The sequence below is a fragment of the Protopterus annectens genome, chromosome 14.part0, assembly GCF_019279795.1.
Source record: "Protopterus annectens isolate FY-2018-M chromosome 14.part0, PAN1.0, whole genome shotgun sequence".
In the NCBI taxonomy this organism is placed as follows: Eukaryota; Metazoa; Chordata; order Ceratodontiformes; family Protopteridae; genus Protopterus; species Protopterus annectens.
In genome coordinates this window covers 246,547,712-246,691,890 of record NC_056748.1, presented here as the reverse complement: position 1 = coordinate 246,691,890, position 144,179 = coordinate 246,547,712, and the positions used below count along the sequence as shown (strand labels likewise).

Here is a 144,179-nt window from a genome sequence, read left to right as displayed (position 1 = left end):
ACTGAACCCCACAACTGTTTGTTTTATCCTGACTGGATGAGCAACATGGTGTCAGAACCAGGACTGAGAGTGCAACTTCTTCAAGCTATGAGGTGCAGAGTTGATGGTGAAGGTATATTGAGCAGGTTAAGTGATACAGTGTTCAAACGATTGACAAAGGCCAAAAACAAACTTCAGGTAACCAAAACTTGCACAAATTATTTATTTTTCCAAGAAAACGATACAGAGCATTTGTAAAGCACAAAACGCATTATTAATCAAACGAGTAGCACAAAACGTATTATTAATCAAATGAAAGGCACAAAACACATTGTTAATTAAATGAAGTGTTCAAAACCATGATATTTGCTAAAATTATCAGGATATCAAATGGGCATAAGGAGTACAATAAAAGGGTAAAATGAAGCTTAGAGAAGCAAGGCAACTGCAGTAAACGACCATATTTTGGTATGAGCTACTATTTCGCATTGACTGAAGCCATTCAAAGCTTAACTAGAGTTGTTCAAAGTATCTAAGAGCATGCAGTGTTTGCAGTGTGTGCTTTATTACAGTGCAATTATTTCAAAGAGTTTACTGTGTGCAAAGTACAGTATTTTGCAAAGTGCAGTCAAAGTACAGCCATTTTAAAAAGTTTCTTGTGCTGTGTACATTTGTTTGCAGAGTTCTACCATTTCAAAGTGTTTCTAACACTGTACAGAGTTATTTTGTAAAGTACAGCCATTTTGAAAAGTTTCTTTTGCTGTATACTGTTCATTTGCAAACTGCATTCCTTACAAAGTGTTTCTTACTCTGAGTTTCTTGTGTTGTGTACAGTTCATTCGCAGAGTACACTCATTTCAAAGTGTTTCTTACACTGATAAAGGGTGGTTTTGCAAAGTACAGAGATTTTACAGTATTCTTGTGCTACAGAGACTTATTTAGAAAAGTGCAGTTGTTTCAAAGAGTCTGTTGTGCAATTGGGCATAGTTACATGTTCTGGCATAAATATGTGTGTATGTGTATATGTGCGTACATAATTTCAAGCACCTTCACTACTGTGTGCTGCTATGGCAGAGGCATTTTGCAGACCCAGTCCATTTGTGTTTGATCATAATATTGCAGAGAATTGGAGAGTATTTGAGCAGGAATATAATATTTTCATACAAGCAGCTTTTTCTGACAAATGCATGTACAAGGGCATTTGTTTTGCTTAACTTAGTGGGGTCAGATGCCATTGAAAGAGAGCGTTCATTTGTGTATGCACCAGCAGTATATGCAGAAGAAGGGGAAAACCACCATATTGTTGTACCACTGAATCAAGAGAGGACCTTGAGCACTTGAAATGTAAATTTAGAGAAATGTGTAACCCCCATACAAATGTTACATTAGAGAGGCACCTGTTTTATACAAGAGACCAAAAGCCAGGATAAACTTTTGCAGCTTATATCACCAACGTGACAAATAAAGCTAAAACATGCAGACTTGATTTGAAAGATAAGTTGATAAAGGACAGGCTTGTATGTGGTGTTAATAATGCTGCAGTGAGAAAGATTTTGCTTCGTGACAGTGATTTAACATTGAGCAAAGCTATAGAGATTTGTCAAATCCATGGACTCACAGAAAGGCACACGAGTATGCTTGCAGATGATAAGAGCATGATTTCAGCAGCCTCTAGCGCAAGTGTAGATAGCATGCAGCAAGTGGTTAGCAGAAACAGGCCTAAGCACATGGCAGCTGTAGCCCCTGCAGGTTTTCCAGGGAGGACCTATAACTTTCCAGCAAGTTCTAAGACTAGTTCAGCAAAACGGACATGCTCAGTGCAGTATAAGGGTGAGTCAGAAAAACCCAAGTCAGTTCTTATTGTTAACTGTTGTAATTGTGGTGCCAGTCATGAGTCTAAAAGAGAGAAGTGGTTAGTATTTGGTCAGCAATGCCACAAGTGTAAAAAATTGAACCACTTTCAAAAGTTTTGTAAATCAAGCAAACCTTATTCAGTTATTAAGAAAGGTCAATCAAAAAAGCAAGTTGATCATGTAGAAAGCTGTGACCCTACTTTCTATGTAGATGGTGTATCAGTGGTTGGTGAAAAGGTTAATGCAGTAGATTTGTTGGCAAAGAACAAAGTGTTTTGTACTGTCCTGATCAATGGTAAACACATGGAGCTCAAAGTAGACACTGGTTCAAAGTGTAATGTTATGTCAGCAGAAACATTTGCTGAAGTAAGAGTTGGAGAACAACTTAATTTGGATAATTGTATGACGCTTGTTTCTTATAGAGGTGAAAAGATTCAAACCGAAGGCTTGGTAGTGCTTTCATGCTATTTGGCTGGGAACGGTTACAGCTTGCAATTCTACGTAGTCAGAAAACCTGTGCAGTCATTATTAGGTCTCAGAGACAGTGTAAGAATGAAACTACTTTCTTTCATCAAAGAAGTCCATCATGTAAGCACATGTCCTAGTTCCAGCTTTACTGACGCTATTTTCTCAGAGTATGTTTATGTTTTCGATGACAAGCTAGGCAAACATCCAGTTGTGTACTCAATAAAATTGACCCAGAGGTCAGTCCAGTGGTCAGACCAATGAGGAGAGTTCCAATAGCTATGCAGGACAAAGTCAAGGTCCAGTTAGATAAGATGGTGCAGCAAAGTGTGATTTGTCCAATCACAGAACCAACTGAGTGGGTGTCTTCCATGGTAGTTGCTCATAAGAAATGCTCAGATGAAATCAGAATATGCATTGACCCAAGAGACCTGAACAAAGCATTAAAGAGACCTCATCATCCTGTACGTACAGTCGAGGAGATTGCCACCATCATGCCAAGTGCACTGTTTTTTCTGTCTTGGATGCAAAGAGTTCATTTTGACAAGTAATGATTGATTGCAAATCTTCACTACTGACTACATTCAGTGCTCCAGTTGGTAGATACAGATTTCTCAGAATGCCTTTTTGGATGATTTCTGCCAGTGAAGTCTTTCAGTGTGCAATGGAGCAAATTTTTTCAGGTTATCCATGTGGTACAATAGTGGATGGTTTACCAGTTCGAGGTAATGAGAAGCAGAGCATGGCATAAACCTCAGGAAAGTTCTGGACAGAGAGCGTGAAGTGAAATTGAAGCTCAATCATCTGAAATGTAAATTCAAGCTACCAAAAATTACTTACGTAGGTAAGTTATTTACCAGTACAGACTTATAATCAGAGTCTTCGAAACAAGCAGCTATTCTTGAGATGCCAGCTCCAGACAATGTCCAAGCTCTACAGTATTTCCTTGGTATGGTTAACTATTTAGGTAAGTTTATACCTGCTTTCAGTGAATCATCAGCGCCTTTAAGAGAGATGACACACAAAAATGTTGCCTGGTCATGGTTGGAACAGCACCAGAGAGCATTTGATAACCTCAAACAGCAAATTGCCAATCCACCTACACTGAGATACTGTGATGTCCACAAACCAATAATTCTTTCCTGTGATGCTTTAAAGTTTGGTCTTGGTGCAGTTATTCTTCAAGAGGGCAGACCAGTTGCTTATGCCTCTAGAACTCTTACCCAAATTGAAATGCAGTATGCTCAAATTGAGAAGGAACGTTTGGCAATTGTGTTCGCATGTTCGAAGTTCCATGATTATATTTATGGCTGAACTATCCAGATCGAGACTAATCATCAACCTCTAGTCACTATTTTAAAGAAGCCTATGCATACAGCTCCAGCAAGACTACAAAGAATGATGCTCAGATTACAAAAATACAACTTCAAAATGGTCTATACAAAAGGCAAACTTCTTTCTCTGACTCGTACCTTATCCAGATTGCCCATAAATACCACAGAACAGGTTGATGCAGAGAATTTTGACTGATGTCATGCAAGTGCATAATTTTTCTACCATGAGACTTGATGAGCTGAGACATCATACAAAGACTGACCCAATTTTGCAGAAGCTCAACTACATCAATGATGGATGGCTGTCAGAGCAATCTTGTGTACTGCCAGAAGTGCAACCTTGTTTTCCTTATAGAGATTAGATGTTGATGGAAGATAGCAACATTTTCAAAGGTCCTAGAGTTATTGTTCCTACTTCCTTACAACATGAATACATTTAGATTTTGCATCACGACCACCCAGGTTCTGAAGCTACCAAAAGAAGGGTGAGATGACTAGTATTTAGGCCTTCTCTGTCAAAAGACATTGATAAAGTGCTTTCATCTTGTTCAGTATGCAATAGTACTAAACTGCATTTGCAAAAAGAGCTGCTTCAGCTAAACCAGATTCCTGAACTACCTTGGTCAACAGTAGTCACTGACATATTTGAGTGGAACAGTTTGTATAACTTAACGTTAGTAGACTCTTATTCGAACTGGTTTGATATTGATTTGCCACTTAACCTAACATCCAGTACTGTTATTACTAAGTTGAAACATTATTTCTCTGTCCATGGTACTCCACACAGTTATTTCTGATAACACTATCCATTTTACCAGTCAATTATTTCAGATATTTGCAAAAGAGAGGGACTTTATCCATATTGCTAGCAATCCGAAATACCCACAGTCAGACAGCCTAGCTGAACATGCAGTACAGCGTACAATGCAATTTACTAGAAAGTTCAAAGCATGACAATACCAATATCGTTTTAAATTTACTTAATCTCAGAAATATACCATCTGACAACTTACTTGGGTCGCCTTCTCAAAGACTTCTCTCTAAGCAAACCAGAACAACGTTGGATATCAGTTCTAGTTTGTTGGTGCCTAATGCTAAAAACAACAGAGCAATCAAAGCCCAACTGTTAAAGAAGCATTCCTTTCAGAAGTCTAGCTATGATAAAACAAGCAGATTTCTTTGTCCATTGAAAGAAGGAGAGACAGTGAGGATGCAAACAGTGAAAGGCTTTGATCAAATTGGTCAAGTGAGAGGTATATATGCTGAGCCGAGATCCTACTTAGTGGAAACTTAGGGTATAGAATACAGGAGACACCGCAGGCATCTTCTTCTGGTGTTTGTATAAATATCGTGGCATTGAACCTGTGATACAGACTCTAGATCTCAGAGCAATCCAGACAATGTTCATACTGAAGAACGTGTCTCAATACATATTCCCATTCCTGATGATGTCCCAGATGTCCCAACAGTTGAACATTCCTTAAAGACAGTCCCTGTTGCTTGATCCAATTCTGATTTTTATGTTACACAATCAGGTTGTATTTCTAGAGCTAGTGTAAAATATGCAGCAACCTGGACATGATTGCTTTATGCGAGTTTAGTTTTCTATGATTGCATGTCAAAGAATTAATTCTGTATAATTGCATGTCAAAGGATAATTTCTGTATAACTGCATGTCAATGCTTGCTGAGTTTATTTAAGTCGCTAAGCCTTAATCCTGATGTATTTGTGTATAACAACGCTGCTTGAACCGAACACACAACTGTTCGTCTGTTTTATCCTGACAGGATAAGCGACAATACCTAACAGTGTATCAGTGGCATGCACACGATATACTATCCTTAACTGACACAATCATGGGTGTTTGAATGGCCAGTGTAAAAATAAGCCAAGTCAAGCTGACAAGGTCATTGTGCATTAATGGCAGGGTGGTGATGGTAATGAGAGAAGACAGAGCACAGATGCAAGCAGCAGTAGCCTACCAGATTTATGGATGTAAGTCTATGTCAGGTAGACAATGTCTATTGGTAAATGTCTTGTATGGAGGGGATGTATTGGAATGCATAAACTTTGCAACAGTGGTTTAGGTATGGTACATAGTGGAAATGGTGGGATTGGGGAGGCATTCTTGACATATATAGGGAATGGACAAATATGAAGTATACACATTGGCTGCCCTTTGTTGGTTACAGTTCAGTGTAAGGTGATGACAAGGTGCAGGTGACAGCACAATTTGTCACCATGCTGCCCTTCCACAACTAATGGGATATGCCCTGTGATACTGGTGAATTGTAGACATGGCACTTTTATACAGCAGCTACTGTCACATGGGTGCAGGATCAGTACAGATGATGCTGCATATATTTTTACCCACTCACTGATCATAGATGTAGGTCTGTAAATACTTTGCCCAAAATGACCAGAAGTGGGTTTACTATCAAAAGTTAGATCGGCACTTATGCAAATTTAGGAAGGTCAAAAGGCTGTTTATATGTTTTTGTAATGCCGATCTAGAAAATGTTCGACTCCACATTAGCAAATGGTAGTGTGCATCAACATTCTGATAACAGATTGTACTACAGTAGGGGTTGGGAAATGTACACTTTTCTCACTGTAGTGTGATCTCATAGTTGGCATACATAATATGCAGGGGGTGTGGGGGTGCAAGGGGGCTTGCCCCCTTCAAAACCATAACCAATAACACAGACTTTTGACATTGGAACCTCTGGTGTTCAAATGTTGATTCTGTGTTACCATTTTCTAAATGTTGGTAATTCGATATTACCAATTTTGGCAAACCAGTTTGATCAAAAGGTGGGAAATTATTTTGATTTTCCACATTTTGATAGTAAATCCCAGAAGTACTTCAAGTCTCTCAGGAAGAGACACTAAGGTGTTACTGCAGGCTCTCTGTGAACAGAAATGTCAAATTCTGTGCACAGACAAGACTAAAAGAGCACATTGTTTGATCTAGTTGAGCATTTTAATGCAGTAAATGGCCACAACAGAAGAGTCCATCATGTCCACCACAGAGTCACAGATATGAAGATAAGAAGTTGCATGTCTTTGTGAAGTTCCATGCCATTGCACAAGACAGGATAATAAGAGACTTTCTACCATTGCTGACTGCTCTTCCAACATGGATGAATTACTGCTCACAGTCTTTCAGGTGAGTGGAAGGACCCCTGATATTTGCTGAAGTCCTTGATTCTACTAGGGATGCACCAGCTTTGTATTTCTTTATGCTAGTAACATGCTGTGGCATACCTGTGCCATGAGTTCACAGATGTTCAACACCACCATATGTCCCATGCAAGCCCTTATTGGATATTGACATGAGGCATACAACACAGAGTATGTTTGCTTATGTTTATTTATACTGTTGTTGCAATACTGGAAAATAGGTTGTTGCATATTAGTGGTGATACACGTAGGTGTTTATCTGTCTTCTTTCAGAGGTGCTACAGTCATGGAGTCCTCCACTCTGGAACATGTCATGCCTGAAGTAAGTGCTGCATAAGAAACTAATTCTTATGGTGTTCTAACACTTGCACAGTATCAGGGCACTGTGTCACTGCTGTCAGCAGTATATGTAAAGGGCACTTTATCACCAGTGTCCAGTGCCATAGCTCCCTTACTTGTGGAACCTGCCTATTTGGGAGAAGTGGCCAAGGTATTAATTTTTAGTTTTTCTAAAGCTAAACTAGTTTTATGTGTTAGAATTTATTGTTTAATACTTCTACTTTCTTTTTTATCTCCAAATGATTTTGATTTTTTTTTCAGCTTTTACTGACAAAAGTTTGGATTGTAGATCTAATAATTCAGAATCCCATTCTTTGATTTTTTTAATACCAAGTTAGAGTTTTACCATATATGTAAGCTTTTAATGAGTCCCATATCATTATTTTATTTATATATATGGTGTAAGAAGAACTGTAATTCAAATAATAACCAGGGTTTGAACTCTTTAATTTTAGTTATATATGCTGGAATTCTGGAGTTAAAGATTAATGGTTTGTACCCGTTTTGAAGTTTTTAGTATTAATGAATTGTGGTTTGAAAAGGGGCAGGGAGTGATTGAGAAGTTAATGATTTTAGAGTGTAAGTCATGGACAGCAGATATTTTATCTATTCTAGTTTGGGTAACAAATCTGTGATTTTGATGGGAAAACAACAAATATTTATCTTCTATAAATTTGAAAGTATCTACAAGATGAAATGATTCTACCCACTTGTTTAAAGCTTTTGATACAGCAGATGTATGCAACAGTATTTTATTTGTAGTTTCAGAAATATCTAATATACAGTTAAAATCTACTCCTAATATTAAGTTGCCTTTATAATTATTAGAAATGAAATCCAAGTGTTTTTTAACCGTTTCTGTTTCAATGCCTGGAAACCAGTATAAATTGACTAGGGTCCATATTCTCTTATTATATTTAACTGTTACTAATAGGTTCATAGGTTTATAGGTTCATACTAGGCTATCTGCCCTAGGGCATTTATAAGCCTAGCCAGAATGTGTTTGGCTTTCGCCACCCATTTTAAATTTATTTTGCTATGCCCTTTTTCGAGGTTAGTATACTGTGCCTCTGTCTAACAGTGACACAGAAGTGATACCCGGGGTAAACCTATGATCTCCCATCCACTCATCAAGATTCCTCTTGAAGAGAGTCAATGAGGGACTCTGCCTAACCTGGACTGGGATTTTATTCCAGAGTGAAGGGAGCCTCTGGGTTATGAATCTGTCCCTCCAGCATGTCCTATTTATTTCAGTGCTGAGGTTCAAGTCTCTCGAGCGTAGCTTGATGGGATTTGGATTTTCTGAGGTGCAGCATGTCCATTAATTCGGGTTAGACATGGCTTTATACGTCAGGCACAGATCGCCTCTGAACAGGCGGTATGCCACTGAGTAGAGCTGGAGTTTCTTTAACCGGGCAGCATATGGCATCTGTTTGAGCCCTTTGATCCTCTTGGTAAGGTACTTTTGGGGTCTTTCCAGTTGCTGCAGGTGTCTGGTAAGGTACATCCCAAAAGGGGCATTGTACTCAATTATGGGCCTGATGAGGAATGAGTAAAGAGGCACGATGACCTCCCCTGATCTAGATGTGAATCCCTTCATGATTAGGTGGGCTGTATAAAATGTTTTTTTAACCACTTTGGCCACGTGGTTGTCACATGAGAGATTGCTATCAACTTGGGTCCCCAGGTCCCTAATTACTTCTTCTGTACTTAATGGATTACCACCTATGTGGTAATTTGTGGGCACTTTGTTTTTGCCAAAGGGGATGACTATACACTTTTTGGCATTTAGCTTGAGGCCATGGTTCTGGCACCAGTTGTCTGTTTCTATGAGGCCCTTTTGGAGGATGCTTGTGTCAGCTGGAGAGTCGATTATGGCACCCAGTTTGCAGTCATCTGCGAACTTGGTCAGCTAAAGTCCTTCCGTGTTGGCCTGTACCTCCGAGAAATATATACCGAACAAGAGAGGTCCCAGGACTGAGCCTTGTGGGGCACCACTTGTAACTGGTTTGGAGTCTGACATGGCTCCAGCAATTCTAACCATGTGGGTTCTGTCCTTGAGCCAGTTTGCAATCCATCTAGTGACATAGGGGTTTATATTTAAGCTGGTGAGCTTATCTATAATGCCCGAGTGCGGTATTGTATCGAAGGCTTTTGTGAGGTCCAGGTAGGCTGTGTGGACCACCTTCCCCTCGTCAATGGCCTTGGTGACTGTTTCAAAGAAATCAACCAAGTTTAAGAGGCAGGATCTGCCCTTAACAAAGCCAAACTGGGTAGGATCCAGTGTCTGTAGGTCCCCAATATCTTTATTTATGAGGTCTATGATGATCCTTTCCATAGCTTTGCAGACCAAACTAGTCAGGCTTATGGGGCGATAGTTTCCAGGATCCGTTGAGGCACAACCTTTATGGAGAGGGACCACTGTTGCTGTACGCCACTCTTTGGGCACATATCCTGTAGTAAGGCTGAGATTGAACAGTAGTTTTATGTTTGGGTTTAGCTCTTCTTGGAGTTCATGTAGGATGCAGCCCAGGACACCGTCTGGTCCTATTGATGCTGTGTTTTTTGCTTTGGAGAGGGCGGCTCTTACCCGAACATCTGAGATGTCAGGGGGGCAGCACTCTGCTGGGATAGATATTTGCCCTTTTGGTGGGGAGGGGGGGGGAAGCTTGCGCTGAACCTGTCAGCTACGATGTTGGCAATGTCTGTGGGTTCAGTGTATTTTTTGTCATTTTGGACTAATTCTGAGCATATCTGGGAATTACCACCCAGGTTCCTAACATAACTAAAGAAAGCCTTGTGATTATCCTTAGTGTCCTGCGCAATTTTTCTCTCGAAGCTGGCCTTAGACAATTTTATGAGTGCCTGTAGTTTTTTGCTAACACTGATCAGTGATGCCTTCCCTTTTTGGGATTTTGCTCTATCATTTAGTAGCTTCCTCCTTCTTTTGTATAGTTTGTTTATGGCTGGGGTCCACCAGACAGGATGTCTGCCTTTGGAGGATTGGGTCTTGGTTTTATTTGGGATCGCATGATCCATGCATTCCTGAAGGTGTTCATAGAATGCGTTTATAAAGGATTCTGCGGTCTGGGCTGTATTTTCCACAGGCCCGGGGGCTTTGAAGGATTCCACCTCGGTTTTGAGGAGTGTGAAATTTGCTTTAGAGAAGTTTTTCACTGTGGTTTTCTGGGCAGGGGGTGGGGTTGGGATGTGAATATCCAGTGAGATTAGTTTATGGTCTGATCTTACCAGTGAGGGATATACTTCTGGTCTGGAGCATAGAGTCCCCATGTTGGTGATGATCAGGTCCAGTATGTTTTCCCCTCTTGTCGGAGTGGTAACGCGTTGTTCCATAGCATTTGAGTTTATAAATTCTAGGAACCTTTGGGCTAGGGTGTTGGAGCTAGAGTAATGCTCCCAGTCTATGTTTGGGTAGTTGAAGTTGCCCAATATAATGGTGTTTGGAGAGACCTTCATATTTTCCAGTGTTCTCAGGAAGGCCGAGTGGGGTTCCTGGGTTTGGGAGGGTGGTCTGTAGCAGGCTATAAACTGGAAGGCAGTTTTACCCACTGTTAGTTGCACATGGATAGTCTCTGATGCTTCGTGCTTTGACACCACCCTGGAGATGTGGGTATCTTTGATGAATATCAATACTCCCCCTCCTTTTGTGGTTCGGTCCAAGTTTTGAGGCCGAAAAGCATGGTATGAGGTATAACCTGGTAGTGCTGGGGTGCTCTCGGGAGCCCTGAACCAGGTTTCTGTTACTGCACAGATATCAATGTTCTCCATGCTAAGGAGAGTTTCGAGTGTGTGCATCTTGAGGTTTAGACTTCTGGCGTTGAGTAGCATTACTCTTAGTTTCTTATCCTTTGTGATACCTATGGAGGTGGGTTTGTCTTTTGAGCCTTGCCTAAAAAAGGCACTATGGGGGTAGCAAGAGCCTTTGCCAATATCCGAAAGCCCAGGGGTGACAGGTGCAAGCCGTCCCTAGTGAAGCATCGTGGCTTGTCAAGCATATCATCCCAAGCTGACAGGCATTGGATCCCCTTTGAATGACACCAGTACTTAAGCCAATTGTTGAAATTGATCATCTTGTCTTCATATTGTGGCATCATTCTTGGTGAGAGTAAGATGCTACTCAAGGTCAGGGTCATACCGGCCTGGGCTACATCCTCAGAGAGCTCCTTTATGTCTCTTTTCATGTAGTCCAGGGAGGTACGTCTCAGGTCATTCACACCAGCATGGACAATGACTGAGTCATATTTGTACTTGCCTCAGAGTGACCTGAGTGCTTGTGTTATGTGGAGGATCCTAGCGCCCGACAGGCTGCTCACCGTGACCCTCTCCTTGTTGAGCCTGGTGAGCGGGACTTCAGTGTGCCTGACGATAGAGTCACCTATTACAAGTGTATCAGGTGTGTTGTTTAGTCTTAAGGGCTGTGACTGTTCGGCACACTGGCTTTGTGAGATATGTGTTGCACGTGTTTTGTTTTGGCGTAGCGGTTGCTTGGGTGTCTGCTTTGGAGGTCTCTGCTGCTTAGGCATATCTTTATTTAGAGCCTCCGAGTATGTTTTTGTGTGATTATGTGTTTGGTTTGCTGTCGTGGTAGGTCTATGTGAGACTGGAATTGTAGTGAGTGTGGTTTCCTTCTCCTCCTGACTGGTTATGCCAGTACTGAGTTGAGAGAGCTTAGCCTCCAGTTTGGCTATATGGTTGCATCTCTCACATGTGTTGGAATTTGTTGGGAGGAGGAGAGGGTCGTCTGTGTACATGAGGCAGTTGTAACATTGCCTCAAGATTCCCAGATTCACCAGCTGGACCGGAGAGGAGATTGACAACTGACCTGTGGACATGCTAGAATAATATTGGGAATTCCTTAATAATTGAAAACAAGGGCCAGTGGGGAGTGAGGGTGTAGTGCTTTTAATTTTTAGTGCTGACTTATATAATTGCTTTAGTGAGCAAGTGCCAGGTAACTTAAGTGCAATGTGTTACAGGTAACTTAAATGCAAAAACGACAGACAGTAACTTTATTTCAAGTGAAACAAGGAAATAAGTACAATAAGCAATGCAGATATCACTAGTGATCCACAGAAGCGCTGAGAAGCCGCGTATTAGGTGGAATTAGCGTTCCAGGGAAATAACAAGCAAACAAACAAGCATATAAACAAAGCTAGATTCAGCAGGCCTGGATCTAGTCTATGCTACAGCAAACAAGGTGTACCAATTTCAGTAAGATACAGTTCAAATATTCAGGCACTATAAACCTTTAACCAGAAATTCCCAGCTCAGAAGGGCAGAGTCCAGCCTCTTCTCCCACAAGAGTGCAGTCCACGAACCTTCTTAATGTAAAATAACTGGCCTGAAGCCCAAGTGCTTAAACCAGAACTAATACACTTTAAGAATAACAGACACTGGGCTCCCAATCAGCAGTTCCCAACTTAGAAGGATGAAAGCTACCTGTCCTGCCACCACAGTGCATGCCACAAACCTTCCTAATGTAAAACAACTGGTCTTAAGCCCAAGTGCTTAATCCAAAAGACTTAGAATGATAGCTACACTTTAATCAAGTTACTACCAAGCAGTAATAAATACAATTGAATACTTTAGAGAATGCCTGGATTAGTGCTCAAGTTACACAAACAAAGCTAGATCCAGCAGGCCCAAATCCAGTCTATGCCACAGCAAACAAGGCGCACCAACTTCAGTAAGAAGCAGTTCAGATATGCATGCACTATAAGCCTTTAACCAGAAATTCCCAGCTCAGAAGGGCAGAGTCCAGCCTCTCCTCCCACAAGAGTGCAGACCACAAACCCTCTTAATGTAAAATAACTGGCCTGAAAGCCCAAGTGCTTAAACCAGAATCAATACACTTTTAGAATAACAGACACTGAGCCCTCAATCATCAGTTCCCAACCTAGAAGGATGTAAGCTACCTGTTCTGCCACTACAGTGCAGACCACAAACCCTCTCAGTGCAAAACAACTGGTCCGAAGCCTGTTTAAACCAAAAGGTTTAGAATGAGTTACACCAAGCAGTAATAAATACAATTGAGTACTTTTAAGATGATGCAAAAGTAAAATAAAGTAGGTAGAAACATAAGTACAGTAAAAGCAGATTAATTTTTTTTTCTGAACAAGTGCTGAGATCAAAGAAACAGATTTGAGTGCTGAAACTAGAAAACTGGCTAGTTATGGGAAAAAAACTAAGCTAGAAGGCTTCCCTCCAACACAGAAGGGCTTGGGGGCTCAGAAGCCTACAAATAGTCTAAACCACTTAACAGGAAAGGCAGGAAACAAGCTTAAATTTTTTTTTCCTGTTTCCCATATGCTCTCTTTGTATACAGTAGGAGTGCCTGAAATCAGAATATGATCTCACTGCACTCAGTTGAGTGTGCAAATGAGATGGGCCCAGAAGGAGTATCCAAACACAAATTTACAAGAGGGGCGGGCAGTTTCAAGGCCACTAAGATTAACACCAAAACAAAATCAGGGAGGGTGGGTGGGACTAACTGAAGAGCAGAGTCAAAACTTCCAGTTCAGTTAATATTCCTGCAACACAGTTAAAATCAATTTAAATACTGTATTTTTTGAAAAATAAAGTGCAGATAAAGGTACTTAAATTCTCTTATACGTCCAGTTGAATACAGCAAGTTCTTAGCCGGCCAAAGCTGAGGTTTTTAAGCAGAAAATATTTCACACTGTACCACTTAAATAGGCAAGGACAGGAAATCAAAGAATGTGGCTACCCCCACACCTGTAATTACTAGCAAATAACAAAATTCAGCAAACACTGACTAACTTCCAGTTCAGTTAATATTCCTGCAACACAGTTAAAATCAATTTAAATACTGTATTTTTTGAAAAAAGTGCAGATAAAGGTACTTAAATTCTCTTATACGCCCAGTTGAATACAGCAAGTTCTTAGCCGGCCAAAGCTGAGGTTTTAAGCAGAAAATATTTCACACTGTACCACTTAAATAGGCAAGGACAGGAAATCAAAGAATGTGGCTACCCCCACACCTGTAATAACTAGCAAATAACAAAATTCAGCAAACACTGACTAACTTCCAGTTCAGTTAATATTCCTGCAACACAGTTAAAATCAATTTAAATACTGTATTTTTTGAAAAAAAAAGTGCAGATAAAGGTACTTAAATTCTCTTATACGTCCAGTTGAATACAGCTAGTTCTTAGCCGGCCAAAGCTGAGGTTTTCAAGCAGAAAATATTTCACACTGTACCACTTAAATAGGCAAGGACAGGAAATCAAAGAATGTGGCTACCCCCACACCTGTAATTACTAGCAAATAACAAAATTCAACAAACACTGACTAACTTCCAGTTCAGTTAATATTCCTGCAACACAGTTAAAATCAATTTAAATACTGTATTTTTTGAAAAAAAGTGCAGATAAAGGTACTTAAATTCTCTTATACATCCAGTTGAATACAGCAAGTTTTTAGCCCGCCAAAGCTGAGGTTTTTAAGCAGAAAATATCTCACACTGTACCACTTAAATAGGCAAGGACAGGAAATCAAGGAATGTGGCTACCCCCACACCTGTAATAACTAACAAATAACAAAATTCAGCAAACACTGACTAACTTCCAGTTCAGTTAATATTCCTGCAACACAGTTAAAATCAATTTAAATACTGTATTTTTTGAAAAAAAGTGCAGATAAAGGTACTTAAATTCTCTTATACGTCCAGTTGAATAGTTGAATACAGCAAGTTCTTAGCCGGCCAAAGCTGAGGTTTTTAAGCAGAAAATATTTCACACTGTACCACTTAAATAGGCAAGGACAGGAAATCAAAGAATGTGGCTACCCCCACACCTGTAATTACTAGCAAATAACAAAATTCAGCAAACACTGACCAACTTCCAGTTCAGTTAATATTTCTGCAACACAGTTAAAATCAATTTAAATACTGTATTTTTTGAAAAAAAAGTGCAGATAAAGGTACTTAAATTCTCTTATACGTCCAGTTGAATACAGCAAGTTCTTAGCCGGCCAAAGCTGAGGTTTTTAAGCAGAAAATATTTCACACTGTACCACTTAAATAGGCAAGGACAGGAAATCAAAGAATGTGGTTACCCCCACACCTGTAATTACTAGCAAATAACAAAATTCAGCAAACACTGACTAACTTACAGTTCAGTTAATATTCCTGCAACACAGTTAAAATCAATTTAAATACTGTATTTTTTGAAAAATAAAGTGCAGATAAAGGTACTTAAATTCTCTTATACGTCCAGTTGAATACAGCAAGTTCTTAGCCGGCCAAAGCTGAGGTTTTTAAGCCAAAAGTCCTTCTTTATCTTCATCCTTATAAAATATTTCTGGGTTAATCTCATTTGTTTTCCATAAAATTGTTATCCCTTTTGTCTTTGGCAAGGATTCACGAAGCCTCCGTGTAAGAGTTATAACTCTTACACGGAGGCTGCAGTTAAATGGAGTGATGTCAGCATGCTTTGCATATTCATGAGAGCATGCTGAATCACACCTAAGTCTAACACGGTCCGTGCAAAACAGTAGGGGGCGTCTCCATAGGCCGAGCCCTGCAAGCGGACACTCCCCCAGAAGTGTAAAAGTGCCCAAAGTAAACACCCACAACAGAGTCCACAGAAATGTGAATAAACACAACACAACACATGCCCCCACAGACTATGAACATAAAATATATAAATGAACATGTTATATATTTTTTTTAAATTGTAAAGATGTTTAACCGTGAGTGCGCTCCTTTGCGCGGGCGTGCCCATAGCGCAGCTACAGTTAGCAGTCAGTGGAAAGCATATAAGAACTAAATATGCAAAATAAGCCAGGAAGCAATAGCGTAGCGGTAGAGATGTTGGCTGAAGAGCAGCCATTCATGGTTCGAGCCCCCACAGCACCAATTTTTTTTTTTCAAAATAAGCAGGAAACAAGTCCCTGACAAATATGTACACATAAAACCAAAATTTATGTAAAATGTAATGAAATAGCCCATTTATACTGAAGTCATGTGAGGTAACAAAAGAATAAAAAATGCCAGATGTGCTCATAGCTGAGCTACAGTTTAACAGAGTGAGTGCATCTGCCCATAGATGAGCAGTGGTTTAACTGGTGCAAAATGAGTGCCCGTAGCTGAGCAGTGGTCTAACATGCTAAATCTATGTGCCCCTAACTGAGCTGAGCATAATATGCGTGCCGATAGCCAAATGAGGCTTAAACCAGCTTATCCCGTTTGCGCGGAGCTGCGCACCGTGCAAACAAGCTAACCGATGGGCAACGTTGAGCAAGCCATTTCAAAACTATCTTTACACAGACACACCCCTCAGCATGTCTAGACAGTCGTGAAAAATAAAAAGCAGTGGCCAGGTTTGAACCCAGGATACTATACACCATAGTCAAGGTACCAAACCACTAAGCCATGACAACAGTACCTAGAAATGCAATAATAGCTAATATATAGGAATGAATACAAACTGGAGCATGACAATGCAGGTTTACTGAAGTTGATACAATTCCAAAATGGCCAATCACAGATATCTGTGGGAAAAACGGACTATATAAGCCCCATAGGCGGGAATACACAGTATAAACGATTGTAGAACTGACCTGCAGGCAGAATGACAGGAGTAGGAGAGGGTAGTTGCTTTCGAGCACAGAGGTGGGGTGTTGAGGAGTCCAGGTACATGGTCTGGCTCCTAGTCCATAATCATGAGGCCCAACTCATGCAGGGCCAGGTCCTCTGGGGAGCATACAGGGCCGAGGCGTGGGACTGGTTGGCTCATGATCTCACCAGTGCCACAGGGATTCCAAGGACTGGTGAGCAGGTCCGTCACCACCATGCGGACCTGAAGAGACGCAAGCAGGACCAACTGAACCTTTGGATCCAGGAGGCCCGGCAAACACCCAACGCCCCACTACTGAGTAAGTAACATTTAATTATGTATGTAAGAAATTAAACTAGCTGATATTATGGAGATGTGTATTCCAATATTACTTCATTTATATTACAGCTGCAGGTGTCCGTTCTGTGAACCGCAGAGCCTATGGCAATAGGCTGGTGCGTTTGCGCCACCAGGCAGGTCAGTAATCCACTACCAGTAACTGTAAAGAAATATAAAAGTATGACAGTCAGCAAAAGAGTGCAGTTTAGTCAGTAAGGAATAAAATCTGCAAGTAACAGTGTGAAAGTGTATGCAAGTATTGCTTGATTACAAAAGTGCGTTTCAGCCTGTAAGTTAAACCGAAAAATTAAACTGTCTGACATATATTCTGAAATAAAAATGCCCTACCTGTAAGAAAATAGTACACAACCTGCAGCAGGCTGAAAAGTATAGCTGCAGAAGATGATGAAAATCACATGTGTGAAATATATCCTTGTGGAAATACTGAAAAATGACAGAAGTGAGACTGCTGGAAAGGATTGTAATAACTACAGGTAAAACATGTCAATAAAGCCTAGAAGTAAGTACCATCCTGAATAGTAAAATGAAAGCAAGTGAGAGAGTGTGAGAAAGTGTCATGAATCCAGCAATACAGTAGTAATAACTCCTGAATAAAGTATACTGCAGTCAAGACAGAATGAAATGCATGTGAGATTCAAAACCAAACAGCGAAATCTGTTCAAAGTGTTGCTGCATCTGGAATGTGTATCCCAAAATCTGGATATGTTGCTCTCAGTCTGCAATATGCAGATAGGATGATTGTCTGATATACCAAACATCCACACTTGTCTACAGCTATATAAAGCAAATGTAGCAGGATGATGTAGCTGAACAAAGCTAGATATGAATGTGTATGAAGAACCATAAAATTTATATTGATGTTGCAGTAACAGTCCTATCACCAAGTTGAAATAGTTATCATATAGGAAACTGTAGTTAGAACAGTAGTGTGTATATAACTGTAGCTATTAGAAATGTACAGCATATGTATTGTTATTCGAAGGTGTTAATATTACTTTCTTTACCCCACCCTATAACCACATATAACCCATTCCACGTGAAAATGGTATGTGCAATCACAATTAACACCCCTGGACGTTTGTCCTGTTGGGTCATATATATTTGCATGTCCGATGATGCATCTGTCCTGTTCATACATCCACACCTGATGGCCTGTTGCCATCAATTAACCCTGCATGTTGTTGGACTGTGTATTTCTGTTCAAATTATGCATGTGTTATGCACGCTGTTCAATGGTGTGAATATCTGGGTGTTTGGTTAATGGGAATACTAATGCATGCTGTTACAACTAATTGTGAATGGTATTATATGTCACTAACCCAAACTGTCATGACATAATGCAAAACATAGGACGACAGGGAAGGCGGGTTCCAGCAGACCCACCTCTCCCACCTCAGCTGGCGAGTGCAGCTGGCACTAGTGCCGAGTCTGGACCCTCCTCCGGTGGCCCTGTGCCACCTGCGGGTGGAAGCGCTGCAGGGGATGGGGCTCGCCCCCCCTCTGCAAGTGTGGCCGGAGGAGAACCACCACTCACCCTCCATAGCGTCCGGACTGTGGTGCGTAGGGAGATTCGGGACTCTGTTCTCGAGCCCCTACGCCAGCTCGAGGCACGGGTGGCGCAACTAACGGGCTTGCCTGTTGCCCCGCCTACACAGCCCCCAGCACAGCCCCGTCCTGGGCAGTGAAGGAACAGTGGCAACTGCCTATGGGTGGGGATATCAGTTCCACTGTTGCCATCTGTGGGCTCATGGGCTCTGGATATCCAAGCCTCCATCCCCGTCAATTGTGTAACCCCCCCACACGTGTCATACACCGCCCCTGTATGCGTCTTGTTTGTCTTGTCTGTTTACCTACCCAACCTACCTCCCCAGCTGTACCGACTTCCTTCACCTGACATACCACTCTCACCTGAAAAAAAAAAGGCACACTGTACCCACGAAAAAATTACGCCCCATACATAGCTGCTCATTCCGTACGCATGTCTGCTGGACATGGAACCTATCAATTACAATTGGCTGTACAACAAGTATTATTGTTGTCCTGACACCTCTCTCAGGGGTGGAAGGTTTCAAATGTCACACCAAATTACATACATATGCACAGCTGTTGCTGATGAAGAAATGGGCAGCTATGGGCCTTACCTACATCCCTCCTGCACATCCCAAGCTTGTTTCCCTACTGTCTTACCCTCTTTGTGACCCCTTTTTCACCACTTTCCTGTCTCCCCATTTTCTTTTCTTTCAAAGAAAATAACGCGGGTGTGCGCAAGAGTAAACACATTTAAGCGGTTGTAAGCGGGTGTGCGTGGAGCTAAACGCCAGTGCGCATGCGTGAGCTCCGCGCAAACCAGCGCTAACACGGTTACAACTGCTTAAAAGTGTCTTAATCACTTTGATTGACAGGTCTTGTAGTCAGTTCAGAAGCAAAATAAAACCCCACTGGCAGTCCCGAACCCAGGACCTTGGAAACAGTAGTCTGCATGACTTACCACTAAGCCATAACTCTTACACAAGAACATTGTGCTAAAATAAATATATCATGTAATAGTAGGAATGAATGTAAAGGGAATATAGATGTGTAGTACACAAAGCATGCCATTTAGAATTACTATCAAAACTAGTGGATTTCCATAATAGTAGTGTGTGAACAGAAACAGCCATGCTAGTTGGTAGCTAATAGGTAATAATGTCACTATAGCACCTTGCAAGCCACACACATACTCACAGCAGGATAATCACTGCCCATACCCCACAACCTCTTACAGGAACACATCTGGACCAAGTAATAAAATATGTGGAGCAAAGGCCCAAAACCAGGGACACATTGCAAATAATGTTACAACAAACGCAGACAGTTCAGAAAGTAACAGGGTCTGCATTTTGTGGGATGTTTGGAAGGGTATGAAGTCTGAAACTTGAATGTTTGTCACCATATTCTGACTTGAGCCCAGAGTAATTTGCCAGAAAAAGGTGTGCATGAGATATTGACCAAAATATGAGGCAGAAATGTGGACAACCTGCAAATATCTGTACACATGACGGGTCTGACACCACCATATTTGAATAGTTAAGAGTCTAGACATAGCAACAGTGAATGACCTACAGGGATGCCCCACAGACTCCATGTGAAATATACAAACAGTAGGCAGAAAGGTGTAACACATGCAATGGTAACTATGGAGTCCTGAAAGTATTCACCACTTGCATGGCAGAAAAAGTGTAGTAATGCATATGCTCATGCTAACCCACAGTCACAACTGCAGCATACCAGACATTTTAATGGGTGTACCCCACTGATATGTACCATTCCATGAGGCAGATAACAGATGAACCTGAAAGTCTCTGGGGCCTGCTCAGCAGCATACTCAAATACCCTAATAGATGTCAAGGTCCACACCATGGCCAGACCACACTGCATGCTGTAACACCCTAGCATATATAGCAAGCATTCCAAGGTGTGAATGTACATGGAAAATAAGAAAGCTACAGCAGCACACTACAGTCAGGACACCTAGCAGGCATACAAGTAGTGACTGTAAAGGGCAAATATTGAAGCCTTAGCAACAAAGTGCAAGCAAAAGTGAATGTAAAGCACACACACACACATTAACAGTAGTAGTAGTTGTAGGTGTCAGTGTACATACACAGTTAGTACAGGAAACTGGAGAAATGAATGGAGGAATGTTAATCTACAACACACCTGGAAATATGAGAGAGATACCAACCTTTACACTCACAGAACATTGTCCACAGCATAACAGCATGGTCCCTGCCTTTAAAATCTGAAAGGGCTATGCCTATCTCACATACCTTTTTATAGCACTGTTCTGAAATCACAGTGAGAACTGCAATAAGTACACAACTGGCTGCATGCAATTAGAAAATGCTGGCTAAAAATTGGTGCAGAGGCCATCACATGGGCATATGCAGATACCTACAAAAGTATGCTGTACTCCCAGTCCACACAAGCAATACTTTCATTGCACCCTGAGAAGGACGTGAGACAGACAGACAGACAGAGAGAGAGAGACAGACAGAGACAGAGAAAATTGCAGTTAAGCAGACACAAACAAATTGTTCAGCAACAGCCACCTGAAAGCTGACATCTGGGAAGTGGAGCAGCAGGACAGAGAACAAGATGGCAACACAAGCAGCTGTGACAAACATAGGTAATGTAAAGTAATACTATAAAGGTCTACATACTGTGAACCCTCCATATGTGTCATTGGTCTATATCCATATGTATATGAAGATGTGTAAAGGGCAGGGGACATACAGCAACTATCAGTGAAGGCTGTACATACATTTGTATGTGAGAGCATCTATGTGCACATATCAATGTTGGTTGATTGTAGGTTGTAGTGGCATGTACAAAGTAGGTTTCACAGTTATGTATGTTTAGCAGTATGTTAGTGTGCGTATACAGTATGGTAGACAAACATGTTGATATACCTGTCTATCATATAGATACGTATGTATGTCAACATATGTATGTGTATGTATATATATATATATATATATATATATATATATATATATATATACATGATATGCATTATATGGATATATACATAGAGAGAGAGATGTAGGAATACATAGATATAGACAGAATATTGTACAAACATATATATGTAATGCACACATACAGATATAGATATATGTAGATACATATACATAGACAGACTGATCTGACTATCTACAGGTATGACTGTATATGACGACCTTCAACACACCCTGTCCCATCCCCTCTGTCACTCTCACCCCCTCTGTGTCCCCCCTCTTCACATCTATAGCAATATATGTACATCAATATATATATGTGTATATGTATACAGACATATATATATATATATATATATAGATATATATATATATATATATATATATATATATATATATATATACATATATATATAAACATATATATATATATATATATATATATATATATATATATATATATATATATATATATATATATATATGTATGGGTATGTCAGTACATCGACAAGTTAGATGGACATCCACTTCACCGACACATGAAATAATCGACACTGCAAATCACGGACATTTAACAGGTAAGAAGTTTAAATTTCGCTAATCATGCCTACCATGTTTTAGTAAGTGTGGCAGTGTTATGCATGTGTGGTAGGCATGATTAGCGAAATTTAAACTTCTTACCTGTTAAACGCCCGTGATTTGCGGTGTCAATTATTTCATGTGTCGGTGAAGTGGATGTCGATCTTCTAACTTGTCGATGTACTGACATGTACCCATATATATATCTATATATATATATATATATATATAGAGAGAGAGAGAGAGAGAGAGAGAGATGTATATAAATTCTGAGTGAGACACATGTGTACAGAGGTATAGCAACAGGTGCCTGGTGACAAAGGCATGGAGTGAACACCAGTGTCAAAACCGGAGTACCATACCATATTTCAAATCACCTACACCAGTAACCACCAGATATGTGATTGGCTGCCCACCACTGCATGTGTCAGGGGTGAACAGGGTCATAAATGTGTACAATAGTGGCCCGAATGATATTCACAGTGGCACACTATCCCTGGAATACCTGCACATGGTATGTGTCAGCGAACATGGTGTGTCAGCTATGGACATGTAGGTCTGTGTACCCCTCCACACCACATAATGGATGCCATGGTATGGACCTCACATGACAGCTACAGATATGGAGAAGGACACAGTGACATGTACAACACTGTGGCAATGCACTCAAACACATTACCAATGCACAGTGACTGACAACACCACAGAGTACACATATACTACCCACATAGAGGTTACCACTCCCAGATTTACATATGTAAGTCACACCCATGACAGATGTCCAACAACCATAGTAACACCTCACACCATCCACAACCTAAATGACTGCTGTGTGTCGTCCGTGCCACTGCAATAGAGTGCACATGTGGAGGTAAAAGTTCCTACCCACAGATAAGACATACCCTGCAATAAACCACACAGTGTTAAGAAGCAAGACTCCCCATGAGTACATGTCACACATACCCCTGCTGAATGTTAGTCAGATAGGTAATATGCCATATGAGTCACCCTGTGTAACTGTGTGACAGCAGCAGATACCATCACACCACATGTGTCACAATGGTCAGGGTAGCAGAACAGTATGCTGCTGTAGTCCCAGGGGCAATAGCATATTGTATAGTATTGTAATGTAATGTACTGTGTTATATTGCATTGGTATGTTGAGGTGCCTCCTTCGTGGAGTGGAACCACTGCTGCTGTGCGCCAGTGTACAGGTACATATCCTGTAGTCAGGCTAGTGTTACATAGCACTTCTATATGTGTGTTTAGCTCCTGTCAGAGTTTATGTAGCATGCAACTGGGGATACCATCAGGTCCCATTCATGTTGTGTATTCTGCTGTCCTGAGGGTGGCTCTCACCTGGACATCTTTGATGACAGGGAGGTTACAGTCAGCTGGGATAACTATGTCTTATTTTGGGGGAGAGGGCGGGATGACACCTGCACTGAACCTGTCTGCCAGAATGTTGTCAATATCTGTGGTGTCAGTGAAATATTTGTTGTTGTGTACTAACTATGGGCATAGAGGATGGATCCTGACCAGGTTGCTAACATAACTGAAGAAGGCCTTCTGGTTATCTGTAGTGTCCCTCTTGATTTCCCTCTCAAAGTTGCCCATGGATGTTTGCATGATGGAAAATAGATCTTTACTAGTGCTGCTCAGACATGCCCTCCCTTTATGGAATTATGCTCTGTCTTGCAGTAGCTTCCATCTTCTGTAATACAATCTGTCTATGGCTGGGGTCCACCAGACAGGATGCTATCCTTTTGTGGAGAGTGTCTTGGTCATATATGGGATTGCATGATCCATGCATTCTCGGAGATGTCTGTAGAAAGCAATTGTGTAGGGGTCAGCATTGTGGGTTGTATCTGCCACTGGCCCAGTGGGCTGAAAGGATACCATGTCACTGTTACAAAGTGTAAAGTTTGCATCTGTAATGTTATTCACTATAGTCATTTGTGCTGGTGGTGGAGGTGGGATATGTATATCCAGGGAAATCAGTGTGTGGTCAGCTCACAGTAGTTGATGATGTAGGCCATACAGTACCTAGATACAAACCCCCAGAGTGAGGAGGTGCTCTTGACCCGAATCAGTGTTCTGACTGCTGGGGTCTGGTAGTATGTCGCATGGAGTGTGTCAGGTACTGTTTCACAGTTGCTGGCTGAGCACTGATACCTGGCCATTTACATGTGTATCCACCAATAGACAGACAGATGCTATATATGTGAGATATGTTGTATCATAACAGTCGAGTAGCATGTGTAGTATGCGTGCCAAATTCTGCTGACATATATTGCTGATATCAGGTTATTTTCTTTCTCAGGTACATGGCCCACCCGCGGAATCCCACTTACTCCACAGCTGAGGATGAGGAGATACACGAGAGCCTGGTGCGGGATTATGCAATACTCTTTTCCCGCACCAGCCAGAATCAGCAGGAGAGGGCTGCACTGTGGCAAGACCTTGTCCGTCTGGTAAATGACATAGGCATGCATAATAGGACATATGAGCAGGTACGACATCACTGCAGTGATTTAATCAGACATGTCCGTCAGCGTGCATCGGATATCCACAGGCAACAGGTCGCCACAGGTGGTGGGGTGGCTACACATCCCCCACTCACCAGACTGGAGGGACTACTCATGAGTGCAGTGGCTCCAGTCCGCCAGCAACAACAACAGCAGCAGACATGCATTATGATGGAGGCTGGAGCCACGCAGCAGCAAGACAGTGAACGTGCAGGTAATATGCCATATGTATAGTTGACTGTTGTGTACACTGGTAATTAATTCATGTGTCAGGTGTGTCCTTGGTTTGTAGCTGTCACCATAGTATTTAATGTGCAAGTGTGATATCCTCAATATTAGCAGCTGACCTGTGAAAGGCAACTGTTGTGCTACTGAATACCAGTAAAACAAGGCGATATCCTGGACAACCAGAAAAGTTTATTGCTCACACAGTTAACCACAAAAAAGTAAAAATAAAAAGCAAATTCAAATCCACAAATTAAACCAAAATAAAACGAAAATACTGAGCGCTTTCACCCGCTCGACTACCTGCGGGTTTCTTCAGAGTACATTAAACAATTCTCTGCACCAGCCTTATATACTAACTTAGTGACTTGTTAGTAAGTTGTTAGTAAATTAATTGAATTAATTAAACAGTCATTTAAAACAAATTATCACATAGAATTAAAAATGTTCTTTCCTTTACAAAATGACCTAAGGTCCACAGTACTGAATGGTGTGTTGAACACTTTGTTGTTGTTATACCGTATTGTGTGGTTTGAAAGTCTAAGTAAATGAAAATACACATATTAAAAATATTAAAAGTGTTAATAGGAAGTACATACATAATTGTGCTTTAAAAATTCTTTTAATATTTTTAACACTTTTAATATTTTTAATATGTGTATTTTCATTTACTTAGACTTTCAAACCACACAATACGGTATAACAACAACAAAGTGTTCAACACACCATTCAGTACTGTGGACCTTAGGTCATTTTGTAAAGGAAAGAACATTTTTAATTCTTTAATGTGATAATTTGTTTTAAATGACTGTTTAATTAATTCAATTAATTTACTAACAACTTACTAACAAGTCACTAAGTTAGTATATAAGGCTGGTGCAGAGAATTGTTTAATGTACTCTGAAGAAACCCGCAGGTAGTCGAGCGGGTGAAAGCGCTCAGTATTTTCGTTTAATTTGTGGATTTGAATTTGCTTTTTATTTTTACTTTTTTGTGGTTAACAATGTTGTACTACTGACCTGTATCATACTCAGTAACAATGGCACAGTTGTGCCCACTGACATTAGTTTCTTCACGTCTGCAGGTCCCTCTGGTATAACAGCAATGCAGCCTATCCATGCTGGTGAGTGTGTATTAACAATTCCTGTAATAGTCTTGATAGTAATAGTACTATTTGGCTCACTTAGTAGTGCTCTTTGTATGCATGTAGGTGTGTCTGTGTCTGTGTGTTGATATCACGCATACTGAGTGCTGTACAATTGTGTGAAACTGTGTGCATGTGTGCATGTGTGCACCTGTGCATGTGTGCATGTGTGCATGTGTACATGTGTGCATGTGTGCACCGGTGCATGTGTGCATGTGTACACGTGTGCACCTGTGCATGTGTACATGTGTGCACCTGTGCATGTGTCCATGTGTGCACCTGTGCATGTGTGCATGTGTACATGTGTGCACCTGTGCATGTGTGCACCTGTGCACGTGTGCATGTGTGCATCACTGGTAATGTGTAGACATTGTAAACTGTGTTTCCTGTTTCCCTCCCACAGGTTCTGGTGCTGCTCTGGTGTCATGTAGCAGGGAACCTGAATCAGGTGCTGTGGGTACTGATAATGATGACATCTGTGTAATGGCACAGGAAGGTATGCCAGGGTCCATCATTGGTCAGCCGATTGACAGTACACAGCTGTCAACCCCATCAATGCGCACAGTTATCCTGCCAATACACCCTTTGTCACCAATGTCCCTAGGTGATGGACAGCATACAGTGGGCATTGACCAGGGTAATGTGGTATCTATGGCACATGCCTCCCCACACAGCAGCCATGGGCATGGCCCAGAGATGGTACCACACAGACAGATGTCCAGGGGTTCTCGTGGGAGCATCCATGAGAGTACTGCCCCTGTCAGACGTGCCCAGAGAGGTCTTACAACCTCAGCTATGTTTCGGGCTGTCATGCAGGCACAGTCACGTATGGAACGGTACACTAGATGAGGTCTGAGGGAGCTGACAGCATGTCGCACAGCCATGACTGACAGTATGCATGACATTGCGGCTGCCATCCGTGATTTCACCGATGTCATAGACAGATGTTGTGGGGATATATTAGACCGGTTCCACAACTACATGTCCATGAGCCAGGGCGATGGTGGGTGGTTGAGGCGTCGACGTGGCCATATGCCAGCAACAGCAGCAGCTGGCAGTCGTCGCGGATGACAACAGGGCTGCGGCCGCCCCTGTAGTGCCAGCAGCAGCCCCAGCAATGCTGGGTCTGTACTGTCATCAGACCGCCCCAGGAGCCCACATGCACATGGCTCTGGCCAGGTCCGACAGGGATCTGTGTCCAGTCAATGAACACCTGCTTCTGATGACAGTACCCAGTCTAGGTTGGTACCGGATATGGTCCGTAGCACCCCTGCAAGGCACAGGTACCGTGTCCATGGCCAGAGACACTAATCTGTATGACCTGGCAGGTACAGTCTGTGGCTGTCCACAGACACCAGTATATGACAGCCATGAGGTGGAACTGTGTGCATCCATACACACATGCAAATTGACCACACCTAGGGCTACCGCATACACACACACACTGCATCAACATTGCCCCACCTTCTACTGCTGTCCCTCACCAACACACATACACATACATGTTAATCGGTGGTATCGGTGGCTGACTCAGGCATACCAAGTTCACACCCTGTGCATATGATGAAACTGTGCCACCTCCTGCAATCTGTAACAACTGTGCAGGTACAGGTTAACATGTTGCTGATGCACAGGGTGACCACATAGATGTGTAGTAATAGTATCATGTTGTTAACAGTACTGTGTGCTGAATTAATTGTGGGTATATCACAGCATGCCTGATGCAGTAAGTGTGTGATTGTCATGTACTGTTGTCTACACCCATGGTAAGTACCATAGTGTATCATCTGCACATGTTGGCATACTGGTGGTAATGATGTCAACAGCAGGCTACATACATAGGTAGCACAGGGGATAAGGTAATGAATGTAGTAATACGCAATGATGGACATGTAAATTGCAAGTGGCATGTTGCCCACACTGGACTCTGCAATGCAGATGTTTGAGGATGTTGATATGTGTGCAGTACTACACGACTGGTACAGGACACACAGGAGCACCCTAGCACTGCATGCTCACATCTCATACCATGCTAGACAGCCCCAACACACAAAACTAACTGTCACAGGAGGGAGAGTCCCCATATATGTCAGGGATACTGTAGTGGCAGGCCAGGTAGCATACATCCTACTAAGTATGGAACCACTGAGTGAAGGCTCAGTGTCTGTTATTTGACATGTGTATTACTGCAGGTATGAGCACATGGGTTTCCATCCAGTTATTGTACATCCTGACAGTACATGGTCTGTACACTTGTGTGCGCTGAGACTGGACCCTAGCCATCTGACCCGTGTATTTCCATGTACATGTGCATAGTGCCTACATATTTGCAGTGTTACCTACTGGAAGTGGTACAGCTTGTTTGTTGTACAATGGACTACATGCAGCCCTGTTTACTGTAGCTTTGTTTGCATGCATGTTTGCTTGCAATTACCCTGGAATACTGATCACACCTGCAATGCATAGTTATAGAGCTTCTGTGGACTCCTAGTGCCATCTGCATAGCTTACTATATGTATGTCCATGTTCCACTTGACAGGATGTCACTGTTTGTCCTGTTCACATGTACATTGCCTGTGACACAGTGCATATGACTTACCTGGCATGTGTCCACGTGAGCAGTCATATATGCTACTGCTAACTAATCACAGGCACTACACCTTCACATATTCATCTTCTGTTGAACTACCTGCTTCACTAGGGACGGCCTGCACCTGTCACCCCTGGGCTTTCAGATATTGGCAAAGGCTCTTGCTACCCCATAGTGCCTATGTTAGGCAAGGCTCAAATGACAAACCCACCTTCATAGGTATCACAAGGGATAAGAAACTAAGAGTAATGCTACCCAACGCCAGAAGTCTAAACCTCCAGATGCATGCACCTGAAACTCTCCTTGGCATGGAGAACATCGATATCTGTGCAGTAACAGATGCCTGGTTCAGGGCTACTGAGAGCACACCAGCACTACCAGGTTTAACCTGGTTGATTTCTTTGAAACAGTCACCAAGGCCATTGACGAGGGGAAGGTGGTTCACATAGCCTACCTGGACCTCGCAAAAGCCTTCACAACAATACCCCACTTGGGCATTCTAGAGAAGCTCACCAGCTTAAATATAAGCCCCTGTGTCACTAGATGGATTGCACAGTGGCTCAAGGACAGAACCCACATGGTTAGAATTGCTGGAGCCATGCCAAACTCCAAACCAGTTACGAGTTGTGTCCCACAAGGCTCAGTCCTGGGACCTCTCTTGTTTGGTATATATTTATTGGAGGTACAGGCCAACACGGATGGACTGTGGCTGACCAAATATACAGATGACTGCGAACTGGCCACCATAATCGACTCTCCAGCCGACACAAGCATCTTCCAAAGGGGCATCATAGAAACAGACAACTTCAGCTGAACAGTGTTTAGAAAGGGAAATGTGCATCCTGTAGTCTGTTCACCTAGTTTTCAAAAGGGACATTTCCCTCACACACACTAACCCCCCTCAGCCAAAAACACACACTTGCAGGATTCAAACCCCTGTCTGACTATGTTATGACAGTCGAGACGGACGCATTAGCAGAGTGTGCTATTTGCATTAGTGGGAGGTTTCCCTTCTCTTGCTGTACTTATAGGGCGCTGACATCATCAGTGTTTAGAAAGGGAAATGTGCATCCTGTAGTCTGTTCTCCTAGTTGCCAAAAGGGACATTTTCCTCACACACACACTAACCCCCCTCAGCCAAAAACACACACTTGCCATTTGCAGGATTCAAACCCCTATCTGACTATGTTATGACACTTGAGATGGACGCATTAGCAGAGTGTGCTATTCACATTACTGGGAGGTTTCCCTTCTCTTGCTGTACTTATAGGTTGCTGACATCATCAGTGTTTAGAAAGGGAAATGTGCATCCTGTAGTCTGTTCTCCTAGTTGCCAAAAGGGACATTTCCCTCACACACAATTGCACACTCACTAATCTCCCCCTCAGCCAAACACACACACTTGCCATTTGCAGGATTCAAACCCCTACCTAACTATGTTATGACATTTGAGATGGACGCATTAGCAGAGCGCGCTATTCACATTACTGGGAGGTTTTCCTTCTCCTGCTTTACTTATAGAGTGCTGACATCATCGGTGTTTAGAAAGGGGAATGTGCATCCTGTAGTCTGTTCTCCTAGTTGCCAAAAGGGACATTTTCCTAACACAATTGCACACACATGAATCCCCCTCAGGCAAGCACACACACTTGCCATTTGCAGGATTCAAACCCCTACCTAACTATGTTATGACACTTGAGACGGACGCATTAGCGGAGCGTGCTATTCGCATTACTGGGAGATTTCCCTTCTCCTGCTATACTTATAGAGTGCTGACATCATCGGTGTTTAGAAAGGGGAATGTGCATCATGTAGTGTGTTTTCCCAGTTGCCAAAAGGGACATTTCTCTCCCACAGACTTACACACACACCAACCTCACTCACACACACACACACACACACTGAGCATTTGCAGGATTCAAACCCCTACCTAACTATGTTATGACACTTGTGACGGACGCATTAGCGGAGCACGCTATTCGCATTACTGGGAGGTTTCTTTTCTCCTGCTGTACTTATAGGGTGCTGACATCATCGGTGTTTAGAAAGGGGAATGTGCATCCTGTGGGGAGGAAGACGCCAAGCACACTCTGGCTAAGCTGTCATTCCCTAGGGCAAACAGCCTAGTGTTGACCTCTACACCCATATGTTTAATTGTCAAATGCACATTATTTGTTGCTGATAGACTGTTTGCACATCTTTATTGCCATAGCATTCCCTGTTTGTATGAACAACTTGTGCATCTGTGGAAGATGTTTGCATATGGGAGGGATCCACTATATCACGTATGTCTCTGTAGTCATTTAACTGTGTGCACTGGGCAGACTGCTGTAATGTGGTTGGTTCCTGGAATAACACGTTAAAATACCAGATATGTGTGTCCAACTGCTAAACTGAGATTTGGCCTAAGTGTGTGAGCATGCCCAGTTCAGCCTTCCCATGGCATGTTGTCTGATATATGTCTCATTTATCAAAGTGTGTGAGCATGCCCAGTGTGAGCATTCCATATGTTGAACTCTGCAGCCCACCACATTTGTGGATGAGTGTGAACTTCAACAAATATCACCCGTTTATGGTTGTGTCTTGTGTGTCATGTTGTGTAGTTACTGTACAACTGCTTTGTGTGTGAACACAACAGGATTATACTGTGCCTGCAGTGTTTGCATGGGATACTTTGCATACAGTTGTCAACATCCTTTCACACTGACCTAACACTGTAGTACTGTATAGTGTACTGGTAGTACTTTGACTGTGGTGGACAGTATCCTGGGCTTTAGTGCTATCAGTGCTTTACATTTCGATAGTGAGCACAACAGCCTGGTTAGGGGCCAGTTGTGTACATCTGACCATGTTGCATTCTGTTCAGATATGAACTACTTAAACCAGGCTTGTCCAACATTGGTAGTGTATTCCACAACATAGGTGTACATTTGCAAACACTAGCGATGTGCCCTAGTCCATGTCTAATGCTAGTTGGAGAGTGTGTTTGTCCTTCAACACACATTGTAAGTGGAGTTTGCCATGACATATGTCATAGGTTCATAGGTTCATACTAGGCTATCTGCCCTAGGGCATTTATAAGCCTAGCCAGAGTGTGTTTGGCTTTCGCCACCCATTTTAAATTAATTTTGCTATGCCTTTTTTTGAGGTTAGTATACTGTGCCTCTGTCTAACAGTGACACAGAAGTGATACCCGGGGTAAACCTACAATCTCCCATCCACTCATCAAGATTCTTCTTGAAGAGAGTCAATGTAGGACTCTGCCTAACCTGGACTGGAATTTTATTCCAGAGTGAAGGGAGCCTCTGGGTTATGAATCTGTCCCTCCAGCATGTCCTATTTATTTCAGTGCTGAGGTTCAAGTCTCTCGAGCGCGTAGCTCGATGGGATTTGGATTTTCTGAGGTGCAGCATGTCCATTAATTCCGGGTTGGACATGGCTTTATACGTCAGGCACAGATCACCTCTGAGCAGGCGTAATGCCACTGAGTAGAGCTGGAGTTTCTTTAACCGGGCAGCATATGGCATCTGTTTGAGCCCTTTGATCCTCTTGGTGAGGTACTTTTGGGGTCTTTCCAGTTGCTGCAGGTGTCTGGTAAGGTACATCCCAAAAGGGGCATTGTACTCAATTATGGGCCTGATGAGGGATGAGTAAAGAGGCACGATGACCTCCCCTGATCTAGATGTGAATCCCTTCATGACTAGGTGGGCTATATAAAATGTTTTTCTAACCACTTTGGCCACGTGGTTGTCAAATGAGAGATTGCTATCAACTTGGGTCCCCAGGTCCCTAATGACTTCTTCTGCACTTAATAGATTACCACCTATGTGGTAATTTGTGGGCACTTTGTTTTTGCCAAAGGGGATGACTATACACTTTTTGGCGTTTAGCTTGAGGCCATGGCTCTGGCACCAGTTGTCTGTTTCTATGAGGCCCTTTTGGAGGATGCTTGTGTCAGCTGGAGAGTTGATTATGGTGCCCAGTTTGCAGTCATCTGCGAACTTGGTCAGCCACAGTCCTTCCATGTTGGCCTGTACCACGAAATATATACCGAACAAGAGAGGTCCCAGGGCTGAGCCTTGTGGGACACCACTTGTAACTGGTTTGGAGTCTGATATGGCTCCAGCAATTCTAACCATGTGGGTTCTGTCCTTGAGCCAGTTTGCAACCCATCTAGTGACATAGGGGTTTATATTTAATCTGGTGAGCTTATCTATAATGCCCGAGTTGGGTATTGTATCGAAGGCTTTTGCGAGGTCCGGGTAGGCTGTGTGGACCACCTTCCCCTCGTCAATGGCCTTGGTGACTGTTTCAAAGAAATCAACCAGGTTTAAGAGGCAGGATCTGCCCTTAACAAAGCCAAACTGGGTAGGATCCAGTGTCTGTAGGTCCCCAATATCTTTATTTATGAGGTCCATGATGATCCTTTCCATAGCTTTGCAGACCAAGCTAGTCAGACTTATGGGGTGATAGTTTCCAGGATCCGTTGAGGCACCACCTTTGTGGAGAGGGACCACTGTTGCTGTACGCCACTTTTTGGGTACATATCCTGTAGTAAGGCTAAGATTGAACAGTAGTTTTATGTTTGGGTTTAGCTCTTCTTGGAGTTCATGTAGGACGCAGCCCGGGACACCATCTGGTCCCATTGATGCTGTGTTTTTTGCTTTGGAGAGGGCAGCTCTTACCTGAGCATCTGAGATGTCAGGGGGGCAGCACTCTGTTGGGATAGATATTTGCCCTTTTGGTGGGGAGGGGGGGGGGAGTTTGCACTGAACCTGTCAGCTAGGATGTTGGCAATGTCTGTGGGCTCGGTGTATTTTTTGTCATTTTGGACTAATTCTGAGCATATCTGGGAATTCCCACCCAGGTTCCTAACATAACTAAAGAAAGCCTTGTGATTATCCTTAGTGTCCTGTGCAATTTTCTCTCGAAGCTGGCCTTAGACGATTTTATGAGTGCCCGTAGTTTTTTTGCTAATACTGATCAGAGATGCCTTCCCTTTTTGGTATTTTGCTCTATCATGTAGTAGCTTACTCCTTCTATTGTATAGTTTGTTTATGGCTGGGGTCCACCAGACAGGATGTCTGCCTTTGGAGGATTGGGTCTTGGTTTTATTTGGGATTGCATGATCCATGCATTCCTGAAGGTGTTCATAGAATGCGTTTATAAAGGATTCTGCGGTCTGGGCCATATTTTCCACAGGCCCGGGGGCTTTGAAGGATTTCGCCTCGGTTTTGAGGCATGTGAAATTTGCTTTAGAGAAGTTTTTCACTGTGGTTTTCTGGGCAGGGGTGGGGTCGGGATGTGAATATCCAGTGAGATTAGTTTATGGTCTGATCTTACCAGTGAGGGATACACTTCTGGTCTGGAGCATAGTGTCCCCATGTTGGTGATGATCAGGTCCGGTATGTTTTCCCCTCTTGTGGGAGTGGTAACAAGTTGTTCCATAGCATTTGAGTTTATAAATTCTAGGAACCTTTGGGCTATGGTGTTGGAGCTAGAGTAATGCTCCCAGTCTATGTTTGGGTAGTTGAAGTCGCCCAATATAATGGTGTTTGGAGAGACCTTCATATTTTCCAGTATTCTCAGGAAGGCCGAGTGGGGTCCCTGTGTTTGGGAGGGTGGTCTGTAGCAGGCTATAAACTGGAAGGCAGTTTTACCCACAGTTAGTTGCACATGGATAGTCTCTGATGCTTCGTGCTGTGCCACCAACCTGGAGGTGTGGGTATCTTTGACGAATATTGATTCTCCCCCTCCTTTTGTGGTTCGGTCCAAGTTTTGGGGCCGAAAAGCATGGTATGAGGTATAACCTGGTAGTGTTGGGGTGCTCTTGGGAGCCTTGAACTAGGTTTCTGTTACTGCACAGATATCGCTGTTCTCCATGCTAAGGAGAGTTTCGAGTGCGTGCATCTTGAGGTTTAGACTTCTGGCGTTGAGTAGCATTACTCTTAGTTTCTTATCCCTTGTGATACCTATGGAGGTGGGTTTGTCTTTTGAGCCTTGCCTAAAAAAGGCACTATGGGGGTAGCAAGAGCCTTTGCCAATATCCGAAAGCCCAGGGGTGACAGGTACAAGCCGTCCCTAGCGAAGCATCGTGGCTTGTCGAGCATGTCATCCCAGGCTGACAGGCATTGGATCCCCTTTGAATGACACCAACACTTAAGCCAATTGTTGAAATTGATCATCTTGTCTTCATATTGTGGCATCATTCTTGGTGAGGGTAAGATGCTACTCAAGGTCAGGGTCATACCGGCCTGGGCTACATGCTCAGAGAGCTCCTCTATGTCTCTTTTCATGTAGTCCAGGGAGGTACGTCTCAGGTCATTCACACCAGCATGGACAATGACTGAGTCATATTTGTACTTGCCTTGGAGTGACCTCAGTAATGCTGTGCCTCTGTCTACCTGTGACATGACAGTGATACCCAGGATAAAGCTACCATCTCCCATCCACTCATCAAGATTCCTATTGAGGAAAATTGATAAGTGACTCTATGGGTAGCCTGTACTGGGAGTGGCTTCTGTGTTATGGATCATGCAGTACAGCTTGTCCTATGTAAGTCAGTGCTGGGGTTCAGGTCTCTCATTTGCATAGCTCACTGCCATTCAGATTGTACAAGGTGCAGCATGTTTATTGATACCAGCAACACAGGCAACACATGGCATCTGTGCAAGCTCTTTGATACTCCTGGTGAGGTACTGTTGGGGACTTTACGGTTGATGGAGGTGTCTGCTGAGGTACATTCCACAGGGGCTATTGTAGTCAATTGTACCGCTGATGAAGGATGACTGCAGAGCCACAATGACCTCCCCTTATCTAGATCTGACAACCTTTATGATTAGGTGGGTATATGGTATGTTTCTGTAAACACTACAGCACATGTTTGTCCAATGCAGGATATCTATCACCTTGTGTCCCCAGGTCTCTCATTACATGTTAACTACATAATGGGTTAACACCTATGTGGTAATTGGTGGGCACTTACTGTATATCCACGGGGGCTGACTATACACTTTTCTGCAATTAGCATGCTGACATGGCTATGGCACCAGTTGTCTGTTTCTATGTGGCCCTTTTGTGGGATGCTTGTGTCAGCTGGTGGATAATATATGGTGAGCAGTTTGTAGTCCTCTGCAAACATGTTCAGACACAGTCCTTTCATGTTTGCCTGTACCTATGGGACATATATACCAGACGAGGGAGATCCCAGGACCAAGCCTTGTGGGATGCCAGTTATATCTGGTTTGTAGTCTGACATGGATGCAGCATGTCTGACCATGTCTGTTCTGTCCTTGGTCTGGTTTGCAACCCCTCTACTGACATAGGGGTTTATATTTAAGCTGGTGAGCTTATCTATAATGAACACGTAGGGTATTGTATAGAAGTCTTTGCAAGGTCCAGCTATGCTGTGTGGACCACATTGCCCTCATCAATGACCTTAATGACTGTTTCAATTTAGTCAAACATGTTTAGGGGCAGGATCTGCACTTAAGAAATCCACACCGGGTAGGGTCCGGTGTCAGTAGGTCCCCAATATCTTTATGTCTGTGGTACATGCTGATCCTTTCCATAGCTGTGCAGACTGAGCTTCTCAGGATTCTGGGGTAGTAGTTTTCAGTATCCATTCAGGCAACACCTTTGTTGAGAAGGACCACTGTTGTTGTACACTGCTCTTTGGGTACATATTCTGTGGTAAGGCTGACATTGAGCAGTAGTGTGATTTGGCATTCCATTCATCTTGGAGTCCATGTTGCACTCAGCCCAGGACACCATCTCATACCATTGCTGCTGTGTGTTTTGCTTTGTAGATGCTGGCTGTTACCTCAGCATCTGCAATGTCATGGGGCCAGCAGTCTGCTGGGATAGATATTCTGCATTCTGGGGGGGGGGGGGAGTTGCACTGCACCTGTCAGGATGTATGTTGGCAATATGTGTGTGTTTTTGTGATATTTGTGTGATTCAGAGCATATCTGTGAATTCCCAACATGGTTCCTACCATCAGTTGTGAAAGCCTTGGGATTATCCTTAGTGTCCTGTACAATTTGTATCTTCATAGGTTCATAGGTTCATACTAGGCTATCCACCCTAGGGCATTTGTTAGCCTAGCCAGAGTGTGTGTGGCTTTTGCCACCCCTTGCTATGTGAATATTATGGCCATTTATGATTTGCTTTGCTGTGCCTCTGTCTGGACATGACACAGTGAAGACCCCCAGTGTAACTCTACAATCATCCATCCACTTGGCAAGATTCCTGTTGAAGAGTGTCAGTGAGGGGCTCTGCCTAACATGGAGTGGGATTCTGGTCCAGGGTGTGGGGAGCCTCTGGATTATGTATCTGTCCCACCAGCGCATCCTATTTCATTATTTGTTAAGGTTGACATCTCTCACTCTTACAGCTCCGATGGCTTTGAGTTTTCTGGGGTGGAGCATGTCCATTACTCCTGTGTTGGGCATGGCCTTCTACAACAGGCATGCAATGCCTCTGTGTAGGCAGTATGTGACTGCATTCAGCTGGGGTGTCTACAGCCAGGCAGCATATGACATATATTTGAGACCCTTTATCCTCTTGGTGAGGTACCTTTGAGGTCTTTCTAACTGCTGCAGGTGTCAGGTAAGGTACATCCCATATGAGGCATTGTACTAGATTATGGGTGTGATAAGAGAACAGTATAGGGGCACAATGACCTCTGTTGACGTAGATGTGAATCCTTTCCTGATACGGTGTCAAATGTAGACAGTCTTCCTAGCCACATTGGCAATGTGAGTGTCACATAACAGGTTACTGTCCACTTGTGTCCCTAGGTCCCTGATTACTCCTTCCATACATAATGGTTTACGACCTATGTGGTAATTTGTGGTACCTTGGTTGGTATTTGGTGGTACATTCATACTGTCCAGTGTCTTCAGGACGGCTGGGTGGGGTTCCTGTGTGTGAGAGTGTGGTCTGTAGCATGCTACAGACTGTACAGCAGTCTTGCCTACAGTTAGCTGCACATGGGTGGACTCCAATGCCTTGTGCATTGTCAGTTACCTGGACATATGGGTGTCTGTGCTGAATATGGATACTCACCCTCCTTTTATGTTTTGTTCCAGGTTTTGGGGCCATGACACATGATATGTGGTATAACCTGGTAGTACTGGTGTGCTGTCAGCAGGCTTGCAGCAGGTTTCTGTCACTGCACAGACATCGATGTTCTCCATACTGGGGATGGCCTTGGGAGCATGCATATTGGGGTTTACACATCTGGCATTGGTCAGCATTACCCTGATGTTTCTTTCCACTTTTTTTTCTGTTTTCTAGGGTGGTGGGTTAGTCTTTTCAGCATTGCCTACAAAAGGCTCTATGGAGGTGGCAAAGGCCTTATCCAATATCCAGACGCCCAGGGGTAACAGGTGCAAGCCATCCGAAGAACAGTTGCATGGCTTGTCAAGCATGACATCCCAAGCAGACAGACATTGGATCCCCTTGGAATGACACAAGTAAGTGTGCCACTTGCTATGACTGATCATTCCGTGTTTGTACTGTGGCATTATTCTTGGTAAGGGTAGGATGCTGCAAACGGTGAGTGTCATACCGGCCTGGACTACATAATCAGAGAGCTCATCTATGTCTCTTTTCATGTAGTCTAGGGAGGTACATCTCAGGTCATTCACACCAGCATGGACTATGACTGCATCATATTTCTACTTGCTTTGGAGTGACCTGCATACTTCTGTTATGTGGCGTATTGTGGCAGCCTACAGGCAGCTTACTGTACCCTTTCCCTTGTTCAGTCTGGTGTGCGGGACAGCAATGTGTCTGACTATGGAGTCACCTATTACAACTGTATCAGGCATGTTGTTTCTCCTTCTGGCCTGTGACTGTTTGGCACACCAGCTTTGTGTACTATGTGTTGCATGTGCTATGTTTGGAGGTTGTTTGATTGGATGTCTGCTTTAGAGGCCTCTGTTGGTGTGCTGTGTTTGTAATTTGTGCCTCCGGGAATGTTTTTCTGTGTTTATGTGTTTGGTTTGCAGTTGTGATAGGTCTATGTGGGACTGTGTTTGTGGTGTGTGTGGTTACCTTCTCCTCCTGACTAGTTTTGGGAGTACTGAGTTGAGGGAGCTCAGCCTCCAGTTTGGATAGATGGTTGCATCTCTCACATATATTTGTATTTCTTGGGTGGAGTTGGGGGTTGTCTGTGTACTTGGGGCAGGTGTAACATTGCCTCAGGATTCACAGATTCAACTTGCTGTGGCTGGCCTTAGTGGATTGTATGTGTGGACATATTTTATTGCCATACTACTGATCAGTGATTACTTCATTGTTTATGTTTGCTCTATCATGTAGTAGCTTCCTCATTCTCTTGCATGGTTTGGTTATGGTTGGTGTCCACCATGCCAGATGCCTGCGTGTATGGCATTGTGTCTTGTTTTAATTTAGGATTGCATAATCCAAGCATTCCTGGCAGTGTTCATGGAATGGCTGCATTACAGGTTCTGAGGTGTGGCCCATATTTTGCACCTGCACAGGACCTTTAATGGATTCCACATCAGTTTGGAGGAGTGCAAATATTGCTTTACACATGTTTTCCACTGTGGTTTTCTGGCCAGGGACTGTGGTCAGGATTTGTATATCCAGTGTGATTACTCTATGGTCTGGTTTTACCAGTGGGCAATACACTTCTCGTCTTGCCATCCAGTACCCATGTTGCTGATTATCACATCCAGTATGCTTACCCCTCTTGTGGGAGTGGTACGTTGTTCCTGGGCCTTTTGGTTTATAGATTCTGTGAACTTTTGTCCTACACTGTTGGAGCTAGTATAATGCTCCCAGTCTATGTCTGGGTATTTTCAGTCACCCAATATAATGTGGTTTGGAGGACTTGATATATTCATGTATCCCAGCATAGGCCAGGTGCAGTTCCTGGTGTTGGGACAGTAGTCTGTAGCAGGCTATAAACTTGGGGGCAGTTTTAGCCACTGTTACTTGACCATGGCTAGTCCATGCTGCTTCTTGTTGTGGTACCAACATGGGTGTGTGGTTATCCTTGACAATTCTTGCTAGTCACCCTCACAGTATGAGGTGTAACCTGGTAGTGTTAGGGTGCTGTTGTGAGCCTTGACTCAGTTTTCTGGTACAGCACAGATATCAACATTCTTCATACTGGGTGAGTTTAGACTGCATGCATCTTGCTGTTTCGACTTATCCCTTATCTTATTCTTATCCCTTCTGATAACTATGGAGATAGGTTTGTGTTTTGAGCCTTACCTATTCAGGGCACACTGTGGGTAACAACAGCCTTTGCCAGTATCCATACGGCCTGCACTGATAGGTGCACGCCAGTCCTAGCAGGTGGAGCATCATGTCATGCTCAGCATGTCATCCCAGACTGGCACACATTGGATACCCTTTGACTAACTGCGATACTTCAGTCAATTATTGCACTTGATCATCTCATTGTCATATTGTGGCATGATGCTTGGTGAGGGTAGGATGTTAGTCAGGGTCCTCAGGTGTGCATATAGTACATGGTGTTACATTACTTAACACATGGCATTCATGCCTCAGGTGGTGCTGCAGGGCTGCCTCTGTTGGATGCGCATATTACACTTCCCTGTACATGTTTGTGAGCAGGTCATGTCATTGTAGGCATCCATGTTATTATTTGAGTGAGTCAGAGGGGGTATCATTCCCAGGGTTCCTACTGAGCCAGTGTATGTGCTATGCGTTGCCTCTTTGCCAAGGCCAGGGCATACTGGGCACGCCTCCTTCTGCCTACTGGGGCAGGCTCAGGTTGTTCCTCCTCCGAGTCACGCTCTGCCTGTGATGGCCTTGGCAATGGTGGGGGGCTGTTTGGCCCAGCCCTATGCTGGTCCTGCTGCAGCTGTTTTTACAAGATCATATTATGTAGCATAGCACATACCATGACAATTTGGGTACATATAGTTGGTGTGTACTGCAAGGCTCCACCAGATGTGTCCAGACACCGGAACCATGACTTGAGCAGCCCAAACACACGCTCTATTACATTACGTGTTTGTGCGTGTGCCTCATTATGGCGTTCCTGTTCAGGTGTGTGTGCGTTTCTGATGGGTGTCATCAGCCACGGCTCCAGTGCATAACCTGCATCCCCCACTAGGTGTCCGTGCGGGATGTCCCCATTGGCAAATGTCTGGTACAGCTGCATCAAATGCCAGATGTGGGAATCGTGGTAGCTCCCAGGACAGCCAGCACACACATTCATTATTATGCCCTGGGCATCACACAGGACCTGGCAGTTGATGGAGGGGAAGCCCTTGCGGTTGATGTATGCCCTACCCCGCTCACCAGCTGGTGCTTTGATGCATATGTGCGTGCAGTCTATTGCACCCACTACCTCAGGGTATTCTGCTATTTGCTGGAAGAGACGCATATTGCTGGCCAATACCTCACGGGCATTGGGGAAATATACATGATCACCGACATGTGCTGACATGGCATCCAGGAACTGGTGCAGTACCCTGGAGGCTGATGCCTGTGATATCCCCATCATATCACCAGTTGGTCTCTGGAAGGTACCTGTTGCTAGTATTCTTAGGCCAACACATACCTTGGTTTCCACTGGGATGGGTTCCCCTCTGTTGGTTCTGTGTGTGAGGCGTGGCCTGCACAGCTCCACTATTTGTTGCAGGAGGTCCCTGTCCACTCTATAGCGCTCTACTATCCCCAGCTCATGTAACCCATGGTAGGTGACCCTGGGCCTGTACACTCTTCTCCGTCTCCTCACTGTGGGTTGTCTGGCACCATCTGCATTGTCACCACCCCCAGCAAGTCGCCTATGTCTCATTATGACAGCTATGGCAGCCCCTAATATTTCTGCTCTGAGTTCAGCTTTTTCAGTTTTCACTTCTAATAACTTACTCCTGTCTTGCAGTGTCTCTTGAGAGAAACATCATGCACTGCTGTTTGCGGAGTTTTAAGTGCTGGGCTGGGCTACTATTCTGCCTGTGTAATTGCCTGCTTCTAATTGTTTTCACCTGCTAGCTCCAGCAGTATTCCCTGCTAGCTTCCTACTAGATCTGTTGCTTCCTTTTTCCTCTCTGTTTCCTCAGGGAGGAGCCGTGTGCAAACCAGCAGAAACATGCTCACAGTGGCTTACACACACACACACATGCTTACATGGTTCAAAATCTGCTTATTCGGATTAAAACGTATGCACACCCACGCAAACAGTGTTAAACATCTCCCAACACGCTCCCACATGCTCATTCTGCCTTACACGCGCGCACACTGCCTTACTCGCGCTTCATGGCGTGCACACTTCCACATGCACGCCCAGCAAGAAACTTTGGTGTAGGCAACAGTGTACACCTTCCATTTCTTGACTTTCTCATGCTTATCTAGTGGCACACCTCTTTCCATGATATCTGTCTGACATCTGTCATGTAACTCTGACCTCCAATGAACTGCATTTCTTTCTACCATTCCCCCCTGTGATGTCACCTATCTCCTACTCTGTTCCTCCCCCTTCTGTAACTCTTACACTACTCAGACTGTGCTCATTTGCTATGTGACAGTGGAATTCAGTATCCTAACACTTATTTGCATCAGATTGCCTACTAATGCTTAGTTACATCTCTTAGACTCAGCTTCCCCCCTTAGCAACCACTACACGGTGGCCATGTTGGTTTTGGGCTGCTGGTCCCTGCATTGACATTCCATGTATTGCATAAAACCCACATATGTGGGTTTACAACCTTCGTTTTTATGTTTTATACAGTGCAGCCCGTTTGCACGGGTCTGCGCTGGGTTTAAACATCGGCGATCGCCGAAAAAAAAAAATATTTTTTTACTTTTGCATCAGGTTACCTTGCCAATGGCCACATATTTGGCCATTGGCATGCTGCCTGACACATATGCACCCTTTATTTGGAGCTGACATGGCTTCATTGCGATTTTTGCAGAAACGTACTCAGTTGTCAACTGAGTACATTTCTGCAGCTAAAACGGCTCTTACATGGGCTGTTCTGGGCTTCCTGGATCGCTAATCATCCTCATTTGCATGCTATTCAGCTGCAAGTGAGGTGATTAGCTTATCCACGCCCACTCCGTGTAAGAGACGTTTTAGCTTGTCTCTTACACGGACTTTGGGCTGTTCCTGGATCGCGAAGGCTGCATGGAGTCTTACACTACTCTTAGACTCCGTGCAAGCCTTCGTGAATCCTGCCCTATGCATTTTTTTGTTTTATTGTGACTATTAAACATTTTCCTCTTATAACTATAAAGTGTATGTTTGAGCTTTTAAAGGAAATTATCAGTTTTATACTTTGAGTATTTGCCAATAAAGTAATGTTTTGGTCAGGCATACGAAAAATGTTTTTTGTGAAATAAATTAAAATTAGTAAATGTTAACAAAACTAAGATACGCACTAGTCATGGAATGAAAATCATTCCCAATCTGATGGATAAAACTAAGTCCATCAGATTATCACTCATACTTTGACAATCCAGAATATCTGAGCTTCATAAATTGACTTATCATATGGTGAATATTTGTAATAGGAATAAGCAGTATTTATATTATTTTGAACAGATATAGTACTATTGTAGATTAGACAGAATTCTAATACAATGTAAATGTCTACTTATTGTATAAGCAATTAATGTTTACATGAAAGATAGACGACAAGCAATTCAATCATAGTAAAGTAGGATGTATCATATAGAAAACCTCAGTAAAAGATTATAGCACACAGTTATTTAACATATTCACCTTTACTGATGAAGTCTTTCAAAACTTATTGCTTAATATAAATAGATGATAATAATATTTATATCTAATGTTTATAATACAATGTATTTTACAGGATATATCGGAAGTTATAGTTCATTGTTTGCCAGCTTTTAAGTAATCACTTTGCTGCTAACTTACTTAAATCATCAAGTTTGTTTTATGTGAAGATTGATGAAAGTTAGTGCATTTTAATTATCAGTGCATCCTTCCCCACATTTCCTACACATAAGGATTTTCATATCTGTCATTTCTTATTATAAAATGCATCCCTCTTCCCCCCCATTTCCTACACATAAGGATTTTCATATCCTCCATTACTTATTATAAAATGAGTGAAATTATAGGTTAAAAAAAAAAAATCACTTATTGTGATTAATGACTACAAATTCCCTTTCCATATTTATAAATTGCCATTTTATGGCATATACTGAAAGTTTTTAGATTTATATAGCAACATTCTATTTTTTATAATCAGCAAAGGTTAAACTGAGTGATTATTGTCTATTTAATACTATTTGTTCAGAATGTGATTGTTACATTCTTTGACATTCCTACTTCAGGCTTCTATTGTTTCACTTGAACAACTTTGTCAGTTTCATGTCATGTATAAAACATTAGTTAGCTTGGTAACAGCTTAAGTATTATGTGTGGTCAAGATGGGTTATAAAACCACAATTCAAGTTAAAGCAATTATATGACTTGTTATGCACACTTGCTTAGGTTCATAGGTTGATACTAGGCTATCAGCCCTAGGGCCCATACAAGCCTAGCCATAACAATACCCTGGCTATTTCTTCCCACACTATTTACTTCCCTGGACCCCTGTCTAGCAGGGCAACTGACGTGATCCCTGGGGTGAATTTCCTTTCTCCCATCCAGTCATCAAGGTTCCTTTTGAAGAGGGCCAAAGAGGTGCTCTGCTTGACATGTATGGGCAGTGTATTGCAGAGTCTGGGGAGTCTCTGGGTCAGGAACCTGCCCCTCCAGAATGTTTTGTTTATTGTGATGACAAGGTTTAGATCCCTGGAGCATGTGGCTCTGAGAGATTGGGATTTTTTTAAGTGTAGCATGTTCAACAGCTCTGGGTTTGACATGGCCTTGTATGTTAAGCAGAGATTGCCTCGGAGTAGACAATATGTGACAGAGTATAGCTGGGTTTTTTTAAGGTGGTCAGCCTAGGGCATCTGCTTTAGGCCTGTGATTCTTTTAGTGAGGTATTTCTGCGGCCTTTCCAGTTGTTGCAGATGTCTTGAGAGGTACATACCAAATGGGGCGTTTTATTCTATAATGGGTCTAATGAGGGATGAGTTCAGTGGGACATTGACCTCCTTTTTTCTGGATGAAAAGCCCTTAGTGATTAGGTGTGCCATATAGAAGGATTTCCTGACTGTTGTGACGATGTCCCTAAGTCTCTTATCACACTTTTGGTGTTTAGTGTACTGCCACCTATGTGGTAATTCATGGGTACATGGTTTTTCCCAAAGGGGATAACTATACATTTCTTGGAAATGAGCTTGAGGCCATGGCTCTGGCACCAAGCATCTGTTTCTGTAAGGCCCTTTTGTAGAGTATCGACATCATTTGAGGATTCAATAATGGGTCCCAGTTTGCAGTCATCTGCGAACTTTGTTAGCCAGAGTCCCTTAGTGTTGGCCTGTACTTCAGAGAAGTAGATGCCAAACAAGAGAGGTCCCAGGACTGAACCCTGAGGTACTCCACTTGTCACTTGTCTGGAGCTGGATTTGGAGTCATCTACTTTTACAGTGTGGGTTCTGTCAGTAAGCCAGTTGGCAACCCATTGAGTGTTGTAGGGATTAATGTCCAGCTTAGTAAATGTATCTATGATTCCAGTGGGGGATGGTGTCAAAGGCCTTGGCGAGGTCCAGATAGGCTGTGTGGACTACCTTACCCTAGTCCATGGCTCTGGAGACTGATTTGAAGAAGTAAGTCAGGTTTAGGAGACAATATCAGCCCTTCACAAACCCAAACTGGGTGGGGTCCAGTGTTTTAAGGTTGCCAATGTCTTTGTTTATAAGTTCCATGATAATACGTTCCATGGCCTTTTAGATCAGGCTCATCAGACTGATGGGGCAGTAGTTCCTGGGATCCAAGGTGGATCCCACCTTATGGAGTCAGATAACTGTAGCTGTGCACCACTCAGTGGGCATGAAGCCTGAGGTGAGACTATGATTAAACATGACACTTTGGTGAGGTGCCAGTTCATTTTGTAGTTCAAGTTCATGTAGTACACAGCCCGAGATGTCATCTGGTCCCATGGATGCTGTATTTTTAGCTTTGGAGAGGGCGTTTTTTACCTGTGTGGCTGTTATTACCAGAATTTGGCAATCTTCTGGTATTGAGATTTAGGGGGTAAGAGGAGGTTGAAGTTGGCACTGAATCGATCTGCCAGGATATTGGCAATATCCTTGGAACCAGTATATTTAATGTCATTCTGTTGTAGCTCAGAGCAGATCTGAGCATTGCCATTTAGATTCTTGACATAGTTATAGAATGCCTTGTGATTGTCTTTGGCATCTTTGGCAATTTTATTTTTGTAACTAGCTTTGGAGGATTTTATGAGGGATCTCAGCTTCTTACTGAGGCTGGTAAGGGAGTTTTTTGCATCCTGGGATTTTCCTCTTTTCTGCAACAGTTTCTTCCTTTTGTTGTAAAGTTTGTTTATGGTAGGGGACCACCAGATTGGCTTCCTTTTTTTGGAGGAGAGCATCTTGGTTCTATTTGGGATGGCCCGATTCATGCTTGAGTGAATGTGCTCGTACAGTGCCTTAGTATATGACTCGGCAGTCGAACTTTCAGTTCCCGTCTGCATGGGTGTGATGAAGTTTGTAACTTCTGACTTAAGTAGCATGAAGTTGGCTTTGGAGAAGTTTTTTTATGGAGGTTTCCTTACTGGGGGGGGGATGGGGGTGAGATGTGGATGTTAAGTATGATTAGCTTATGGTCTGACCTGACCAATGAGTGGGTGCCCATAGGTGTGGAGCATCAATTTCCCATGTTCATAATGACCAGGTCTAGGATATTGGAGTCCCTGGTGGGATAATGGATTAGTTGATCCAGGGCATTTGAACTTATGAATTCCAAGAACCGTTGGGCAAAGGTGTTGGTACAGGAGTAGTTTTCCCAGTTAATGGCAGGGTAGTTGAAATCACCCAGTATTAGGGTGTTTGGTTGTATATTAATCTTTTCCAGTATGTCTTAGAAAGGTGTAGTGAGAATCTTGGGGCATGGTGGGGGATCTGTAGCAAGCTACAATTTGGATTGCAGTCTTACCTAGTGTTAGTTGCACTTGGAGAACTTCAGACGCATTGTGTTGGGCAACTAACGTGGTGGTGTGAATATCCTTGGTGAATATGGACACTCCTCCACCTTTAGTGTTTCGATCCTGGTTTGGTGGCTGAAAAGTGTGGTAAGAGTTGTAGCCTGGTATTGCAGGGGTGCTCTCTGGAACCTTGAACCAGGTCTCAGTTACTGCACAGATATTGATGTTCTCCATTTTTAGGAGTGCCTCGAGAGTGTGCATTTTGAGGTTTAGATTTCTGGCATTGAGTAGCATTACCTTCAGATTTTGCATGCTTGTACCTGTTATGGTGGTGGTTTTGTCCTTTGAACTTTGCCTAAAAAAGGCACTATAGGGGTGGCAAGAGCCTTTGCCAGTAAACTGAATTATATGAGAAAATCATCATGCTTCCCCTTGATGTTCAATATAGTGTATTTCATTTATGACAAGTTAAAACAGTAGTGTTATTATACACAAGTCCATGTTATTAAACTGAGTGTCTATTGTCAATTTAATACTATTTGTTCAGAATATGATTGTTACATTCTGTGGCATTTCAAGTTCAGGCTTCTATTATTTCTGTTGAAGAACTTTGTCAGTTTGATGTCATGTATAAAACATTAGTTACCTTGGTAACCACTTAAGTATTATATATGGTCAAGATGGGTTACAAAAACTACAATTCAAGTTAAAGCAATTACACGACTTGTTATGCATATTTACTTTTATAAGAAAATCATCATGCTTCCCCTTGTTGTTCAATGTAGTGTATGTCATTTTGACAAGTTAAGACAGCAGTATTATTATAAAGAAGCCCATGTTATTAAATCTTGACTTTAATACCTGAATTCAGCAGACTGCGTCATCTTATATGATGATTATATATTTTATGTCTAGATTTACTAAAATCATACATTACATAACTATTGTGTGTGTGTGTGTGTGTGTGTTTTTTTTGGCTGTTGCTTAGTTATTTGGGAGACCACAAGCTGTAATGCTTATTCTTATTATTAGCTCCTTCCAATCATATTTATACAGTCCTTAGACTTTAAATTATGAGACCCTTCTAGTTTCTTATTTGTTATAAGTATATTACATACACACATATCAGTACTTCAAGCATGGGCAGCAGTGACCCATCTAGTTTTGCCAGAATACCATTCAGTAGTTCATGTGGTGTGTTTCCAGGCTGTTCTTAAAATATCCAAACCAATATTTGTCCTGTTCCATTTTATCAGCCTGTTCCATGCAGTGGCCACTCTGCCAATGAACTACTCAACACACCTTCCGTTCCCACAGATATTTCCACGAAGGAAATCTGATGACTCTCTAGCACTTCCTGGCAACACCAAACACCCCTAGAATCAGCTATCTCCATATGCCCAACACGTCCAAACAAGCTCACCTCCCAGATCACTGCAAAGGGTGCTGCACAAGACCAAGTGCCCTTAGTCTTTCACAATAATTCAGACTTCCACTCTTATATAAGTCCTTAATGTGTTTGGACCAAAATACATTTTAAATATAAAATTATGCTTATTATTATTATTATTTTTTTTTTATCAAGATCAACTTAATGAGCTAAACAAAGTGTTGGAAGACCATCACTATGTCTACATGTGGTTTAAAACAGCCCTTTTATTATGTTTTTTTAAACCAAAAACTTCATTGCCGAGAATAATTTCGGAGGCTCCTTAGAGCCTTTAAGTGTTATCGCCACTCTGTCTCCATTACCATAGCAACCTGGGAGCATCTGTTTCTGTTAGTGTGTCTGTGTACTGCATACCAGAGGCTTGCAATGCACCTTAAGCAAAGCTTCACTTCACTGCAACATCAAGCCTAAATTCCCTCCCTTTCAGCAAGGCAGCAGCCAGGAAAAGAATGGAGTGCAAACAGATCAAAAAAAAAAAAAACTCCCAACAAGCCACCACAACAAGAGATAACACATTCTTCCAGCCTTCCTACCTCTCACTCAGCAGATGTATAAACAAACTATTCTCTTCCAAAATATCCCAAATCACAGTTTTATCCACCCCCTTCCCCTGCATTCAGGCTAAAACACCAAATGTCTCTTCCTAATACACAAGCATCAGTAAACCTCGATCACAAGCCACAACCCACAGCTTCCCAGAGATAGAAATGGCAACATACAACAGCTGCCAGACACAGCTGCATCCACACACACCATGTCAGGCTTAATCAAACAGCACTTGAAGCTGTGATACCTGCCATAATTGATATTTTTAGACAGAATAATAATGACATTTGTACTAGGTGCTAGACATGGATGCATCCACGCACACCATATCAGGATTAATCAAACAACACTCGAGGCTATGATACCTGCCATAATTGATATTAACTGTGTTTAGACAGAATAAAAATGACATTTGTACTACCTGCCAAACACAGCTGCATCCGCACACACCATATCAGGATTGATCAAATAGCACTCGTAGCTGTGATACCTGCCATAATTGATATTAACTATATTTAGACCAAATAATGATGACATTTGTACGAAGAGCTTGCTACTATTATTTAACCAGGATATACATGACATTTCTAAATCATACTGTAACTGAAGAAGGAATTAGTCTCCATGACAGCATTTATTTTTCAAAACACTCTACTGTTACTGCTATTATATATGATGTTAATTTGTTACATTTGAGTCTGAACTCTGATGAATGGTACTTTGTTGAATTGGTTATTTAATTACTTAAATTATTATAAGTAAAATCAATGAAAAATTAACAAGATAAGTATTCATTGAGTTCAAGTAGGGGAATAGAAACTTCTTTGTTTGTATTATATTTTGCACTGTTTGGCTTATATATAATGTAAATAGTAACCCATCTTCACCTACCTTTGTTTGAGAAGAATTACTGGACTCTGAACATTCTGAATAAATCATTACTGTTTCGCAGTTGTTTAAAATAAAAACAGATGACAAGTGATGTACCATATCAGTTGATACTTTGAGAGATGTAGTTGTAAGAGTTATTTTTTACACAAAGATCCTGTTAACCCTCCCATGAGACTCATTGTCTCAGGGAGGGGATGGATTACAGAAAACATTTCGATATGGTTGGAGTGCCTTTTGAAACCTTGTGTAATGGGTTGTACAGAGGTGTTGAGAGACTCTGGGCATTTTCTAACTTCTTTGAAAGAAACAGTAGAGGTGAAAGGTATTTTGCAGTACATCATGGTAACCCTTGATGTGCAGAGTCTTTTTACAGTGATTAGTAATCACTATGGCATAGAAGCAGTTACACATTTATTAATGGAAATGAATGTGCTGGGGGAGGACAAATTGAAATTGATGAGAGAATTGTTGAGTATGGTTTTGGAATATAATGTCTTTATATGTGGAGGCAAACACTACAGACAGACACAGGGGGTAGCTATGGGCACCCCTTGTGCAAACACTTATGCTAATCTGGTCTTAGTTTATTGGGAGAGGCAATTTGTGTTAGGACAGTCCAGTCCAACAAGTGGAGGGATAGGATACATCTATACAGGTGCTTTGTGGATGACATTTTTCTGTTATGGGAGGGAGTTGAGGCAGAACTTTTTAGTTTTGTCAGTTATTTAGGATCTTCCACCACCTTCCATAAATTCTCTTTGAATTTCTCCAGAACAGAGATAGACTTCCTGGATATAAGATTATTGCAGGATACAGGGGGTTTTAGGACCACGCTTTATAGAAAAGGATGTTGTAAAAATAGCCTGCTGGCACGGGACAGCATGCATCCCCAGTATACCTTTAACAACATAGTCAAAGGGCAGTTGGGTAGGGTTTCTAGACTATGTACTGAGGATGATGATTTTGAAATAAAAATGGAACAACTAAAGTATAACTTTATAGAAAGGGGCTATGGAGAGGAGAAGGTGAGTCAGACTTTTGCTAGGCAGAAGAAATTTAGACAGGGTAGATGGAGCCCATGGTTTAAATCAAGGGAAACAGATGAACTCACAAATCTAAATAGGAAGTCACAGAACAAAGGTCCAAGGCTTATGTTGACTTATAGTAACAATGTACATGGGGTTTGTGATATAATCAGAAATAATTGGAAGATACTAGCCTTTGATGAGAAAATGAGTGCAATTGCTGGTACCATGCCATCTTTTGGCTTTAGGAGAAACAAAAATCTAAAAGACTTGTTAAGCATTGAAGGTAGAGATGTCCATAGACATATAGTGACAAGGAAGGGGACCAGACCATGTGATTCCTGTAAGGCTTGTTGCTATATTAATACAGATACTGAGTTTATCCACTCCAGCACTGGAAAAAAAACTATAATTTTGCTGTGAGTGCCAACTGTAGATCTATGAATGTCATATATGTAGCCACATGTTAATCCTGCAACTGTTGTTATATAGGAAAGACCAATTGCATGTTAAAAACTAGAATCTTGAATCACCTATCAGCCATTAGGCTGAAAAATGAGCACAAGGCTCCTTTTAGGCATGCATCAGCATTTGTAGATCACAGTTTTAAATTTATGGTTTTCAGGCTGATATCCAAAGGGAACAGAGGGGGCAATATTGTGAATATGACTGAGTGTGAAGAAACCAGGTGGATTATAGAATTAACAGCACGCAGATTTCCTGGCCTCAATGACGTCATTCCCATTAAGCCCACCCTGAAGAAAAGGCGGACTCAGTATTAAACATTGATTGGTTGAGAAGGGTTTTAAATGATTTCTTGTATCTGTAATCTATTGTCTGAAGAAAGGTACCAACCTGAAAGCGCTTACTGTTCTTGGATTTTATTTACTGCTTTTATTTTTGTACTTGCTGTTTTGTACCAGTGACAAATAAATACTTCTTCATACTGGTGGCAACTGCTTTTTATGGACTTGTGTTGCTGTTTGCTGTGAGCCTTTGCCTTTGGTGAGGTTTTCCTGTATGGACTTTATCTTTTCTAAAGACTGTTAGGTTTGTCTAGTTTGAAAGTGTTTTCACTTGATTATCTATAGCAGATATGCCACGGTGGTCACTTATAAGACAAAATGCTTATTGAATGTATTTTACATTGATGTAAATATAATACTTCTGTGAAGACCATATACAGTCAGTAAATCATTCCTTCCTGATTACTTGTCAGTTTATTTTATGTCAGATATTAATTACTTTAAGCCATGCAATTCTATTACACCATGACAGAAAACTTAACTGAAGTTAGACCAGTCTACATTAAAAGACTCCTTGAAGAACAGTGTCTACACTCTTAGTTTAATTCATCCAAGCAAGGGTGTAGTCAAACAAATTGCTATGTTACTTTCAAGCATTGTAAGTGTACATGGATTTTGTCATGCAAAATACAGTTAAGATTACGTTTTGTTATTATGGCTACCTATCTCATACGCTTTTTGGGTCCTATCCTGTTTGAAATTTGTGTAACCACATTGGTGTTGTTCTTGATATGGGATTTAAGCTAGCATTACATAATAGGTATATTGGGCTCAATTCATACAGATCTGTGAAGATCAGCAATGCTTTCCCACATTGTACATCCATCACTAATTTAAGTGGAATATTACAAGACCATTTACATTTGCCCATAGTATGGCCGTAGGAAAGGATAGCATTTTTTTATGTCAAATCATCATGATCTGAGAGCAGTGGGAGAGATAATATTAGACTGAGTCCTAATATAAAAGATCTTTATGAAGGAAATTGAGAATAATGACTAACTTCTGCAATGTGGAGGTTTATAATTCCAACTGATGTCACCAGGTAATGTATGCTGAATGTGGACTATGAATTTTTACTTTATCAACAGGTAGGGTATACATTAAAAGTGTACTTCCTGCTACATCCAAATAAACTTCACACTACATTGCTACAGATCCTTGTTATAATCACTGGCTCCCCAGGATTCTTTCCACCATAGACTGAATCCAGTGCACTCCAGTGTAATCTTAGAAGCAATAATTGAAACTTTGTCAAAATTATGTTTCACATAAGGCAGCATGCGCGCGCGCGCATACACACACACACACACACACACACACAAAATGTCCCAGAATAGGAAGAAGTAAATGTCAACTCTCCAGCACCATTGCTGCCTTTCCCAAGTGTATGGCATGCTGTCACTAGTTATTCAAAACTAGCAAAACAAGTGCATATCTTACTGTTTACACTTAAAATAAGCAGAACTTTAATTATTCAAATGGTAGTGATATCTTTTAGTAGTCACCCTTCTGAGGACAGACCCCATGCAATTTGTTTTGCAGTAAAATGGTAAAGCTCTTAAGTTATTAAATGAAATCAGCCACAAGCATTCACTGTTGAACAATAAAATGAATTGCTTGTAATTAATAAATGTAAGCATTTTCTTTTCAAATATACTTGACTTTCCAAGGGTATAATCCAGCATGCAAAACAATAACTTTTGTGGTTTCTGTACTTGTGTCACCTATTATAATTAACAATCAGTCTTATTTATAAGTCCCCAAACAAGATTTGCTGTAACTTTTTAATTAAAAACAACATTGTTATATCAAACAGTAAATACTTCTCGAGGGTGAGTGTGTGGGGGGGGGTGGAGGTGGAGGTGGTGAGACTCTTAACAATGTACTGTCCAAATAAGACGCAATGATATGACTTACCAGTACCTTCAAATAGCAGATTCTGTAATCATCAAACAGTCAGTGAGTAAGCCTTGATTTTATCTCCAAACTTCTTCACATTTTCACAGTGGCAAATTCAGTTATGTATAATTTAACAATTTTCTTTTGCATATTACACTTTTGCTCAAAAGGCAGGTGCAATGCAATTTCTTTTACTATTATCTTTAAAGCAGGCACGTTCACACTTTTTTTCTATTTGATGCAGATCTAATATAACTAGTTCATTGTTCATGTGTCTTTTGAAAGAATACTAATATTATCCCATATTATTACAGTTTTGAAACAGTATCTCCTTTCTAGACTCAAGCAAATTTTTGTAGAGATCCTCAAAAAGCAAAGTCTGAGGGAAAAATATTTATTTCCTTATTTTTGGGTACATCACAACTGACCATCACCTGCTGTCAGCACCTTTCACAGAGTGCAGTGTCTTGCCAACCCTACCAACATCACTCAGATATCCTCTGAGGTGATCTAGGCATTCTGTGGTACAGTCACACTTTCAAACACCCATGCAAGCCAATTATTAAGCAAACTCTTAGGTTGTTTTCAAGAACTATAAGTTCCTAAATCTTTAGGAACATATAACTACCCTTGTTGATCTTAACTATCATATCCCAGAATATATGGGCACTGTTTGACATACAAAATTACAGTTCAGGTTATATTTTATTATAATAGCTACCCTTCTCACACCCTTAAGGGCCTATCCTGTTTGAGCATTTGTAGCCAGAATAGTTATGCTCTTGACATGTGATTTAAATCAGGATTCAGTGATAAGTGATGAGGGTGTGCTCCCTCATGTTTTCCTTCTTTGCACACACCTACTAACATCCTGAGGGTGAGGTATGCAATGGGCATCTTCCCTGAACTGCCTCTTCCTCTTCTGCAGGGTCTGACATAAGCAGGATTCCTCACCCACCCTCAAGTAATACTTCATGGCTGTGCCTGTGTCCTTTTCCAGGGGAAATAGAATCATGAGTGTATATGCCCCCCCCCCCCCAGCACATGTGCACCCATCCTCCATGCCTGTTCCATCAAGAACTCCAGCTGCTATTCAGACTCTGTTTGCCTGGCCTGTATTCCTATATAGCACTGGTACTGTCTTGATTTGCATTTTTTTTTTTGCCTAGAAAGGCATCTGCATTTCTATTATTGACACCAATTCTGTGCGCGATGGTCTTATTATAGAACTGCAATAACAAACGTCATATATAAAACCTGCTATTTTACCCTCAAGCTCTGTGTAATCACTTTCAGGGATTATGGCCCATTTTTACTGTGAATTTTCTACCACGTATGTAGAGTTGGAGCTTTTGTAGACCCTGCACTATTACCAAACACTTATTTTCTTTGATTTCATACAGTTCTTTTGTCTTAAGTCTGCTATTTAGATGTACTACTCCGTTTGAAGGAACCTGGATAAATACTGCCTCCATACTGTGATTTGAAAGCTCTCTTTGTACAACTGACTAGTATAGGGATACATTCAATGCCTTCTTAAGCTTTTTGAATGTTTGCTCACAAGTTTTTGTACAGACAACCTTTTGTGATTTACTTTTATGAGAAACATGTTAATGGACTGACTATGGTACTATAGTGGGAGATAAACTTCCTGTAGTACCCTGCTGTTCCAAAGAATGTCCTTAGGTCATTTTGGGTTACTAGGGTAGAATTTAATTAGACAGCTTCCACTCTGCTGGGCTCTGGTAAAATTTTGTCACTCCTCATGACCAGGATAGACTACTTTTGCTCTTCCTACTTGGCATTTGTTTTCCTTGTAAGTTAAGTCAGTTCTTTTTAATCTGTCCAGCACTTCTCTGACATGTTACACATTCCTACTTTCTGCTATGATGAGCTACATTTAATTTTGCAAAAATTGTAGAGACATTCTTTATTGCAAAAGACATTTTAGATAATGTATACAAACCAAATGGGATAACACATACTAACATGTCTCTTGTTGGTGCCAAGGATACCTGCCTGTAACCATTGATTAGGAATAGTGCTCAAATACTTTGCTTCAGTCAGTTGCCACCCAGCTGCCTTAAAGCTTTAACCCTGCTAGGCACAGGGTATCTATCTGCTTCTGTGTGATTGTTTATTTTTTAGTAGTCAACAGAGAACCTTGTTCTACCAATAACTGAAAGAGTGCTAGTGTTCTGTTCATAGGAAAAAACGAGCTGGTAAAATTCTAGATCATGTTTAATAACTTTTATTAAAAGATTTCAAATACAAATATCAGTTAAGCACTTTCGTCTGAATTTCTGAGGAAGTCTAATAGAGGAAAGCGCTTAACTGATATTTGTTTTTGAAATTTTTTAATAAAAGTTATTAAACATGATCTACAGTTTCACCAATGAGATGTTTTTTTCCTATGGACGGAATGCTAGCACTCTTTTTTTGGTTATTGGTGGTTCAGCTGTGCTAGAGCCATTATGATGGGGCTATTTTAAAAAGTAACTGTGTTCTACCATCTGTTTTGTTACCAACAAACCTCTGAGACTCAGAGGCTACTGGATATCTGAATTATTCCCTGATTTAGTATTTTCTGCTGTTCCACAAGATATTTTCAATTGCTCAAGCAGCCTATAAGTAGACTGACTGATTGGCCACTGAGTTTTTCTGTGTCTACATGGTGCTCTGTGAGCTGGATATGCCCTGGCTTTGTGGTGAACATGCCCCAAACTCACATAGCACTGATTAGATTTCCATGAACCTGAGAAAGCAGATAGCTGTTGTGACAGTGTGACCTCATCCACTGAGCTGTTAGTTTGAGCCTTACTGAGTAGATCAGCCATGAGATCCCCCTTATTCCTCTTGTGGCCTACTTACTGCAAACACTACATACTGGAGCCTTTCTGTCATAGAATATCTTCATTATATTGACATGATAGAATCTGTGCTTTTGCCACCTGCCTGACATCTCACTTTTTACAATACAGTGAAAGGACCCTCCTTTTCTGCCTTTACGCTGTTTTCACAAACAGGAAGTACCATTCCCTTTAGTCTGACTATATATTCTGAAGCTTGCTGTCAATGTTATACCAGACTTTTTACTGTTTTTGTGAATCGCATAAACTCCCTAAGCTTAATACTAAATTTAAAATACATTCTAATTATATTCCACTTCCCACTCATCATGAATTAAATCAAGGGGTCCCCCTCACCTACTGGTCATAAAATAACTCAAAATGTAAAAAAAAAAAAAAAAAGTGGACTCTTAATGCACCTTTCTATACACAAAGAGTAGATGGGATAGTTACTTGTCCCACTCCTGCTCGAGCTGGTCTTCAAATGCTGTTAGCAAGATTTGGTGAGTAGAGCAGAGCCTTTCCACTCTATACCACTCCCTTTGTTTGAGGGTACATGCGTTGCTTTCAACTGTTTCATGATAGAATGCTTCCACAAGGAATTCAGTAGGTCTAAAATAAATCTAGTCTCCCAGGTAAAATTCACCCTGCTAAAAATAAAGTCCTCAAGAGAACATTTACCATTTTTTCTGTCTCGGCTGGGGAAAATTCTACTGCCTCACAGTACCTGGTAGCATAATTCACTACAACTAGGGCATGCCTCTTACCTGTAGTGCTTGCAGTATTAAGAAGATCCATAGTGTTCATGGTTGCCTTCTGAAAAGGTTTCCAGGTAACTGGCAATGGCACCAAAGTGCTTCGTCTTCATCAATTGCCTTGACAACTTTTTGGTCCTGCTCACATGTTTTGCAGTATTTTTTAATCTCTTTTGCAATGTCTGATCAGTAAAAATTTGCATAATCCTTCTTTTTGTATACTTTATACCCAAATACCCTGAAAAATGTAATCATGGGCTCTGGCCAGAAGCGTACTACAGCAGTCCTACTGAACTACCAGTTACTGTATCACTTTTCCATTAGCCCCTGTTCAGGTGTCCACTATCTGTATACTAATCCCTTGTCCCAGTATACTGACTCTGTCTGCCCTTGATGATCAGGAGCCCCAGTAGCTATCTCCCTCAAGTTTTGCCCTGTGGGGTTCTGAGTACTGTGCCTGCCTTATGCATTTATTAGTAATCCTCCTATATTCTCAGTCTTTTAGAAGTCTTCTACTTTTTGACAGCTGGTGTCAGATTAAGACTGACAGCCATATATCAATTTTCACCCTGGTTTAATTTCTATCAGAGGAAGTCCACTACACTACCTTCTTACAGATGCAGCTCTGATTTAGGCTTTTTGCTATAATTGTCCACATTACCAGCCTCTCCTAGAAATGTTTACACTGGCTGGATTGCTCCCCTGATAACTTTGACATTGGCTGGGTCTCACTCCTGATAACTTTCCCATATGATTGTATCCCTACTTGGCTGCGTGTAGTAACCACAGGTACACAGAGTTCTATGTTTTCAAAGTCATTACCTAGTAAAACATGTTCACAGGGTAGCATGGTATAAAGATCATTACCTTTTAGAATATCTGCTGAAATATCATCAAACACTGTCATCTCCTTGTCGGCGATCCCTAATGGGAACAGCCAAAAGAAAAAGAAGAAGACTGCCATCTCCTTGTCATCCTGCCCTGCTTGTAAGTTCAACTGAACCCTGGTCAAATACACCAGAAATGTGTCCCTCCTATGGCCATAAATAGAGAGGATTACCCAGGGAGGTAATGATTTTGTCCAGCAACTATACAAGATGCAGTACCTTCTTGGCAATGGTTTATATGCTCTCTACTAAGATAGAGTACAGGCTATTGTAAAAATCTTGAGCATTTCTAGGTTTAATATAACCTACCACTAACTGCATTGATATCTATATTAGCTCCATCATGTGGCTTTTCCCCAAACTGTCACTATTGACATGTTGACCTAACATGTCCCAGCTATTTGAAATGTTTTCATTTTAATCATTTGGGACCTTGCATTTCTGAGATGGATAAAATGGAAACATTTCGCTCCAAGAACTTGTCTAATACTTGAGCCACTGTTTACACCTTTTACATGTGCAACTTGCTTTGAAGCTGTAGACTGACACCTTGAGGTTCCTTATATCCACATGTGATGTCAATTACCTCCTTCTTATGTAATTGTGCACTGCTGACTAAATGGAGGCCAACATTTCCCCATTTCTTCAGTAGTGTTATACTCATAATCTGATAATTAGATTCTCATTCTCAGAGAAGGCTCTGAGTGTTTGATCCCTTAACATAAGGTCTCCTAACATTTTAAAAGTAGTGAGTTGACATCTACTCATCCACCCATGAAAAAATGTGCATATTTCTGTAAGCTTTATAGAAATCAAATAGTCAGGGTTTAATTTACAATCATGTATAAAAGCTATGTATGGCATTTTTAATGCAGCATACATTGCTTTACCTATGAACAGAGGAATTAAAAACTTCAAATATTGCCCTTTATTAGTTTGGTATTGATTAAACACCTTTTTCAAATGCCTGAATGTAACTGTCAAATTCACCCTCTTCTTTACAGTAAGGAATCAATTTAATATTGACCTTGCCCACCCAGGGCTGAGTTTTCAACCCTGCTACTTACATGCATTGAACTGAGGATTAGAACATCTTTAGCTTGCTGACACTCCTTTTCCTGTACCTGCTCTGAGACTGGTTCATACTGATGGCTTCCATTCCTCCTCTGCAACTTAATGCTATTTCATTCTCTCAGCTCCCTTGAGCTCCAGGCATTTCATCTCCATGTCTAGTCCCCTTAATTCCAGGTAGGTTATGAGATCATCTGGGAATGGGCCAAATTGCTTTACTACATGTGTTGTGACTACCACTGTCTGGCCACCTCCATTTTCAATAATTGGAATTTCAGCTATGCACAAAGCTGATATCATGTCCTTCTTGAATATACTGGCATACATAATTGCCATGCTTTTTTACTCTATGGTCAGATGTCACACTGACATTGTTCCATACCAAACAGAGCTCATTTCTGCTTCTTAACAACTTGGACTACAAAATAAATAACAGGTGCACTAGATAAAGCATTGCATATTTACCTTAAACTGCAAAAGTATACACACACTTCTTAGTGACCTGATTTATTTCACAAGGTAAGTCCAATTTCAAAGTCCAGCCACTGCCTACCAATTAATAGGTGATGAATAGGCATATAATCCCACCTGCTGAAACCAATTAATATGTGAGGATCAGAGACTCACACACCACTGCCATCATTATTTGAAAGTGCACAACCATCAGGGGGTTTGACTCGTATCACTGCTAGACCTTAAAATACAAAGGACATTTAGCCTTAAGACTATATAATAAATGTGGCCTACTTCCTTGGATAATAGCCATCATCTTCCACACCCAAATAGCCTTTTCACTAAACAGCTACATATTAGAATCATAATCATCAGCTTCCCAAGAATTTGCTCAGCTAAGACTGATTTTAGCACTTTACATACACACACACACACACACACACACACACACACACACACACACACACACACACACACACACACACACACACACAGACACACACTCACGTGTTCACTTCTGTACACACATTCACACAATATGTTCCAGAATGGGGAAAGGCAACTGATAACTTGTTAGCAAACATACCTTGCCTTCCCCATTCTACAGAACACTGCCAACATGTGGTCAAAACTAACAAAGCAAGATCATACTTTCTATAACAACTTTGGTAAATTACTATTTCAAAATAACTAGATATAGATGAGTTTTGTATATAGTTATCAATTATGTTTGTTTAACTTTCTGTAACTGGATCTACTGATTTTATTGTATATGGTTTGGAAACTGTTAAATTTGAATAAAAAGACATCACAAAAAAAAAAAAGATCATACTTTATTATTTACCCTTAAAATAAGTCAGCATTTAAATATTCAAATGGTAGCAATCAGCTTTGAGCAGCCACCCTTCCAAATACAGATACCACACAGTTTGGTGCATAGGTAAATTACATAAAACCTTTAGCTAATAAATAAAACAGCCACAAGCATTCAATTTTGAAAAATAAAATTATTTACTTGAAATAATTATAAGCTTATAGTCATAAGGTCACAAGCAGACTCAAGCTGCAAAGACATGGCAATTTAGTTATCTAAAGCAAGTAATTACTAAACCTAAATTTCAAAGTCTCATAATAATCATTGATTTTGTTCTTAAATGTGACTAGAGAAGTCACTTGTCAATATCTGATCTATTACAAAATGAATGTTTTTTCAACCTATTGATAGAACTGTCCTCAAACAATTCTTCCTCTTCTTTCAGCTTTTCCTGGTTAGGGGTCGCCACAGCGGATCATCTGTCTGCTCAGGATTGGCAGTGGAGTTTTACGGTGTCCAGTTTCCAGCCCGGCGCCCAACCTTTGACAGAAGGCACACACATGCACGCACTCACGCCTAGGGCCAATTTAGAGTGTCCAATCCACCTTTGGTATGTGGGAGGAAACCGGAGCACCAGGAGGAAACCCACATGACCACAGGGAGGACATGCAGACTCCACACAGAAGGAGAATCATCTTGCTTTCTGGATGACTTTGGGTATGAGGGGAAATGGCGAAAAGGCATAAAGAAGTCCTGAGGGCCAATCGTGAACAAGTGCGTCTCTCAGTGTCGCCCCCGGCAGGGGAATTAGGTAGAAGTAGCTACTGCACTTGGCATTCATGTGAGTGGCAAACAGATCGCAGCACGGCTGACCCCAGCCAAGGATTGAACCAGAGAACCTCTTGCTGTGAGGTGACAACGCTAACCACTGCACCACCCAGAACTGTCCTCAAAGAATAAAATGCTTTATTTCTTATATTCATAATATGGTTAAGAAGAGTCGCATTAAGGTTGGCCCCATATGACTTTCTTATTGTAAGCCTTATATGCAATTATAAGGCTATTTTTCATTAACCTGCAGTTCACTGAATATAGATTTAGAGTTTTTAGGTAGAGGACATAGTCAAGGGATATGTTTTTTTTACAAACAAGCTGCTGAATGACAGTTGGATATAGTATAATTTCTTGATATTAGATGGTGTAAACATGAAAAAGATGCTCCATATTCAGATACATGCCTTATCAATGAATTGTAAAATGAAATTAAGATCTCTGCTGAATTAGTGACCTAGATACCACTGTTTGATTAATCAGATATATAATGAAGTAAACCTTGTTACAGGTGGACTGAACCAAGGTATTGAATGAAAGATCAGAACAAATAATTCCTAAAACCTTGTAGTGATCACAGTTTCCCATCTACGGAATATGAAAATCATTGTTGTTGCTACCAATCCAAACAAATTTGCTTTTTGGATGTTAAATTCTGGTCTATGTTTTTTCTGCCCATTTTACCAAATTGTCTAAATAAGACTTGAGAATCCTATGATCTGACATACCATTAAGTGAAAATGCAATTTTAGTGTCATTGGCAAATTGTGCCCACCATGCCAATCTAGAAACAAGAATAGTAAGTAAAAAATATTGAATATGAAAGGTCCTAAAATAAGCTATGACAAGGATCAGATATGATGGAGTCAGTCTTTGCTATGATTGAATGCGCAGAGCACCAGAAATAAACACAGTAGGTGATATAAGGGTTAACAATTGCACTATGCAGTGAGTCAGTTAACAGCTTCATGAAGAAGTATATCAAGGACCAGAATGCAGTATGTACTGGAAAGCCATTCTCTGAAGAATTCAAACATTTGCATTACAAATACATCATGTTAGTAACACACTCTCCCAGTAGTGAAACCATATTGGTAAGAGAATCTCAAGATGTTATTATATCAACAGGGCACAGCTTCTATGACTCCCTTTCAAAGACCTTACTCGTAAGACTTTTCAAACTTATCAGATGATGGCAGGATTATGTGTATCACCAGTTGAAAATACTGGTATTATTGTGGCCCACTTCCAGAAAATGGGGATGGATTCAGTTTGCAGAGGATAATTAAATAACTGAGCTAGTACAGAGGTAATGGAAGATTTAATATGGCAAAATATAATCCCTGGAATGCTGTTGAGGCCTGCAACAGTATTACTTTTAATGGTGTCCATAGCTTCAATAACCTTCTACATAGTTAAATTAGGACTGACTTGTTGCTTTTTTGAGTCTAAAGGGCTGAGTTTATTGCTGGATAGCCAATAAATGTAGTACCAGAGATATCATTTAAAATATTGGATATAGCTCTTTTTTCTTAATGATGCACCTATTATGCCTAAGTTTACTATCAGCATAATTTGGATGCTTTTAGTATTAAGATATTGAAGAAAGTATGTTTTGTTATCTACTGCATTTGTGGCAAGATGTTTTCCAAACCTGCTCTTACTTGAGTGGACAGCCTATTAGTCATAAAAGAATGAAAACAAAAACTGTTACTTCTTTGATGAACTTAGCATTTTAAACAGTCATATGATACTGTTTGCTGTTATGTTTCCTCTTGATTCTGGCATTCTATCATAGGGGTTTTATTAGTAAGCCCTTTCAATGTTCTTATTATGGGGCACATAAGCATCAGCAAGATTCAGAGTAAAGTTATAGAAGGATGACCATGGATCTTCATTAAGTAACAAATTAACATTACTTGAGAAACTTGAAATGGATAAATCATGCTGTTTTTGTCTGCCCTGAAACACTTTCATATAGAGAAAAAAGTATATGAAGATAAAAAAGTGTAGTTATTTGATTTTAGAAACCTTTATTGCAGTAGTAATCCATGCAATGAATATCTGGTTTTGTGAACTATTTAAAGGGAGACCATTGCAAGTATCTATCTGCATGCCAAAAGGATGGACTAGATCTGTAATATTTGGGCCTTTGGTGGCATTGCTAACTCCCTGCAAATAAGTTATCAGTGTCATAGTTTCTAAGAAATCTGTGTTCCTGTGTCTAATTGAAGAGTTTTGTAGCCATTCACCATCTGGATAATTTAAACCACCTCTGATAATGGCAAAAGCCTAATTAAGACAGTCAGTACGATAGTTCATGCAGGCATCAACTTCATCAATGGCTGCATCTGGATTTTTTTTATTGAAAAGAATCATTTGAAATTGTTGTCTCAGATAATTTAATGACAATCTTACAATTTCTGCTGACTCAGGACAATTTAAAGGAGAGGATGCTAAATGTTCCTTCATAGGAGTGAAACACCTACACCAATTTTCTTGAATCTTAATTTATGAAGACCAGTATAAATGGTAAATTCATGGAGGAACATCCTGACAGAATCAGTTTTTAACTAAACATCTGAATTCTTATATGCAGTAATGCTGAGCAGCTCATTGATTTGTTATTGAAGCTGTAAGCTTTACAGGTAATAATAGTAAAAAAATTGCAGTTCATGAAATCTGAACTAACAGATGTCACCACCATGGGCGATAAAAAAGATCTGACCAGAGTGGTAGTTTAGTTCCAAATAACATATTTCCTTGGTGTTCCAAAATGAATCCCATCTTTAGAAAAATGTCTAGGTTTGTAACACATCTAGTTCCATAAAACACATAAAACACAAAAGCGTGTTCCAGTGGAAGTAGTATGCAGCTCAAAAACTTGAGGAAAAAAACCCACTCAGAATCCACCATAAATATGTCCAGCATTAAATCACATTGAAATATGGCAAATATAAGTATTACAGTTGTCAACTTGATTAAAAGGTTTAATAGACAACTGTGGAGTGGGAATAAAACGTACAGAAGAAATACTTTATTCTTCAGTATATGAATAATAAAACAAAGATTCCACAATCTCATCCATTTTCCCACTACAAAGGTCATCAAAAACTATAATAATTTTGATTATAATTCAAGAGAGTCACTTTGGGTTCCCATGCAATTTACTGAACGTATTTTTGTTCAGTGAATGAAGGGGTGGGTTGAATTGCTAAGCATTCAAATTGTTAAACGTTCAGAAATGTGAACATGTTTGAATGAAAGAGGTATGGGACTGCTAGTGCATGTGTTTGGTTTGTGTGTGTGTAAGTGTATGTTGGCTAGAGTTAGAGTAAGATTTAGGTAAGGGCATAGTTTTAGTGTATGTGTGTATGCGAGTATATATTTATTTATTTTATTTATTTTATTTAACATTTGTTGACCGGGAATGTCCGACTAGGTTCCACAGAGCCTGTTTTCAGCGGAGGCCCGGGGAGAAATGCTCCAGATGGATGGGTTAGGTAAGGAGATTAGCAGGCATTATGAAGGGAGCAGGGGAGAAGTGTGCTGTGGAACACATAGTGCTATTTTACACAAAATACTAAAGCATACAATCTTGCTATTGATATTTGTCATCTAATGATCTAACACAAATGGTTTTGTAGATTAATATTATTCTGAAATACTGAGAAATGTTCTATGCATAATTTGCATAGATTCTGTAGTATCACAAAACAACAGTATTCTACTCCCACCCCTCTTGTAATACATCATTAGAAAGCCCCCAAATAGGGGGCTATCTTGTACATTACAAAAATATTTGACCATAAGACTAGTAATGTCTGGCAAATAAAATGCCATTTTTATCTCATAAATGTGCATTTTTTGATAATATTACTGGTGTGCACATACTGTCTACCAAAGAACTTTCATATTTTGCAGTTTTTGCACTCAGATTGTTTATCATATCTTGCAAATCATATGAAGTATGTTTTCAGTATAGTATTTTGGAGAAAGCTCTCAGAAAGCAAGTATTTTCCTTGCTTAGATGACATCAGAAAACAAAAGGATTAATTAGTCACCTGCTGTTCAGGAATGAATGCGTTAATAAGGAATATGAAGTGCTGATAATGCTTACAGAAATATGGCATAGCAGAGGTAAGATAATTGTATCTGAGGATAAAAACAGATTTCTTAAGCGCAGAAGATGAGGAATAATATGCAGAGAACTAATAAGTGTGAGTGAGTCACTACAGAAATGGCAGGCATAAAGATGGGAGACAGAGGAATAACATAAGTCAAAACAGAGGTTCTGTAGCAGTATAGCTAAGGTATAAAAAGGCAGTCGTTGATTTACTTACTATAAATTGTGTTATGTAGTGTTAATCTTTGGAGAGCGAATCTGATTATGTTAACAGAGTTTTCCTTACTGATGTGGATGATGGAATGATTTTTTGTTTTTCTTTTCATGTTGCACTACAAATTCAGTGAAATGTGCTTAATAGCAAATTAGGATAATCTGTTGGCTCAAAATGTGCTTTAATGGAGAGACAGGAAATTGAATCTTTGTCTTCAAACAAGTAGTTACTTCTGTGGTAGAATCCTGTTTTATGCAAATCAAGCTTCTCACAATTGCTGACTGTTAGATATAATAAGACGTTAAATTTTCACTCCAAATCTCAAAATATAAATCAATGCAGCATTATCATTTTTTTTTTTAGTTCTGATAGTGAAGCATAAAACCACTGCAGGAAAATTAGATATTTTATCATATACTGGTATGCATCTTCTATTCATTACATTTTCTGATACTTCATATGAATTCTTTATCATTAAAAAATAATCTTCATTACCTTGAAAAACATGATTCTCATGCTTTGTATTGAAAGACTGAAGGTTTTTATTAAAAGACTGAATAACATTTTAATAAAATGTTAAATGACTTCTGTCAACCTATTGCTGGAGTCCCTGATATTATGAAGCTAATGAAATGGATTATGATTCATAACAATTCAAAAAGACTTAATAATAGCCTAAACCCTGCAGCTGGAATTCAGAGAAGAGGCACAAAATATGCAAGGCCTCAGCATTGTCAGCTGTGCAAAATATTTGGACTAGACATTGAGAGATGTCTGTTCAACACTGTAAAACAATTCAGTGTCAGTGCTCAATAAAAAGAAAATATTGTATGGAAATAATCAGAGAAAATATGCAGATGATGCAATACATTTGTAAAAGCACAGCTCTGATTCAATGTATAAAAATAAACAGAGGTGACTAACAAAGGCACAGTGAAACTAATTAATATTAGTTGAATTTAGTGATAGTGAGGACTTGATATCCAAAGTATGCCACTAGTAAAGTCACTGATAATTTATTGGTGCTTCCGTTATGTTGGTGTCCATGTTATAACAGCTTCTAACGTGGGCTGCCCTTGTTATGTGTATCACCACCATTAGGCCGATTGTCTGCTGACACTGCTACAGATTTGCTGCCTATGCTATGTCCACTTCCAACATTCGACAGCTCAGCTGTCCACATTATATGCAATGCTAACATGAGCAAACTAGGTACCCATGTTTTCTGTACCATCAACATTAACTGGCTGGTCTAGTTAGTCTACAGGGGCTACCTCTTTTATGCATACTGTGACTGTGAGAGTACGTTTTATATGAAGTACACAGAAGCACAATATAGAAATCCTGTCTACATGTAATTATAATCCTATTTGTTAACTAGGTAAGCCCACTGTAAATATGGGACATTTTCAGGGGTGTAGTGGGAGCAATGTCTGGTTAAGTGACTTGCTCAAGGTCACACAGGAGACAAAATTAGAGCCGAGGGAATCAAACTCTGTACCACAAGCTTGTAATCTTAACCTTGGCACCAACTGCCAGAAATATATACCTATAAAAACAAAATCTCCAAAAATACTGGTACAACTAGAATCTTCCAAATACATTTTTTGCTTTATGCAAGAATAGCAAAGTATTATTAATTTTGCATAACTAGCAAAATATGTAAACATCTTAGAGTAAAAACAATAAATAGTAATGATTAAAAATGAATCAGAGAAATTAATGCTTTCAACTTGTGAATAACGACTACTTCTTAGTGTCAGTGGCCGTACACGTAGCACACTTGCCTTTGCCACTGAAAGATCAGAAGGCCCTAGGTTCTATTCTTACACCAGCTGCTTGAATCCATCTTGGAATATGCTTTTAATATGAAAGCAATAGATAACATAAAGAAGCCAGCAAGGATAGGTATGCCTCACAACAGACAATAAGTTCACCATGGAAATGTATAAGCTACTGAATCAGATGAGCAGGAAAGTAGGAGCAACAGAACTACATAATATGTGGAGAAAAGTAAAAAGGTAAAGGGAAATTAATGCCCTATTGAGAAACGGTTGCTCTTCTACTATTATTCCACTAGTAAACACATCTGATATTTTGTCAATCTGTGAGTTTTATTTTTAGAGATAAACAACCTGGCAGGTTTTGATGGACAGTTTAGTATTGGGGAATGTTAATTTGCTGACAATTCTCTAAACTTACATTGTGTATGATAGCAGTGCTACAGAATACCCTGCCATACTTTATTAAATCATATAATCTTGAGCCCAAACTCTTAACTGAAAATGCCTGAAGAATCATACACCAAAGATGTTGAATTCAAACCCAAAAGCACAGTTCTGAAGAATGCAGTCTAATGGTGTCAGTGCAGAATACTGTTCAAATTCAGTCGGTTGCACTTAATCAGAATACAAATTGGTGAAGATGAAAGATCAGATCATAAACTACTGAAACAACAGAATGAGAGCTAACATGAATCCAGCAGGGCTGCAGATTGAAATCATTACTTTATTTATCTTAAATTGTTAACTGGAATAGAGTGTTGATCCCATTGGACCTATTTCAGCCTCAGCCCAGAGGTAAACACAATAGATAAATGACATTGTATACAAAGTGTGATATAAAATATATTACACAATTCATCCCTATTAATATTCTAAAACATGCACGCTGATTGGCCAGCCCAACCAGCGTGCCCGTTGTAAATCCCACAATATACCAACGGAAAATGGTCCAGTCACCCGGACCTTTTTCCGTTGGGATAAACTGCCCCGAAACTTTTTTTTTTTTTACAAAAAAAAAAAGAGAAAATGGAGCAACGGAGAATTTCTTTTCTCCATTGCTTCCATTTCAAAGCCTTGTTGTACTAGGTATGCATGGGAATGCAAGTCCCATACACATGTGCAGTACATCAAAATGCAGACTCAGTATACCACAACCGGCAGAAGAACAGAAATCCACCGTTATACAAAGACATTATTTAAGAAAAGTAAGTATTTTTTTTTAAATAATGTCATTCTATAATAGCAATAACCGACTCTGTGGTTGTGGTATATTGAAGATTTACCCACGGTTGCCTTTGTTTAATCACTTGGACTTCGTCTTTGTGATTAAACCACACCAACAGGGGGTAAATCTTCAATATACTGCACCACGTCATCGGTTATTGCTTAAATATAATATAATATAATTATATATATATATATTTTTTTTTCTCTTTCTATTCCTCCAAAAGCAGAACTAGCAGACTTTAATTAACTCCAAGTTTGTAAATATGTAAATATTGTAAACATCTGAAGAGCCCCCCCCCAAAAAAAAGTGCCTGTTTTATACTGTCCTATGATGAATTTTGCAATTTCCTGAATGTATGAATCTCACTCTTGTATTTTACTTCTACATTATGTAACCTTTATTGTATTTTGTAACCTTCATAGTATTGTATTGCTATTGGAGCTTTTCTCCCCGGTCCTCCACTGAAAATGGGCACTTCTCGGCCCAGTGGACTTCCTAGGTAATCAAACTGAAAATAAATAAATAAATAAATAAATATATATATATATATATATATATATATATATATATATATATATATATATATAGGACACTATCGCAAATTTAACTTTCACCGAAAGTCTACTCAAAATTGCTGTTCATCGAAGCAGCAATTTTGGGTATGTGTGAGTGGTGTGCCAGTCGAACTTTGGTGCGAGTAAGGGAATATTCCTTTACTCCACTGTATTACGACCTTGGAGTGAGAATATTTAAGTAGGGGGGTATAGGGGCACAGTCCCCCACTTTGGTGCAGGGCAAAGCCCCAACATTTAATTAGTTTTTTTTGTCCACAGTTTAACAGAAGCACTTTTTTGATTAAAGCGCTTTCGTTAAACTGTGGTCGGTATATATGGATTCGGACACTTGATTTTTCGAGCAAGTGTCCCAGATCCATATATATATATATATATATATATATATATATATATATATATATATATATACCATATATATATATATATATATATATATATATATATATATATACATATATAAAGTGAATATCAGAGATAGCTCGAAGGTATATAGACAAAAGATGCATGACATTATATACAGCTTGAATGACAAAACACAAATATATACATGCATTATGGATATGTGAGCTGGCACGTCGAAATAATTACAATCAAAAATAGAGTTAGAGAAAGCCATGTACGGGAAAGTAGTGTAGGAAAAGGTTAGGTTATATGACCAGAGAGAGAGCAGTTGCATTTCCTAGAGTGTTGTGATTCCTACAGTTTGGGACCAAAGACTGAGAAAGCACGTGCTGTGCACTGAAGCCTAGTTTGGTGGGTTTGGAGGAGAGGACCTGGGTGGTTAAAATTTCTAAGATTGTGTGTTGGTGCATCTCTGAATAATCTGGTGGCTTTTGGGGAGGGGGAGTTATAACTCTTGATAAGTTTAAACAGCTGAGAGGCAAACAGAAAGTCAGCACATTTCATAGGCATCCAGTTAGCTTTTTCAGTGGTCTTCAGTGTTGTTCATTTCTTGGGGAGAGAGTGATGACTCTACACATGACATTTGAGATGGTTTGATTAGTAAGTGCATTTCTTTTACAGTATGCAACAATCAGATGAAGACCATATTCTAGTTCAGCCAGTAAGATACCTTTCTTATGACATTCCTACAAGTTCTAGAAAGAAAAAGGGAGATCCTATTAGCCTAGAATAGGAGAGAGGTTTTTTTTTTGTGTGTTTAGTCCAGGTTGAGATGGAAATTTAGGAAGGGATCCAACTGAATTCCTAGGTATTTGAATTATGTCATGTTTCCAATAGTTTTATTCAGATGATCAAGGATTTTTAGAGGTCTGGAGGTACAGGAGATCTTTTGCCTATTGCCAAAAAGCATTGTTTTTGCTTTAGAGGAGTTAATCAGTAATTATTTATTACTAACTCGCTGAATAAGAACAAGAAAATCAGCCTGAAGTTCGAGTTCAAGAGAAGAGAACGAGTGGTTGGAGAGGAATAGGACCATGCCATCAGAATAAAACAGGAGAGGCAGATGGAGTAAGTCAAAAGGGGGGGGGTGTTTATGTAGATAAAAAAGAAGAGAAGTGCCTTTCTGCAGTGGGGGAGAGGTTTATGAGTTGAAATTTACTGACGTGAACCAAGGCAGTGTGTCATTGCTAATGCCTATTTCTATGAGATGGTCTAAGAGAAATGAGTGATCAACAAGATTAAAGCCTCTGGTCAGGTCAATAAAAATGGTTTCAGTAATCAGACCTTTCTCCATTCTCAAGAAGAATGTTGTCAGTGTCCAGATAGCTGTGGATATACTGTTACAGATGCTGACCAAAAGCTTTGCTTCCTTTGGAAGAGAAGGTGGTATTGCTTGATGTATCAAGTGAGTCACAAGCAATCTAGAATCTTTCCTATGGTAGGGAAGATAGAATTGAGTCAGAAATCTGAGGGTTGGAGGATACTTACACCACATGTCATAAATCAGGACTCAGTAAAATTTGACTGACAGCTAAACATAGTGGTCAGCTAAACATCACTTGACAATTTGGACTGCTACCCTGTGCAGAGAAGCATCCTCTGTACCTTATCATGTAATAGGCCATGTACCCTACATTTGTCACTTAACTATTTCCATTCCAACATTGCACAGCCTCACTGCTTAGTGCTGTACCTGAGCTTGTGTGAAGCTGGTGTGTTGTACTTGCTGCGAGAGAATAAGTAACGGGGGTGCAGCCTTCCACATAAATATGGACATCCAGATTTGAAGCAGTAACAGTGCTGATAGTATGCCAAAATTATGTGCATTCTTTGTTACCTTACAGTCTTTACCAGTATAATATTAAGAAAATTCTATTTAGGTACTTTCAGTTGTAGGATCTTAGTCCCAGGATTTCATGTATTGGTGAGGTGTGGTGATGTATTTGTATTTTTTCCCATAATCTTAATAATTATGTCATAAAGATAGAAAGTTACTTGCCCCACATGTCCTGAAATTGCCTTTCATTCCTTCTTTTTCCTTTCTTTCTATTTTTTTAACTTTTCTGAACATTTTCATTTTCAGACCACCATTTCTTACTTTTGCTGCAGGACAGACACTATAATTTGTATGCTGTATTCCATGATACCAGCATAAAATTGTTGATACATAATATACAAGTATTTTGACATGCAATGTGTTTTTATATGCTACACTGCTTTTGTTCATACTCAATTGAAGATTTGTATTTTATGACAGATCTCTAAATATAAACTACTCATACATCTACTTTGGATTTTGGATATCTTGGTTTATAGTTTGCAAATTATAAGTTCAAAGCAAGATTATAGGTAAAATCGCAGTTTTATTTAAGAATCAACAAATCAACGTTATCAGTGCATTTGACGATTCAGTTTCAGAATAAAATTTATTTATTTATTTTACATTTGTTAACCGGGTTAGTCTGGCTGAGCTTTTGGCTCATTTTCAGCAGAGACCTGGGGAGAAAAGCTCCTCAGGACTAGAAAACAATTTATTACATTTTAGTAACATAGTAGTAACAACAAAATGAACAGTTCCATAGCTGCTTCTCAGTCACAGGAGTTCAGTCCACATAGATCCTCTAAGAAATGTTGTATTTTAACAAAAGGGAAGTCCAAGGCTACATGCCTCTCCAAGCCAAGCTAGTTTAGAGTAATAGGTACATCCACAAGTATAACCCATAAGAAGCTACAACTGGGCTCTCACTCCTTGCTTCCTGGGTCTTCTGTCAGATGATCCTTCATTACGGGACCACGTTCATGAATTTAGCCCACCAGGTTACTTCCTTTTATAGTAAGTAATTGGAAACTAAGACCATGTGAATTTGCTCCTATTTTTTATCTCACTTTCTCCTAATAGTGAGCATTAGTAGGTCATACTGAGTTGTCTCTCCATTTAGAGTGTTAAAACATCAGATCTGATGTTGTCAATTTTCATTCTGTTCTCAACTGATGGGATTTGGAGCCAATCCCTCGAATCCGACTCAGCTGTTGCTGAAGCTCTTGGTAACCAAAAACTCTTGAACTTCTTCCTTACCCATAATGCACCAACCCCAAGTTCATCAGATCCCATTGTCTGCTTTCAGTGAAACACATGGTCTACCAGTTACTCTTGAGCTTTTTCAAAGTAAGTAAAAATTTTCTATTTACCTTCACTTTATTAGTGATTACTTTTTCCCTTACCCTTTACATTACTTTAGATTACTCTACATATTTCTTAAATACTATTGCTAGTATTTTTCCACTGGCCTGTTCCCTGGATTTTCCTACTTTAACAGTAGGTCTTATCTATCATTGCTGGTAGTATTTCTTCATCTTCTTTCTCATTACCCATTCTGTCTTCCAAAAAAAAAAAAAAGTTTAATTAAATCTATTATTTTTTTAAATATGTTGGAAAAAAGGACCTGCAGGCTTTAAAAAGTGTATAAAGTGTTATAAAGTGTGGGCATAAGCTTCCATTGTCAGATGTACACACTTTATGTGTATATTGCTTAGGGCCTTTTCATTTGCAGGGTGATTGATCAATATGCCATGGGCTCAACCCCAGGTCTCTGGCTGAGCGCAAAAATAAGTTGATTCTGGAAGGATTCTTACCCTCTTCATTCAGAGAGGCTATATCTGGAGAAAACATTTTCCAAATTAAAGTCAAAACAGGCAAAATCAAGGTCTCCGAAGCATTCCTCTTCATCTTTGGCTTCTGAGTCTTCTAGACAAAGGTTGAAAAGAGATCCAACTTCACCCTCGGATCCGAAAAAGACAAAACTGTCTGATCCAAAGAAACTAAAATTGACTGATCCCACTACCTTGGATCTGAGACTATCCTCATCAAATCTGGCTGTAGCTAGTCCTACTACTTTTATTATAATGCCTAGGACCAGGTATTCACCTTCAGTGGATGCAGTACTCTCTAGGGTACCTTCACCTCTTTTGGATAGACCCAGGTCTCCTTCAGTCATGTCTGCTTATTCTTCCAGGAGTTTTGCCAAATAAGAAGATGTGGAAAGACTGTTGAGATAAATTTTCTCAGTGCATGATCAGATAGGTATCCTTTTAGCTTCTACCACTCAGGGTCAGGAGCTCCATTCCACTGCTACACCCCCACTACAAGTTCATCCTCTGACTCCTTGGTCTCAGAGTCCCTGGATCCTAGCCCTGTGGCTCCATCTGGCGTGGATCTGAGGATTATCTTATCCTCAGATCCAAAGCTTACTCTGAGTGCTCCAATCCCATCAAATCCAGAGTGGTCTCTGAGCCGAAGCTTACCTGTCAGATCTGAGGTGCTGCAGTTGACTCTGATTCTTTCACAGCCATCTCTGTGCCTCAGAGCCGCAGCATTGGATAGCTCCACTCCAGCTTCCACCTTGGGGATTTTGCCCTCAGAGTGGAGGAGGGCTGTGGTCTAAAAGCTTAATTTTTCGGATCCAAGATCTTCCCTTTTTCTGGGGCAATCTGCATTTGAGGCTGTGAAGAGAGTTTTATCTACCTCGGCAATAAGGATGAATCCTAAATCTTCAAACCTGATGTCTCAGCATTCAGAGTCTCACCAAGTCTTTCTGCAGTGACAGCTAGTACCAAGATCCCAGGCTTCCCAACAAGCAGTCTTGATTTCTTCTTCCGATACCTCTCCAGAACATCCCATGGAGGAGGTCCTTAAGAAGAAGATATGCAAGAGGAAGCACCTGGATTCACCAGAGGAGTCTATCACAAAAGATATGGATTTCAATGGAGGTGAAGGGTCCCCATGGCCACCTCCTGAAGATGCCTCATTTGGAGACATCCTAGAAATCCTTTTAGCAGAGTGGTGGCCGGACATCCAGCAGCCCTTTATCCGAAGAGTCCTTATTCTTGGAGGCCTTCGGTACTGGCCCATGTACCTCCTGGGTACCTCCGCCCACCGATGAGCTCATTGAGTTGATCTCTCAGTGGGTGTGGAAGGAACCTGACAGCACTGAGCCTATACCTCGGAGATCAGATAAGATTATGGCACCACCTGTAGACAAACAGTTTTGGGGAACAGGATGCCCGTTGATGCCATGGTCATAGCTGCAACCACCAAAAAGGAATTTGCTGGGGAGACTTCCACTGTCCATGCCCACAACAAGAAGCCCTGGGGGATGGACAGATTTGGGAAGCATGTCTATGCTTCAGCCAACTTTGCTTTAAGGTAACTGAATTATCTGGCACATTTTACAAGATGTTGGAGGGATTTGATTAAGGAGTTGCTAAATACCCTCTCAAGAGCTGTTTCTGATTAAGTTCAATCATCTGTGGCTTCTCAGTTAGCTACCCTGCAATCCAGTTCCAATTCTTCCACGAGGCTGGTTTTGCATGTAGCCAAAGGGACCTCAAGGGCAGCACATTCAGGCATTTCCATTAGGAGGCATACCTGGATGTGCTTATGTGATTTTGCAAAGCCCTTCAACTCTTCATTCGTCAATTTTCCCTTTGACTGCACATCTTTGTTTGGCCCCAATGTAAAGGACACACTGTCCAGGTATAAAAAGGATGGAAATACCCTGTCTGCCATGGGCGTACATTTTTCAACCCCTAAAAGATCCTTTTCTAGGAATCAACAAGGTGGTCAAAAGATGTGGTTCAAGAAGTCTCAGGGTCTGTTTCAGAACACATGTGGAGGTGATTCCCCCATAAGCAAATGAGGGAACTCTAATGAACGAAGACAACCATGAGGCAGAGGTACCCTACAAAAGCAGGGTTCCAGAGAATCCTTCTTTGACAGATCCTACCAGTGTTCTTGAAAGGACACCCAATTGCCCACCTCTGGAGGCATTCGGGGGACTTTTATCCCTGCACCAGACAGCCTGGCTAGGCTTAACAAAAGATACTTGGGTGCAGAGGATCATTTCCAGAGGTTATATAATTCTCTTTTCCCTTCCTCCTCCAAACTTAAGAAAAATCCCAGATGTTCCACCCAGTCAGAGGGAAAAAGCATCAATTCAAATTCAAAAGCTGCTAGAAAAGACAGTCATCCAAGGAATCACACCAGACCAGATAGAATCTGCAACTTACTCAAGGTGCTTTTAGTACCAAAGAAAACAGGGGGACTGAAGACCAATTTTGGATCTCAGCATCTTAAACAAGTCAGTTAGATGAATCAAGTTTTGGATGGTCCAGTCTCCCATTTCTGGGTAAGGATGACTGGATGTGCTCAATAGACCTTCAGGATGTATACTATTATATAAAGAACAGACAAGCCAGTCACTACCAATTCAGAGTTCTGCCCTTTGGTTTTACCGCAGCCCCCAGGGTGTTTACCAAGTGCATGGGAGTAATAACAGCTCACTTGAGACTGCAAGGATTCCAGGTTTTCCATATTTAGATGACCAGCCCATTTCCACTCTGACCATACATCAATTGATAAGGGCAAGAGACCAGGTTCTCCAGATTTGCTCTCTTCTGGGGATAACCATAAACTATGAAAAGCCCCAACTAGAACCAACTCAGACTCTAGAATTCATAGGAACAATTCCCAACACAAAATCAACCATAGCTTCACTACCGCCCTCAAGAGTTCAGACAATAAGATCACAGGTTAGAAGTGGTACCAAGATTTCAGCCCACCTGGTCCTTCAAGCTCTGGGATCGATAGCAGCAGCAATAGCATTAGTACCTTTGGCCAAATTTTACATGTGAATACTTCAGTGGATGCTAGCCACAGAATGTTAGTACTATACCAACCCATGTCTTATCAGACACAAATCACTCAGGCATGCAAGAGAGATCTCAGTTGGTGGATTTGACCAGATTAGGTTCCACAAGGCTATCTGTTTATTCTCCCCCAGCCCAAGGCCATAGTGACCATGGACACTTCGCAGCTGGGGTGGGGGGAACATTTTTTGGGGGAAACAGTCCAAGGCACTTGGCCCCCCAAAGAGTTGAACTTGCACATCTATGTCCTAAAGATGAGAGCAGTGATTTTAGCATTGCAGGCCTTCCAGGATGTTTTCCCATTGGGGAGAATTGCAATTCAAACAGACAATATGTCAGTAGTTTGGTACATCAACAAACAAGGAGAGACCAGATCCTACACTTTGTGTCAATAAGTTCTCAGAGTGTGGCAGTGGGTGATCTCATCCAACTGCTTTCTCATAGCAATGCACATTCCAGGGAAATCCAATGTGATAGCAGAAAAACTGAGCAGGTACATTCATCTACCTCATGAATGGTCCCGCAACAAAAATGTCATGGAATTGATTTTCCATCAGTGGGGCCAGCCTTGCTACAATCTAGTTGCTCCCCCTTAAACAACAAATGCAGCAGCTACTTTGCCCTGATTCCTCCACAAGGGGAATCCCTGAGGGATGCTCTACTTCACAATTGGCCCCCCAGTCTACTCTACTTTTATCCACCCACTCCATTAATTCCAAAATAAAGCTGCCATGTTGAAGAACAAAGTCATCCTCATCGCACCCTTCTGGCCTTGACAGATTTGGTTCCCCTACCTTTGGCTTCACTTGCTTCACCAACCTTGGATACTGGATCTGACTCCAGACTTCCTGTCTGACCCTCAGGCATGATTCATCCAGACATAACCAACCTCATGCTGACTGCCTGGCTTCTCCATTTCCATTAATAGTCAGACAACCTATGCTCTCTTCACCTGTCCATCAAATACTTTTAGCTTCCCATAAACCTTCTACCAGAAAGCTCTATTCCAACAAATGGAAGAGATTTGTTTACTGGGCTCATCAAAATAATATTGAACCTTTTTCAGCCCTGATGCATAGCATTCTTGAATTTTTGACACATCTTTTTAAAGAAGGAGCTACTCGTAGTGCACCTATAGTTAAAGTTCAGTTAGCAGTGATATCAAATTTTTATATTGATTTTGATGGTTCTTCTGTTGCATTTCATAAATTGAGCAAAGCCTTCTTGAAAGGCACTCTTCTTCTGAGACCCTCTTTTAAAGATCCTACTCTTCCATTGGACCTGAATCTGATACTGCAGGCTGTTATTTATTCCCCCTTTTAACCAGCAGCTACATGCAACCTTAAATACCTTTCCTGGCAGACAATTTTTCTGGTAGCTATTACCTCTGCCAATGAATTTCTGAGAATCAAGCATTGTCCTGTAAACCACCATATGGGATTTTTCACAAGGATAGGGCCACATTATGGACTAATGCATCCTTTCTTCCTAAGGTGGTGTCAGAATCTAATATCAATCAGTCCATTAATTTGCCAGTATTCTTTCCTTAATTTGCTAACAAAGCTGAATACATGTTGCATTTATTGGATGTCCACAGACGATTATATTTTTACCTGCATAGAACAAAAGATGTCAGAAAAACTGACCAATTGTTTGTTTCATTCACAGAAGTAAAACTGGGAAAACCAGTTGCCAAAGTTACATTATTTAAGTGGCTACCTGAATGTATTTTATTTGTTTATAACAAATTGGGCATTACTCTATCAAAACCGTTATGAGCCCAGTCAACTAGATCCATGGCCACATCTTCAGTATTTCAATCAAGAATGTCCATGGATGATATATGCTCATCAGAAACTTGGGCTACTCCCCATATCTTTGTTACTCATTACAAATTGGATCTAATCTCCAGGGGTAGAGCATCATTTGGTTCAATGATGCTCAGGAATATCCTTTCTTCAGTCCTCCATGGTATTTTAGGTAGCTTAGGACTCCGTCTCATCAGTTGAGGATAGAATGAAAATTGACAACATCAGATAAAGAAGTTATGTACTAACCATAATGTTCCATCTATGTTGTCCATTTTCATTCTTCCTCAACCCCCACCCTGTGTAAACTTTGGGAAGAATGAATAGTTACAGGACATGACTGTCCTTTATATTCACCTCCAGATGTAGTCTTCTTCCTATCTGACTGCAAATATTTCCTTTCTACTAAAGTCAGCAAACAAGATCTGAGGTACTTGGGTTTGGTGCATTGTGGGTAAGGGAGAAGCTTGAGAGTTTTTGGTTGCATGACCTTTAGCAACAGCCAAGTTGGATCCAAGGGATTGGATCTGAACCTATCAGATGAGGAAGAATGACAATGGACAATACAGATGGGATGTTATGGTGAGTACATAACTTCTTTTTTCACTCCATTTTATATCTTCTTCTCCACTAAATGCACACTCTAGTGCTACAGAAGAAACAACCTCATCCAATTTACTTTAAAATCCTAGCACTGTCCAGTAAAAGAACTGCACTTTTCAAAGACTCCTGTGTGAGTTGCATGTTTGTTAACTTGCTTTTTTTGTAAGAAAAGAGGCAATCCTCTTCATTCCAGATAATTGATTCAGAGGGAAAATTCCACTTGAAGCATCACTGTTTGCTTGATTCCTGTTTTACATAGGACCACCTGTATTTTTAGTTTTGGATGATTGTACAGCATGCTGCATGACTGGATTGATTTACAGACCATGCTGCAATGTAAGCTTTGTAAATAGAAAGGGGTAGAAGAGAAGATAAGAAATCTATTATTTTGCAAGTCCTTTTCCAGCTGTGACTGCAATGCATTGTGGATTGTGAGGCTTCTTGTGTGATTGTTGGCTATCTTTTGTGAAAAGAACTGGAATTTCCTTTATGCTGGATAACTGCTTGATAGAATCAGAGCCCACCTGATCCTTCACCAATTGGCTGTCACTCTTTTCATTTGGAGCCCACTTGGACACACCTAGATTCTTGAATTTAAACAACTGCACAGCTTGGCACTTTTTTTGGCTGAGCTGTAGATCATGCAGCAGTCCTAAGGTCAGTTCAGCAAACTACTAGTAATTTAACTTTTACTGTGCAGATGCAAGTCTATTCCCTGCATAACCAGCAGTCAAGTATTACCTCCCAGGTATAAGGAACAATTCTGTTGTCTATGAAATTTGTGTAGAATGCTAATGATATGATTATCCCTCTGCATTGATAGTAAAACCAGCCTCATATTTACACTGTACTTCTACCTCTCAGCCTCTTAGAGCAAGAAATCTAGACAAGCCCGTAAATAAAAGTGGGATAAAGGATCAAAAATAGGGGCAATTTTTAAATATTACTTTTACAAACTTACAAATTTGATAGAACAGATTTTGCATTAGCATGAATTTTCTGAAGCATATGAGGTCTGAAACTCAAATGTATGTCATTATTTTCTAATGTCAGTCTTTAATGATTTGCCACTAATTCACCAGAAAACCACAATTGTATGAAAAATGGACCAAAAATATGAGGCAAGAATCTGGATATTCTACAAAAATCTGTACAGTTGAGAGCTATGACTTACAGGTCTTTCTAACTCAGTCTCTGAGAATACATTTATCTACTCACTTTGAAGGTACATCTTTCTACTTCCAACAATGTAAGTAAACAGCAGCATATCACTACACCTGCTTATTTTGATGTTGTCAAAAATCCCTGCCTAAGCATCTCAGGCACCCTTCTTGAAGACCTGTGCTTTTACATTAAGAAACTCCAAGATCATCCATCTTGTGGCAGAAGGTGCTTACCTGGTGTCTGTGAGTTGGGAATTACTCCAGGGAGCTCAACATTTGGCTGTTTATCAGCTAGAGTGCACAGAAGTGTCAGTTTTCAATCTTTTTTCTCTGCTATAAATCAGGCATGTTTGCAAGGCATTGAGTTCATTTACAGAGAACTCTGCAATTCATTTCAAATGTTAAAACTATGTCTAGAGCCATCCAAGGTACGATAAACATATTTTTTTGATTTACTGCATGTGTACGTGCTTTGTATAGTGATCTCTACTGTGTTTGATCATTTGTAAAGCATTTATTTAATTTTGGCTCAAAAATAGTCATTTCAGTGTTGGCTTTTCTAGTTCTATTTGTCTCCAAATCACCTTTCAGAAGGGTGAATTAGCTAGGGACTTAGCTGCTTGGTAATTGTTTGTTATTTGTTGTTTAATTTGTACTTTAGAGCTGCTTTTTGCTGTGCTTTTACATTAAGAAAGTCCAAGATCATCCATCATGTGGCAAAATGTATTTACATGGTCTCTTTGTCTGGGAATAACTCCAGGGAGCTCAAAGTTTGGTTGTTTTATTGTCTACAGGGCATAGGAGCCAGTTTCCAAGCTTTTTTCTCTGCTATAAATCAGACAGATTCATGCAGAGCTACCCATTGCGCAGCAATAGTTAGCAGTGTTCTGTATAGCAGCAAATGCCTAGATAGCAGAATTTCCCTATAAAGTTAGGATTTGGTTGGATACCTGTTAAACTGTGTGGCATTGTGCAGAATTAAGCTTATATCAGCTAGCTTGCACATGGAATAGCACTATCATATCCTAGCACTATATAACATCTTGACGTTAACCCCAGAAACTGCCTTAGGAGACCTTTGTTAAATAGCATACCATATTACAGGACTGGGCAATGTGGATGTGGAGTTTTCAAATGTCTCTGTGGAGAGCTTGGTAGATTTAGGGCATCCTAAGGCAATGCAGCAATTGTCTCATGTTCTCAGACAACCAGTTAATCATTAAAGAAAATAACATGGTATATGGGAGATGTAAATATACAACTTCCTTAGAGGCAAAAATCTCACATATAAATGAGGTTGTTAGGAATACCACACAGCATCCTTCACATAAATACTGCTCACCACACACATACTGTCTTATGCTGAAGTCCTTAAAAGAAACCTTCCCAATTCTCAAAGTCCTCCAAAGCCAAGTAACGGCAACACTGTTCCTCAACAATCACTGAAGCACACACCAAAAGCAACATCAAGCATCTCACATAAGCCTACACCCAATGGTCCCCCAGGAGCAAAGCCCATAAGGCAAGCCTAAATATTACCTATATCCCACAATGCTTGGCGCTAGACCCCCCAGATCTCGTTTGCCGCTTCAGCTACGAAGTTGTGCTTCACTGGCTCAGGTGGTATTAATTTTTTGTATTTTTAGTAGTTAAACTTTTAGTGTATATTTTTCAATTTTTTTGTTATATCAGAGTAGTACTGTAGATTCGTCTTAGTTTCCCTGTGTTTTCCTGACCCTTAGGAAACTCATTTTTACTTAGAGAGTTTCTCCCCTCCCCACCATCTCCCTAAGTTGGCCGTTTAAGTTAGAGGCTATCCCCTTCCCTTTTATATTGTTTTCAGTAGAAAGTAGTGTTTAGCCTTTGTAGTCTAAGATCATAGTCTCTTAGTTTTGTTAGTATAGTTAACTTATATTTTTGTGTGAAGGTGTGGGACTAGTGTGTGTGTGTGTGTGTGTGTGTGTGTGTGTGTGTGTGTGTGTGTGTGTGTGTGTGTGTGTGTGTGTGTGTGTGTGTGTGTGTGTGTGAGTGTGTGTGTCTTTTTGCACTAGTCAAAAATTCATCCATCGATATTCTTTTTACCTATAACATGTCAAAGGACACCAAGGTATCAGGGTTCAAGAAGTGTGACTCGTGCTGTCAGAAAATGTCTCAGTCAGACGGTCACACTTCTTGTGTTTACTGTTTGGGTGCCCTACACCTGCAGGACTCTTGCTTGGTATGTCATGGCTTTAGTCCGAGAGTCCTGCAGGAGCGTAGGAACAAGTTAATTCTTAGGGGGTTACTAAAACCCGAGGGGTCTCTGGCAAAGTCTCAGCCAGCGAAAACCCCTAAGCCCACCAAGCCGTCGGCTCCCAGTATGGAGCCGTCGCCAGGTGGAGCATCTGTTTCAATTTCGGTTCCGGTCGGAACCGAAGTATCAAAATCTCTCTCGGCTCCGACCTTGGTGTTGGAGCCGTCAGGGAGCCGTAAGTGATCCAGGTCGCCATCCCTGGAGTCGATTCACTTGGCTCCGGGATCACCTTTGCTACAATCTGAACTGAGCCATAGGTCCCACTCTTCTCGGTCCTCGAGGCTGTCCGATCATGACTTGGAGAGAGTGGTTAGTAGACTCCTCAAATCGGAGGCCCTGGCTAATATTTTAACTAGCCCTCCTCATCAGGATGTGGCTGCTCCTTTTTCTGAAGTAGTTCCTCCTCTGACTCCTCCTGTCAGTTTGGAGCCGGAGCTTGTTGGGGCTCGGATCCTGGAAATGTCGGCGCCGATGCTTCCCCTTTCGGCTCCTTCGTCGGCTCCAATTTCTTCAATGGTTCCGTACTTGGAGGGATCTGGGCGCCGAGACTCCCTCATTGGCTCCAAGGGGGCAAGTGGCATCGGACCCTTGTCCGACCCTGTTCTCCCTCTCGGAGCCTCGGCGCAGGTAAGCCTGGCTCCTACATTGGCCTCAGAGCCGTCCCTTTCAGTGCCGGAGAGGATTCCTGTCTCCTTGGAGTGGGGGCCCTCTTCTCTGCCGGACAGGGGCACCTTCGAGGTCATGAGGAGCGTGCTGACTTCTGAGTCTGCACCTCGATCAGCCCCTTCAGCTCCTCCCCCCAAGGTGTCTGCTTCGGTCTCTGCCCCTCCTCCAGACCCCAAGCGAGGGGATCAAATGCTCCAGGTAACCCCTCTGGGTCTATCTTCCTCTTCTGAGGCCTCCCCTGAGATTTCAGAGGAGCCCCCTCGAAAGAGGAAATGTAAGAGGAAACATGTTGACTTCCCAGAGTCGGTCACGTCAGATACTGACTTGGAGGATTTGGAAGGGTCCCCAAGATCCCCTCTGAAGATGTCTCTTTCTCAGACATCCTTGAGATCCTTAAGCAGAGGGGGAACTGGTCTGCCCTTAACCCTTCTGATTATTAGTCGGTATACTTGGATGCATTTGGTTCTCGCCCCTCCACCTCCTGGGTGTCTCCGCCTTTCGATCCATTAATGGAAGTGGTGGCTCGGAGGGCGTGGTCAGCTCCGGACACACTGGGACCAACCCCTCGCAGGCCCACTAAGTTTATTACGGCCCCTCAAGATAAACAGTTTCTGACAAAGGGTGTCCCCATTGATGCCATGGTGGTAGCAGCTGCCACGAAAAAGGAGTTGGCTGACACTTCTGTACCTGTCCATCCCCCTAATAAAGAGTCTAGGATGATGGATAGATACGGGAAGCAGATGATTTCCTCAGCGACCTTCTCCATGCGGTCGCTGAATTATTTGTGCCACTTCACCCGTCTTCAGAGGGATCTCCTCATGGAGCTAGGAGATACCCTGCAAGATCCATCAGCTGTGGGGCTCAAGACAAGATAAATTCCCAGCTGGCGACTCTTAATTCTATCGTTAACTCCTCCATGCGGCTCATTTCGTATGCGGCTGATGGGGCAAGTAGAGCCGCAGGCACAGGCGTGGCTTTGAGAAGACATGCATGGATGCGGTTATGTAACATTGCTGATCCCTTCAAGGCATCTTTCACCAACACCCCTTTTGATAGTTCGGCTCTGTTTGGACCTCAGATGAAAGATACACTTACCAGGTGTGAGCAGGAAGGCAAGACTCTCTCTGCTGTTGGAGTCCGTTTTTCCAGTCAATCTAGATCATACCCTAAGGGTCAGAAGAGTGGGAAGATGTGGTTCCGGAAACCCCAGGGAGCCATGCCTGACACACGTGGCAAGTTTCCCTCCAGAGGCAGAGGAGGGAACAACAATAGACGCCACCCATGAGGCAGACGGGGTCAGCAGAATCAGGGAAGGTTGTCTCTGTACCCAGAAGCCTGGCATCTCATCACTCGAGACAGATGGGTACAGTCTATCATATCCGGAGGTTACAAAATCCCGTTTGTCCACACTCCCTTAAAATCAAACAACCCCATCCCAGATGTTCCACCCAGTCTAAGGGAACAGGCAGTACAAGAACTTTCAAGACTGCTAAAAAAACGGGCCATCCAACAAGTCCCAGAAGACCAGCAAGGATCCAGAATTTACTCAAAGTTCTTTTTGGTACCAAAAAAGACAGGGGACTGGAGACCCATTTTGGATCTCAGCAGACTAAACATGTCTGTTCAAAGAACAAAGTTCCGGATGGTCATGCTTCAGTCCATTCTACCCTTTTTGGGTCAGGACAATTGGATGTGCTCCATAGATCTTCAGGATGCATACTACCACATCAAAATGGACAGGCGTTCCAGAAGGTTTCTCCACTTCCAGCTGGGAGCCAGTCATTACCAGTTCAGAGCCCTGCCCTTTGGTCTCACCACAGCCCCCAGGGTGTTCACCAAATGCATGGCAGTGGTTACTGCTCACCTGAGATGGCAAGGATTCCAGGTGTTTCCATATCTAGATGACTGGCTCCTTACTGCTTCCACCAGACATCAATTGCTGAGAGACAGGGATTATACCATCCAAACATGCTCCAACCTAGGTATCTCAATAAATTTTGAAAAGTCTGCATTGTTGCCTTGTCAGTCTTTAACCTTTATAGGCGCAAGATTAAATACGAAAGATCTGTTCACAAGGCTGCCAGTAGACAGAGTGGCAGACATTCGCCGACATGTACAGGTATTATTAGGATGCAGAAAGATTCAGGCCAGATTCATCCTAAAAACCTTAGGTCTCATGGCAGCAGTGATCATATTAGTTCCCCTGGCTTGTTTTCACATGAGAATTCTCCAGTGGATGCTTTTTACCCAATGGTCCTTTCAACAACTTCCTTTGTCTCACAAGATAATAATCACACAGTCATGCAAAAACCACTTGGCTTGGTGGATGGTCTCTCCATCAGTACCCCAGAGCAGACCATTTGTCCTTCCTCCTCCAGTTGCCACGGTGACCATGGATGCCTCCCTGATTGGGTGGGGGGGGCATTTTCAGGGCAGGACTGTCCAGGGCACCTGGCAACCCCACGAGTACCACTTGCACATAAACATCTTGGAGATGAGGGCGGTGCTTTTAGCGTTGCAAGCTCTTCAGAACTCTCTACCCACTGGGACCATTGCAATTCAAACAGACACTATGTCTGTAGTGTGGTACATCAACAAGCAAGGCGGAACCAAGTCATATCCCTTATGTCGAGAAGCACTCAGACTATGGCAGTGGGCAATCTCCTCTCAACGGTTTCTGACAGAAACGCACATCCCTGGGAAGTCCAATGTCATAGAGGACAGGCTAAGCAGAGCTATTCTCATGCCTCATGATTGGTCTATCAACCGGACAGTAGCGGACAGAATCTTCCGCAAATGGGGTCAGCCTTGCTACGACCTTTTCGCAACTCCTCTCAACAGCAAGTGTGACAGTTTCTTCACTCTCTTCCCTCTTCCCGGACACTCCCCCAGAGACGCTCTAGTTCACGATTGGCCCCAGGGACTTCTGTATGCATTCCCACCCTTTCCACTAATTCCCAAACTAATTCAGAAAGCTACCATGCTGGGTTGCAGGATGATCCTCATTGCCCCCTACTGGCCTCGACAAATCTGGTTCCCATTCCTGCATCGTCACCTTCTAGAGCAGCCTTGGAATCTGGACCCAGTTCCGGACCTCCTGATCCATCAGTCGGGCGGGCTGCATCAGTCTCTTCAGTCTCTCAACCTCACTGCTTGGTTGCTCCACTTCCAACCTTAGCCAGGCTTCCCAGTATTTCCAATTCAGTGAGTGAGATTATCCTTTCTTTGCACAAACCTACAACCAGGAAGACTTATGCTAGTAAGTGGAAACATTTCTCTTTCTGGGCAGAGGCTAGAAATATAGATCCCTTCACAGCCCCTGTCTATAACATTCTGGACTTCTTAGCAGAACTTTTTCAAGCGGGCTCCTCATCGGTCACCATTAGAGTTCAATTAGCGGCAATGTCTAATTTCCATATGGGCCTGTCAGAAACCAGCATCATGTCCCATAAGCTTTGTAAAGCCTTTCTGAAAGGAACAATCTTGCTCAGGCCTCTAGTGAGAGATCCCCCGCCTCCTTGGGACTTAAATTTGATCCTAGCTTCCTTGATACTGCCTCCCTTTGAACTGGAAACTTCCTGTTCCTTGAAATTATTTACTTGGAAAACCCTCTTTTTGGTGGCCATTACTTCAGCGAGGAGAGTTTCTGAACTTCAAGCCCTTTGTGTTCGTCCTCCTTATCTAGTTTTCCATAAGGATAGAGTTTCACTTAGGACTAATCCTTTGTTCCTTCCCAAGGTTCCCTCCGAGAACAATTTGAATCAATCCATCGATCTGCCAGTCTTTTTTCCAAATTATTCCAACAAAGCTGAACACAAGTTACACCAGTTGGACGTTCATAGGCAATTACGTTTCTATTTGCATAGGACGTTTGTGCGTGAGATTATCCTTTCCTCGCACAAACCTACAACCAGGAAGACTTATGCTCATAAGTGGAAACGTTTCTCTTTCTGGGCAGAGGCTAGAAATATAGATCCCTTCACAGCCCCTGTCTATAACGTTCTGGACTTCTTATCAGAACTTTTTCAAGCGGGCTTCTCATCGGCCACCATTAGAGTTCAATTAGTGGCAATGTCTAATTTCCATACGGGTCTGTCAGAAACCAGCATCATGTCCCATAAGCTTTGCAAAGCCTTTCTGAAAGGAACAGTCTTGCTCAGGCCTCCAGTGAGAGATCCCCCGCCTCCTTGGGACTTAAATTTGATCCTAGCTTCCTTGATACTGCCTCCCTTTGAACCGGCAGCTTCCTGTTTCTTGAAATTGCTTACTTGGAAAACCCTCTTTTTGGTGGCATTGTGCTGTAACTCAGAGCAGATCTGGGTGTTGCCACTGAGATTCTTGACATAGCTATAGAATGCTTTGTGGATGTCCTTTGAGTCAGTGGCAATCTTGTTTTCATAGCTGGCTTTGGAGGATTTTATGAGGGATCTCAGCTTCTTATTGAGGCTGACTAGGGAGCTCCTCCACTCATGGGATTCTACTCTCTTTTGCAACAGTTTCTTCCTTCTGTTGTAGAGTTTGTTTATAGCAGGGGACCACCAGATTGGCTTCCTTTTTTGGAGGATAACCATCTTGGTTCTGCTAGGGATAGCACAATCCATGCACTCATGTAAATGCATATAGAGTACATTTGTATAAGATTCGGCAGTCATAACTGTATTGCCCATCCGCATGGATTTCATGAAGTTTGTCACTTCTGTCTTAAGAAACATGAAGTTGGCTTTGGAGAAATTTTTTACAGTGGTTTCCTTAATGGGGGTGGGGGTGGGATGTGGATATCTGTGGTGATTAGCTTATGGTCGGATCTGACCAATGAGGAGTTGACTTCAGGTGTGGAACACTGGTCACTCATGTTGGTAATGACAAGGTCCAGGATATTATTGCCCCTGGTGGAGGTGTGGATAAGTTGATCCAGGGCATTGGAGTTTATGAATTCTAGAAAGCGTTGAGCAAAGGAGTTGGTACATGAGTAGTTTTCCCAGTTAATGGTGAGGTAGTTGAAATCGCCCATTATTAGGGTGTTTGTTTGAACCCTAATATTTTCCAGTATATCAAGATTCTGGGGCATGGTGAGGGATCTGTAGCAAGCTACAATATGGATTGCAGTTTTGCCCAGAGTTAGTTGCACTTCGATAATTTCGGATGCATTATGTTGGGCAACTAGCCTGGATGTGTGGAAATCCTTAATGAATATGGAAACACCTCCACCCTTGGTGTTCCGGTCCTGGTTAGATGGCCGAAAGGTATGGTATGAGTTATATCCTGGTAATGCAGGGTTGCTCTCTGGAGCCTTGAACCAGGTTTCAGCCACTGCACAGATATTGATGTTCTCCATTTTAAGGAGTGCCTTGAGTGAGTGCATTTTGAGGTTTAGACTTCTAGCATTGAGTATCATTACCCTCAGTTGTTGCTTGCCTGTATCTGTTATGGTGGTGGGTTTGTCATTTGAACCTTGCCTAAAAAAGGCACTATAGGGGTGGCAAGAGCCTTAGTCAGTATCCGGAATCCCATGGGTGACAGGTGCAGGCCATCTCTGGCAAAGCAACATGGCCTGTCGACCATGTCATCCCAGACAGACAGATACTGGATCCCCTTAGAATGACACCAGAAGCTTAGACAATTGTTGAAATCAATCATTTTGTCCTTGTACTGCAGTATCATTCTGGGTGAAGGTAGGATGCTACTCAGGGCTAGGGTCATACCTGCCTGGATTACAAGATTGAAGAGCTCTTCCATGTCTCTTTTCATGTAGTCTAGGGAGCTACATCTCAGGTCATTCACACCAACATGGACAATGACTGAGTCATATTTGTACTTGTTGTGGAGTGACCTGAGTGCGTGGGTTATGTGGCGGATCCTGGCACCCGACAGGCAGCTAACAGTAACCTTCTCCTTGTCTATTCTGATGAGTGGAACATCAGTGTGCCTGACTATAGAGTCACCTATGACTAATGTGTTAGGCATGTTGTTTTGCCTTATGGGCTGTGGTTGAGTGGTACACTGGATCTGTGTGTTAAGTGTGTTCTGGGTTGTGTTGAGGGGTAGAGGTTGCTTGCGTTTCTGCTTTGGAGGCTCTGTTGCTTGGGTAGATTCTTATTGAGAGCCTCCAAGAATGTTTTTGGGTATCTATGTGTGGGTTTTGGTGGTGTAGGTATAGGGGGGCTATGTGATGAGTGTGGTGTGGTGCAAGTGTTTACCTTCTCCTTTTGACTGAGAAGTTCAGTCTTGGGTTGAGAGCACTTAGCCTCCAGTTTGGCAAGATAAATGCATCTCTCATATGTTGTAGTGTTGGGTGGTAGGAGGAGAGGGTTGTCAGTGTACATGAGGCAATTTTTACATTGCCCCAAGATGCCCAGATTCATCAGGTAGACAGGCGAAAACACTGGGAGCTGTCTTTGGACATGCCTGGGTAATCACTATTTCCCAGGGAGAGTGGAGAGAACACCGGGAGCTTCCCTTGGCCATGCCTGGTTAATCACTATTTCCCAGGTAGACAGGAAAGAACACCGGGAGCTGTCCCTTGGACATGCCTGGGTAAGAGAACACCAGGAGCTGTCCCCTTGGACATGCCTGGGTAATCACTATTTCTCAGATAGACAGGAGAGAACACCAGGTGCTGTCCCTTGGACATGCCTGGGTAAGAGAACACCAGGAGCTGCCCCTTGGACATGCCTGGGTAATCGCTATTTCCCAGATAGACAGGAGAGAACACCAAGAGCTGTCCCTTGGACATGCCTGGGTAAGAGAACACCAGGAGCTGTCCCTTGGACATGCCTGGCTAATCACTATTTCCCAGGGAGAGAGGAGAGAACACCAGGAGCTGTCCCTTGGACATGCCTGGGTAAGAGAACACCAGGAGCTGTCCCTTGGACATGCCTGGGTAAGAGAACACCAGGAGCTGTCCCTTGGACATGCCTGGGTAAGAGAACACCAGGAGCTGTCCCTTGGACATGCCTGGGTAAGAGAACACCAGGAGCTGTCCTTTGGACATGCCTGGGTAAGAAAACACCAGAAGCTGTCCCTTGGAGATGCCTGGGTAAGAGAACACCAGGAGCTGTCCCTTGGACATGCCTGTGTAAGAGAACACCAGGAGCTGTCCCTTGGACATGCCTGGATCACTATTTCTCTCTAGATAAGTGAGGGAAGTAAGTACTAGAGCTGCTTTCCTCGAAATAACTTGAGGAAGATAAGTACAAAACTGTTAACGACTAGGTAATGAGAAAGGTTGAATGCTTCAGTAATTTGTAGCTTATTTAGTCCTTACAACAGATCTGAATCAGTGCTGGGCTTGGAAAAGCAGATTTAAGTGCTAAAATGAAGAAACTGGCTGGCTGGTTCTATGGGGAAAACTGAAGAGCAGACTTTATGGCGTTGGAAATAGTTTAATTCTAGCTAAGCAGTGCTGCTCGATGCACAAAACTGTGCAAACATGGATTTTTAAACAGAAAGATGAAAGGGAAAGAAATAGCCCAAAAACAGCCAATAAAACTACAGTTTCTGAGCTGAAACCACTCCTCCTGCAAAAGACAGGCTGTTCCAAAGGTCACCACTCTCACTGATGAACATAGAAGCTTCCCACTACCTTAGAAAGGTCTGGGCAACACAGGAACTTACAAACAGCCCAGAATTCAGCAAACCATGAAAAACAGACTTTACTAGATCTAGAAAGGCGGGAAATGAGTAGAGGGATAGGATTTTTTTGTTTTTTTTTGTTTTTTATAAAAGTTAAAGCAAATACAGCAATAAAAACACTTTTAACATGGAAAATAGGCTATCACACTTGAGTGTGTAGCCCTATGAACCTATGAGATCAGCATATTCTGGATAAAAGGGAGTATTCCAAGAAATGTCACTCTCAGTTTAATATATGTAAGTCTGCATGTTCAGTCATTCAGTTTCATTATTCTGGGACTCACATTAATGAGTCTCAGCATTTCAAATGCTTACCATATACCTATCTAAGCATTTTGTACAACTTAAAATGTCCCAGGGATTATGAACTAAAATGTCTGGTTTAAACCATTTGAAATACTGTGACAGGATAAAATCCCTCTCCCTCTGCCGCATTTCATATAGTGCTCTTGAGAAGTGACCCTTAGTTAGCATTTTCTGCTATGAAACTTCCTGTACTTTTGACCTTCTCCACCTTCACAGTACAAGTAGTCTGCCAAACACCAGATGCAAAGACCTATGCTTCCATTGTAAAATCAACAATCGTGATGTCATGCTAGGGTTCTTACCAAATGCGTTCTTCATCTTTAGAATAGATTCTTTCTACAGATTAATCAAAGTACCCCCTGACTACCCTCAAAGTCTGTCACATTTATTGTATCTGCACCTGCAGATTGATGCCTGGTATTACTGGGAATGGTCCTGTCATCAATGAGAGTTAATCTACTCTCTTCACTACTAGTTAAAAAACACAAAAAGAAAAATCTATTTATGGACAATTTCAGGCCATTAAAGCCAAACCCCTCTAGCTGTGGACAAACATATTTCTGCCTTCTTTTGACATCATTAGCACAGCATAAGAGGAATGTTTAACATTTGGAAACACAGGATTGTCATACCCAGTTGATATCCATAAACATTAGGGTGTCTACAAAATATCCCAACTAACAAACTAAGAGTAAAAAGGTCACAAAGATAACCAACTGGTTAAAAAACACAAAAGAAAAATCTAGCAAAGCTAGACTTCTAACTGTGTGATTCCTTAAACCTCTTGCATCAGAAGCCTCATGGGATATATGCAAATCACCCTTTAAGGATAGCAAGTGTTTCAGCTAAATGGTAATTCTGAATGTCCATGACTTTTTCTTTTGCTTTCATTTTTAAGTCTATTTATGGACAATTTCAGACCATTAAAGCTAAACCCCTCTAGCTGTGGCCATGCATGTTTCAGCCTTCTTGTGACATCATCAGCACAGCATAAGAGAAATGTTTCACCTTTTACCCTTTTTGCCATATCTTTCAACTTTCTGATTTAAAAGCCTGTGTTTGCGCTTGTTTCCTGCCTTTCCTGTAACGAGTCTAATCCAGATACAGACTTGCTGTATTCAGGACTGTTTGTAAGCTTCTGAGTGGTGCCAAAGTCTGGTCTTCAATTTTTCCCTTAGATCTGCTAGTTTTCTCCTCTCCTGCACTTTTACTAGCTTATTAGACTAGCACTTTACCAGACTTCTTGTAGCAATTATTATAGCACACAAAAGTGCTACCAGCACTAAACATTCTACAAGGAAACAGCTCCAGTACTTATTATTAATTTCCACCCCTCCAGGCATGTCTAAAGGTCAGTTCCCTGTGCTTTCTCCTGTTAACCTGGTGAACTTGAGCATCCAGAGGCAATGTAGCAATTGCCTCATGTACACGGGCAACCCTCTCCTCTTACCTCCCAACACTCAGACTTGCGAGAGATGCACTTATATATCCAAACTGGAAGCCATGCACTCTCCAGTCAAGACCGGAATAGCTGGTCAAGAGGAGAAGGTCAACACTTGCACCACACCACATGGAACACATAGCACTCCAGAACACACACCAGCACTGCCTTCACATAAAAACACAAACCACACACCCGCCTTCGCGGAGGCTCATAATAAAAATCTACTCAAACAGCAGAGGCCACCACAACACAACACTAATCACAAGACACATAACTCTCCTAAACAGTGTGCCACTCAACCAAAGCCCCTAAAGCAAAACAGCATGCCCAATACACTAGTCATAGGTGACTTGATAGTGAGGCACACTGACATCCCACTCACTAGGTTGAATACTGAGAAAGTAACAGTCAGCTGCCAAGATCTGCCACATAACACATGCACTCAGGTCCCTCAACAACAGGTACAAATATGACATGTGGGTGTGAATGACCTGAGATGTACCTCCCTGGACTACATGAAAAGAGACATGGATGAGCTCTCAGATTATGTAGCCCAGGTGGTTATGACCCTAGCCTTGAGCAGCATCCTACCATCACCCAGAATGATACCACAGTACAAGCAGAAAATGATTGATTTCAACAACTGGCTGAGTTTCTGGTGTCATTCTAAGGGGATCTAGTATCTGTCTGCCTGGGACGAGAAGATTTACAGATCTCAATGCTTTGCCAGAGATGGCCTACATCTGTCACCCCTGGGCTTCTGGATACTAGCCAAGGCTCTTGCCACCCCTACAGTGCCTTTTTTAGGCAGTGTTCCAAAGACCAAATTACCACCGTGACAGCTACAAACAAATACAATCTGAGGGTCATGCTGCTCAATGCTAGAAGTATAAATCTCAAAATGCACTTGCGCGCAGCACTCCTTAAAATGGAGAACATCAACATTTATGCTGTAACAGAGACCTGGTTCAAGGCAGGAGAATGCACCCCTGAACTACCAGGCTATAACTTATTCCACACCTTTTGGCCCCAGAACTTGGACCGAAGCTTCAAAGGCGGTGGTGTTTCCATATTCAAAAAGGATGTGCACACCTCCAGACTGGTAGCCTAACATAACGCATCAGAGATACTTCAGGTGCAGCTAACATTGGGTAAGACAGCGATTCAGGTTGTAGCCTGCTATAGGTCTCCAACCATGTCCCAAGAATCAAACTCCATGTTTCTAAGCACCATGAAGAATATTAGGACCCAACCTAACACTCTCATAGTGGGCGACTTCAACTACCCCTCCATTAACTGGGAAAACTACTCATGTACCAATAGACTTGCCCACCGTTTCCTGGAATTCATTAATTCTAATGCCCTTGTCCAGCTTGTTCTTACCCCCACTAGAGGTAGCAACATCCTTGACTTGGTCATTTCTAACATGGGCGACCATTGCTCTACACTAATAGTCAACTCCTCCCTGGTTAGATCCTATCACAAATTAATCACCTTGGGACCCCCCCCCACGCAAAGGTAACCACCATGAAATACTTCTCCAAAGCTAACTTTGGGCTCCTAAAAACAGAGGTGGCTAACTTCACGGCACCCATGTAAATGGAGAATAATTGCATAACCACTGTATCATACACTAATGCACTGTACGAACACATATACAAATGCATGTATCTTGCCATACCTAATAGAACCAAGATGCTGTCCTCCAAAAAAAGGAAGCCAATCTGGTGGTCCCCTGCCATAAACAAACTCTACAACAGAAGGAGGAAACTGATGCGGAATAAGATGAAGTCCCAAGACTGGAAAAACTCCCTTATCAGCCTCAACAAAAAGCTGAGATCCCTCATCAAATCCTCTAAAGCTGGCTATGAAAACAGAATTGCAGCTAATAGTAAAGACAACCACAAGGCCTTCTATAGTTATGTAAAGAATCTCCACGGCAATACCGAGATTTGCTCTGAGCTACTGCACAATGGCACCTCCTATACCGAGCCAACAGATATTATCAATATACTGGCTGACAGATTCAGTGCCAACCCCCCCCCCCCAAAGGACCAATCACAATACCAGTAGATTGCCAGGCACCCAGCATTACTGCTGCACAGGTTAAAACAGCACTGTCCAAGTCCAAGAACTAAGCTTCTATGGGACCTGACAATATCCCTGGCTGTGTTCTACATGAACTACAGAGTGAACTGACACCTCACCTATGTGCCCTGTTTAATCACAGCCTCACCTTAGGCTTTGTCCCTACCAAATGGCACACTACTACAGTCATCCCTCTCCACAAAGGAGGAGTGACTGCAGACCTTGAGAACTATAGCCCCATTAGCCTGACGAGTCTGATATGCAAAGCTATGGAATTCATCATCATAGACCTATTAAACAAGAATACAGAGAATCTCTAAATTCTGGATCCCACACAGTTTGGTTTTGTGAAGGATAGCTCATGCCTGCTCAACTTGGTCAACTTCTTTGAGCCAGTCACCAGAGCTGTGGATGGAGGCAAGGTGGTTCATACAGCCTACGTTGATCTGGCCAAGGTCTTTGATACCATTCCTCACTCAGGAATCATAGAAAAATTCACTAAGCTAGGCACCAACCCCTGTATCACTAGGTGGATTGCAAAATGCCTCACACATAGAACCCAGTGAAAGTAGCTGACTCCAAGTCAGACTGCCAGCTAATCATGAGTGGAGTCCCACAGGGTTCGCTCCTGAGTCCTCTCCTGTTTGGTATCTACTTTTCTGATGTCCACGAAGGGACTCTGGCTGACAAAGTTCGCAGATGATTGCAAGTTGGGAGCTATTATTAACTCCCCAAGTGATGTTGACATCCTACAGAATGGCCTCACTGAGACCAATGACTGGTGCCGGAACCATGGCCTTAAGCTGAGTGCCAAAAAACGTGTTGTCATCCACTTTGGGAAAAACCCGATTCCCATGAATTACCACATCGATGGTAGTCCACTGAACACAGAAGGCGTTATAAGAGATCTGGGAACACAGGTTGACAGCAACTTCTCTTTTGATCACCACGTTGCCACTGTGGTCAGAAAGTCCTTCTATGTGGCACATCTCATTACTAAGGGTTTTGCATCTAGGAAGAAAGAGGTAATTGTTTCCCTCTACTCTTCCCTCATTAGGCCAATCATCAAGTAAAACGCCTCATTTGGCATGTACCTCACTAGACACCTGCAACAACTGGAGAGGCCTCAAAAGTACCTCACAAAGAGGATCCTAGACCTTAAACAGTTGTCCTATATGGACAGACTCAAAAAACTCCAACTATTCTCTGTCTCATATCGCCTACTGAGAGGTGATCTCTGTTTGACGTACAAAGCCATGTCTGACCCAGCTCTGTTAGAAATGCTAGAGCTAAAGAAGTCCCAATCCTTCCACATCACACGCTCCAGAGACCTTAGCCTCATTACTACAATCAGCAGAACGTACTGGAGGGATAGGTTAATAACCCAGAGACTACCCATGCTACGGAATAGACTTCCCATACATGTCAAGCAGAATATCTCGCTGACCCTCTTCAAGAGAAATCTTGATAAGTGGATGGGAAATAGAAAATTCACCCAGGGGATAACTCCAGTGGCTCTACTTGACAGAGACACTGGGAACTAAGGTCGGGTGGCACGATGCCAGGGTAATCCTATGGCTAGGCTTGTAAAGGCCCCAGGGCCATTAGCCTAGTACACACCTATGAACATTTGATTATAATAAACTTTGCCAAGATTAAGAGATTGATATATGAATTGGATAAAAAAACTATTGCTTAAAACTTACAACATGACGCAGTAATATTTATGCAATGCCAGTGACAATGGTGTGCCATGCCTCTGTGTGTCTTTACTCATAAACCAGTTCCAAGCAGCACTGGTGGGGTTATATATATTGCAGGGTTGCAATTTTACAGTAGTGAAATTATTTTACTGCTGTTAAAAATAGAAAAGTTTGTAGAATAGTAAATATTTGGACAAATGCTTACTTAGTAAACAAAGTTTTTACCAAATGTAATTAGTGTCCCATATACATGTGTCTCCAATATTTCTTCTTATTAAAGGTCTCCCATATTGCTTGGAGAAGGGAACTTATGGAAAGCACTTCTAGTGACTGGTGATGTATATATTGAAGTTGGTTTCTGTTTGTAAAGGCCATGCCATAAGAATTCTAAGCAAGGATGGTGAAGATGGTGCATTACTGTGCTGCCAGTATAGTGCAGGTGGAGAAAGTTATTTTTGTTCATAAAACCAAGGAGAATGTGCAGCACACAAATGACATCCCCACAATTCTCTGTAGCAGATGTGTTAGAGCATGTCCCCAAAAACACTCCCGAGTCCAGATAATACATCACAAGGAGAAAGTCGTTATGCCACAGTGAAGCACGGAGCCAAGAACTTTTCCACAATTACTACATACTTTCTCATACTGAAGTACCTTATTGATGTAGCATATCTCTGGGAAGGAGGTTGCCTTGTCAGTGATGCTGCTAACAGCAAAACAGAATTTTAGGAATCTCCAGAATTTAACCTTTTGGCTGATGAATGGGACCTTTCTGATACATTCTGCTGTATGACAAAGATGCATAACTGTCCACAGTTAGCAAATCCCTCATGACCCTAATCATCTATGTATTCATTTCAGAAAATACCACAGAACCTTATGGGCAGTTGTTTGATGAGTTGCTAACTATTGCTGTGGATCTGCACGTTGATTTCCATCCATATAATGCTCAGCTTTCAGAGTGCATCTGTGAATGCTCTGTAGTTGTGGTTAATAAGATTCAAGATGAAAGACTGTTTCTTTCAATTAGCTAAATTATGTAGCAGTAGCTACAAAACTATGGTTTGTGCTAGAGTATTCAGTCTACTATGAAATCCAGTTAGAAATGAAGGCAATACTTGTACTTGCTTTCATACTGGGGAATGAGATTGCTGATGCTATCCTTCAGCTCAGTATAATGAGGTTGGCCATAGCAATGGGCTTGTCCCACTGGACTGAAGGAGCAATGTACTTGCATGCATGAAGAATGTGGAAAGCAACTGAGCCAAACATGTTGGTCATCACTTTTGCTTTCTCCATATATCAGGGCTATCATGATCTTCCAGTGGAAAACCCACAGCTCAGCATCCAGACCAGTGTGGGAGGCATGGGAGTGGTAGTTGTGGTCCATGCGAAAACTACATTGCATTTCTCCCTAAACTCTGGTAAACCATGCAGCAAAAGCAAGACTACATTGACATTCATTGTGATGTCATGTTGTGTGGATTGTATCTGTTACCCCAGCAAAAGAAACAGAAGACTAGAAAGGAGACTGTGGCATGAATAATCACGAAATGGAACAAACCCATTATTTTACACATTAATCATACACAACCTAATGATATGAATATATCTGTCAGTCATGGGTTTGGGGGTCACAATAAATCACATTTGATGTACTTATGATTATTTTGTTGAACTTATTAATGGATTTCTACTTGTGTTGCTGCACTTACACTATTGCATTTGTTAATGTTTGATGTTATTATGCTTGGTTTCTTTTCAATTAAATAATTCTGGTAGCATGTTGCCAACAGCATAATTGTCAATTGCTTGCCAGCCCTGATGGTTCCAGGATTCTTATGCCAGACATATTTTGACAGCACAAGTCATTTTATGAATGTATTTTGGGCTACAGCTGTACTACCAGATTAGCAGTAATCATTTGTAAAAGCAATGGAATCACATCTGTGAGGCAGTGGAGCTCAGTAAATTCTGTGGTAAGTGAATGGTACAGTGCCAGCAGCAGTGTGTACTGTGAGTGCCAGTGCATGCACAGTGCCAGCAGCAGTGTGCACAGTGAGTGCCAGTGAATGGTACAGTGCCAGCAGCAGTGTGCACAGTGAGTGCCAGTGAATGGTACAGTGCCAGCAGCAGTGTGCACAGCAAGTGCCAGTGAATGGTACAGTGCCAGCAGCAGTGTGTACAGTGAGTGCCAGTGAATGGCACAGTGCCAGCAGCAGTGTGTACAGTGAGTATCAGTGAATGGTACAATGCCAGCAGCAGTGTGTACAGTGAATACCAGTGAATGGTACAGTGCCAGCAGCAGTGTGTACATTGAGTGCCTCTGGTACAATGAATACTACAAGAGAATGGGGAGAAGCAAGAGACAGTAGCAGTACACAAGAGGGTGATCCAAGCTTCCTACAAATCAACTTAAAGACAAGGTGCTCTGGGCAATGTAAATGTGATATTAGGGAGCACATCACTGTATACCCTGTTCTCTAAGTTTATACACTGTATTAGGCACTTTGGAAGGTTGTAGTTTATTACAATGGTGTACAGCATATCAGACTGTGTGCCTTAGGAATATATGCCATACTGTGGGCTTAATGGGGCTGTTCCCACAATAAGGGTGCACAATGCCACATAATTTGTATCCTAGGTGTAACTAATTTACTAGGTAGGTGAAATATAGTGAAAGTTTATGTAAGTTCAAACAGACTAGCCGCTCTTTGTGTGAAACTTTACAGTGTCACCCTAGTTGCTGGTGTTATTGCATCTTAAGTTTTGACTGCATAGTAGTGCAGTTGCAAATATAATTGGAATGGAAAAATGTACAAGATAGTGAGAATTACAGTGTTCAACCATACAATTATATGGGGACAGAGGTGCTCACTTGGACCACTTTACCTAGGGTAGTAGAAAGGAGTGGGAATACAGTCCAAAATCTTTCTTAATTGTGTTCTGCTCATTACTTATTCCTGAATAAGTGTGATTATCTGTATCTTATTTTGGCTTCCTAATGTGTGAGTCACAAAAGACCAGAGAGGGCCTGCAGTGTTACAAGCCTATGTTGAGCTTGCTGTACCTCTGCTACCAAACTCACCCCTGTATGTCAATACACTTATGATAGGGTTAGTTAACACAGTGCCAATGATTTACATAGAGGTGATATGATGGCAATCTTATATACTATGTGTTTGCTCTGTGTGAGAGTCTGTGTGTGTGTGTGTGTGTGTGTGTGTGTGTGTGTGTGTGTGTGTGTGTGTGTGTGTGTGTGTGTGTGTGTGTGTGTGTGTTGGGAATATCCTTCTCTCTCTCTCTCTCTCTATATATATATATATATATATATATGTGTGTGTGTGTGTGTGTGTGTGTGTGTGTGTATTATTATGAGTATTTTCAGCAAAATTAGCAAGAGATTGACTTTTTTTCTTCCCCCTCCATACTCCCAATACTTTACATAACATACTCTGAGGTTGCACTAATTAGGTGAAGGGGATCTAATTATTTTTAAAAAAAATTGATCATAAATTTTGATAAGACTGGTTTATTCACCCCCACTTCACCTTATACATGTTTGCTAACCCTAACCATTAACGTGAACCCACTTCCAACCCTAACCTGACACATTAAGTTATGAGAACCCATTTCCCTAGCAGTACCCTGACATAAGACACTGGGACACACCCAGACACATAAGCACTATCAAACATGCAGAGCACTTTATCTATCCTGTAACCTAGCCCTTACTGTAACCTTAACCTGAAATCACTTGCACACACACTTCTACCCCATTCCCATTTACTGTACTCAGATACACTCGTAGTTCCAGTAGTTGACATAAATTGCACTCAAAATTAAATTCTTTGCATGTACTTCCTTAGCTGAACATATTGTTGAACAAATTGCACTTCTATATAATGTTTGACAATATCTGAAATATAGACAGAGAGGTATCAGACATGTAGGTGTTATCAGTTAATTTCCATAAAGAATTGATGTAATCTAGAATATCACTTTGCTTCTAGGCAGATGGAATCAGTAATATTTGTCATTTGTCAGTTCTTCTTACTTTCCACTGGCATGTCTCTGTCACAAGAGGCATAGCTAGGGTGGTGCGAAGGGTCTATATCTTATGAGCGAATCGCACAAATTGCGAACGTTCATAATATCGAACGTACTGGACCTCAAAATTCGCACCCCCCCGCTAAATATATATTCCAACTCCGAGATCGCACTACAGTGAGGAAAGGACAAATATCCCATTCTTCACTGTACCGCGATCTCAGAAAAAGCACTTTGAGGTCCGGTATGTTCAATATTACGAATGTTCGCAATTTGTGCGATTTGCCCGTATGATATAGACCCTGGTGCGAATTGGGGCAGCCACCTTGTGTACAAATTGCTAGAGGGTTCAGTCAGCAGATGCCAACCTGTCTTTAGAGCATTACTGGCTTTATGAATTGAATTGCTCATCTTCCGAGTGGTTGGCTGCTGAGATTCACCTGCATAAATCAATTAACAAAAGCTGATTTAAGTATACTTTTCTCTGCACTTATTTAAGATTAGAAATTGGTAGATAATTGTTATATATAATTTTTTTGTCTTTTCGGCTTTTCCCGGTTAGGAGTTGCCACAGCGGAACTCCGGTCCAATAATAACTGACATTCGATTTTTATGGTGCCAAGTTGCCAGCCCGATGCCCAACCTTCAATGAAGGTATGCCCATTCACACATGTTTTTCGGAGGCCACTTGACTGCGGGGAGGACATGCAGACTCCACACAGAAGGCACTCCAGCCGAGAATCGAACAGGAGAACCCCTTGCTGTGAGGCAACAACGCTATTGCTGTACCACCGTGGCAATACATTATATATAATATAATACAGGGAGATAATACTCCCTATCTCTAGCTGCAGTTAGTCCCCCCACCCCGTTCTTGTTGGGGTGTTAATCTTGGTGGCTTTGGAATTGCTCGCCCCTGCTTTAAATCTGTTTTTGGACACTCCTACTGGGCCCATCTCATTTGCTCACTCAACTGAGTACAGTGAGATCATATTTTGATTTCAGACACTCTTACCAGTCCCATCTCCTCTGCTGTGTTCAGAGAGAGCACTTGGGAAGGACATCCCCTATAGCATTTTAATCTGCTCTGTTCCTTCTCTCTCCACAAAAAAAAAAAAAAAAAAAAAAAAAAAAAAAATGACTTATAGTTTCTTGAGCTGCTCTTACATAACTGTCTTCTACTGTAATACCTTCATTTGCTGTTCTGTGTGCTTTTAAGTGTTCAAGTACTCTTATTTGATTTTTCATAAAATTGTTTTTGTCATTTTTAACTTATCTGCATTTATTTAAACTGTATTTGCCTTAATATTGCTACATACTCGTGTGCTAGCCTGTACTGCATTTAAAGTGTTTTTGCTACTGTCATTAGCTCATTCTTTCTAATACAGAGAGAATTTTTTGAGAACGCCAACCCACTTAACTAAAAAAAAAAAAAAAAATATATATATATATATATATATATATATATAAATTCCGAACTGCGGTGGTGGTGCTGCGGAAGCGTTGTCGCCTCACAATAAGACGTCCTGTTCGATTCTCAGCTAGAGCGTCTTCTGTGTGGAGACATGCGTGAATGGGCATACCTTCGTTGAAGGTTGTGCATCAGGGCTGGCAACTCGGCACGTAAAAAATCCATTGCCAATCATTAGCAGACCGGAGTTCTGCTGTGGTGACCCCTAACCGGGAAAAGCTGAAAGACACAACATATATATAAATTCTAAGCTTGTTTTCTGCCTTTCCTGTAAGTAGTCTAATCCAGATACAGATTTACTGTATCCAGGACTGTTTGTAAGCTTCTGTGCCCCCAAGCCTTTCTGTGTTGGAGTGGAAACCTTCTAGCTTATCAGTGGGAGTGGTAAGCACTAGGTAGCCTATCTACAACAAGATCCAGATACAGATTCTTAGTTTTAGCTCTTGAATTTGCTTATCCGTGCTCAGCACTTGTTCAGCACTTGTAAGCACTAAATAAACTACAAATTACTATAGCACTCACCCTTCCTCATTACCTAGAGGAAAACAGTTTTGGTACTTACTTTCCTCACTTGCTTAGAGAAAAACAGCTCCTGTACTCAGTTTCCTCACTTGTCTAGAGGAAAATATTTTTTTATTCAGGCATGTCAAAGGGTTATCTCCCAGTGTTCTCTCCTGTCTATATGATGAATGCGGGCATCTTGGGGCAATGTAGCAATTGCCTCATGTACACAGGCAACCCTCTCCTCCTACCACTCAACACTACAACCTGTGAGAGATGCACTTATATAGCCAAACTGGTGGTAAAGCTCTCTCCAACCAAGACTGAACTTAATAGTCAAGAGGAGAAGGTAAACACTTGCACCACACCACGCTCATCACATAGTCCCACTAAAACTACACCACCAAAATCCACACATAGAAACAGAAAAACATTTGCGGAGGCTCTCAATAATAATCTGCTCAAGCAACAGAGACCTCCAAAGCAGAAATGCAAGCAACCTCCTACTACTAACAGTTAGATGACACATAGCCCACAGACTCAGTGTGCCACTCAACCACAGTCCATAAGGCAAAACAACGTACCCAACACACTAGTTATAGGTGAGTCTATAGTGAGGCACACTGATGTCCCACTCACCAGGCTAAACAAGGAGAAGGTCACTGTCAGCTGCCTGTTGGGTGCCAGGATCCGCCACATAACCCAGGCACTTAGGTCACTCCACAATTAGTACAAATATGACTGTGTGATTGTCCATGTTGGTGTGAACGATCTGAGATGTACCTCCCTTCACTACATGAAAAGAGACATGGAAGAACTCTCCGATCTTGCACCCCAGGCAGGTATGACCCTAGCCCTGAATAGTATCCTGCCATCACCGAGAATGATACCACAGTACAAGGGCAAAATGATTGACTTCAACAATTGGCTAAGCTTCTGGTGTCATTCTAAGGGGATCCAGTATCTGTCTGCCTGGGACGACATGGTCAGCAGACCACGATGCTTTTCCAGAGATGGCCTGCACCTGTCACCCCTGGGATTCCAGATACTGGCAAAGGCTCTTGCCACCCCTATAGTATCTGTCTGCCTGGGACGACATGGTCAACAGACCACAATACTTTTCCAGAGATGGCCTGCACCTGTCACCCCTGGGATTCCGGATACTGGCAAAGGCTCTTGCCGCCCCTATAGTGCCTTTTTAGGCAAGGTTTAAATGACAAATTCACCACCATAACAGGAACAGGCAAGCAAAAACTGAGGGTAATACTACTCAATGCTAGAAGTCTAAATCTCAAAATGCACTCACTCAAGGCACTCCTTAAAATGGAGAACATCGATGTCTGTGCAGTGACTGAGACCTGGTTTAAGGCTCCAGAGAGCACCCCTGCATTACCAAGCTATAACTCATACCACACTTTTCGGCTGTCTAACCTGGACCGGAACACCAAAGGCAGAGGTGTGTCCATATTCATTAAGGATATCCACACCTCCCGGCTAGTTGCTCAGCATAATTCAGCCGAGGTTATCCAAGTGCAACTAACTCTGGGCAAAACTGCAATCCAAATTGTAGCTTGCTACAGATTCCCCTACCATGCCCCAGGATTCCCACTCCTCTTTTCTTGATTTACTGGAAAATATTAGGGTTCAGCCAAACACCCTAATATTGGGTGATTTCAACTACCCCATCATTAACTGGGAAAACTACTCATGTACCAATACCTTCGCTCATCGCTTTCTGGAATTCATAAATTCCAGTGCCCTGGATCAACTTATCCACACCCCCACCAGAGGCAACAATACATAGACCTAGTCATTACCAACATGAGTGATTGGTGTTCCACACCTGAAGTCAACTCATCTTTGGTCAGATCCAGCCATAAGCTAATCACCCTAGATATCTTCATCCCGCCCCCACCCCCCATTAAGGAAACCACGGTAAAAAATTTCTCCCAAGCAAACTTCATGCTTCTTAAGACAGAAGTGGTGAACTTCATGACACCCATGCAGATGGACAATACAGTTATGACTGCTGAATCCTACACAAATGCACTCTATAAGCACTTACATGAGTGCATGGATCGTGCTATCCCAAACAGAACCAAGATGCTATCCTCCAAAAAAAGGAAGCCAATCTGGTGGTCCCCTGCCATAAACAAAATCTACAATAGAAGGAAGAAATTGTTGCAAAAGAGAGTAAAATCCCATGAGTGGAGGAGCTCCCTGGTCAGCCTCAGCAAGAAGCTGAGATCCCTTATAAGATCCTCCAAAGCTAGCTATGAAAACAAGATTGCCCCTGAGTCTAAGGACAATCACAAAGCATTCTATAGCTATGTCAAGAATCTCAATGGCAACACCCAGATCTGCTCTGAGTTACAGCACAATGGCACAAAAATTACAGAACTAACTGATATTGCCAACATCCTGGCAGATAGGTTCAATGCTAACTTTACCCCCTCTCACCCGCTAAAGGGCCCATATTTATACAGAAGGAATGCAGAGTCCCTGTAATCACAACTTCACAGGTAAAAGCAGCACTCTCTAAAGCCAAAAACACAGCATCCATGGGACTGGACAACATCCCAGGCTGCGTTTTATATTAACTCCAGAATGAACTGGCTCCCCATCTAAGCACCATGTTCAATCATAGCCTCGTGTCAGGCTTTGTGCCCACTGAATGGCGAGCAGCAACAGTTATCCCACTCCACAAAGAGGGAGCCACCACTGATCCTGGGAACTATCGCCCTATTAGCCTGATGAGCTTGGACTGCAAGGCCATGGAACGTATCATCATGGAATTCATAAACAAAGGTATTGGTAACCTCCAAACTCTGTACCCCACCCAGTTCGGGTTTGTGAAAGGCAGATCTTGCCTCTTGAACCTGGTCGACTTCTTTGAGGCAGTCACCAAAGCCGTAGACGAGGTTAAGGTGTTTCACACAGCCTATCCAGATCTTGCCAAGGCTTTCAACACCATCCCCCATTCTGGAATTATAGCTAAACTCACTAAACTAGGTATAAATCCCTATGTCACAAGATGGGCTGCCTTTCTCATCAGAATGCGCACAACAGAGTCTAACTAAATGCATACCACATGTGCACACCTATGCATAGGACCATAGAACCTATACGTTAAATGAACGGAGATGGGGTGTCATGAATGGACCATAGAAGCTACACGTTACATGAATGGATCCACACGAGTGGAGGAGTTTCCTGGTCAGCCTCAGTAAGAAGCTGCAATCCCTGATAAAATCCTCCAAAGCTAGTAACGAAAATATAATCGCCACTGATTCTAAAGACAACCACAAAGCATTCTATAGCTATGTCAAGAATCTCAATGGCAACACTCAGATCTGCTTTGAGTTACAGCACAATGGCACTAAATATACAGACCCAAATGATATTGCCAACATCCTAGCAGATAGGTTCAGTGCTAACTTTACCCCCCTCTCACCACCTAAAGGGCCCATCTCATACCAGAAGAATGCAAAGTTCCTGTAATCATGGCTGCACAGGTAAAAACCACACTCTCCAAAGCCAAGAACACAGCATCCATGGGACCAGACAACGTCCCAGGCTGCGTTCTACACGAACTACAGAACGAACTGGCATCCTACCTAAGTACCATGTTCATTCATAGCCTCACCTTAGGCTTTGTGCCCGCTGAATGGCGCACAGCGATGGTTATCCCACTCCACAAGGGGGGAGCCACCACAGACCCCGGGAACTACCACCCATTAGCCTGATGAGCCTGGTCTGCAAGGCCATGGAAAGTATCATCATGAAACTTATAAACAAAGACATTTGTAATCTCCAAACTCTGGACCCCACCCAGTTCAGGTTTGTAAAAGGCAGATCATGTCTCCTAAACCTGATAGACTTCTTTGAAGCAGTCACCAAAGCTGTAGATGAGGGTAAGGTGGTTCACACAGCCTATCTAGATCTCGCCAAGGCTTTCAACACCATCCCCCATTCTGGAATTATAGATAAACTCACTAAACTAGGTATAAATCCCTATTTCACAAGATGGGTTGCCAACTGGCTCACTGACAAAACCCACACTGTGAAAGTAGCAGACTCCAAATCCGACTTCAGACAAGTGACAAGTGGAGTACCACAGGGCTCAGTCCTGGGTCCTCTCCTGTTTGGTATCTACTTCTCTGAAGTACAGGCTAACACAGAAGGTATTTGGCTAATGAAGTTCACAGATGACTTCAAACTAGGAGCCATAATCGAAACTCCTAATGATGTGGACATCCTACAAAAGGGCCTCACTGAGACAGATGCCTGGTATAAAAGCCATGGGCTCAAGCTCAATGCCAAAAAGTGCATTGTCATCCCCTTTGGTAAAAACTCTGTACCCATGAACTACAACATAGGCGGTAGTATACTTAACACCGAAAGTGTGATAAGAGACCTTGGGACACAGATGGACAGTAGTCTCTCCTTTGATAATCACATCGCCACCATAGTCAGGAAATCCTTCTACGTGGCACACCTCATCACAAAAGGTTTCTCATCCAGAAAAAAAAGGTCATTGTTCCCCTCTTCTCATCATTCATTAGACCCATTATAGAGTACAACACCACTTTTAGTATGTACCTCACAAGACATATACAACAACTGGAAAGGCCACAGAAATACCTCATAAAGAGGATTACCGGCATCAAACAGATACCCTATGCAGACCATTTAAAAAAACTCCAGCTTTATTCCGTCGCATATCGCCTACTCAGAGGTGATCTCTGCCTAACATACAAAGCTATGTCAAACCCAAAGCTGTTGGACATGCTCCACTTAAAGAAATCCCAATCCCTCCGAGCTACATGCTCTAGAGACCTAAACCTTGTCACCACAATAAAAAGAACATGCCGGAGGGATAGATTCCTGTCCCAGAGACTTCCCATACTCTAGAATAAACTACCTATCTATATCAAACAAAGCTCCTCATTAGCACTCTTCAAGAAAAATCTTGATGATTGGATGGGAAATAGGAAATTCACCCCGGGGATCACCTCTGTGGCTCTGCTTGACAGTGGCACAGGAAAATAATTTTCTTGGGTGGCAAAAGCTAGTGTACCTTTTTGGCTGGGCTTGTATAGGCCCTAGGGCTGATAGCCTAGTATCTACCTATGAACCTATGAACACTGCATACAGACTACATAAATACAGCCATGGCATACTCTAAATTGTGCAGGTGGCATGTACACACTACTGCAGTCACAGTGAGCAGCCACACCTTAACAAAACATATATGTATGGAAATAGTCTGTCTGTCAGCAGTACTTGTAAACAAATACTACTGAGCAGATATGTTATAGATCAAGTAGAGACAGTCTTTATTTACACAGACAGACAGTCCTGACATATATGGTGAGATGTGTTCAGCTGTAGACTCTGTCATCAGATTCCACATTACAACATTCTGATATGGATTTATTGAACACAGAATATATACCAATAGGCGAGAGTTGCTGATATGCTTAGATTCTGGATCCCCCCAGGGCTTAATAATATGTTGATATCAAGTGTACTGACTCAGTCACCAATTTCCTCACAGAGCAGAGCCTGGGGTCACTACATCAACATAGATACCGCTGAAGCTCTGCCTCAAGGGCCAACTCCCAAACAGTTTCACAGAGAATTTTGTGTTTATACAATAGCCTGGGGTCACTACATCAACCCAGATACTGCTGAAGCTCTGGCACAAGGTACAACTCCCAAACATCTTCACTGAGAATTTTGTCTTTGTACAATGTAAGCAAATTTAACTTGAAGAACCTGGCTGTGTAGTAAATTCATCTAGTCAAATACATGCTTACATATGCTGGGAATTATTTTTTAACATCCCCCCCCGACAGGAGTTGTTCTTGTACTCTAAAGACCACTTACAAAGTTGGCCACCGTCCTTTCTCTTGACCAGTAGGTTACACTGTATATGCCAGTAACTTAGTCTTCCCAGCTAACAGGTTTCTGTATTCAGGAAATGAAAGAAAACCTGTTCTACTTGGTACCTCTCTGCTAATTGCTTTCTATTGTCTATAAACTGATTACTATCTATTTTACTTTGACCTGTGTGTGTGTGTCATATGGCAAGTATCAGTGGAACATTGTGAGCCTTAATGTTTTGTGTAAGATGGCACCATTTGTTCACCTATAGTCACACATCTTTTATGAAATTAATGCAGTTTTGAAAAGTAGAGCTAACAGTCATAACTGCTTTACCAAAAAAGCATTTATATCTTGGAATGTCTCCAGATAACCTATCATCTTTTCATTTTATTTTTTTCTAATACCCAGTGCGTGAAATACTCCATCAATAACATGACTGTATCACACTCCATTTTTGTGTTATTATTATAAACATGGAAATATATCACATTGTTCATATCTTTTTGCGAACAATCCTTAATAACTCCAGATGTTAAGTTGTCTATCTCGCCTTCATTCTTGCTGGATGGGTTAGGAGCCGATCCTCGGCTCCAACTCGGCCAATACTAAAGCTCGAGAGCTAATTCCACCGGCTCGAGGCTCCCTTATATCCCACAATGCTAGGCGGTAACTACTCCATTCTCGTTTGCCGCTTAGCTGACGAGGTGCTTTTCTACCAGCTCTGGCAGGTTAGTGAAAAATTATTCTATTTTTACAATCTTTTAGACCCCTATTACTTTCTTAGTATAACCTTTAGTTTTAATTATCCTTTTCTTTGAATCGATTCACCTCTTTTGCCTATAATCCCTCCCTTTATTCCCCTTTATCTTTAGGCCTTAGGCCCCTTCCCCTCCTTCTCCTAGTCCTTTAGTGTGACTGGAATTTTACATTTTCTTAAAGGCCTGTGCGTGCGTGTGTGTGTGTGTGTGTGTGTGTGTGTGTGTGTGTGTGTGTGTGTGTGTGTGTGTGTGTGTGTGTGTGTGTGCTTTTTATTACTTAGGCCTTTACTATGTCTAAGGACTCCAAGGTCTCAGGCTTCAAGAAGTGTGATTTGTGCTGTCAGAAAATGTCTCTGACAGACAGTCACACTTCTTGTGTGTATTGCCTGGGACCTTTGCACCTGCAGGACTCATGTGCTGTGTGCCATGGTTTCAGCCCTAGAGTCCTGCAGGAATGCAAAAATAAATTGATTTTGCGTGGCTTATTAAAGCCTGAAGGCCCCCTGACCCAGTCTGTGTCGGGGAAGCCTTCTAAGACTTCCAGACAGTCGGCTCCGGCTTCAGAGCCGTCCTCTGGAAGCATCAAAACTGCTTCGATATCGGCTCCGGCTGGAGCCGATGTTTCCAAGCCTCATACTATTACCTCCGGCCGGAGCCAAGGCTGATAAGACTCAGTTGGCTCCGATACTTTTATCGGAGCAACCTTTAAGAAAGAGATCTAAGTCTCCCTCCATCGGCTCCAGGATCCCCTCTTCTTTCGGAGCGGAGACATAGATCGCATTCCTCACGGTCTTTCAGGCTATCTGACCATGATTTGCAAAGGGTAGTGAGTAGACTTCTCTAGTCCGAGGCGCTGGCCCAAATGCTTCATAGCCCGACTCATCAGTCAGTGGCTTTTTCTGTCCCTCAATGTGTTCCTCCTCTGACTCCTTTGAGCTTGGAGCCGGGGCTCATCGGACTGTCAGCCCAGGACTGTTGGTGCGTCGGATCCGATACCTTCCCTTTCGGCTCTGTCGTCTGCTCCAATCTCCTCTTTGGAGGGATCTTGGCGCTGAGCTTCCCTTGTCAGCTCCGAGGGGGCGAGTAGCATCGGACCCTTGTCCAACCCCGCTCTCCCTCTCGGTGCTTTGGCGCTGGTGAGTTCGGCTCCGACATCAGCCTCGGAGCCGTCCCTGTCGGTGCCGGGGGGGTCCTGGTCTCTTCGGAGCGGGGACCTCCGACCTTGCCCGATAGGGGTGCCTTTGAGGTCATGCAGAGCATGCTAGAACCAGTGTCTGCCCCACAGTCGGCTCCGTCAGCCCCTCCATCATCAGTGCCTGCGGTGATTTCTACCCACACCCTTGCTTCAGACCGCAGAGAGCCAACTCCTCAAGTTTCCCCATTGGGAATTTCCTCCTCTTCCGAGGCCTCTCCTGATCCGGTAGGAGAACCCCCTAGGAAGAGGCAGTGCAAGAGGAAGCACATTGACTCCCCTGAGTCTATCACCTCTGACACTGACTTAGAGGAATCTGAAGGTTCCCCTCGATCCCCCTCTGAGGATGTCTCCTTTGCTGACATCCTTGAGATCCTGAAACAGAGGGGGAACTGGCCAGCCCTTAACCCTTCAGAGGATGAGTCAGTGTACCTTGAGGCGTTCGGCTCTCGCCCTTCTACATCCTGGGTGTCCCCTCCCTTTGACCCCCTTATGGAAGTGGTGGCAAGGAAGGCCTGGACAGCTCCTGATTCAGTGGAACCACCCCGAGGAGGCCGTCTAAGTTTATTACTGCCCCTAGAGATAAAGATTTTTTATCTAAAGGCATCCCCGTCGATGCCATGGTGGTGGCCGCAGCCACTAAGAAGGAGTTAGCCAATCCTTCGGTACCTGTCCATCCTCCTAATAAGGAATCTATGACTATGGACAGGTACGGTAAGCAGATGTTCTCATCAGCGACCTTTTCAATGCGGTCGCTGAACTACTTATGTCACTTCACTCATCTCCAGAGAGATTTACTCAAGGATATGAGTGAAGAGGTAAAGGATCCAACAGCTGAGGGGTTCCAAGACAGAATAAACTCCCAGTTGGCAACCCTGAACTCCATCGTTAACTCCTCCATGCGGCTAATCTCATATGCTGCAGATGGAGCGAGTAGAGCCGCAGGCACAGGCGTTGCCCTACAAAATCACGCTTGGATGCGGCTGTGCAACTTTGCGGACCCTTTCAAGGCGTCCTTCACCAATTACCCCTTTGATGGATCATCCTTGTTTGGTCCTCAGGTGAAGGATACATTGACTAGGTGAGAGGTGGAAGTTAAGACTCTCTCTGCCATGGGAGTCCGTTTTTCTACCCCTTCTAGGCCTTATCCCAAAGGTCAGAGGGGAGGAAAGATGTGGTTCCACAAACAAACCCAGGGAGTCTCATCTGACGGACAAGGTTGATTCCCCTCTAGAGGCAGAGGGGGGAATAACAATAGACGCCACCCTAGAGGCAGAGGAGGTCCGCAAAACCAGGGTAGCAGAGAAACTTTCTCTAATAAACCCTTTCAGCATCCCTGAGGAGCTGCCTGGCTGTCCACCTTCGGAGGCAGACGGGGGAAGATTATCCCTGTACCCAAAAGCCTGGCTTTCCCTTACACAAGACAAATGGGTACAGTCGATCATATCTGAGGGTTACAAAATTCCCTTTATTCACATTCCATCCCATCCCAAAGGATCCCTTCCAGACGTTCCACCCAGTCTAAGGGAACGAGCAGCACTAGAAATTTCAAAGTTGCTATCAAAAAGAGCTATTTAATCAGTCCCAGCAGACCAACAAGGATCCGGAATCTACTCCAAATTCTTTTTGGTACCAAAAAAAACAGGGGACTGGAGACCCATAGTGGATCTCAGCAACTTAAACAAGTATGTCAGAAAAACAAAATTCCAGATGGTCACGCTACAGTCCATTCTACCCTTCTTGGGTCAGGACAATTGAATGTGCTCGATAGATCTTCAGGATGCGTACTACCATATAAGGATGAACAGATGCTCCAGGAGATTACTCCGCTTCAGGCTGGGAGCCAGTCACTACCAGTTCAGAGCCCTGCCCTTTGGTCTCACTACAGCCCCCTGAGTGTTTACCAAATGCACGTCAAGGATTCCAGGTGTTTCCATATTTAGACGACTGGCTCCTTACTGCCACCACCAGACATCAACTACTTCTATCCAGAGACTTCACTATCCAAACTTGCCAAGCTCTAGGCATTTCAATAAATTTCGAAAAATCTGCCTTGTCGCCTTGTCAATCTATTACCTTTATAGGTGCCACATTAGACACACTCAATCTTTCAGCCAGACTTACAGAGCAGAGAGTGTCAGACATCCGCAAACAAGTTTACCTTCTCTTACAATGCAACAAAGTCAAAGCCAGACTAGTCTTGAAGGTATTAGGACTCATGGCAGCATCTATCCCCCTTCTCCCCTTAGCTCGCTTCCACATGAGGATCCTCCAATGGATGCTGTTTACTCAATGGTCCTTCCAACAGCTCCCGATGTCCCACACCATATTGATAACTCAATCATGCAAGAATCAACTGTCTTGGTGGATCACATCACCTCAGGTTCTCCAAGGAAGACCCTTCACCCCCCCCCCCAGTCACCACATTGACAACAGACGCCTCCCTGATTGGGTGGGGGGGCATTATCAGGGCAGGACAGTCCAGGGCACATGGCAACCTTTTGAGTGCCACTTGCACATAAATGTCTTAGAGATGAGAGCAGTGCTTTTAGCGTTGCAAGCCCTTCACAACTCTCTTCCCACAGGGACTATTGCAATCCAGACGGACAACATGTCCGTAGTGTGGTACATCAACAAACAAGGCGGAACCAGATCATACTCCTTATGTCGAGAGGCACTCAGACTTTGGCAATGGGCGATCTCTTCTCAGCATTTTCTGGTAGCAATGCACATTCCCGGGAAGTCCAATGTGATTGCAGACAAGTTGAGCAGGGCAATTCTCATGCCCCACGAGTGGTCTCTGAAGAAATCAGTACTGGAAGACATGTTCCAACAATGGGGCCAGCCTTGCTGCAATCTTTTTGCTACTCCCCAAAACAGCAAGTGTCACGACTTCTTCACTCTCTTCCCATTACCAGGCCATCCCACCAGAGATGCTCTAGTCCATGATTGGCCCCGGGGACTTCTGTATGCTTTTCCCCCTTTTCCACTGATAACTCAACTAATTCAGAAAGCCATCGCCTTGAGAGTGACAATGATCCTCATTGCCCCTTACTGGCCTCGACAGATATGGTTTCCATTCCTTCATCCTTACCCTTTGGAGCAGCCTTGGCATCTGGACCCAGTGCCAGATCTGTTGACACACCAATCGGGCCAGCTGCACCAATCTCTTCATTCTCTCAACCTCACATCGTGGTTTCTCCGATTCCGACCTTAGCCAGGCTTTCCTTAATATCTCGCTCGGTCCGAGATATCTTGATAGCTTCTCATAAATCTTCTACCCGGAAGATTTATAATAGCAAATGGAAATGCTTCTCCTTTTGGGCAACATCAAAAAATATAGATCCCTTCACTGCACCTATACAGTCTATTCTAGACTTTCTAGCAGAACTCTTTCATTTAGGATCTTCTTCATCTACCATTAGAGTTCAGTTGGCTGCTATATCTAATTATCATGTAGGTGTCTCAGAGTCTAGCATCATAGCTCACAAGCTCTGCAAAGCCTTTTTAAGGGGCGTTTTTCTTCTCAAACCTCCAATCAAAGATTCCCCCGCCTCAATGGGACTTGAACTTGGTTCTGGCATCCTTAATCCTTCCCCCTTTCGAACCAGCGGCTTCATGTTCTCTGAAGTTGCTTTCATGGAAGACACTTTTTCTAGTAGCCATAACTTCAGTGAGAAGGATATCTGAACTCCATGCTCTGTGCAGTCGCCCTCCTTACTTAGTGTTTCACAAAGATAGGGTATCCCTCCGTACTAATCCATCCTTTTTACCTAAGGTTTCTTCTCAAACAAACATAAACCAAACAATTGATCTCCCCGTCTTTTTCCCTAACTTTTCCAACAGGTCGGTACAAAAGCTACATTTTCTGGATGTTCACCGCCAACTTAGATATTATTTAGACAGGACTAAACAATTCAGGAAATCTGATCAGCTTTTTCTATCATATGCGGAAGGGAAATCGGGCCTTCCAGTTACTAAAGTTCCCTTTCTAGATGGCTCTCCTCTAAAATTACCTTCATCTATGAGATCAGACATCAAAAATTACCTTCAAGACCTAGAGCTCATTCAACTAGGGCATTAGCTACATCCGTAGCTTTTCAGGACAGGCTGCCAATAGATTCCATTTGTGCAGCAGCCACTTGGGCTTCTCCTCATACCTTCATTTCACATTACAAATTGGACATGGTCTCCAGAAACCATGCCAACTTTGGTTCCACTGTTCTCAAGAGTCTGTTCCTATAGGCCACCCGGGATAAGGTGCTAGGGACACGGTCCCATCCAGCAAGAATGAAGGCGAGATAGACAACTTAACATTGAGAAGTTATGTACCTACCATAACGTTCCATGTTAGTTGTCTTCTTCTCGCTTTCTTTCTTAAGGCCCCACCCTCCTTCCCCCAAGCCTGGACAGACCGATAGGAATTCATTTTGTGATCTTCCTCTGGAGGAGTTTCATTCCCACACGTTCTACCACCTCTATTTCCCCTTTTGTTAGGTCTGGAATACCTTACACTCTGGTTTATATAGAGGTGGGTTACCCTTCTCCATATTATGGAGACTAGAATTGCTTGGTCTAGCTATCAAACAAGATCTGAGTAGTTACCGCCTAGCATTGTGGGATATAGGGGAGCCTCGAGCCGGTGGAATTAGCTCTCGAGCTTTAGTATTGGCCGAGTCAGAGCCGAGGATCAGCTCCGAACCCATCCAGCAAGAAAGAAGGTGAGAAGAAGACAACTAACATGGAACGTTATGGTAGGTACATAACTTCTTATTATGTACATCTCATGCTGACCATTTTACTTTACACGCTTAGCAAATAAAGTCAGATTGTAGATGTCACCTTGTAGCCTTAGTTTTATGTATGCATCTGTATTAGGACTTCAGAATTTAAACTTTGAAACACTGTTGAGTACGCTCATTTGCAGAATACAAGGAAGTCTCCTTTAAAGATGAGCATAGGCTAACAGCATACACAGAAATGCTACTTTCCTGATGACTATACTCTTACAGGAAGCAATGAGTTAAAACATGGAAAAAACAATTTTAATCAGTTGGTCAAGCCATTTTCCCAATTTGGCAACGTGTTTGTTGTCTGCTCATTGACAGATGGGATGGAATCCCTCAAATCAGAGACTGCATTGTCTCACCACATGGGTGGTGCCTGTAGTTTTGTCATTAGGGTAGCCCTTTTATTATTAAACACTGGCCCCATATGGCTAAAATATAAATGACATTTTCCCTGCTATAATGTATTACATAGTGCTTCATGGTCCAAAAACATATTTGTTGATCTGTTATGCTGATGACGCCCATTTTTACCTCTCTGTTCTACTACTGGAAAATTCTGAGTTTGTGTTCTCTTGCCAGTGATTTGGTGGCTATTCTCATTAGCTCAGCTGCTAATCAATTGAAATGCAATGCTTCCAAAACTGAGGCTACTTTGAAAGTTTTGTCTACTTTGCCACCTCCATCTGGTGGTAGTAGCCTTCAGATTGTAACTGTGCTGCAAGATGTGGGTGTGGTCTTGCCAAATCAGCTGACATTTAGAGATACATGTCTGTGGTCAAATCAGCTTGTTTTCCTCAGAATATTTCCAGGATAAAGCACCTTATGCATTTACCCATGCTTTTCTCTCATCCTGCACTTACTGCTGTAATACCATTTACCTGGGACTTCTTGGCACTGAGATTCCTCTTCAGTTATTGTAAAACTATGCCACCATGCTGGGAGTGTAGCCAGATATTTACATTTTGTACTCAAACCTAATGCTTCCACCCCCACTACCCAGCTACTACTTTAAAATGTACTCAACCCTGAAAATGCTAACCTCGGATATATAGGAAGAGGCACATTATTTTTAGCTGTTACCATATATAGCCATAAAAAAAAAACTAGTTTTAGAGGTGTACTGTTTTTGCACAATAATTTGTTTGTATATCTCTACATTGCAAATATTAATTTACATAGTTCTAAACGTTTTTGTGATTTTTAGACTGCTGACATTTCCAAGAGATACTCAGGAAAAATGTACTCATTTGAGTACACTGAGTATGCATAGCTACTCCCTTGATTGCTGCTTATTGGCATGTTAAATTACCAGCATATTATTCTTTGTTGCAGAGTTTACTCAGGTTTCCAGTTAATTAAGTCCTCATCATTACAATCATCTCACTAATCTACCTGTCCCTCTTACCTAAGGGAGCTTATAATACCATACTGCCCTCTCCAGACCTTGCACACTGCCTCCCAGGGGCTGCTAGTGGTTCCACAGGCATGCCTAGAAATATTTTTTACTACTTTTTTTGCTTATTAACCACAGTGTCTGTGGAACTTCCTACCACAGGGACTGTGGGAATAGGTGGTACATTTTCAGTGGTAGAGACTAGGGAAACCACTGCTCATGCTACACTGGGAGGGACAGGGAATGCCCCTGTGGACAGTCCTGTACTCATTGTCCTGCTGGGCACAAGCAAAGTTAGGGCTGGGAAAATAAAAGCAGAAAACCTCAAACCACCTCAGTGGCTGTTTAAATGATTGCCCCTCCCGATTAACTCTCATGTGGTGATGGAGAACAAATGTAATGACTGATCACAAAGGGGGGTTATGACTGACAGACTTTGGGGGCACAAATTCTCATAAATTAGAAGATTATTAGTAATGCTTTCTTTTTAAAGCATTATAATAAAATTAAAGTTTGTGTTGTCATACTGTGTGCATACCACTATTGTAACTTATAGTTGCACCCACTGTGTTTGGAAAATATTATGATTGCAATTTGTATGTGCCCTTCACTGTGTAGATCACAAGGTTTATCTTGTTCTAGAGACTTGCCTATATATATGTATATACAGACACCAGTCAATATAGCCATAAGCAAGATTATATCTGAGTTGTGTGTCACTGTATATACATTTCACCACAGAGACATGTTTTTATTCATGGAAAGTGATATGATACACCATTTTGCAGTACAGATGACTGCCAATGTGGTATGTATGCCATAGTTGCAAGCAGAATCATCATTCCCATTGTCAGTTACAATATACTACTTGTGTTTCTGACCCTATATTCAATACATGATGCATTTTAATATGTTATATTGACATATGAACATCATATGCTGTATACTTGTATATCAGGACACACAACACGCAGTGAATGTTCTTCACACTCCCTTCAAATGCATGCTTTCTGCCAGCTGTTTTCTAACTTCATTTGTGATATCAGTAGCTAGTGCACAAGTCAAGAGAATGTGAGCAAGGCAGGCAGGGGTTCGGGTATAATGATTTTTGAGGTATATTCTTGAGAAAAGCAATTGGTGACACAATGCTGACTTAGTAAATAGATGTGAAATGACAAACTCTACTTGGGTGTGACACTTTCACAGGTGTATGGTTTTGGTCCCATATGTGTTGTGTTCCCTTTTAACCATGGCCATATTCATTCACACACACTACTAATAATATCCCTTCAAATGTGTGCTGATAATTGTTGCATAACTTCTTCTGTGGCATCGGTAGCTAATGCACAGGTCAGAAGAATGTGATTTAGGCAGGTAGGGATTCAAATCCAGTGCTGGGTACACTATACCAGTATGAAAAGCAATTGGTGACATGCAAGGGCTTTGATCCCATAAGTGTTGTACTCTCTTTTCACCATGGATATATTCATTCACACACACATTGTTGATGATATCCCTTCAAATCTGTACTTTCTGACAACTGCTGTATAACTTCTTCTGTAGAGTCAGAAGGTAGTCAAGAGAAAATGAGTTATGCAGACAAGGGTTCAAAGAAATGATGGCTTACCTTGTAGGATGTCGACAAATGTCATTATCATGTGCTTATAATATCCTATAAAAGTCTAAAATGCAGTAACAGGATATGTGCCAATGAGAGATTCCATGTCTCAGTCAATTCATGCAGTGATGGGTACATGGAATGATGGGTTTCAATCCCCACCCACGTTATGTCATTTTCTGCCATTTGTTTTACAATCTGCAACACTATACTAGAATTTTCATGATATCTGCTTATTTATACATGTTCAGTATATTTTCTTCTGTGGCGTAAGTTAATAATTGCTGTAAATTTACAATATGATTGTGAAACGTCCGGGTAACCCACGTATGTGCATATATTTTTTGTCCTGATGATAACTATTCTGTTCTACTGAAATTTCTTTTCTAATTACGTCTTGCATGCCTTGTTAATTCATGTTCTGTTAAATATATACTTGAAGAAATATAGGGCTTTGAACTCAACTATGTTCATTTTATTTGCCCTGATAACAGCTATTTCATTCCCCTGAAATGTATTATGCAGTCACCTCTCTGATGACTCCATCTGTGCATGCCTTGCTAATATAATGCAGATTTGAATATACACTTGAAGAAATTCGGGGGATCTAACCTAGTTATGTTCATTTTGCTTGTCCTGATATCAACTGTACTGTTCCCCTGAAATGTGTTTTCCCAATCATTTTTGCTCTCACTGCTTCTGTGGCATGCCCTGTTTATACAGAGGTCTGGAACATTTCACTGACATAGGCAAATATTCAGTTTCAGTCCTGATTGTTTCTGTTTTAGTGCTATCATGTATTATATTGCCATGCAGGAAAACTAACCCGTAATGAGTGTAGGTTTTTTGTGGGGATGCATGGCTAACATAAGTATTTTCATGAATTCTTCTGACACTGTTCGGATGGGGGTTTTGTGGATATGAGGCGTTAATGGTTATAATTACTTCTTTGATTGTTCTGTGTACTTATGTAGTAATGTGTGATGTGTTGTAGATCGTCTGCACTATGACTGCTTCAGTGGCTATTCTTGTTAATGTGGTTCTATGACAAATTGCATTGTGGGAGTTCAAGTTTCAATTCCCTGTGGGAATGTCATTTGTTATTCATTTATTTCTGCAGTATGCCTGCACATGTGATACATTTCTGAGTTAATTGCTTTTATGACCCCTTGCAGTATGATGTCTGCAGTATCTTACTTTTACATTACAATGTTGCTGTACTGGCATGTGGAATGATTTGCTGCACTGACTCACCTTGGCTCAGTAATATTTGCATTTTTTCATTACCTTTATGGTATAGTATGGGTGATGACTAACGCTCCCCATTGTTGTTAGGTATGGTGTGGGTTGTTACATCACATAAATGTATTATTTTATACCCCACATCTCCCATGTATACTTCACTGTCTTAGAATGGCTGTATTGCCTTTGACATTATGGACTTCCTCCCCATGTAATATTTTGTTACGCAGCTCAGTTTGCACTTTGATATTCGCCTTCTTCATATGACTTCTGTTAATGAACTGAATTCCAGTCTCAGTGTCTGTGTTGGTTGTCTTTTCATTGCTCATATATTTATGTATGTATGCATCTACTGTTGATTACATCATCATTAAATGGCTGTGTGCACACTCACATCAGTTGCTGTGATTTCTTGTGCACCCTTATTGTTTCCTTATTTGTATTTAGATGTGTCCATGATCTAGAAGTGAATCTGTGCTGCAGCTATGAGGAGAGGCTCCTGGTTGTGCAAAGTGCCTTGGTCACCTGCATTTTTATTTAGCTATGCTGCTCATTGTTCTGGAAGGCTAATAGTGTTGACTTGGCCATGATGTGGAAGCCCTGTTAATTAATCCCTGGGAATTTTTTTGCATATGGGGCAAGCTCCCCTGGACCCCCTGCTTATTAAATATACTAACTGTGAGATTGCACAATACTAGGGAAAGGGAATATCCCCCAGCCTTTGTAATTATGTCACTCTCACAACAAAGTTGATCAGCTGTCCTGTCGACCAAATGCAATAGGCTGGAAAGCTGTAAACTTACACAACAGTTGACTAATTTAACGGTTAGCATTAAACTGCAAATTGCGTTTCTCAGTAGCCCCCTTGTATTTATAGATAAGTTTATATATTCCCACTTGCTTGCCTTCACTAAGTGATTAAACTATTTTATTTATTTGCCAGTGGATTTGGTTTGCTTTGCCCCTCCAAGCCAAAGCACAAATATTCACAGTCAAGTTGCTTACCTCTTTTTCCTATTTCATTCATGGGCTGCATTCATTCAAGTAATACACAATCTAAGATATGTGCACTAGAGTTCAATAAAATAAATGTGAGTAAAAATACAACTCAGAAAGATTAACAGTTGTGAACTAGGATGTCCCTTATCATATGGCAGCCACAACAGCTTTCAAGCTGTTATATTCTATGACATAGTAAAAGCACTTAAAGACAGAAGCACATTTAGAAGCTTCTTGAAGTGTTGTACACCATTACAGTCATTTACAGCTTGTACAGTATGAAAAAGATCTAGAAGTATATACTCATAACAGTAAAATTGCTAACAAACAGCTACATCATTGAAAACAATTGATGATAGTAATGTTTTTGAACACCAGTGGCATCATGACTTTTGCAGTCTTTGAATATTTTATTATTATAACAATTAAGGCAGTAGATAATTAAATACCACATGTTTTTGTTTTAAATAAACACCTACCTTGTAAGCCGCTTTTAGACTGGGTTGCTCAGAAGTCTTTAGACTGGCTATAAATTAATTTCCCATAAATGTACTGTAAATACATTTCCATTTTATCTGAATCATACACATTGCAGCTAAGTGATGACATACCATTTTTAGAAACGAGCAAAGTACTACATGGGAAATCACTGTTTTCACTGAATATTTAGTTTGTGTGTCTTACAGTAGGTGTGAGTGCAGTATATTTCTCTTTGCACCAGAAAGTATGTAATAAATTACTGCAAAAATATACTGTCATTTTCTTTATAGGTTGTTCTTATTATTGAGACTTTGTATGTTTGTTCATTATTTGTTTTTTTTACTAAGGTTCTGTTCATTTTGTTCATGCCCAATCTATAATTATTTTGCCCAGGTATTCTATAACTGCATTCATAACCATAGGAGAAACAGTACCCAATCCTATGCAGAAGCATTGCTAAACAGGTGATTCTACCTATATCATTTAGATGAAAATATATTTAAACTGTAACTAGCTGCACAATACAAGAAAAATGTTGAGAATGTCGACTTATTAGTGTCTGATAATCAGAGCTAACAATATGCCTTCTAATTGTGAAATGTCTTCCTTAGTACTTGTCCTTGACATACTAAGAGCTTTTCAATTGCAGTGACATTTGCGGCCAGTGGAATTGTCCCTAGAGCAAGGGTTTGCAGACAATTACTAGCTGATCATTGGAGCAATCATGTGAAGTTACCAAAAGAGCTGAAGTTAAAGCTCATGAGAAAAAGGAATAAAAAGGATTCCTCTCATTAGTGGAAGAACTGGACTACAGCATAGAGCTCCTAAGCAGGGTGCTAGCACTTTAAGACAATACACGCTGCCCTGAAGCTTTTAACAGATCTTGCCACCCTCTTAGCTATTGTGACATAGTGTGAGCAATGGGAGAAAATGTCCAAGGCCCTGCAGGCAGCAGCAGTTTTTCAATAAGATCTCCGGTTGGAAGAGGTGGGGAGTCCTGTAGAAAAGCAAATGATTGGACGGGTCAAGACAGTTATCTCTCAACATGGCTTCTAAGCAATATACAATTTAGTTTCTCGTTTTTTTTGTTGGGGGGAATCTTCAAATAGCATTTATTATTTGCTTAATCTCCACTGGTATTTAGGTTAAAAGTTGCTGAGACAGACTCGCTGTTACTGTTTTGAAGCTCTTTATGAATATTCCACTTATCTTACTGTTTAATAGATAAGTATTACTTGCCTTTTACTTTATATATAATTTTTGCTTTTGTGAAAAATACATCTGTGATGTCTTTCTCTCTCATTAATCTCTGTTTGTGTTTTTGCTTCTTGTTTTTGAAGTCTAAGAATATAATATACTTTTGTGAAAGACAGTTTTAATAAATCAGAACAGTAAAATAAATCAATATTTCTTCTACTTTTATTATTACTTTGCAATTTAGGATAAGTATATTTTGAAATATGTTACTTCAAAATATATTACTGTTTCCCAGAAAAATATATCAGTAAAACCTAAATTATATCCCAGTAAAACCTTACATTATCATACACTTACCACTCAAACATGGGCTGTAATGAAAATTGTACTTTTATATTTAGCACACTTCAAGGCTTTCTGAAATAAATTAACTACTACATTAATAAATAGCAGTCTGTCAGAGATCAAACCAATAGTGCAGTGGTGAGGTGATTACTGTATACTTCAAGCCATAAAGTAATTCAGAATAAGAAACATGCTAGGGTTCTCCAGGAATGGGGGTAAACTGAACATCTAATTAACTTCTGTCCTTCTTGAACAAGGATGTCATGTTTTCTGAGCTTGTAATCTGTTCAAGTGTAGGTCTCGTGGTAATGTAAAATACAAGGCACTGGAGATGGAGAGGTTGAGGCCTACTGAGCTGCATTCTTCTGGTCATGATGTCAGTCAAGAACAGTCAAAAAATGAGGTCTGGTCCTTTGCTTCCTTCCTTTGGATTTAAGTAACCACTAAGATCTCTATAATTTGTAATCTAAATTCTGAGTTGGGAAGAACCCCACACCATTCTTATCTTCCTTTTCGGAGTGCACAGTTCACATTGAAGAAGGAAAGCATTTGTCCATAGGAACAGAGATGAAGTTGATGAGTCACCCATGTCCAAATGCACTGAAGAAATTATTAAAAAAAGATAAAAGCCTTTCATTTTTCAACTTGGTGACCTTTCAGACTTTATAATATACATATGAAAATGAACATTTTGTTTAAATATGTTTATACATTTTTTTACCATGTAATGCTTGTTTAAGAAAAGGTAATAGTGTGGCAAGATGACTTAGTGACAAGATCTCTACCTTTCAGGTATGGATGCTGTTTATATACAGTAGTGCCTGTCATCTCTGTCTGCATGAGTATTCTCAATGCACCTAGATTTCCTCCCACCATTCAAAACCATTGTTACACACACACAAACACACGTGCATATGTGTGTGTGTGTGTGTGTATGTGTATATATATATATATATATATACATATACATGTATACACACACACACACACACACACACACACACACACACACACACACACACACACACACACACACGCATCTGGAGCATTTCTCCCTGGGCCTCCGCTGAAAATTAGCTTGTTTCAAGTCAGACTTTCCCAGTAAACAAATGTTATATATATATAGGTCTACTTCGTAACAACGAAAGACCAGAAGAACGAAATGTAGAACACCGAGACGAAAACAATGAAACCCCAGAACATCGAAAAACACGTACGTTTACAAAACACACATAACACACAAAAACACACACACAACTGCCCCACACTACTAAACAAAACACCTTACACTAATGGTAGGCGGGGGGCAAGCCCCCTGCACACCCCCCTACTTTAATATTCTAACTCTGAGATCGCACTAACAGACACACAAGGCAAACACACACACACACACACACACACACACACACACACACACTACAGTCACAACACACACTTACACACAGCATTTACCCTCACAAATACATTCATATACACACACACTTACCTACAGCAGAGTAGCTGACAGGTGCAGTGCAAACTCCCCCCCCCCACCAAAAGGGCAAATATCTATCCCAGCAGAGTGCTGCCCCCCTGACATCTCAGATGCTCGGGTAAGAGCCGCCCTCTCCAAAGCAAAAAAACACAGCATCAATGGGACCAGATGGTGTCCCGGGCTGCGTCCTACATGTACTCCAAGAAGAGCTAAACCCAAACATAAAACTACTGTTCAATCTCAGCCTTACTATAGGATATGTGCCCAAAGAGTGGCGTATAGCAACAGTGGTCCCTCTCCATAAAGGTGGTGCCTCAACGGATCCTGGAAACTATCGCCCCATAAGCCTGACTAGCTTGGTCTGCAAAGCTATGGAAAGGATCATCATGGACCTCATAAATAAAGATATTGGGGACCTACAGACACTGGATCCTACCCAGTTCGGCTTTGTTAAGGGCAGATCCTGCCTCTTAAACCTGGTTGATTTCTTTGAAACAGTCACCAAGGCCATTGACGAGGGGAAGGTGGTCCACACAGCCTACCTGGACCTCGCAAAAGCCTTCGATACAATACCCCACTCGGGCATTATAGATAAGCTTAAATATAAACCCCGATGTCACTAGATGGATTGCAAACTGGCTCAAGGACAGAACCCACATGGTTAGAATTGCTGGAGCCATGTTAGACTCCAAACCAGTTACAAGTGGTGTCCCACAAGGCTCAGTCCTGGGACCTCTCTTGTTCGGTATATATTTCTCGGAGGTAGAGGCCAACACGGAAGGACTGTGGCTGACCAAGTTCATAGATGACTGCAAACTGGGTGCCATAATCGACTCTCCAGCTGACACAAGCATCCTCCAAAAGGGCCTCATAGAAACAGACAACTGGTGCCAGAGCCATGGCCTCAAGCTAAATGCCAAAAGTGTATAGTCATCCCCTTTGGCAGTAAACAAAGTGCCCACAAATTACCACATAGGTGGTAATCCATTAAGTACAGAAGAAGTAATTAGGGACCTGGGGACCCAAGTTGATAGCAATCTCTCATTTGACAACCACGTGGCCAAAGTGATTAGAAAAACATTTTATATAGCCCACCTAATCATGAAGGGATTCACATCTAGATCAGGGGAGGTCATCGTGCCTCTTTACTCATCCCTCATCAGGCCCATAATTGAGTACAATGCCCCTTTTGGGATGTACCTTACCAGACACCTGCAGCAACTGGAAAGACCCCAAAAGTACCTCACCAAGAGGATCAAAGGGCTCAAACAGATGCCATATGCTGCCCGGTTAAAGAAACTCCAGCTCTACTCAGTGGCATACCGCCTGTTCAGTGGCGATCTGTGCCTGATGTATAAAGCCATGTTCAACCCAGAATTAATGGACATGCTGCACCTCAGAAAATCCAAATCCCATCGAGCTACGCACTCGAGAGACTTGAACCTCAGCACTGAAATAAATAGGACATGCTGGAGGGACAGATTCATAACCCAGAGGCTCCCTTCACTCTGGAATAAAATCCCAGTCCAAGTTAGGCAGAGTCCCTCATTGACTCTCTTCAAGAGGAATCTTGATGAGTGGATGGGAGATCGTAGGTTTACCCCGGGTATCACTTCTGTGTCACTGTTAGACAGAGGCACAGTATACTAACCTCGAAAAAGGGCATAGCAAAATAAATTTAAAATGGGTGGCGAAAGCCAAACACATTCTGGCTAGGCTTATAAATGCCCTAGGGCAGATAGCCTAGTATGAACTTATGAGCCTAAAAGCACTAATTCAACTTCTGTAACATCAGGATTTTGAATTTCGCGCTTTTCGGTGTTCTGCGGTTTCATTGTTTTCATCTTGGCATTCCGGATTTCGATCTTCTGGTCTTTTGTCCAACTCAAGTAGACCCATATATATGTATATATATATATATATATATATATATATATATATATATATATATATATATATATGTGTGTGTGTGTGTATAGAGAGAGAGAAAGACAGGAGTGGTACTGCAAACATCTGGTTTGTCAACAGAACAGATGGTCAACAGGTGTTTGAGATGGACAATCCCTAGGGTAGGAGAGTATGCTCTTACCCCAGGGGTTGTGTAATCTCAGAAGTAGTATATATGGCAGGAGTGTGGGGGGGTACAAGGGATTTGCCCCCTCCCTGTGAAACAATGAAAACAACTTTGGTTATTTTCCTGCTCCGAGGTTGCACAGAAGCATATGGATGTTTTGATGCTGATGCTAACATACTGACATTTCAAATGTTCATATTCTCTGCATCTCATCTAAAAGAATAGGGCCATCTATATATATAGTGTGTGTGTGTGTGTGTGTGTGTGTGTGTGTGTGTATATATATATATATATGTATATAGAGAGAGAGAGAGAGAGAGCAATGAGTGCAATCCAGTTAGTTCACAACACATTTAGTTGACAAGTCTGCATAAATATAAAAAAAAAAAGTGGCTGCCCAAATGATCGAAGCCTATTTTGTGTGAATGTACTTTGGTTGAATTCACAGTTTATATAATATAGGTAAGAAGATGTGCAAGACTGGATTATAGTAGTTAGTTTGTATGTGCGAAAGTTCAGGGGTTAAAGTTAGAGTAAGGGTTAAGTAAGAGATTTAATGTTGTGCTGTTTGGTGTTCTGCATGATCTGTGTTTTTTTGGCTTTTGCAGAGGTGCTGTTAGGGAAAGGGTTTTTAGTAATGAAATATGTAGGGTTGGAGTCAGGCGTAGGAATAAGGCTAGGGTTATCACACATGAGAAGGTGATGCAGGGGGCAAATGCTCATGTGTGCTAACCTTAACCCTAACCCTGCCTCTGACACTAACCCTACGCATTACGTTACTAAAATGCCTTTCCCTAACAGTGCCACTATTCAGATGATGCTTGATGCAGGTTTTGTTGAGAGATAGAAGTATCTAATGTTTAGTAAATCACCTTTTCTAGCTGTCACCGATTTATGTTTTTAGTCTTTTTTGTCTCTCATTTGTGTGTCAGTTATTTGCATTGTTGATCAGTCATCACGTAATTTTATATATGTTTGTGTGTGTGTATTGTATATCTCTTTGCCTCTGTTTCTGACTGATAAAAAAAGAGATAAAGAAGGACTGATGTGCTTACTCTTTTAACAATAAAAAATAAATAAATGCATTATTTAAAATATAATGCAACTCAGCACTCCACATACAGTATGTCCTTAACTAAAAATTAGACTAAATTGTGTTACTGTGGCATCCTTCTATTTTGAGATTTACTAAGGATGGAGTGCAGCCATTGTTTATAAATATACTATGATTGTTAAACATGATGCACAAAACAGATAGACACACATACAGCCACACAGACATAAACACATACATGTATGTGTACACTCACGTGTGTGTGTGTTTGCATCACACACACACACACACACGCACGCATGCACGCACGCACGCACACACACGCGCACACACACACGCACGCACGCACGCACACACACACACACACACACACACACACACACACACACACACACACTCATGCAGATGCACACACCCTCACACATGCACACAGACATTCAGAAGGCTTGTGCTATTCACAATTTTTAAAACTAATGATGCTAGTTACTGCTGCAAAGGTCTGACCAGGTCACCTACTGAACAACTCCATCTGCACTTAATTAGGTCTCCATAACAGCAGTTTGGTCAAATATGCTGGGTCTCTGTTGTGGTGTGATGGGTTGGAGCTGACAGCTTCTTTAATGGACATCACTGAGGCAAACTGATGTTTTCAAACTTAGCCAGGTGTTTGATGAATGCTCTATGGAAAAGATCTGCATTGGTTTGCTTCCTTTTGTTTTAATTAACTCATTTAAGCTTTTTCACACTCAGACTTGTGTCAAGGTCAAGCATTATGTTGTTAAAAAACACAGCAACTTGTGTGTGTACGGGTTTCTGCATATCTGTGGTTCCATTTCAGTATACTTGTATGTTTTGTGAAATAAAATAAAATCTGACTTAATTTTTTTACTTCCCTTATAGAATGCAACTGTTTTCCCACTTTTAATCTAATATATGTTAACAGTGCGTATTGAAGATCAACAATTAATTAGGCAACTTGTTATAAGCAGAAGTGTGGAAAAATGTGAGGCTAAAGAATTTATAGTAAAACCAATAGATTCATACTTCTAAACTATGGAAACTCAAGTGAAGCATATGAAACAAAGTATATTACAAGCAGATTAAATCACAGAAATAAAGAAAGAATAAACATTTAACGGTACCAGTCAGTTCAGAGAATTTGATAATTTTGTAATGGTGTATGTCCTGAAGCAGTAAAACTGAAATTACCACAATATGAACTGAATTAATGAAAAGTGTGAAATGCTGTAAAGTGATTGTAGCAAATCTCTGAAGGATATAACAAACTACTGCAAATAAATGACACATCACAAAGCTCTGCATGACAAACTACGTTTACTGAACTTCAGTCTTTAGCATATTGCATGATGTTTATCATATATATTGCAGTACTGTGTTGCTTTCTTGCTTGTGCCAGTGCGTGGAATGGTAATGTTTACTAAATGCAAAAAGAATATGTCTGTTTAAGTTGATGATAGTACCATGTGTATATAAAGCCTGTCTGGGAGTTTCTTTGTTGAGATTTCCAAATGTATTGCTGCACCAAGCTGCTACTTTGTGCATGACATTTATTTAGATGTTTTCTACTTGATGAACTCGAGTAAACACATGTAAGATGTTACGCAAAGTGTAATCATCTCAGATAAAATGTACACATATGTCGCATAAACAAGTGTCCTAATCAACCACTCATAAGGTGCCCAATGTAAGGTGAAACTCCACTGGCAAAGGAAGCATACCAGACTCCTTCAGCAGACCACAACTGAAATGAATGGACTGCTGTGTTTCCTTTGCCATTGAAGTATCCTGATCAGCCTTGTGTAAATAGAGACTGATGAAGTAACGAGGGCCTAAACACATTAGGCTTTGAAAATAAACTCTCGTTTTCATGCTCTCCAAACCCCATTATAGCAGCCTAGCTGGGAAGCTAGTATCTTCATGGGTCATGTTTTTGTTTGTTTATTTATTTATTATTTTCTCAGTGATTTGTATCAGCAGTCAATAACATTTTCTGGTGGGACTCAGCTGAAAAACAAATGATGAGTCTGTGACTTTTAAATGCAAAACTGTAAGACTGTATGGAAAATGAGAAAGAATAAAGGCAAATACTTAAGATTTTTTTACACCAAATGGAGAAACGAAATCAGTTTAAAACAGAATAATAACATAAAAGTCTTGTTCTGTCAGTTTGAATAGTAACTCTATAAAACTTGAACACTAGAAATTATCCCACATTACAGCCATTAGATAACTGGTGGCTGTGAGGTAGCCATGTTTGATTCTTGTTTGAGGAAACGTGTAGGCCTACTTCTAACAGAAATATTGTGGGATGCTTCAAATTCCCTTCTCTCCATGTCTAAGACTACATGATATCACATGGGAAAAGTACTGGCAAACTTGATTTATAAACTTCTTTGAAAATGTAATCGGGTAATGAGTCTAGGTACAGCAGAAGGAGAAAGACTAAGCACATTTCTTTACATTGTTGTACACATGCCAGATAGGAGATATGCAAAGACACTTGGTTATCAGTAGCTGCATCTAAAGCTGTTAAAATGGATAGGTTTAGAAGTCATAGCATGACTTGAAATATGCAACAGGAGTTACAATAAGGGTCTGCAATATGATGCAGAAAGGTCACTGGTATAGCAGTCAACATTTTATACAGATTTGCAGATTACACGACAGAGTCATTAAATCCTGTTTCCTCTGTGGTCAAAATATATTGTATAACTGTGGTAAACTCCAAAATAGCTAAACAACTGAAATCTGTTATTTACAGTATAAAGGGTGTCTATCTGAGCTAAATAAAGCTGACCTTATCAAATTCCTTCTCACCAAACAGACTAAAATGAAACAGTGCTGTATCAACAGTCACACAGTTTGAAGTATATAAAAGTATGAAAGAAAAAAACAATGCTTTCATTATGTAATCTCTAATAAATTGGCAAAGAAAACACTATGTTTGCAGATGGGCGAGGCTTCCTGTAGCAGCAGGTCATTAGTCATCAACTTGAAAAGTGTACAGCCTCAGGGGAGTGGATGTACAACGATCCCCTCTTCTCCATGGGTGCACAATGTTATGCATTATGTTTGGGGGATCCAGGGTGTGCGCAGAGAATGCTCCCTTACATGGAGAAGTAGATGTTTTTGCTCCCTTTAACAATTGTAATGGACATGTTCTTTTCATTTAAGAGTTATGATATTGTCTGATTTTGAATGAGAGCCTTGCATCTTTATAATAAAGGCAGTGATTTTCAAATGCACAATTGACATTAGTTTTGTTCAGGAAGCTGTCATTTGATAAGGTTATTCGGCCCACAAAACAGATTTTAAATGTGACTCAGTTAAATAATTGCATTTCTGGATATGAGGAATAGCAGATGTGTCTCCTTCCTTTATGCTATTTGCTAGATACTTTAGCAGCACCATGTGTGAAGCTGTATAAACCTAGCAGTGCACGTGCTGTTGAACCTTATTAATTGAACTGCACCAACACAGTCTATGGGGAAGGGCAGGTGTTACAAATATGAGAAGAAAATAGCCTTTAGGTGCTTGTATCTCATGATATAACAATGTCTGCTTAGTATGAAACAATATTATAGAGAGCTTTAAGAACTTTTCTGTCTCCACCTTTACAGTTCTAGAAGCAAAACATGCTGCATGAAATGAACAGAGATTTTCTGTTTAAAAAAATAACGGCAAGATTGGTGCAGATTCTCAACCAAATGGTGGTAAAGAAGAAATTAAGGGCCTCTATATGTAAATCCTAGAACAGTCACTGGGAGATGGGCCAAGAGTTTAAATACCTATGTGTATAATAAAAACTCATTAAGGAAAGATATTTTCAATTTTAAAAAATGTGCTTTATGTCCCTATACTGAAAATCTCAGATAAGATTGGGTGGGGGGAAGTTTTCTTCCATAGGGTAAAGTGAGAACTGGCTTACCATAGATAGAGTGCTGTAAACTTTGAACTGACTTCCAAAAGAAATGGCATGAGCTGCATCAGTAATAAAATTAATTTATGTGTGGTACAGGTAAAAGGTAATTCAACAGAAAGAAGTCTCACCACAGCTAGACAGGACAGCAGCTATGACAAATATTGCAGTCAGCCAAATTAGAACGGCTAGAAGTTTTTGACAGCAAAAACAGTTTTTGGCATGCATTCGTGCAAATACCCACAACCAGGCTTTTACAAGAAAAACATACTAGAAACTTTTCTGATTCACAGCTTTACTGCATCACAAAAAGGTTAGTTGTATTAAACAATTTCAGAACTACATGCAGCAAGCAATATGTGGTGTGGAAGTCTATACTGAACTGACTGTGCCTGTATACTCTACCTTTGTTTATATCAGGTGTTTTTGCACAACAACATAAGAGTTGTTTAAGAGATCTACTGAATTTAACAACATTGAAGACTAAATGGATGTTTTCTGAAGTTCGTTTAAAATGTTGACTGTCCTCGCTGGTGATGCTTTGCCTTTGCCTTGTTTACTCTTTTGTTTATTTTGTACACATCCATTTGGCTGGGTATTTTTCCCATGGGTTAACATGTAGGCCAGTTTCAGAGTATAACACTTGTTTTGTGTCTCTTTGGTGGCAATATTTTGCTTTTGAATAGTGCATTCGTTATCCCTTCCTCAGAGAGTAAGGTGCTTCTTTTCAGGAAAACTTGTCAGAAATGAAACTGTCATGGTGTAATGGGCTATGTAAGAGCCATATAATTTGTGTTATAGGAATCCAGCTTTGGTAGTAGCAGTCTGGAAGGTTTAGTGCCATCTAGTGGAGGTGTTGGTCATCTGCTACTGCATAACAGTGACTTGAGAAAACTGAAGTGACACTGAAAATTGCCATGCTTTAGAGAGTTAAGATTTGATATATCTGAGAAGGCACTTAGACGTTTGGCAGACTTCTGTATATTGTAGACTACTTTCTTTTATATATACTGTCACGGTCCACCAAAGCTGGCAGAAAGCAGTAATTATATTATTAAAGTACATATGTTGGCTGATGATATAATTGGCTAGAATTATTATGGTACCATATTTTTTATTTGATGGGAATATACACATTTAAATACTTATAAGTTTTTTTTGTTTGTATTAGCATGTGCCTGTGAGTACTAAGTCTGTGAAAATATATTCTTTCTGATGTCATTGTAATTATTATGCTATCATTGATGTATGTTTTTGTACATGTATGTGTTAATTTGGCTTAGCAGTATATAAAAAAAACTGTTATTTTCTTTAGGATAAATGTGGCTTGTTACATTATATACCTACTTTGCTGAATAATTACAAATGATTCTTTCACATATTCTAATACTGGGATGTAATTTTGCAGAAATGCTTGCCTTTCTTCTCTAGTAAACCCGCTAATCACATTTGTTGTGTATATGTGCTACATTAGCTGTGAGACATTTAGAATTGGTAATCATGTAACACCATCTCTGTTAGGAAGTATACACCTTCACATGTTACTTAATCCAGTGATAAATCAAATTATACATTAAAACAAGTGATGCCTGGATCATGCCATACAAGCAGGTGTCTGTTTAACAGCCTATATGGAATGTGAGTGTGTAACTTACCTGCCCAATGTAATCTTTATTTCTTGGTTTGCAAATACCATTTTTAAGTGAGACGTCACATTTAAACATAAAACTTAGATTCTTAAGGGTCATGATCATGAAAATCACAAGAGGCATTGGTTTATTTATTCCAGATGGCCGCTTTAACAAGAATGAATACTTATAAATAAATACAGGAGAAGGTATGTAACATAAGTTTGTTTGCCTGATGCTTAGAAAATACAAATGGAGGATCAGTTTATCCCTAAAGTCTCCTGGCAGCTTTAAAGAATTACTTAATCATGACCACAAGATGTGATTGTGTTAGATTTTAATAGTCACACAAGACAAATGTGTCATATAGACTGTTCCACACAAACAATTTACTTCCAGTATTTAAAAAGTGAATTTAAATGACTATCTCTGGATATCAAAGAGAGAGAAAGGTTTCTGTTTGTATTCTGCTGTAAAGAACAGACTTCAGCAATTTCTTTTTTTGATGCCTTTAAATGAATGAATCTGTACATTAAACAATTTGCTGTTCTTTCATGTGACCTTAACTGTTCCATATGCGGGCATTCGTTTGAATTATTGAATTTAGACACCAAACCTACCAGTAAAAGTTAAAAAGAAAGCAACAATTCAGTCACAGAGTTTGATGCCACAAAATAAGCAAAACTTGCTGTTGACTGATACTAAAACAAAAGGAGCTTTAAATATAAACTACTGATTCTCTGTAGTGCTTTAGTGACTGAGCATATAGTACAGGAAAATTGTAAATGACGGGGGAAATCTAGCAGGCTGACAGGTGTCTTCAACTAATTGCAGCATGGCAGATTGTTGATTTTTCTAATAAGCTACCATGTTATGATTATACGGGTATTCTACCTTAATTATTGTGAAGACAAAAAGTAGGAGAGGTAACCATACACTGATAGCATTATATAGCTAGTGATAAACCCAAATATGACTAATTCCTTCTCACTTAAAGAGATTTTACATTACAATTGAAATGATGCATTTCATTTATGAAAATTTGACTTGCATTTATGCTAACAACACAATAAGTATTTACTAATTTTAGTTTGAAAGTATGCAGAATATTAACAAAAATGATGACTACATGATAAAGTTACTTTATAAGCATATGCAAAATAAACTTTTATTTCAGATTTAAAGAGTTGTTTTAATTATGAGCAGAAATGCAGGAAAGTTTTATGTCTGAATTGTTGAAAAACCTACACAGTTTTCTAGAATTATATGAGAAAGACAGCAAAAACATTTAGAAATTATGAAACTAATAAAAATAATACAGTGGGTTTACACAAATGTATTTAGTAGACACACACACCATTCTAATTTTCATGAAGCAGGCCATGTGATTAAACCATTTCATGGATAAAATGTATTTTTATTCAGATTTTGAATGTGTTATGCTTTTTGCATCCTGAAGGAAATGTTTTAGTACAACCAAAGACTTGTTGCAACAATCCAGTAGTTTATTAAAAGGTCTTTACAATATTAAAGTCATTTTTGCTTGTAATGGTGGTATAGAATATTAAGAGAAAAATCACCCTGATATGCATTTTTCTGCCTAGTGGTATGTAACAAGTCATTTCACAGAAAAAGTATAATTTGTGCAATAATGGGTTCCAAATACACATTATGCATACAAATGGATCCATATAAAAAAGCAAAAAAAAATCACAAAGTAAATATTGTCTTCTCTCTTTTAAAGTAGTCTTTTGAAATATGTTTTTACTGAAATGCTATTTGAAAATAAACTTTATTTACAGTATTAATGTAGTCTTTTCAGTGGGTAACATGCTTCAAACAGGATCGTATACTTAAAGATTTGTGCTTTGTATACCTTTAATTTTGTTTTGACAGCTATGAGGTCCATGCCATGTGCTCACAGTATGTATCAGCACAGAGCCTAGCATATGATAATATTCATGAAACATTGCTTTTGTGACGTAGCAGAACTTTACCAAGCAGGTCTGTTATGATATCTGTGTGATACAGTAATCTAGAAAATGTGTTTTGGACTTCAGTCTGAGATTTACATGTATGTGTATTAATCCTTACATGAAGAATGGTCAAAACAGTATGTATTTCCTGGTTAGAAGTCACAGCTGATGAAAACATTTCATAGTTAAACATTTAGATAGAAGCAGTATTTGCTAAAGTCCATAACCAAGGGGAACAGCAGGAAATTAAACTGAATAATGATGCATCTATATCTATCTATCTATCTATCTATCTATCTATCTATCTATCTATCTATCTATCTATCTATCTGTTTATGCACACACACACATACACACACACACGTGTGTGTGTGTGTGTGTGTGTGTGTGTGTGTGTGTGCGCGTGTGTGTGTGTTGTGTGTTTGTGTGTAGATGGATATTCTCTACAACCTCTAGCAGACAATGAATACCTACCATTATATATGGCAAATAGTTTTGGCCTTTTCACTTTAATGTATTATCAGGACAGATACATTATATTTGATAAAGGAGAATAATTTTAATTTTAGTGAGTTATTAAAAACTACTGAATCACTAAATTATAAATTTTCATTATAGAAAATCATGGATAAACACGTCAACATTTACACTTTAACATGCTTCACAAAAAAAGAAGTGCTGTTATGATATAAAATAAGTACCTCTGAAATAGCGGTATCTAACAAATAATGCTCAAAACTTGTCATATATCGTGATATAGTATTATTATTATCATTTATTGTTACCATGCTACCTCATAAAGACAAGCAAATAAAACATCAGTATGATACTTGTTTGGAAAAATTAACTGTTTGTAGCCCAAACCTTACAAAAGGCAAGAGTTCCTGATTATATTTGTCCATTTTATTTATTTTTGACTTAGCTGAAAATCAGTTTCAAGTGGCATGGCAGAAACCTTATTGTGCAGTACCAGAAATATAGCAGTGTAAATATATGTAGTGCTAATTTTATGAACTTTTTATATTTTATACCTAGCCTGGCAATCACAAGATACCATTAAAGAGATCTTGTATCTAGATTGCCTAGTTGTTTTCTGTTAATAAGTATAAAGCGATACGTGTATTCCATTCATATGGTTACTCTCTTAGTAAATCACTATCTAAATAAATAAAAGTTCATACTAAAATTAGAACAGAGCTATATTTTCTGATTATGTTATATACCATTAAAAAAGAGATAACTAACTTTTAACAATATTCAGACTTCACAACAACAGAGAGAAACCAGAACCCATGTAAAACTTAATGTATGCCAGCTGAATTTGCAGTATGTAAGCTTAATCTTTTACAAAACTTGTCCTTGTTAAAAATTTGCATTGCTTAAACAGCATTATTTTAACTATTATAATATATTATGTGTATTTTTTAACAATGACGAGTTTTGATGGACTAAGCCTGGTAAATGCCTCAAATAAAACGAGGCTTCATTTTAATAGTGTGAATCAGTGAGAGTGCAATACTCTAAAACAGTTCTATAATGTACCACTGCAAGTTTACAGATATTAAACTGAATTTAGAAAAATGAGGACAAGTAATTTTGTTAGGTACAGTTACAACAAAAAACATTTTGCATTACATCTTTAGTTTGCCACTTATATGCTTAGTTTCTAACAGTTTTACCTTTCGATTGCACCTCTGCTCATTGCCAGTCACTGGTGTTTCTTTAAACTGCGTTTGAAGTAGCCAAGTTTAATATAGCATTCAGAATGTAAAATGATACTTTAAATGAGCTTTATGCAGATATCCTTTATATGTTGCAGTATAAAATATTATGTTAATATCTTCATGTGGAACTAGAAACCATGCTTTAATGTCAATACCAATTTATATTTTAGCAAATACAGCATTTACTATATAAGCATGAAAAGTAGAGATAACCATAACCAAACTGAATGACAGAAAAAGATAGGTGTCTGTAAAAGTGACCAGATGTAGCTTACAGGATTAAATGCAGATTTGCATTAGATAACTGTAGTGTCAGAAGTCACTAATAACTATTTTAGTTGTGGAATCATGGCTACAGTATATACATGTACAAAATAATCATTTAAAGGTCCTGCAGAATCTCAGTTATTAGTCTGATAAAAGCCTACGTTTACAATTTGTTGAAAGTTTTCCAGTGCTTTCTGTAAGCAAGCACCTCCCTCTCATTATCCTGTTATATTTTTAAGTTAAGAATACGTTTTATTTACTTTTGGTTTTTAAGCTGCCATTTACATTTCAGTATTGTATTTTAAAACAAAAGTAGTAATGGCAGGTAAAATGATAGTATATGTACATTTTTCTTTAGACACCTCACCTTCACTAGTAAAACATCGTATTTCCTGGAGTTTTCATTTTTACCTCTTTTCAAGGTAAACAATAAAAAAGGAGAATTTTTTTTTTCATTTACCTTAGACTAGGTTTCCAATAGTGGTTGTTACTTGTTAAGATCTACTCTTTAAAATTATTTTCCACGTGGATACAATGAGATAGAACTAAAGTGCATTTGTTTGTCAGAAAAATCAAAAAGTTTAATGTCTGACAGAAATTATACATTTATTCATGTCACCTTAAATATTGGACTCTTTAATATTATATTCTATGTATGCTCTCTAAAATGTAAATATGATGTATGTTATTAGATGCATTTACTACAGATACAATTCTGTAATTTTTTTTATTATTCAGAAATCAGAAATGAAGTCCAAAGAATGTTAATTTCCAGTCATGAACCGCAGGAGCAAGAGACAAACCACGCCAACAACAAGTGAAACCAAAAGAACTGAGGATAAAGCACAGTATAGTTAATTTCTAATCATATTGCTATTTAAACCTTTTAATTGGAGATTTGCCATGGCTATTTTCTTTTTGACATTTGATAAAAAACATGGTTTGTGGCATACACCTATTGTTAATCGTGCAGGCAGACTATGAGTCCGGCATTTTGAATGCCATTGAGGAGATATTGTGAAATGTACGGCTACTTCTTGAGGAATAAACCTGTCAATCCTTTACTTTTAGAGACAACAAAGTTACTTCCAGTGATAATGTTACACATTTCCTTATGTTTTATCATTGTTTTCTACAGTGTTTGAACAATGTCAATTAAATAATTTCTAGCTTTGCTTTATTAATGGAAGATAACTGCCATGACTTTTGAACACACAGACACACACACACACACACACACACACACACACACACACACACACACACACACACACACACACACATGCTAATATGATTATATCTAGAAAGGAGACATTTGCCAAGTTACAGGAAATCTGGTAAGAAAGCTATTTCATTAATCAGCATTGACTTAAAATAAGTGACCAAATGACACTTTGCCAAATTAATCCCTTTCACAGCAGTATGAATAACTAACATTATGTTTTAGTTAAGTTTGCCACCTGTATTATCACTTAACATTCCCCTTTCTCAACAGGGTATGACCCTAACATTGTAAGATATAAGTAGGGAGGGTTTGTCTCCCACATGATGTTTAGCCCCCTAGAAAAACAACCTTCCTAGATGACAGAAGTTACAGATGGATCGATCTGGCATAATACCAAAGTAACATTTGGTCATTTTTTTTCACTCATTGCTGTTCTCTTGTGAAACGTCATTTGAACAGATGATAGATATGTGTTTCTAGTTTAATTAGGCTTCTCAAAATGACCATGTATCATATACCTACTTTTCCATTATAAATATATGCGTATGGGTCTACTACGTTTGTTCGAAAACACATTTGGTCGAAATTCAAATAGGTGACCATACTTGACTGAAAGCTCACTTCACTGAAAACTCATTTGATCAAAACTCATTTGGTTGAAAGCTATATATGGCCCCTTCCCCATGGAAGTGTGATCCTGGAGTTAGAATATCAAGTAAGGTGGGTGTGGGGGGGGGGGGGGGTGTAGACTCCCAACTATTCTAAATGTTTTAAACCATAGACATGGATATTGACAACTGCACTGAACAAGTCTTTCCACAAGACAATATATATACTCAAACTATGTGGGGAACTATGCCCCCCACACCCTCCCAATGTTGGGGACTGCACCCCCCCTTACTTGATATTCTAACTCCAGGATCACTCTTCAGTGGGGAAGGGGCCATATATAACTTCTGATGAAATGAGTTTTGACCAAATGAGTTTTCAGTGAAGTGAGCTTTCAGTCAAGTTTGCTCACCAAATGGACTTTCGACCAAATGTGTTTTCGACCAAACGTAGTAGATCCATGTGTACATATAGGTTCCCTTTTTAATTTCTAAATACTAAAATTCCGAATTTCAGTATTTTAAAATTAAAATACCGAAGTCTTGAAATACCGGAAAACCAGAAGCACGAAATTCAAAATCCCGAAGTACAGAGATTTTGAATTAGCGCTTCTGGTGTTGTGGTGTGTGAATGGTAAGATGCAAGTTTGGGTATGTATGTATGTGTATGTCTATTGGTTAGGGGCTTTAGTGTCTCTCAGTGTGTGTTTTGACTGTGATGTGTGTGCGAGTGTGTGTGTAATGTGTGGGAGTGAGTTGCTTGTGTGTGTGTCTGATTGTGCGATCTCGGAGTTAGTATACATAAGTAGGGGGATGGGGGTGCTGGGGGGCTTGCCACCCTGCTTATCTGTAGTGTAGGATATTATATTTGAGTTGGGGGGGAGTGATGTGTATGTGTTTGTGTGTACTGTATCTGTAGTGTAGCGTCGGGATTTTGAATTTCGCGGTTTTAGGGTTTCGGTGTTTTGTGTCTTCGGCTATGTAATTTCGAAATACTGAAATTCGTGATTTCAGTATTTTAAATTACATAGTGAATCCATACATATGTGTCTACTTATATCTGTCTGTCTATAAAATCCATACATATTAATAAAATGTGAGATTATCAGCTTTACCTTACACATTTAAACTCTTTGTCATTCCAATTTGTTTTAAGAGAGTAATTCAAATAATTACGTAAAAAACAACAGTGACCTGAATATGTTCCTGAACACTTTTATAATTATGTTAGGAAATATATGACAGGGTGTATGACTTGAGGTGTGTGTGTGTGTGTGTGTGTGCGTGTGTGTGCGTGTGTGTGTGTGTGTGTGTGTGTGTGTGTGTGTGTGTGTGTGTGTGTGTGTGTGTAAATAGGCCATAATAGTGCAATCTTTAGGAAGCAAGCCATGGAAGTTAAGACATCCTCTGGATATAATTTATTTTTAATCCAATTTTTATATCTTTTTATTTTAAGTTTTATAACTTCTTCAATTTTTCACTCATTGTACAACTTAAATATTCATTAAGTGGCAGTACAAGTGATATAAACTCATTCAGGAGGTGTGTGTGTGTGTGTGTGTGTGTGTGTGTGTGTGTGTGTGTGTGTGTGTGTGTGTGTGTGTGTGTGTGTGTGTGTGTGTGTGTGTCTGGGTGTATGTGTATGTGTATATTTTTGTATGTGGAGGCAAGATGAATGCATATATGTAGGTGTTCACATTTGGCTATAATGACTAATAAATATTGAAGATATGATTCTCACTTTTATACCTGAGCTATTAAATAAATTTTTGTAACTCTGTATATATGAAATGTACTGCAAGATACTAAGCAATCTGGGACAGTAATATGTAAGTTGTTTACAATGAAAACAAACAAAAAAATAGCTGCAAGAAAGACAAGTGTTTCAGCAAAATATCCTAAATGACCCCTATGATTTTGGCTTCATTGTACCTAAATGTACCCATAAAGACTTATAAATTAAAAAGTGAAAAGTCATGGGCATTCAGAAGTCACGTTTGGCAGCAGCACAGTGGTGCAGCAGATTGTTTTGTCACCTCACAGCAAGAGGTTCCCTGGTTCGATTCTCGGCTGGGGTGCCTTCTGGATGTCCTCCCTGTATTTGTGTGGGTTTCCTCCCACGTTCCAAAGACATTCAGTAGGTGGATTGGACACAATAAATTGGCCATAGTTGTGAGTGTGCATGCAGATGTGTGGTGTGGAGTAACTACTGTGGCGGGGCTAGTCACCTGGCAGTGTAAACCTTGGCCCTAGATGATTGCCACTTTTGAAGTGATACCCTGACCCCATCTGAAAAAAATGGGAAAAAGGGGTTGTGGATGGATGTGGTTGGATGGGTGGATTCGAAAGCCATGTAGCTGAAACACTGATATGTCCTTATGTGGTCATTTGCATGTATCCCATAATTCTCCACTACAGGAGGTGTAAGGTATTACACTGTAAAGTTTCTAGCTTGGTTGGGTATTCCTTTTAGTATTTTTTTCTGGATTGGTTTGTCTGTGTGACCTTTTCAATGATTGATTTGGTTGACTACAATAAAAACACTTGAAATTATTACATGGGTGATATAGAAACCACTGAAATATTCTGAATGGCTTTTACTATAGAATTTAGGGCAATTTCTGTATTCATATTAGCTACCATTTTAGTTGCTGCAATACAGGAATATGTGAATTGTAATCTAGGCACCTATGGGGATTTTGCTAGGCTAAAGCTTATGTAGGAATGACTACAATAACGTTGCTTTTTTCAGCTTATTGACCCATTCACACCAACATACATAATATCAGCAGTGGAACAAAACCACTTTGGAAGTCACATCTGAAGTTATGACCTTGGAATCCTGCATATGACTGTATAGCTCCACAAATGGCCACGTGAAGACATCTCTTCTAACACAGAATTATACTGTGGTAGAAACACCTCTGTGTGTGTGGCCAGTTCTGTCCTCTCATTTCCACAGTCAGGAATTGACCAAAAAGTAATGAATTAATGAAGTTTAATATTAGTTGTAAATGTATTAGCATTTTAATTGGTGTACATCCATGGTGGAGTGAAAAGAAAATGACAGTTACTGATAGTTCACTGTTTAAACCGCCAGATATATGCATAATTTGACTTATGTTCAAAAGGTCTGACTCCAGGCCTTTCTATACATGTAACTTACATATAAAAGTCTGTTTTCTGACTTTTACATACAAGTGACTTACATACAAAAGGCCTTTTCATACACATGACTTACTCACAAATGGTCTGTCTTCAGGTCTCTCTACGGATGTGGTTTATACACAAAAGACCAGGATCCAGTCCCTTCTATGCACGTAGCTTACATAAAAAAGGCCTGTATCCAGCACCTTTGTATACACTTAACTTATGCACAAAAGGCTTGTTTATAGGCTTTTCCAAACATGTGAGTTAGATACAAAAGGCCTGTCTCCAGTTATTTTCTATTTATGTGACTTGCATTCAAAGGACCTATCTCCCTAATTCAGTTAAGTAGATTACTATAACACTGATAATGAAGGGCCCTGTCTGTAAATGATATTGTTAAAACTCTGGTGTCTCTTAGTTACCAGATTTGTGTTTCTGAGATTATAATTTCCAGGTTAAACTAATGATATATGCTTCTATGATTCCTTTCTTATTTCATAATTTTTTGTTCCTGACATCTTTAAGTATCCTTGATGCTATGGTTTTTCTTCCAGTTTAATGTCTCCATGTCTTTTGGGTGTCTAATACCATGATGGGAATTAACCCAGTTCCTAAGTAAGGGTATGATTAGAGTTCATGAAATTTAGTATTGTTTCAGTCTTTGATGTTAGCCAAGAGTGCTCTTCTCAGTACCCTCAATGTCCCCATGTGCCCAGAATTGGCTTCTAAAATTCATAGGGGGTTACTTGTATTCATAGCATATCTAAATGCAACTGCATTTTTTTTCTTATTAGACATATTGCTCCTACTGCTATTGGAACTGTCTGGGTATCTTTCTTCCTCATTTCTCTTGTTTCTGCCTGCAAATCCTGGTATTTTATGACTTTGTTTCTCTCTGTACCTAAGACACTGTAAGCAGAGCATAGCAGTTTCAATGATCATTTCTACTTTTGTCTTTCTTTTATAAGCAATAAAAATGTTAATTAAGAGTGATGTAATTTGCTACATGAAACACAACACTAACTATATTTATCTGGAATTATTATTTTAACATTTATAGATTTTAATATATCTAACATTTTAAGTTAGCCTGAGTCTGAAATTGGTCAGTATTGATCTGTGCACTATCCCGTTAACAAAGATAAATAAATAAATAAATAAGCATATATCCTCAAAGGGATCTACTTTTTAAAAATTTCAATAGATGTAAATCTCAGATGTTTTGTCTTATTAAATGGTCTAAAGGTGCCCATACTTTTTAACTGAACAAAGACATTTGCTATTAAACCATTATACATTTTGTAGAAAATATTTTTAAAAGCATTTGCAAGTAAGAAGCACTACTTTGTGAGTGATGCCAGATATTCAGAAACATATATTTCCTTATATGTCTTTGTGTATATTTGACTACTGCATTTACATCTATTATACTAAATAAATACTGGTGCATTATTGCTGTTATATAAATACATCATGATCTAGCTCTCTTTTGCCAGCATGGATTACTATTTTATTTTTTACCTAGCTGTATCTACTTAAACAAAGTTCACAGTGAATTCTAATAAATCAGTAATGAGTAACTGTAAGATAGTCATCTTCATATTGTAGAGGTGTGTAAAATTATTTATCTTAATATGTGTTGTTCTGGATGATATTTTACAAGAAACAAACTTTGGTTAAGTGAGCACATTTGAATTAGATTAGCCTTTATTTATCCATTTATTTTACATTTGTTTACTGGGAATGTTTAACTGAGCCAAAAAAGGCCCATTTTCAGTGGTGGCCCCAGGGAGGAAAGCTCCAAGTTACATATAATAAGCAATGTTATCAATAGTATTAAAAAAACAAAAACAACAAAAAAAATGGTTACATGATAAGCAGTGATACAATTTCAACAAGTTTCATAAAATAAACAGTGTAAACATATAATTAAAAGGCAAGATTGCATAGTAAAACAGTAATGAAAAATTGCATAGAGAGAAAAAGGAAACAAAAACTGATAGAAATAGCAATGTGAGACAGAAAAAAATAGAATAAGCAATGCTGATACATATAATCAGTAAGAAATGGTTAGTCACACAAGTTACACATTATAAGGTACGATACATTAATAAAGCTTCTACTTACTGGTGAGGAGATTTTTGTTGCTTTCTTATGTACTGTTAAGTCTAGAATTACTCTGAAAGGACAACTGACTGTTTTATACCTATTATTATTATTATTATTTTTTAGTTTGGTATTAATAGAAGAAGGGAAGGAAAATGTAATGTTAAGCTGATTAATACTTCAAGCTGCGTGAAAGGCTGGTTCTTGCTAAGAGATTGATTCTATAGATAACACTATATTGATTCTTTACATATCATCCCATGTAATCCACCCCAGGAGATTACAGTCCATTATTAGCTAGCATAGCAATCTTGTGCATTATGTTTACAGAGCAAACAAGTGAACAACAGGTAGGAGATCATGTGTGTAGCAATGCAACATGATGGATACAGGGTTCTGCAGAGAGTGTACAAACTGCATTGCTATTCTAACTGCATGCATCTGTCTACTCTAATAAACTAATGAGATTAGATTCCAGGCAAGTTTGATAAAATGATTAGAAAAATAATACTTCTGTTTAACGTCCACAGACACTCGTGAACTCACACTTGTGAAAATTTGAAAGCAGGATTGCTGTCTCACCTGGTTTTAAAGACAGGGTAAGAGTAGATGACCATGTCTTTTAAAAGACACAGGGACGGAACAAAGGCTGTTCGTCCAGGTGTATCACTGCATCATTACTATGGTGTTCTATCAGAAAACAGACCTAGGAAGAACATTTCCACTTTAAAGGAACTGTAGATATTGGAATAGGACAGCAAGGGGATGGGCAGAGTTTGAGAAGCTGCGGAGAAAAAAAAGGAACGCTTCATGGGTAACCTCCATAATTAGGGGATAACGTTGTGGGAATAGATGACCAGGAGGTATTATCTACCAGCATCCATTGATTAAATAGAAAAGGTAATAAATAGGCTTGTCAAACTATGTAATGGTAGAAGAAGAAGACTAAACATTGCTATCCACTTGAGCTTAAATAATTTAGCTGACCAGATGATTAAAGCAGTGTATGGCAGTTTACAGATATGGCCGAGGGCACAGAAAAGTGACATACACTATAACCTCCTCAGAACTGTTGTCTATTCAATGCATACATTTTAAGAATCAGTGAGTAGTTGAAAAAAAGCTGTAGTAACAGTTTTACCATCAGTGAAGACTGGAGATCCTCCTGGGGATACATGGTCTATGCAGCAAGACAGTCATTACCAGTCCAGGAGAGGAACTTTGGCTACCTTAGGGCTAGGGTTAAAAGTTTCAATTACAAGTTTTTTAATTAGCCAGTACAGGGGTGACAGT

General features: G+C 40.8%; 1 long non-coding RNA gene across 1 annotated transcript; it reads left to right on the top strand.

Moving 5' to 3' along the window:
* Positions 1 to 65,001: 65,001 nt before the first annotated feature.
* Positions 65,002 to 136,861, top strand: LOC122788782. The gene is made up of 2 exons (XR_006362732.1): positions 65,002 to 65,132; positions 136,536 to 136,861. It is a non-coding gene; the product is annotated as an uncharacterized LOC122788782 (long non-coding RNA).
* The last annotated feature ends 7,318 nt before the right edge of the window (positions 136,862 to 144,179 follow it).